The 105,267-nt window shown below is 43.2% G+C and overlaps 4 protein-coding genes across 5 annotated transcripts; 1 reads left to right on the top strand and 3 right to left on the bottom strand.

Moving 5' to 3' along the window:
• Positions 1-352: 352 nt before the first annotated feature.
• On the bottom strand, positions 353-63,472 carry pola1 (polymerase (DNA directed), alpha 1; the record flags this gene model as incomplete). The annotated part of the gene is made up of 37 exons (XM_080515296.1): positions 353-1,421; positions 12,843-12,939; positions 20,279-20,395; positions 28,396-28,527; positions 32,962-33,143; positions 33,708-33,882; positions 33,981-34,112; positions 37,342-37,474; positions 37,613-37,818; positions 37,973-38,065; positions 38,485-38,517; positions 54,165-54,287; positions 54,507-54,656; positions 54,973-55,100; positions 55,189-55,279; positions 55,371-55,490; positions 55,623-55,752; positions 55,919-56,094; positions 56,313-56,429; positions 56,841-56,930; positions 57,030-57,091; positions 57,635-57,719; positions 57,810-57,964; positions 58,139-58,277; positions 58,363-58,437; positions 58,533-58,646; positions 59,009-59,121; positions 59,243-59,415; positions 60,039-60,162; positions 60,247-60,400; positions 60,520-60,621; positions 61,321-61,383; positions 61,579-61,694; positions 61,767-61,844; positions 61,921-62,017; positions 62,239-62,366; positions 63,424-63,472. The coding sequence occupies 37 exons, from the start codon at positions 63,470-63,472 to the stop codon at positions 1,285-1,287; spliced, it is 4,389 nt and encodes a 1,462-aa protein (XP_080371422.1). The 3' UTR covers positions 353-1,284.
• Positions 63,473-65,354: 1,882 nt separating this feature from the next.
• pcyt1ba (phosphate cytidylyltransferase 1B, choline a) lies at positions 65,355-73,703 on the top strand (the record flags this gene model as incomplete). 2 transcript variants are annotated; one of them, XM_080514634.1, is made up of 8 exons in its annotated part: positions 65,355-65,435; positions 68,842-68,941; positions 70,125-70,241; positions 70,332-70,483; positions 71,208-71,286; positions 71,493-71,635; positions 73,147-73,335; positions 73,479-73,703. In XM_080514634.1, 8 exons carry the CDS (start codon positions 65,355-65,357, stop codon positions 73,701-73,703), a joined length of 1,086 nt encoding a protein of 361 aa, XP_080370760.1. The 2 variants fall into 2 exon arrangements, with proteins under 2 accessions (XP_080370760.1, XP_080370761.1); XM_080514635.1 differs by lacking the exon at positions 65,355-65,435 and adding an exon at positions 66,728-66,846.
• Positions 73,704-75,538: 1,835 nt separating this feature from the next.
• Positions 75,539-84,604, bottom strand: pdk3a (pyruvate dehydrogenase kinase, isozyme 3a). Its single transcript, XM_080515354.1, has 11 exons — positions 84,339-84,604; positions 82,181-82,322; positions 81,499-81,570; positions 80,407-80,591; positions 80,249-80,338; positions 79,396-79,473; positions 78,935-79,011; positions 78,208-78,309; positions 78,018-78,125; positions 77,804-77,917; positions 75,539-77,695 (listed from the first exon to the last, which is right to left on the bottom strand). Exons 1-11 carry the CDS (start codon positions 84,439-84,441, stop codon positions 77,549-77,551), a joined length of 1,218 nt encoding a protein of 405 aa, XP_080371480.1. The 5' UTR covers positions 84,442-84,604; the 3' UTR covers positions 75,539-77,548.
• A 2,556-nt stretch (positions 84,605-87,160) lies between these two features.
• slc51a (solute carrier family 51 member A) lies at positions 87,161-96,864 on the bottom strand. Its single transcript, XM_080515315.1, has 8 exons — positions 96,669-96,864; positions 91,708-91,859; positions 91,535-91,608; positions 91,118-91,276; positions 88,326-88,437; positions 88,084-88,230; positions 87,552-87,657; positions 87,161-87,409 (listed from the first exon to the last, which is right to left on the bottom strand). The coding sequence occupies exons 1-8, from the start codon at positions 96,742-96,744 to the stop codon at positions 87,267-87,269; spliced, it is 969 nt and encodes a 322-aa protein (XP_080371441.1). The 5' UTR covers positions 96,745-96,864; the 3' UTR covers positions 87,161-87,266.
• Between the last annotated feature and the right edge of the window lie 8,403 nt (positions 96,865-105,267).

Raw genomic sequence — 105,267 nt, 5'->3', positions numbered from 1 at the left:
CTGGAGTTACATCACCCTCGAGTTTCCCGAAACTGCAAACTCACCAGGTTCTGAATGAAACGGCACCTTTGCGGGAAATCTGTTGAGATTGTAGATTTAAAAAAAAACAACAAAAAAAAGACGAGCCCGTCAGTATTTGGTGTCTCTTTTGCATAAAAGCTGCCGTGAAATCTACTCGCAAAAAAACCCAACAAACTTCACCTGATGATGGAAGCCTTCAAAAGAAAAAGTTGTGATCAAATCTTCATAGTCGTTCTCAATACGTGTGCAACAAGAACAGCCCATTGCTTTTTGGATTCTCTGTGAGATGTACTGAGGGGAAATGGAGAAAACTCATTTGAGTATGACCTCATCCATCCATCCATCCATCCACTCAAACAATACCATATATGACACAATTTACTTCTTAACCACTTATTTTATTGAGGTTTCAGTATTAAAAAAAAATGCTCTCATCAATATCAAAATACTCTACAGGAAAATATTGTGGTCATTACACAGAGAGGAGAAATAGTGGAATAAATCCTGCAGAGATACAAGCTCAGACACGTCGAAAATTACATACTTTAAAACAATTTGCACAGAAAGAGGGATGGGGGGGGGGACAACACGGGGAGTGAAACGGGTTGAAAAATGACATCAGTTAAACAGAGGCAGTAGAGGAGAAGGAGATCAGCTGTTCGATACCGGGACAAAAGAGCGAGGGAGCAGCGCGTGTGGCCTCCATCACCCCGTCACTCCCTGCATCCTCCTTACTCCTTTCTTTCATCCACTGATCTCTCACTCGTGCACACACACACACACACACACACGCGCGCGCACACACACACACACGGGAGATGAATGGTGGTAATCAGAACAAGTGTCCGATCGCTGCAGGCGTCCAGTGGTCTTAGTGGCCGGGGTCACTATCATTGGCTAATTAGCGGCTTTCGGAGTGGACCGGCTGCTTGAAGGAGAAAGTCATTTTTACACACATCTGTGCCCAGCTGGCCTCCGCGCACAACAATAGACTGTCATTTAGGTATGATTGCTACTCCCCTTTACGACACAGAGGCCGGGTGATGAGGTCAAGTCTCGAGTGCATGTGTGTGCATGTTTCCGTGGTGAAGAAACTGTAAAAGGTGAAGGTGTAATTGGGTTTTCAGCCTTAGAACAAGGCCCATTACCTCCACAGAAGACGACGTTAGGGTGAAGAGGCCAACGCCAAAAAAATATGGCCAATCTTGTTGTATTTGTAAAGCATAAACAGTGACAACCGACGCGGGGCGGGTCAGACTGGGTTTACTTGATGGAGGAGAAAGCCTGGAAGAGCTTGGCCAGGTTCACCTCCGAGTAGCCGCTGGTGGCCAGGGCCCTGTCGGGCACCTCCTTGAGCCTCCGGTACACCTCCTTCTGCTTGGTCATCCAGTTAACACGGGCTGCAGGACGAAAGGGAAGAAGAGTCATCAGTGGCGTGCGCGGTGCACGTATCTCTCGACGACCTTCTGAGTGTCGCTGGAAGAGGAGCGGGGGGGATCCTGTCTTGTTGCTCATAAACACTTCAGAGCGAACAGATCCAAAGCTATCTGCAAGCAATGCGATCGGTTTGTGAGTGGGAGGACGATCACGGAGAATTGGACTGATGGGTCGATGGCGCTCACACACACACACACACACACACACACACACACACACACACACACACACACACACACACACACACACACACACACACACACACACACACACACACACACACACACACACACACACACACACACACACACACACACACACGATCATAGGATCAATACTAAAGTCCAATGAGAGCATGAAGTCAATGTCTTGTCCCTGTTATCTCTTCAGGTGGGCTGTAATAAGGCCGGGGAGAAGACTGTGAGACGACTGTCTGGTTTTGCCACTGCGGCCGAATCTTTACAATATTAGACCCGAGCGTCGAGTGCAGATGAAGTATCATGAAACCAAGTAATGACACACTATCAGAACAAAAGTGTGCGGCGAGCTACACCGGCGATAACAGGGAGTCGTGCGGGAGCAGCAGAGCGGAGAGACGTGGTTTGGTTTTGTCGGATTTTACAGCATCGGTTTGCTCTCCTTCATACCGACAGTCGACCGTGTCTCTATGTCCTGGAAATAAAATTTTTAAAAAAGTGCAACATCCACTGCTTTTTAGTCACTTGTTCAACAACATTTTAAATAACAAAGCCTCCTTTAGCATAACAAATACCTCAGACGCCAGTGGGAGACACGTTGGCAAATTTCAGCTACAAATTAAGAGTCGATGAACAGAAGTCTGGTGAAAACTGAAGTAAAAGCTCGACTCGCACTAAAGTTAGCAACAGACCCACAGGTGAACTTTGGGTAGTTCAACATGGGAAAAAACCCCCAAAACAAAACAGACTCTGAACAGTGGATGCAGTTTTTATTTTTAATTTGAGAAGAGGATATCTTGTTTGAAATTAAACTGTAGTCCGTCGTAACAATGCAGGAATGTCCTCGGCTTTTCTCGTCGTCGTCAGATTCGCAAATAGCTTCTATTTTGGAGAAGACATTTGAGTGATATTTAGCAACTTCTGTGTTTCTCCCTGGTTTCAAACTGATAATTGTAAAATAAATCCTGTCAAACAATGAGAATGTTGTATTGTTTACCTTCCTGCTGATTCACCTAATTGATGCAATTAACTTGAAAATATAATAAACTATATATATATAAAAAAAAAAATACTAGATAAAATGAGTGGAGCATTTCAAAAATATACCTAATAACTTAAGCGAGTCACATTTAGGTCACTTAAATTAGCATGTACTACATTATATAGTAGGACAGAAGTAATAAATAGCAGATTGCCACAGATATCCAGAGAGGAATTAATCCAGTTTGCTTTCTTCTGAAACTACAAATTGTAAAAAGTTTCTAATTTAGTTTGGTATATTCTTTTACAAATATTTAATCATATGTAAATTTAACATAAATGTGTTGTAAACCAACTTTAAAGTCTAGAAATATTCCTCTGAAAACACTAACTGAGTAGATTAACATTATATTTTTGGCATAGAGGAATAAAAATAATAAAAAAATAATAAAAAAAACGTGTGCAGAAGCCATAGTCCCACCAGTGTCTGATTAGGATCAATAAATCAACTATAAAATATGGTCGGTATCAAAATTGCAGTTTTTTTTTTCCTTCCCGTGGTGTACTTGTGGAAATTATTTCGAACTTTTCAAATGGTTCAGTGGTGAGAGCGGCGATGATTCGTTCACCGTGTAAAGTTGTCATAACGCTATCAGCACATCCTAGATCAAACAACGCAGAAAATAATTAGCAGAAGAACAAATAAGGGGAAATGTTCATCGTGGCAGGCTCTACATCAACGTCTCCTATCCCCTGTGTGTGTGTGTGTGTGTGTGTGTGTGTGTGTGTGTGTGTGTGTGTGTGTGTGTGTGTGTGTGTGTGTGTGTGTGTGTGTGTGTGCAAGGACAATTAGATAAGGATTGGGCTTTTTTCTTTGATAAATGACTGAATCATTGAGTGATTAGTGGAACATTGTTGACTAATCAATTTGTTGTTTAAACAGAGATTTGGATCAAAACTAATGGAAGGGCAACGGTTGGGTTGTTTTTTTCTCAAAATGAAAAGCATAAATTGAAAACAAAAAATTGTTTGCGGGGAGTGAGTTGTATTCTTGCGTGTGTTTAGAAAAAAAATTAAAAAAAATAAAAATCGCAAACAATTTTGTCCATCTGTCACGTCCACAGTCCAATCCCCCTGTCCAGTCCTTCCTGCCTCTTACATTAGTGGCTGCTGGATAAATACCAGCCAACTGCCCAAGGGAACAAAGGTTAGGTACACAGAGATCAACAGGAAGATGCACACGCACACGTAGTTAAACACTGGAAAAGCAACTCAATCACTAAAAAAAAAAAAAAAAAAACACGCGTGTGACAAACATGCAGACGTAGAAGATGGTGTGGATGACTTAAACAGCGGCAGAAACTATTACCAGATAATCCTCATGTTAGTGAGGAGAGGGGAGAAACCGGGGGGGGGGGGGGGGGGGGGGGGGGGGCAGAGGCAGGGAGGAAGAGACTAGTCTATTTATCTGCAGCATTGGGTGGGTGGTGGGTAGTGGGTGGGGGGGGTGCATGATCAAGCGAAAGCAATCATGTCATCATTTCTGAAAGGTAGGAGAAAATAATTCTGCCCCTCCTCTCCTCTCCCTCGCTCCTTTCTCTTTTCCACCTCAATCACTGTGTGGCGAACAGATAAAAGAATGATTTAAGAGTCACAGAGAGGAAAGGAAGGAGGGAGAGACCTCGCCGCAAGTTGGAGCACAGTGGGGAGTGCCGTTCAAATAAATAGCCTCCCCCCCTAAAGAGTGAGCATGAGGCGGATGGAGGGAAGAGAGAGAGAGAGAGAGAGAGGGGAGACGGCGTCGCCAGGAGAAGGCCAGAACGCGACGGCGGAGGGGGGGGGGGGGGGAGAAAACGAGGGAGAACAAAAGCGACGTGGACATCTGGGGAGCTCGGAAAACTTTGTTCCCGATTGGCCACGCCGGGACGGAACGTCTGTTGGCCGCGGCGCCATCTTTCCGAGGATGGCGCGTGCGCGCGCACGTGCACGGGGAGTGTATCAGAGGTTATATCTGCTCTAACTAGGTGTTGTCACACACTCGCGCACACGCTGGCGGTGCTGGGCACGAGTAGATCGGGGCTCTGCACGCTCTAACTAGGTGTAAATACAATAACAAGCCTGTAATTAAGTGAGCATGATGAAGTTAATGGAGATCGGCCATTCCGTCGGCCGCCTCCATGAATATTCTATTAGGCTGGTGGCGACGGGCAGCTGGAATAGCAGTTAATTTAATCACCACTCGGAGCACAGGGAAACTTCTTTGTGTGAGTGTAATTGCACAGAATGAATAATTGATTTGACAATCGCACCCGCGGATTTTGCCACCCCGCTTTGTATTGCCGGAGAAAGGGAGGGGAGCAGCGAAGAGGGAGAGAGAGAGAGAGCGAGAGAGAGAGGGAAGAAAATGAGGGGGAAAGAGAGGGAAGGAGGAGAAGAGAAAGAAGATGGAGAGAGAGAGAGAGAGAGATTGGAGGAAGAGTGGGAGGGTAGCAGAGGACCAAATGCAGAGCTCTGAGAGGTGGTAGGGAAGCTGTCTGTAAATGGATCATTACAAAAGCGCCGCTCAAGGACAATTTATATTTTATCAATGCGGCAAAATTACATTATTGCTCACACACGCAATCATACTGCCCACACTCAAGACTGAGACCTGGAGGGGAGGGGATGGGGCTGATGGAGGGGAGGGAAAGGCAACAGACAAGAGGAAACAAGGGAGGACGGAGATGAGGAGGAAGAAAAAAAGGGAGAGCAGCACAGACGGAGAGAAGGAAAGTGACATGAAATGATTTGAAAGTCATTGATACGGGATGTTCCCAGCTAAAGAACGGACAGCATGCTTGTTCTTCTTTTTTTTTTTTTGTCTCCCCATAGTGTGTGTGTGTGTGTGGTGAAGAGAGAGTGTGCGTATGTGTGTAATCTATTAGAGATCTCCTGCAGCGGATGAAATTACCTCCATGTTTTACTCAGTCGCAGCAATCAGGCACAAAAATGCAACGTACATGTAGATAGCTTGCAAATCTGCACGCACACACAAACACGCTGATCAAATTACATTCTGCGTTCGCTCGCAACTCCTGTGTGAAGCGATTTCTCTTTAATGTGCCGCGTTACGTATACATTCCGCACGCCCGTAAACGTTCACGCTCAAGACTTCACAATAGACGAAGGACACATGCTTTCAAAGATATAATCAAAACTGTGTGACACGACGGGTATTGTAGCCACGCATGTCATGTGTTTTCCTTCGGTAAACAACAGGAGACGCAAACGCCGGCAGGACGAAGCCGATAATGTGCGTTTCTTTCAATAAATGCCAATAATGGAACAAGCGCCATGGTTGTGTATTGGTGCTGTAAGCGGTTATCAGGTGCGAAAAGCCTGTAGATTTGGTATGCAGCACTTGGCACAGCAGGAAAGGGAATTCAAATCACGACTTGCAAAGCTGGTGGTTTCTGGTGTTTACCATTAAAAGTATTTGAGGCAGATCTTTGCCATTGTTCACACTTTATCAACATCTGGATGTAATCAACGCTTCAGATCAAATGGAACTGCAAAATACATGTACGGCTGCTGATATAAACGCTCTCTCGTTTACTAAATAAAAGTCGGGCTGATTATCAAAACAGGAGTAAATGAATAAAATGTGAAAACTGTGCCGGACCTCAGAACAATAAAACACACCCTCGGGGTCTCGGGGATCACCTGGAGACAGAAAGTTAAAAAACCTCGCTTCGCACAAACTGACCTTTCAGGACCACATCTGCCTGCAGGTCAAACATTTGCTCCTGGAGAACCGTCTAAGCTCCTGAATGACTTTCTTAGCGAACCTCCCGACGTCTGTGATGAGAGATTCATGTGAATGAACACGGCGAGCTGCCGTTCAAAGCTGAAGCTGTCAAAAACGGTTGGTGAAATCGATAATCAGCTTATCAATAAAGTCAACAAGAGACGTCTCGCTGCCCGTGAACTTGTTCCTCGTTATTTTTCTGTGATGTCACTTCTGATTTGAATGCATAAGTTTAGTCTCATAATAGTTTTACATTGACAAATTCAGCAAGTGTGACGGTTTCTGAGGAAATGAGACATGGGTTTAATGCTCCCAGCTGGAAGTATGAACAGCAATGACTGTTTATTATGAACCAAATGCTGGATTGCACCGTAAACAATTTTTTTTTTTTTTGAGTGGTATTCGGCCTCGATTTTTCCTCAACTTTCTCCATCTCACCCGGCTGTTTTTCTCTTTCTTCCTACGCTTCTCATTTACAACATTAACTGTTAACTTCTGTGCTGCAGGATCTCAGTGACGTCAATCTCAGCCCGTTAGTGACCGTCGCTCTGGAGCATCATCGGGATGCAGCAGGGTGGGACGGCGGCTAGCACCGTTAGCTCAAGCCATCAGCGCTCGACTCCCAGTTGGAAGGTTTCTGTGAGCAGCAGTCTGTTATCTTTTTCTCCTCCAATCCGTAGAGTGACGAGGGACAAACAGTTCAGTGAGACCCCATTAGCTCCCCTTTGCAGCCGAGGCTACGTAAAGTACGACGCTCTGACTTGCGGACCTTGAACTGTTTTCACACTTAAACTGATCCAATCATTCTGCAATCAACAACTTTGGCGGTGACGACCGACCCAGGCTGGAACCACAGAGCGATATGATGCCTTCAACGTTAAACAAAGATCAAGTCACCGAGCAGCAGAAGAGTCCTCATCTGTCTCACCAGTGCAGCACCGTCTTATGATGATGTGCGTCAACACAATCTACTCGCTCCTTGGTTCTCTCTGTATTTCCATTGACAACTACACACAATATAAAGGTGTTTTGATGACACGGTAAGACCGATGTTCTGACCTGGTATCAACTCTCGAATTTAAATGGCTGCGCCGACTTTCCTCGCCATGCCGATGAAACACGTTCGCACAAACCTCGCGCACACTAAAGGAGTTAGGATTGTTATGTTGCTGGCATGGCAACGGTGCTTGGAGCCACTGGAAATGCGACCTTTTGAAAACGGCTCCCAAGGTGGGACCTTTTGAGAATGCGCCAACATAGTTTCTGAATAAATAGGGGATAATAGAACTTTTGGAAAATGCTTGAGGATAAATTTTTTATAGCTTGAATAGCTGTTGGGTAAATAGAGTCTAAGTAAAGCTGTGAGTTAGCGACAGCTCTCATTGATGGAGGCCTCACTTCACCTCGCGACATGACAGGACTCAAGAATCTGCTACTAAAATCTTAGTGCCAGATCCCACAGTACAAACTGAGGGGAGTGCAAGTCTCCATGTATATATATATATATATATATATATATATATAACATACAAGATAATTACTAAATAACATTTAATAAACTTCAGGGACCACATAGTTAAACATTTAAAAAACTGAGAATTGATATCTACTTTTAGTGAATTAAGAAGGCGACTAACATTAGCCAGAGGGCAAACAGTTCATTTGAAAAATCAAAGGCTGAGTGGAAAGATTCATAATTGAGATTATTATGACAGATATCGCATTTTATTTTGTAATTACTCGTAGTTTGAATGAGTGCAAATTATTTGTGCATGTCCCTTTTTAGTAATTTTTGCTATGCTATTAGACCTGAAAAAACATGACATGTCTGTCCACCAGACTGCGCAAAGAAGGATTAGTAGGAGCAGGAACACAAAGTCAGAACGATGAAATAACATATCCAAAAATTATTGTTGTGTATTGTTGTGCTGTGGTTAAATGTTGCGTGGGCCTTGGCGGATGACTGGATATCAACAAGGAGAAACGCAGTTCAAAGTTACACGTCGTGATCTGACTTCATAATCACCACCCTTTGTGAAATGTTGATTATTCTCAATCTATAGAACCTTTTTTTTTTAAGTCTCCTTGCAGTATTAAATACATGCAACACAAAAGGATGCTCTCATGAGGTCAGTTCACAGCGGAGTACAATGGTACGTGATTTAAGGCTTATGATGTGTCATAAGCTTTAGATATCAGTTTAAGATTCTTGGCAGTTCAAACATGCATTTCAAGCAGCCACAATGACAAAAAAAGAAAAGCTCTGCAAGTTGCAGCTCAGGCAGTTTGCATTCTCTATAATCATCACAAGCAAGACACAACATTAAGTTGCAAAGTTGCACAAACAGAGCTCATAAATCAGCACACGTCTATATGCAAACCCTCCCAGAGAGATCGCAGTCTACGCACAGAGAGTAGAGTTGGGTGTATAGGATAGTATGTCTCCTCCCTGTAATCTAAGCAGCGCGGCCCCTGGGTGTGTAATGCAGTAATGTGGGGTATTACTGCCCCAGGACTGAGAGATAACACCTTAAACCTATATTTTATAGCAGCATGAGTGTGTATATGCGTATCTTCTTCACGTTGAGGAAAACAGTGGCATGTGTGAGTTGGGTATTAATCACTTTGAGACGTTGGTTTGTCACAAAGTATATATTTATCCAGTGAAAATACAAGATAGTAAGGTAGCCACAGCACTATCAGCCTGATGATTTTCGGATGTTCCTGGCAATGCTGCGAAAATCTAAACAAGACGAGTTGACAAGCCAAAAAAATGAACAAATTCAATATCGCACCGTGTATTAAAGCATATTGTATCGGTGGGGTGAAAATATGCAATTATATTTTCTCACTCATACGACACGCTAACTTCTCGATGAATATACAGGCCAGTTGAGCAGACTTGCACATGCATACAAACAATTGGTTGACCTGACTGATATTTCTGGTGCAAACAAGCAAATTATTGTTTAGTGGACTAATCCCTACTTGTAATACCACATTGTGCCACTAGATGGTGAATAAGTAATCCTACCATCGTTCCTGCATTCAGTCCAAGAAAAGAAGTTACTCCAGCCAAAAAAGGGAATTTGACACATGCTGAAGGTTCTGCTAACAAAGAATTGCTGATGTTGTGCAACAAGGACTCACTACTGCCACCCAGTGCACATACGTGGAAAAGCTGACATCCTCCATATTTTACCTTTTCAAGTCCAAACAGCTGCTATAATGAGGAATCCTTGTCACGAGGTTTTACTCGTACTGGTAAGACCAGCTTGTGTTTAGATATACGACAACACAAATAACAACAGTGAACTCACAGCTGCTCTTAACATCCCAGTATTTCTAAATGACATTTTTAAATTTTGCTGTGAATTTCTAACACGGTTCAGTCACACCAGGTCAACATTTACACGGCCGGCGCAGCCTGCCCGAGAAGCGCTTTCCTCCCCGCTGTGTTTGTAAACTCTAGCTGCATATTTCATATGTTCCGTCTAACGATTGCTCACTATAAGCAACAAGGCATGCAGCTAGCTTTGACCATTTCTGTGGCTGTCACTGCGGCTCTGTCAAGTCAAAGGAGACTGGTTGTGATTGTTAACTCTGCAGAGTGCTGGGCGGTGCTGAACAATACTGCTTGCAGAACAGTGGCGCGTCTTACAGACAGGCTGCAGTCACATATTCTGCCGCTAAAAACAGATTCATAGGGATGAAGCAAGGAGAAGGGGACTTGCATTTGAGGACGGCGATTCAAAGGATGGGCAGCTGAGCGAAAACAGGGATGTCCTTCCATCTCCAGGTTTGACGAAGTTAACCAACGAGTAAACATATCGGCGCCGAGACATGGGCTCGTGGGTCAGACCAACAATTGCTGAAGAAACTTTTGACCATTCAGAGGCCTTAAAGTTAAATGCTTGCTAAATTAATATCTCTGCTATTCAAGGCTCTTGTGTGAGCTGATGACTGCTCTCAGATCAGTGTTTGGGGGAATGCTGCAAAGGAGGAAAGCTTTAGTACAAATGGGTTAAATTGACCACGTTTGTCAAGTGAATGAGGGGATCGTCAATATGCATTTCAAAATAAAAGGCCCCCAACCATTCCTTGAAAGTTGACCTATCCAGAAGTTCAAAGCATCCTGGTCACCGTTAAGACCAATGTCCCGTACAGGAGTCAGTGTTCATGGGACTGATTTTGTAGCTTTACAACTAATAACTCCACAGCACTCCGTACACTATTCAGCTTCCACATAAACACCGACTTTATTCTTTTTATTATATCCAAGAGCTGTTTTGTTAATTGATGTTTCTTGTACTCGTGATCAGATAAAACATAGGAACCTAAAAATGTGTTTCCATTCCAAAAGTTGTTTAATGTGACATTAACACACATTTTTAATCTTGTGTAGTTGATTTTTATCTCTCCAGGGATGAAATTAATAACAGATTGCTGTAATCACAATAATACATTTTCAGCTCATTCACGGCTGTATGAATGAAACCGAAAAGCGGGTTATGTACATGTGATTATGGATAACAAGCCGATGGCTTTCAAGCTAATTACTGAGACGTGAAATTTCTGAAGGGTGATCAGGCATTTTATTTATTTGATCAATTTATTTAATTTGTCCAAATAAAGTACTTCTTTGTTCCTCAACAAGTACTGAAGTACCTTTAAGCTGAATGCCATTGTTAAATGAAACAAGTTATTGTGGAAAGCTGTTCGGATTAATAGACAATAAATAGCTCTTCTCATACAACTAGATTCTTCAATTTGGAAAGTTGTAACTTTCATATTTATGGTTTTAAACTCAAGCTTATTTTAATAACCATTTCCCTATTACTCACAATCGATATTGTTCTAATGTGTGATTTGACTTATTAATGGTTTTACCCTCCACTTATTTCTTTCATAATGTTTTCTTCTCAATATTTAATCCCAAAAGTATATATGTTATGAAAAGGCATCCCTTGACGCCATTGAGCTCCACCTCTGAAGCTCCCGAGGACGGAATACATCACACTCTGAAAACGAGATGAGATCATTTCTTCTTAGCGTATGTGTGGATAGAAATAGTGTCCAGAGCATTTTAGCAAGGCAACCAACACAAAAGTCGCTGCTTTGAGGTTACAACAGTCTGTTAATTTAAGTATTTTATATGTAAATCGACGTGTGAGCACGTCTCTCCACCACAGGATGGAGAATCTATTGACTGGTATAGAAAAACCGCCGGAACCCAGTAAGACATGTATGTTAACATAAAGAAAGGAGGAAAGTCGAGAATTGATTGGCGATGATTTCTTGCATCTGGGCAATCTGGGCAAAGACAGAAATAAGAGCCCCTCACTCCATCCCCCTGAGTGGTCATCTGTTGATTACACGTTGTATTTAACTCTGCTGTCTCACTGTTTCCCTGCTCTGCTCGGGTCCGAGTGCACCGACTCACAACATTCAGACCGACATATATAAATAACATACATACATCCATATCTAATCAAATAAATAAATCACCCCGGCCCAGCGGCCCTTTCTAATCAAGTGACATCAATCAGGGGGAACTATGGGTAAAAGAGGCCTCGTGGCGGACGCCTACTGAGTGCGCCCAGATCGCTGGAGTAGCATCTATTTGAGTCCAAGGGGGGAAATATACGCTCCATGTCCCATTATAGGAGAAGGGCTATCCTTTCGTCAGCGCGCCCATTACTCCCCCTATCATTTCCCCAAATCTAAAACCTGTTTTCAATCAACACAGCCAAACGAGTGCCTGTCCAAGAGAGGGAGAGGGAGAGAGAGAGAGAGAGAGAGAGAGAGAGAGAGAGGAAAGAGAGAGTGAGCAAAGGAGAGAAAGAGGTAGAGATGGACAGTGAGGGTAGGGGTAGAGGGAGAGCGATGGAGGGTCCTTTCCTTCTTTCTTCCAGTGATTGGAGCGTTTTGCATTCTGTATGTGTGTGTGATTGAATCCGTCTCCTAAATTAGGGCTGTCGACTCGAGGAGCTGAATGTCCTTAACCCCCCTCCCCATATCCAATGCCCGCGCCGCTACACGTGTGTGTGTGTGTGCGCGCGCGTTGTGTGCCACATCATTGGTGAATATTTTAAGTGCAGCCTGGGTAAAAGGTTTATGTTGAGGCATTGATTGCTAATGCTATGTTGTATGTGTATTTGTGAGAGAGAATTGCCGGGACATTAAAATTCAAAGTCCGACGGCGGATCCGCTAACTTGATTTCAGCTCTGAGGGGCAGAATAAGCAGAGGAACAAAAACAGAAGAAAGGAAATCAAGAAAATAAGGGAACATGTACAAAGCCAGGCCTGGTTGTACGAATGAATACAAAACTTGGGAGGGGAATAAAAGTGCCTCTGGTCGGAAAAATTACAGAATTTGCTTTTTAAAACCAACACATATGTTGAGTTAAGATCTTACTTTTCTCATCCGACTGCAGAACTTTGGCCACTGCATGATCCCAGTCAAAGATAAACCTGTAGAAGCAGAGCTGGTTGTAGAGGGCCTTCTCCGAGTACTGCAGAGAGGAAAAAAAAAAACACACACACACACAGACACACGGTCAATATCACAGCAAACTCTCTGCTGTGTGACTGACATCCAACAACACATGACGTTTGGCCCCAAGGCCGTGTTCTCCTGGGACTTGGTAGTTTTATAATCACCCGTAATGAGGTTAGGGCCCATAAGAATGTCTGTCGACTCGCTATTGTCAATGTTCATAGTGTCTTGTTCTCTCTGCACAAGTGCAAGTGGTTTCAGCAGCTCGTGGCTACACGAGACACAACTGAACAATTTTCCGCATTTCTACCGTTTCCATGTAAATAGACATCGTTTTGAAAAAGTCACCATTGCGCTGATCCAGCTTCGATTAGAGAGTTCTTCGGCTCGCTAGCCAATATACAAGTCTTCACTCTTTCAGTAAATGAGCCCACAAAAAAGGATGTTTTTATGGCATTTGAAAGTATTGCACCTATTATTCAAGTGCACAGTACACAATATACAAAAACCTGTCCTGCCCACTCTTGACTCGGCTAACTTGCAAACAATGGTTATTTTTGCGAACACTGTTTTCGGTAATGACGGTAGTGTGGGTGTTGACAATAACCCTTTCTAAACAACAATTTATATCAATTATTCACATCAAAAACGAGCACGCAGAATCAGCACATTGCCCAAAAACTTCCTTCACTGCTAATTTCTTAAATAAAACTGGCTCTTGCACTGAACCCGATTAAAAAGTCTGAGAGACCGACGTGTCGAGTGCGATTTTGCGGGGGAGAATCTACACCCAGCTCGAACGACTGGAACCTCCCTGAAAACATCTCCCTTCCTCTGTGTGACACAGTACAGCAAGAAAACTAATTTGCTTGCTTTGTTAATCTCCACTGCAATTAAGTGGAGCCACACGACAGCCTGCTCGAGGGAGAGAGAGAGAGAGGATGAGCGAGACAGAGAGGTGGGAGGCGGAGGGAAAAAAAAATGAAAGAAGAGAAGAGAGATGGTAAAGATGCAGGAAGAAGAGAGAGACGGATCAGAGACAGTGAGAGAGAGAGAGAGAGAGAGAGAGAGAGAGAGAGAGAGAGAGAGAGAGAGAGAGAGAGAGAGAGAGAGAGAGAGAGAGAAAGAAAAGAGGGGATCAGGCCTGAAATACCCTCCCTCATAATAGTTTGTTGTGATAAGCCATTGTGAGAGAGGCATGCGAACAGCCGAGGCTGTCAATTTGATTAGCCATTATACTGCATGTTTAATTGCAGTTATTGGCTCGTCATTTCCCTGCTACGCCGCAGAGGGCACGCTAAGCCCCGACCCCACACTGCCATCAGGTGTGTGCCGAGTGCTTTATTATTACCACCAGGAAGAAACCCGACAATTCCTGCGTGTGTGTGTGTGTAAAGTGAGTTTGTGTGTGCCCATTATACCTGCCAATCGGCAATGCGCGTAATTGTAATTTCAGTTTTTACTGCTGTGGCATAATCAATTGGCGAGAGTATCTAATGCAGCTAAATGCAAACTGTGGGATGTGTGAAAGTGAGCGAGGGAGCGTGTGTGTGTGTGTGTGTGTGTGTGTGTGTGTGTGTGTGTGTGTGTGTGTGTGTGTGTGTGAGAGAGAGTTTAATGGTTCTCTATGGTTGCCCACATGGCACGCACAGCTGTTGACCGTTGATGCACTGCCTTAGTCAACAACCAAACCATGCATATCCCATAATGGAGCCTCGGTTACGGTTGCCAAGGTTGAACAAGCTCGGCCGGCGCAAACACGGCGCACTATTTCTCCCTCTTGAAAAATAAAACACACGACGCGCGAGTGAGCGCGCGTGCGCGCGCACTGACGTGCAAACAATGTAATGCTGATTGTGGGCGGGTCCATTTGGAACGCACTGATTGACTGACAGGTGTCAGAAAGGCGTGGCTTAAATGTTACAGGATTGTTATTGAATTTGGAGCCCCTCAACCCCGCCTAACTCCCCCCCCCCCCCCACACACACACACGGACTCGCACAAACACACACACACCCCTACCTCGTCATTCAGCTCGGCGCTTTGTTCCTGCACTGACACCATTTCAATTTGCTCCACAAATCTGCAGCATTTTCAGCCTGACTGCCTAAGGAGCAAACCAGCTGTGAAATTGCCTCTCTCCCGGGAGTGTTGGACCCCCCCAGCCCCCACCCCGTACCCCTTGCTCCTTTGCCTCCCTCATCCCTGACTGCCTACCCCCTCCTCACCTCCCACCTCGACACACACACACACACATACACACACACACGCAAAACAGTCATGCCAAGAGGAATAGGAATAGACTGGAAATGTGCGTATACATGAGGGAGAAGAAAGAGACAGCGGAGACAGGATGTAGAGAATAAAGGCGAAAGTAAGAAAAAAAAAAAAAAAAAAAAAAGGAGGCTAAATCATACAAATTGATCCAAATCACACAGCAACAGTCTGAGATGGCTCACACAATAAAACAAGCACTCAGGACTTCCTCAGTCTTAAAAACACCTGTCTCTATCGTCGAGGTGACACGCACACGTGCACAGAAGCACGCACGTCCGACCTCCAAAGAACTTTAGCGCACTATACTGTCGCTCAAGTACACGAGTGAAGCAGTTAATGAAAAGGTAGCCAGTCAGACAATACTCCTGTGTGTGTGTGTGTGTGTGTGTGTGTGTACGGACGCATGCACTGTGCAGGATCCCCAACAGAAACAAAAGCACAGGCCCGTTTCTATTGTGGGTGAAAAAAACGTCCAAAGACCTCAACAAAGTGTGAGAAATGGAGGCGTTTTGGAAGGAAACAACAGCGGTGACACGGACGGGGCCTCGCCGCAGCACACTTTCCCTCCATGCTCATCTCCAGCTTTGCGACAAACACGGGTTGTAAATACTAAAGTGACAATATCCGAGCCCCTCGCCCAACTGCAGCTGCAGAAAGAGAGAGGGAGTGAGGAAAGGGAGGGAGATGGAGAGAAACAAACATACATTTTCCCTCAGCTGTGAGGCCACAAGGCTTTAAAACTCTTGAGCTTTTTAGATGCGATGAGCGTTATTGCCGGTTGTGGTAGTCACGCCGATCAGCTTCACAAGACACCATAATGAGTCAATATATGTAAATCTTTACTAGGCAAACACGGCGGGAAACAAAGGCATTTAACTGGTGCTCTCGCCCGCAAGCCTCCAACGATTCAGCACCGGTAATTTCTCCCCATTGAAAGGCATAATTGCCTGCTATTTGAAGATATTCATGCTCAATTTTTGAAATTAATTTCAATTGGGGGGAAATGTAGAAATGTCAGCTCCAGTGAAAGGGATTTGATTTCAATTATCCTCGCTCAAAGGACTGTGATTTCCAAATACACTTAAGCAAAATTATGACAAGAATTTTTGTTCGGCAAAATTCAGTGTTTAAAGAGCGATTAGGCGATAATGGGGCAGCTTTGAGCCGGCAGTGAATGCAGCCGTCTCCCTCTGAAAGGCACTCAATTATCTCTGATTGCTCCCGCTATAATGTATCAAATAGAGATACCTGCTATTGCCGTAATTTGTGTGAAAATTAACATGCTGCAATTTCCACTAGAGGGAAAAAGGGAGCTCTAATGGGCGCCTGAGCGTACATCAATAAAACGAGGGGAGAAAGAGAGAGAGAGAGAGAGAGAGAGAGAGAGAGAGAGAGAGAGACAGACAGACAGAAAGGGAGGGTGAGGGGAGGAGGAGGAGGAGGAGAGAAAAAGCAAGCAAAGAGAGAATGAGTGGAAGAGCTAAAGAGGGAGGGAAGAGAAAGAAAATGAAAAGAATAGAAGAAAGCAGTGAATAAAGAAGGGAAAGAAAAGGAAAGTCGGGGCAGAGATTTGAGGCATGGTGAGAAAGAAAACCCTATTTGAGTTAAGCGCTGTGGAGGGTGAGCAAGGGAGAGAGAGAGAGAGAGAGATAGTGAGAGAGATTGAGAGCAGGGAAGAGAGGAAGAGAAAGAAATTTAATTTACTGAAAATATTACAAATTGCACCTGTGCATAACTCCCCCAAATTACCAACCAATCAAGGCAGAGTGCCTATTACTCTCCCATTACATGGAGATCAGATCACGCTCTGAATCTGTGTCCAGAGGGAGAGCGAGAGGGAGAGAGAGAGAGAGAGAGAGAAAGAGAACGAAACAGAGTCGGGGAGAGACAGAATGGGGAAGCAGAGGAGAGGAGAAGCAGCTCCCACAGTGACGGTAAATGTGCCGAGACGCAACGGAGGGACGGGAGCGTAGAGTCACAAACAAGATGCTCCCTCACAGACGCTCTGGCACAAACAAGTGCTTTTAGTGTAGAACACACAAAGACGAATCCCTGATTGTCTTTCTGGCTGCTGCTGATATTAGCCTGACAATCCACGATGATGCTGGCAGACGGAAAGCGGAGAGGGAACGCAGCCAGAGAGATCCAGCCGGCCGAGTCTGGCTGGATGCACACGAATCCCACTGAGGCTTCAGAATAAACAAAAATTACATTACAGAATTTTTTTTTTTTTTTTAGACAACCTACTAAAAAGGACACTGGTGGATTCTTCATTTCTCTGAGGCAGTCAGTCGACGACGAGCTCCCAACAGCCATGAATGGCCTCTTGACTGCTTTGCATAATAAGCATCAATTAAATATGCTTAGTGTGATTAATCTCCATCCACAGGCGTGATTCAGACTCGTGTTACCTAATACTGAAAAGTCAATGTAAGCCTACTAGGAATCAAAGAGGGATCCCTGTGTGGAAATATGTAAGAGGGAGGGGGGGGCAGGTTTAAATGTATTGCTGGAGGGCACTTCAGTGTGGAAAATACCTGCTGTACTGCAAGGGTGTGCACACCATCTGCAAAAAGCAATAAAAGAAGCTAAAACTCAACTAATTTAGAGGCTGGGGATTCAGTGTTCAAGCGGAAATGAAAACACTTCCAATGAAATTTTTCTATTGTAACATCTAACACAGCGATACTCACCCTCTGGCCTGCAATTAAGTAGAAAACCAAGAAAACCTTCAATGATACCTCGGGTGTATGAGCCTGCAGCGACAGGTTTAGATACCCAAGACCCGGGCGATATGCAAAACAAATATTGCAAGACGCTCAAATTTTCCATCCGCGTGGCTTGAAATCACGTCTGCTGTCCCTTCGCCGCTTGTTGCCTCGATGCGTTTGGTGCATCGGGAGTAAAGCGTCCCGCCAAGATGAGGAATCGACTTGAACGTTCCAACTTTATTACAGTAAACAAACTCTCAGCTGGAGCCAGACACGTTCTGTGGCTCTCGCCACGTTTCGGCAAAGTCTCGCCGTTTCATTTCAATTGATACCAAGATAAAAGTCAGGGAGCGCTATTGGGTCGCTGCAGTAAAATCAGTGCGTCGGGAAATGAAAAGAACTTTATATCAGGTGCACTTAGAGTCATCCTGTGTTGAAGTGTTAAATAAAGCACAATTCAATGCAATCATTCTTTGGGAATCAAAAATTTGAAATTGAAAAGCCCCCAGATACTGATATCTGTATTCAATTCATGACTGGACCCGAATGTATTGTATTTTTTCAAGAAGTGCTTCAACAATTTGTTGGGGGTGAATGTGAAACTGCACAATAAATTATAAAACAGATGGCAAAATTGTTTGCGTGATCAACACAAAGCCACAAGTTGGCCCTTTATCTCACTTGCAAATTGCCTTTGGGTAAGTTGATTATCCCTGATCTAATGTTTCCCTCGTCTATTGCATTGTTATATCTGGCATTTGTATGATAAAAACAAGTGTAAGATTTTGTTGCCTTGTCACCACTCCACTGGTGAAAAGCTAAAAAAAACAAAATTAGAAAGGAACCCAAATGTGAAGAGCACATTGACATATTTTGAACCAGGAAATCAAAATGGTACAAAAGAAACAAGTTACCAACAACTGTATATTTTTACAAAGTTTTACCCGCTGGGTAAGAGTGCAGATCAGTTTTAGCAAGTGAGAGTGTAAAGCAGGGTATTTCTTTTTCTGAATCTACAATTTACAGATGCCCATTAATACCTTGCATCTCAGATTTAAAAAGATGCAGCTAATCACGAGTGAGGCAAATCTAGGGACACAATATTGTATAATATTTATTCTTTTTCTCAACTTAAAGCTGCATAACCTTCGAAGGTGCTGCCACAGCAGACGTATATGGAAGATTTCTCCGATTTCATTGCAATTATTCTGCGTAATAAGATGCATCATTTTATTAATATGCAATATAAACTGGTGACACGTATTATTGAACTGCAGAAACTCACACTGATGTCCAAAATGCATGTGTGAGCCACACGTGTGAATCGGGTGTTCAGTTTATGATCAGGGCACTTCGTAATGTCCACAGTTATGCATTTTGTTTGACACGAACCCCTGTGATCTGAAGGGATTGGCTCCTAATTATCGAATGGAGCCGTACATATTACTGTTTACATCTTATGTCATCACTGTCCGTGTCTCAGCGAGCCACTCAACGACTGGGGAGTCAAAAGTGAAGACAAGCTCGAGTTTTTAGGGCAGAGAAAGGGTGCATGAGCGAGCACAGAGAGTTAAATGTTTTATTCAGCCTGCAGTTTAAAGTGCCATGGCCCTCAGGCACAGCAATGGCCGCCTAAGTGGCTACAGTGACAGCAGAAATTGGCCTTCTGGTTTACAACCTGTCGCCACAGAGGCAGACACAGCAAAGCAGCCAGAAGGGGGACAGATAGGAGCAGAGCGCGTGAGATAACAAAAAAAAAAAAAAAAATTGACAGGAGAGTTAACGCAAGGGTTGAGACAGGAATAGTGAGAATCGGGACGGAGAAAGAGAGGACAAAAAGTAGATTGAACCGTCATGCTCAAATTGAAAGGGAGAGTGTTTCTTTTAAATCCAGTGGTCAAACTAACAAAGTGTTCATAAGGCGGCTACTAGAGCGAGACAGACAGATGCTTTTAATGGCTAAACTACCATCCAGCTCTTAGTGCCATCCAAAAACACAGGGGGGGGGGGGGGGTTTGGGGGCACAGGCACCCACACGGACTCCTAGTCACACGGGAGGCGGAAGACAAAGGTGAGATCAGCGTGATCAGATTGTATACGTGATGCAATGTGACGCTAATGAGCAGAGATGTACAGGGAAGGCGAGTAGGGAGAGCGCGGCTCCATAGCACCATCACCTGGAAAACACATACAGATCACAGCAACACATGCCAGTGTGGCCATTCACATATAGCCGCTCAGAGCGAGCGCTACCTGAACCAATCAGCCATAACATCTGTTCAGACGACATAAACCCAGCCTTTCCTCAGTCAATCCGAAACAGCACAGGTGAAGACGAGAGGTGTGTATGTGAGCCGGGTACATTACCTCGGGTCTGAGCGTTGCCCTGGTGCAGGCGGGGCAGATGGGTCCATACCGGGAGAAGGCGATGGGCAAACGTCTGGTCCTGTTCTGACAAGCCTGGTCTTCACACACCAACCAGCCCTGAGACGCACACAAGATCGCTTTTACTTTAACCACCTTTTAAATGTCTGCTGAAGCTGCTTTTTTTGCTTTTCAAAGCAGCTTTGTGGGACCATCAATTTAACGCCTTTCGATTTTCGATTGTCGAGAAGACAAAACCAGACAAATTAAGACTTTTTTCTGTCAGCACTTGGAAATAAAAACACAACGTGAAGCAATAAAGTCCGAAAACTAAGTTTCAAACTCCGCTCCGCAACATTCTCTTAATTTCTATCCACATACTTACAAGCGTCTATAAAACCCCAGGACTGTCCATTACTGCCAGATTCCTTTGAAATTACTTTAATTTCTACCCTTTTCCTGTTAAAAAGGATCCTTGATGTAAATAAATCAAAAACAGACCCGAATAAGTTGTGTTTTCATCACAAACATAAACAGAGAGGGCCTCGCATTACTTTGGCAGCAGCCTTTTCCTACCTCGTGTGATTACTCATTTATAAACTGTGTTCATGTCGCTGTTTATTTTGTCGATAAAGGTGTTCTTAACAATTGACAAAAAAAAAAAAAAGAAGAAAAAAATAAAAACTTTGTTGCCACTAGGCACTTTAAAAACAGTTTCTGGTAATGAGGAAATTTTGCTGAAAATTGTTGCTTCCATTTAGCCACTCTAATTCTGCACAGCAATCTGACAAGAAAAGTACTCCTGAGAAAGAATAAAAAGGAGGGTTTGTAAAATGAAAAAAAAAAAAAGAAAGAAATAAAAATAAAAAAAAGAACTACGCAGAAGAGAAGCGAGGTTTACATTTGACTTCACAGGACTCTCTCTTTACGTTTTAACGTATCCCGCAGCCGCTGGGTGTCGGGGTCTCGCTCTGTCAGGCTGGCACAGTGGTGGACAGCCAAAACGACAGTAGTTAGGACCCCCTGGGGTGAGGCAGTGACCCTGGGCAGGTGCTGTGGTCTAACCCTCTCAATCTCCCCGTGTTCTTCCACACCCCTCCTCCTCCTCCTACCCCCCCCCCCACCGCTTCTTATGTCCTGTCATTACTGAGGGGGAGTTTTAAAGAGGAGGGGGTTAATGCCCAACTAATGACAGAGCGTCAGACCCACCGCCATGAACGCCTTTTGCTCCTTCTCCCTCCATCCTCCCTTCCATTCAATCCTAATAAACCCCTTCTCTACCACTGCACCTGTCTCTCTCTCTCTCTCTCTCTCCCCCTCTCTCTCTCTCGCCACACCCCCGCTTACATACAGGCATGCAGAGCTTCGATTTTTTCGAAAAAAAACAAAATTAATTTAGCAGTTTTTTTCCTGTATAAAAAAAAAAACCTTTGCAAAGGTAACCTTCAAAACCCCCGACGTGGCAGGAGCCAACCCAACCTAACCGAGGCTCATTACAGTAATGCCTTTCTGCAGCATCCGAGTCCTTAAAAAGATGACTCTGGAAAAAGGTAATTTGGCGAAGGAAAAACTTCACATTAGGATGCAAAAACAAAATGTCGACCGGTTGGTAGCATCTTTATCTCTGTGTGCGTGCGGGGAATTGTTCCTGGTACTCTGGTTGCCTCCCATACTTTAGAGTCTGGCAGGGTATCTGGTGATTACAAGTTGATCCCAGTGTGTGTGTGTGTGTGTGTGAGCGGGTAACCCGTCCAGGGTGTCACACTGCTCACGCTGGAATCGCCATACCTACAACCTGAAGTTGGACAAAGACGTGTCAACGACAACGATGAAAGATTGAAGAACAATTTAACCATTTTGATGGATATTTTTGTGTTTGCCCTTTTTTTTTTTTTTACTTTTGCCACTTTCTGGCAGATATATCGATCTCCTATCCCCCGGTGGATTTCTGAGAGAAATTTTGACCAAATGACCAATTAATTGCTTACTGCTTTGCATGTTTCAGAACTTCAGACTAATAAGAACCAACGTTGTTGTTATATTATCTTTGAAAAAGTAGTAAATACCGAGTAATCATACCTGTTACACCACACTTCTGGGACTAAAAATGGGAAGAAAAAAAAAATGCCTTTGACTTTTCAAATCTTCAGTGTAATGTACACACAACTATCAGGAACCCACAGGAATGAACTATGAAACAAAGAGTCAAATTATAACTAACGGTTCATGTTTTTTGGTCACTTTAGACTGCATTGGCGCGTTTGTTGCACGATTGGCATTCAATTCATTTCTATATCTTCAGGCTCGACTCTAAAATGCAGTAATGTGACCTTTTTCGCAGATTTACACTAATCATGGTAAATCGTGCTATTTACTTCACGTGGAAAACTGCACTGATGTGCACACTATTTACAATATTCTCACTGTAGGAGTTGTGTTTAAAAGAATGGCAAGTCTCTGATGTTTGTAGCCTCCCCAGTCTCTCACACACACACAGAGCTCAGAAATCTCCTTTAAATGAAAACCAAACACACACACACACACACACACACACACATGCCCCAAATCAATTAGAAAGTCCCAGACTTCACAGCTTTCCCCACACACCCCTGCTCCAGGGCTAATTACCCTCACACCTCTGCTGCTGTGGTGCAGACAGTTCAGTATCATGAGAAATGAGCCAGGCTCACTGCCTCCGATTAAGATATGCAACAAGACAAGGAATGCTCGCGATAAGGAGCGTGCAAGTATCGTTGGGTGTTTTCCCCGCCTTTCAACTCCAAACAGTAATCGGCCATCATTCACACATGTTAAGGAAACGAATTCACGCACACATCAAAGCCCGGGGAGGTTCAACAGAGGAAGCGCTACCCACAATGCTCTTCTGCTCTGCTCCTTTGACCCCAAACCTATCCCCGCAAGCCCCACATGTAGAAGATAAATACAGATTAGGGTAAGATTAAGTGCAGTTGACCTGTGAGCCACAGTGGAAAGACGAAAAACAAGAAGCACATGAGCAGAGAGAGGCAAGATAGGAGAAAAAATAAAGAAAAAGGAAAAAAAAGAAAAACCAGCATCTAATTGAGGCATTTTGCCAGAGCGAGTGCGGCGGGGTGGGGGTGTACAGTGGACGTGAGACAATAAAGGCTTATAATTGCATAATTATAGCAGTGGATACCTGACACACTGAATGCAGACGTCAAATGAGTTCCACGTAATTTAACCAAACAGAGGCAAGACCAGGCCACGACAGGGCCCACCACGAAATATACCCTCCCTCTGCTTCCTCTTCTTTGTCTGCTCATTTTCTCTCTCTCGCTCTCTTTTTTTTTTAAACAATTTCATCTCCTCCAAATCCTGTCCGATCTGTTACACAAGATCTGAGACTTCAAGCACTGATGCACTTTTTCCCACTGAACCTCCAGGGACATCTTTACCAGTGAAATGGCAGCTGGGGATATTGAAGACATTGGTAAAACGGCAGATCCGTAGTGAAACAACTACTTTAATAATTAGAAATTCTTAATTCTGTCACTTTAAAATCGGTTAATCATTAAAGTCATACAAAGAAAACAGGCACGCTGGACTAGTGATCAGGCTTCTGTCCCTCAAGAGTTTAAAAAGAAAAACTATTTTCTTGTGTCAAATAGCAAAAAAAAAATTTTTTTTATTCAGCATAAAATAGTTTGCACTGACTTGAAAGTCCTTTTAATACTGTCACATGAATACAATAACAATAAAGACTCATTAAAGAAAGGATGAAGACTAGAAGATTGTGCATTCTTTCCAACATCGTCAAGCTGTTAGTTTTTCTAAACTTTTGGATGATGCAAAAAAAAAAAAAGTAATTAATACCGAAATTATAGTGTCACTATTAGAGCCTTGCAAGCAAACATCAAACAATAAATATTACGTCTCTAAAATCACAGCACTGCCTACTTTCAAGCGTCGCGGCAATCCAAAAAACTGCAACCGCATATTAACAAAACAAATAAGAAAATATGTATTTGTTTTACCATTATTACAAATATTGGCTGAAAAAAGTGTGGTATTAAGTCCATGTGATCCAGAACAGGTCATCGGTCCTTCACAGGGCAAACACAGATATATCAACACATTGATATTTATGGTCATTATTTATTTATTCACCTGATACACATGTTCTCGGACTGTGACAAAACACGTAAGGTGAACAAAATCAATACATCGTGCCACAAGTATTGATCCAGCTCGAATGGAAGCATATTGGACATTACTCGTGCACGTTTCGTTGAGGTTCTATTGCAGGAGACATGTTGGCCTCTCTTCAAAGTGCATCTACTTCATGTCTTATTCTGTTTGTGGATGAGGACAAAGAAAATCCCCGTTAGAAGATAATGCCTGAAAATGTGACAATAAAGTCCGAGAAGTGAAATCCAGTGACTGGATGATTCATGACCAAGTGTTCAACACCAGTATGTAACGTTTGCTCACTTCTTTCAGGGCTTTTGCACGGCGGTGACCCTTCTGGGCCAACGTACCTCACTGTGAGAAGTAGCGTGTGTTCATAAGGTGTTAAACAGTGATTTTTGACAAACACATGACCAGCAGCATAAAAAGTTACAACATTCTACTTTTATGGCGGGAAAAAAAAAATGTATTCTTCATAAACCACTTATGGGTTCTACTGTCAAATTAAAGTAATTACCAGACTTGACTTTATTGATTGATTCTTATTTCAGATATGTAATTAAAATATACCTATGCAAGTCCCGTTATAGGCCAGTCTTGTGTAAATTACTTTAACTAAAAATTAGTTCAGTATAAAGTTAGTTGTTGTACACTATTTGAATGATGCCACACTCTTTTTTTTTATTTTTTACTTATCAATCAACTTTTACTTATACAGCACTTTTTATACAACAAAGTAATCCAAAGATATAGAATACTTAAATATTTACCAATCATAGTTGACTCTATAGCTAAAAGTGATCTGTGATATGGCCCCCCCACTAAAAAACCAGACAGATCTCAGACCAGTTTGTGTGTATAAGCAGTCAACAATCCCAGCTCCACAGGGAACAGATCTAAAAATCGGTCTACTACTACTACACACACACATGGAAACACACACAAACACACACTCACACACACACACACTGAAAAAAAGCTCAAATGGTTCCACTTTGTACCTCCTCCGCTTAATCAAAGCGTCTCTATTCAACAATTTGACCTTTTGTTCAAAACAGGATTATCACCTTTTCTGGTCTTCATTCACCCTTTCTCTCTCTCCCTCCCCCTTTCTTCTCTTGCCCCTCAGCCCGTTTCCAGGGGCGACCCGCATGACGAGGGTAATTGCAATAATTTGTTAAATGCCATGGCAACGGTGGTTAGATGGGAGGGGTAAAAAAAAAAAAAAGAGGAAAAAGAAGAATTGGGTGGTTCAGGAAACAAGCAAATCTCTCATTTTGCCAAAGACAGCGGGATGAGAGGAGCGAAGGATGACTGTGTGTGTGTGTGTGTGTGTGTGTGTGTGTGTGTGTGTGTGTGTGTGTGTGTGTGTGTGTGTGTGTGTGTGTGTGTGTGTGTGTGGTGAAGAAGTGTTTGCCCATTCTCAGGGTGCTGGTTTATTGATAATCGTGGGGATGAGAGTGGTGTGTTCGGGGGGCAGGAGGTAATTTCACTAATGATTAATGTCTCTGTGATCCCGTCTCAAGATGGCAACACACATGTACGTACATCCAACACACACACACACACACACACACACACACACACACACACACACACACACACACACACACACACACACACACACACACACACACACACACACACACACACACACACACACACACACACACACACACACACACACACACACACACACACACACACACACACACACACACACACACACGGGTGCAGAGCTTTCACTTTATCTGGCCAGACAAACAGCTCTATTTGAACTCTCCCTCGGCCTGAAAGGAATCCTTAATTACACAATATTACCCCTCTTCATTGCCCCGCTGTGTGTGCTGTGTCCACTACTGTTCAGCCGACAGAGGTGTGTGTGTGTGTGTGTGTGTGTGTGTGTGTGTGTGTGTGTGTGTGTGTGTGTGTGTGTGTGTGTGTGCGTGCGTTGCTGTGTGACATGTAAGTATTCAGTGGTAGCAGCTGTTTCACACATCGTGACAAAGGGGCTGAGGGGGACTCGCTCCCCACACATTCACCACACTAATTGATTTCTGTTCAGCACTGTGGGAGAGTTAGTACCCCCCCCCCCCCCCCCCCCCCCCCCCCCCCCCCCACTCCCACCTCCACCCCCCACCCCCCAACCACCACCACCACACACACACACACACATTTACAGACAGTGCATTCCACTCACTCAAGACCAAGGTGTTGGAAGCTGCCAAGGGGGAGAGAAAGAAGGAGAGGGAGAGAGAGAGAGAGAGAGAGAGAGAGAGAGAGAGAGAGAGAGAGAGAGAGAGAGAGAGAGAGAGAGAGGGAGAGAGAGACTCCTCTATAAAGACAACAGAGGCATCCTGGCTGATTCATTCCTCGGCTGCAGGCTGAGCACACTGACAACTGCCACATCCACAGAAGGAATTCCTCGCCGTGTACATACTGCACCTACGTGTATATGCATATGCAGCGCCAACATGAAGGAAAGTAACTATATCTTATAAAGGAAGAGGTCAATATATTTGGCTCGTGTTTCCCCAAAGATAAAACTGTATATTCGTTACTTGTCAAGCACAAAAAAAAAAAAAAAAAAAAAAAAGACATTAAAATGGAGATATAACAAAATGGTATTACTGCAGTATAAATACCAGATGTAATTAAAAGAATCATGGCTGAGTGAACATTTAGTCCAGAGGACACTCACTGAGGTAGTTTGTATTGTATTGCAAGCTAAAACAACAACATTCAATTTCTGGAGTTATAAAAATGTTTTTTTAAATAATAACAACATATTTACACTGTATTTTCGTTTTCATTTCAAAAAAGTTTCACGTTTACACGGCAACATTTTGAAAACGATGTAGACAGTCAACAAAGTAGGATCGCTATTACCGGTGACTCTCTGCAGAGTTGGACAGTTTTCAAAAGCTCCACCTTGCGTTTTCAGCTGTCAGAATTTTGTTTTGAAATTTAGGATCCAGAGTCTGACGAGTTAAAACGTCGGCTGTCTGAAGTCCAATCTGAAACATCCACTGTATTTTCATTGTCATGTACTTTTTTTTTATTTTTATTTTTTTTAATTAACACCTTAACAATACCCCCCACGGAATGACTCACAGCAACTATAATAACTTTACTCCACAATATTGTCAAACCTGTAGGTGTGTAAGATTCATTCAAACTGAACTCCGTGGTCGGCTTGTGTCTTTGTGTTGTGTTTGAGCCAGCTCACATAAACACCCCCCCACCCCCCCACCCCAACCCCCACCCTCCACCCCCCACCCCGCACGTGCATGCCGAGCATCACCATTTCAACTAAGAATGGCTATTTAAGTTTTTTTCCACGGATCATGGATCTCTTCCGGGGCTCTTTTCATTTGACGGGAACAGTGTGCTCTTCGGTTGAAAATGTCAGCGCTGAGCCCTGCTGAGGGCGTCCTCCGTCTCTCGTCCAATATCTTTTTTTGATAGCCTCTCTTAACGTGGCCGCATCCGTTGCCTCCCCGACTGTGCACAAAGGTTTTCGCTCTTTTCAAATTATGCCCGCTCTGCGTCTCGGCCCACTTGAGCTTGTATTTTAGCCGACTGTGCATTAGTTTCATCTGGGTTCTCGTGTCGTCTCGCCGGTTCAGAAACAACGGCCGCGGTTCTTAATGAGCCTCAGTGTGCGACTGTGGGATAAAGACATAATTCACTGGCTTAAAAGGTAAGTGAAGAAATGTGTAATAATTAACTAAGTAAAAGTGCAATTAAACTGAATCCTGGAGGGAAAAAAAAAAAACAAAAAAAAAAACAAAAGGCAGAAAATTGGTTCCACTGCTGGTTCAACACATGAAACAGAAACTAAATGGAGTCCATTTGTCTTTGCTCCAGTGTGTGTTTTTGACAGCAGCCTTTAAAGCATCATAAATCGCATTTCAAACAAACCCGACGGAGAGCGGGGAAGTACTCACAGAGTAGTATTTCTTGATGTGGCGACGGATATCGAGCAGGAGTTTGTTGCTGATGTTCAAGGCGTAGTCGATGGGAGACCCCCCGCAGGGGACGTGGCAGCATCGCAGCAGACTGGGCTCCAAAGTCGAACCCTGAAAGAAAGAATCGCGTCACATCTTCAGATCAACAACAAATCAATCCATCACAGACACTAATAAACCGGCTATAAATCATTTCATCTTCTCCAACTGAACATAAACCTTACTTAATACAAAGTGCTACTCCCAGATCCTTCATTAAAGGCGACTGCTATCCATTCTATCATAATTTAATGTCTGTTTCTACCGCGTATAGTTGTGTATTAATTATTTTCTTTGACGTGACACACTCTATACCTGCTTTACAAAGTGTAATGCAAACAAAATTATGATTATGAATCGTATTGATTGATTATGAAGTACAGAACAAGAGCATCTGAGAAACTTGTGTCCAGTGTCTAATATGTTTTTAAGGTTTCTTTCTCTAAATGGAAGTTTATTCTCACCACTGGTGCTTATTGAGGAAGCTCGTCTTTATTTTATTATAAAGTCTTGACTTGAATATAGAAAAGTTGCATTATTATTTGGTAACATTAGTCTCAGTATAAAATAGTCATGTGATTTAAAAAAAACCCAAACAAAAACAAAACATAATTCAATATCAATGTTGAAATATTACCCTTTATTCACTCTTTCATTTTATTTTGAAAGCTCTTTTGTAATATAACAGTTAAAAACGGCCATTATCTAAAACTGTGCCATTATTAGAAGTGTTCATGCCATTTGAACTTGACTTCTACATTTGTTCCCATTGTTTTTGACAAACCACTGTCATAAAACACAATTCAATAGTCATGCTAATAAAAAGTGATATTTTACTTTGGGAAAGCATCTCATACTTTAAGTATATGAAAATCTCGGACACAAGGATGCTTCGCTACACTGATTTTAAAAAATCTTGAACTATTTGAATTGCCTTAACTACCTTATAAAGGTTTAATGAAATATTTTAAATCTGCTTTTCTAATTAAAACTATATTTACTTTTCTTCTTACCTTATTATTCATTGTTATAAAGAGGTTGCTGGAATTTTACCCGTTTTTGTACGTTTTCCCTTTATCAACTCGTATTGTTGACGCTGTGATTTGTCACACTGATAAACAGTACAGAATTAAACCGAACCGAGGGCCACCAAAACAACAGGCTTTCACACTTCTCAACCTTAAATCAAATCAAATGCATCAAACGGCGAAGTGTTGCAGTTGTAGGAGCACTTGCTGTGAAGCAAGAGAAGGTTCCGTTACACCCTGTGCATAAATATATGTGTACATGACTTCATTACGGCTCAGTTATTAACCCTGTAATTAGTAGAAACTGGAAGCTTTAAGTTGTTGCCCTCATACCTCCACAAAGAGACGTGTCAAATGTGTAGGGTGTGAGTGCATAAAGCACACCAGGGTACTTCATTGCAGCCTGAAGCAAAAAGGCCAACGTGACCTACAGAACCCCTGAATTGCCCACCTGACAGCAAGGCTTATAAGTTAATGCAATGAAAAAAAGAAAAAGAAAAAAAAGAGTCACCACACTAAATATAAGGGCTTTAAACACTTGCTTCTTTAAACCTGAACACAATTCACCTGTCGCACTTGCAGCAGAGAAGAGAAAAAGGTTTCTGCAGGAAAGCCAGTGACAAAAGTATGCATGTGACACCCCGCCACCCAGCCTCACACTGGGCTTTTTGTTTGCCTACATTATTTCTCTTTGGAAGAAAGAAAAGAGAGAAGAAAAAAAAAAAAAACAGTATTTTTCTTCCAGTGCGAGTCAATCAACTCATTTGACTTAGCTAATATAAAAAAGCTACACACTGACACCCCCGCCCTTCATCTCAACCACTCCTCCCTTGTTTTTCCCTTCCCAGGGATGAAAGAAACGTTCCGTCTCCTCTTTCCAACATCTCCTTCCCTCCCTCTTCTTTATCTCACGCGTTTCATTCCAAAACTTCAATTTGGATAAAAAAGACTTAACCATCCAAACAACCATGAGATTACACACCACTTACTCGTCATTTACGTGGGTGCCGTGCAGTTACAAAAAAAAGAAGAAGAAAGAAATACAGAGGTTTTGAGAGTGTATACATTGTGCATAGGCAGACAAAAGACTAGCGCTCATGATATCTTACTGGAGGCTGGAAATGTGCGGATCTACGTCGCACAGTGAGAGCGGCTTGCAGACAGCCTGAAATCATCTTCTTATTATCAAAAATTACTCGACCACCGCTTGCATACAGCGCCGCACGGCGAGGCTAATGTGACCGGCTCCTGCTGCTGATTCCTGAGGAGGTGAAATGCTGGACCACATCTTTTCACCGTAATGATTTCCCCCCCCCCTCCTAATAGAGCAGCCGATTCATTCTTGGTTCGCTTGGTTGATTTCCTGAAGGCACCTGTGGCGCACGCACGCGATGTACAGGATAAGACTGTTACTCTTGCCTTAAACACATTGTGGCTGATGTTACCTTGGGATTCAGTGGAGAGCGACGTTGCGCAACCACATTGTAGCAGCTGATAAACTCATAGGAAATAACAAAAAATAAGGCACGATCTGAGAGTTGTGTCTTTTCATGCCTTCGAGTTCTCCTAAATGTGGCTGTTTGGGTTGTCCCAAACAAAAAAGGAAAGAAAGAAAAAAAAAAACGAGCGATTGAGAGATCATCTTTCATCATGCATTAAAATAGCGGTCTCGTATTATACAGAGGGGTTCGCTGATGTCCCTCGTCATGGTCCTGTGGCCAAAGATAGCCTCGGATAATCTGCCGGAAATATGAGGACATTTAAATAACAGTCGCATACTATTGCAACTGTTGCTTCTGCCGACATGCCAACCAATAAAAATGCAACACGAAGTGACACTTCGACTGCGAACAAATGAAGATTTGCTGATGCAGAAACTACACTGGACCTTAGCTGCATCCTTGGTGTCCTGTGATTATTAACCTTTTTTTCCTTCATGCACATAAAAGTAGCATCGCAGTTTATCAATGCAAGTTGTTGTTGTTCAAACCTTTATGAAATCCATGTTGCACAGTGTGGCAGCTAATAAGCTAATAAATAAAATCTAAAATCTGTAAAAAACAAACAAAAACTAAACTTTCTTCACACCAATCAGCTGTCAACTTTAAAAAAGATAGCTCAGTCTCACATCTCTTCAGTGGCACTGCCCAATGCCAGACCCTCAGGTCCAGGAGAGGAAAGACCACCTGCCAGTCAAAAGGCAGGGCTGAGTCGACCCAAATGACCCCCTCATGGTAAATTGGGCCTGAAACAACCATGAGGTTGGACTTGTAAAGTAAAAAGCTTTACTATGTCAGAATGTCTCCGCAGACCTTATTTCACAGCACACTAATTTGCCTCCGGCTGTATCGAGAATGAACTCAGGAAAATCCCTGTCGTCTCGGTCCAGGTTTTTCTCTCCACATTTAACCCCCCCCCCGCCCCCGCTGCACTCCTCCCCATCAAACAACTTTCCTCCTCTGTCTGTCCTCCATCATCCATCACCACCTCCTCCGACCATCTCTGGCTCAGTGTCAGTGCTGAAGTCAAGGCCCATCTGTCCTCCCCTCTCACTGAGCTGTTAGACCATGTTCACCACCTTAATTAACTTACTGTCTTATCAGTTTCCTCTGTGCGTGTGTGTGTGTGTGTCATCCTCAGACACATGGCGGAAACTCCACGCCCGTAATCAGACGATTCCCGGTTCGCAGCGGTTTCAAAGTTAGAATTTCGTCCGACGGATAATTAACAGTTTTAACATGATCGGGCTGTATCCTTCTCTGTTGAACATAGATCCGCTGCAGTGCGCGATGATGTCATCCTTTTATGGACTGTGTGTGATACTCCTGTTTGAATTCAACGCGAGTTCAGTCCTCCACTCGAGGACAGGGGGCTTGTCAGTTTTATTGGTGTCTTCCAGACGAGAAAAGGCTGCGTGCCCTGCTCCTCATTAGAGGCCGATAACACAGGCACACACGACCTTGGCCTGACAAATGGTAGGAGATCAGTGTGTACGTGTGTGTGTGTGTGTGTCTGCAGAGCAGCAGGGGTTAAGGAAAGGCTTTTCAAGTTGCCGAGTCCAAACTATGCCAATGAAAACAGAGTCCGTATTGGAGCCAGGCAGCTGTCTAAAAATACAGACGGAGACACAATATAGAGGATGACTCAGGCATGAATCCTTCAAAGAAAGTTGGACTGAGACGCCTCGCACTGCCCTCCAGTTCTCATTCTCCTTAATCACACCTCTACTGATTAGTCCATTACAACAGCGAAACACACAATTAGTGATAAAAGCCTTCTTTTATTTCTGATTTCAGGATTCTTACCAACCCCCCCCCCCCCCCTCCAATTTATTTATTTCTTTTTTGTTGCTTCATACACAGCTGATATACGACTCCACTATCGCTCCTTCATCTACGCTGCATGGATTTGATCAGTTGTGGAGGAAAAGCGAATGCGAATGGTAGAGAGTGCCGTGCTTGTACAGACGTCTACTCACAGCTCCCTCGAAGACGTTGTCGTAGATGTTGTCGGTGCCGCACTGAGGACACGCGAAAGTAAACCTCTCGCAGTCTTTGTAGCGTTCCTCGTCGGTCAGCTGCACCGGGGCTCCCAGCGTGCCGTCGGCCTCCTCCTCCCTCTGGTACTGCTGCTGAGCTCTGAATTGACTTGGATCAAGGCCTGAGAAGGGAAAAACAAAAACAAAAAAACATTTTATTGATTGATAGATTTCTTTTTTTCTTCTTCCCCAATACACCAGATTGATTTGAATAAATTGGCCATAATTAGAACAACTGCCAGAGAGAGTTGAGAGCGGGACGCAATTCAGAGTCGAACTCGCAGCACTTATTTGTATGACTAATATACAACAGTGAAGCTTCTTTTTTATTTGCTTTTATCAAGCCACTGTGATAGTAGGAGTGACAAGTTTTCTATATTTAGCAATTTCAGCTGTCATCAGACTATAAAATGTGAATTACAACTGATGTCGCAGAAAGGGGATTGTGATTATCATTCAGACGAGGCTGTGATCCACAGACAGTTTGTTATGAGTGTTGGTGCAACAAACAGAAGTATATTGTCATTTAACAGCAAATAGGAAATCGGATCACAGAACAGAGCTCCACCAAGTAAATATTTCAATCAACAGATCTTCTCCCTTTTTATAAAAGCTATATTACGAAACACATAAGATGACCCGATACACTTCAGATCCCGATGAAAAGTGGACTCCCATTAGCTTACCGAGCCATGTGGCGATGAGCGCGCTGTCGATGCCCTCGATGGGGTCACAGATGCGGGACACCACGGGGTGCACCTGCTGGGCCAGGTAATACTGCGTGTCCAGAGCGAGACCCTCCTGCTTCTGAAGCTGCTCCAGGGCGTAGGCTCGCTGACTGGCCGCCAGTGTGGAGCCATCCTAGACGACGGCGGAGAGGAATCGGATGCGGGGAAAAAAGGGTTAAAAACGGTTATTAAAGACTACCGCGTTGATATGGATTTCACTGTTCGACGCACCTTGCAGATGAGGTAGGAGATCGTGTCCCCGGCTTTGACCCGGCGACCCCCCTGAGAGTTGATCCAGAGGGCCACGTGGACATGGGGGAGGCTCTTCTTATCCGGGTAGTCCTGAGGATCTTTAGTGAGAGCCTGAAGAACAAGACAAAAGAGCACTAAGGACTCAGAAAACAATTTAATGGGGAAGCGAATATCCAGTAGGTCACTAAACTTCACCTCGATTTTCATTTTTACGGCACATTTCATACAACGAAGCAGCTGAACGTGAACCCCGGTTTGAACGAAATGACGGAACTAACTAAATATGAAAATTGGATAAAAGACTTGAGCTGCCTCGGCGCGTTTTACACGATCGGGTCACATTCACCCATTTATGGACTAATGGTGGAAGCTGCCATGAAAGGCACGAGGACATGGGGAGTTGCAGGGGTCAAATCCACAACCTCTGGACTGCCGGACAACCAAATGAGCCACATCTCAACCACAAATCCCTATCGCCTATAGAAATATATTAGAACCAATAATGGACGGTTGATCTGAATAAAGATGTATAATTATAACTATAGCTAATTGTCATTTACAGCTCTTTGGCAGCCGTACAGAAAACACACGACAATAACAATAGCAGCAGGTGGAGCTTGAAGTGCAAAAATAATTAAAGGAAATATTGTTATTTTCAGATGATATGGGTCTACACCAGCGGTACTCAATAGGCGGCCTCCGGGCCGCATCCGGCCCGCCGGCCACCTATTTGTGGCCCCCGAACTGTTATTCCTTCAGTACGTGTTTTGGTTGGGTCAACACGTGTATATCGGGACTTGTCTCCATGCCAACGATACATACACAGCCTTCTACTGGGTGGCGCTGCGAGCGCATTTTTAAGTTTCACTTTCGTTTTTGAAGGCGTCCTCATATTGCCACTTTGCCAGAGAAGGAGCCTAGATTGCGCACAGAGGAAAAAACAAAAAAAAGATTGCATGAAAATGGCGTGTTCCAAGTTCTCTGCCAAAAGAAAGGTGGACAGTGAAAATCGCCAATTCAAAGAAGAATGGACGGAAAAATTTGCATTCATTCTCCCTCCAACCAGCACAAGACCCATGTGCTTAATATGCCAGGAGACTATCGCTGTGATGAAGATTTCCAATTTGAAACGGCATTATGAGGCAAAGCACACACATTTTGAAGAAACATATCCTCAAAATTCAGAGGTAAGAACAACAAAAATAAATGCGCTAAAATCATCATATCAAGCTGCAAGCAGGATTCTTGTCACATCTATGACACAACAACAAAAAGCAACAGAAGCCTCACTTAGAGTGGCTTGGATTTTGGGCAAACACAAGAAGCCATTCTCAGATGCAGAAATATTAAGAGAATGCATGACTGAAGTGATGGACACAATGTTTGAAGGCAAACAAAAAGAAGAAATTAAAGCTAAAATTAAGCAAGTCCCCCTCTCAGATTCCACAGCAAGCAGACGTACTGAAGTACTGGCAGGTGATCTAGTTAAGCAGCTGTGTGATGGAATAAAAAATGCAGAGTGCATTTCCCTAGCTGTGGATGAATCCACTGATACCACTGATAATGCACAGTTGATGGTCTTCGTGAGATATTATGATGAGTCAAGAAGGGAGTTTGTTGAAGATGTGTTGGGCATGGTAAACCTCTGTGGACAGACAAGAGGTGAAGACATTTACAAGGCAATACTGCAAATGCTGAATGAAAAAGAAATTGATGTGAAGAAAGTTGTGTCAGTTGCTACTGATGGAGCTCCATCTATGATGGGCAGAGAGAAAGGACTGGTTCAGCGGCTGAAAGTTCTCCACCCTCACCTGATATCTTATCACTGCATAATTCACCAGTCCGTCCTTTGTGCAAGTCTTGGGGAAATCTACTCTGAAATCATGGTGACAATGATGAAACTCATAAACTTCTTGAGAGCATCATCTGCACTGCAGCATCGTTTGCTGCGCTCGTTCCTGACAGAGGTCAATGCTGCCTTTGATGATTTGCTCCTGCACAACAACGTCAGATGGCTGAGCAAAGGCAAGGTCCTGGAGCGTTTTTGGGCCATCAGGAATGAACTACAAGTGTTTATGGCAGAGCAAAAGAGTGCTAAAGCAAAACTGTTCACAGACTTCCTGCAAAATCCAGAAAAGATGGAAGCTGTGGCATTTTTGACTGACATAACATCTCACCTGAAGAACCTAAATCTGAAGCTCCAAGGGAAGAACAACACAGTGTGTGACCTGATCTCAGCAGTGCGGGCTTTCCAAAGGAAACTGGAAGTCTTCAAGAGTGACCTACAGGTAGGCTGTTTAACATTTTCTACCACACACATTATCTGGGTTTTACTTCTTTTCTTTTTTTTAAACTTCATGCCCTTTTTTTAATTGATTGTACCTTTTTCATTTTTACCTATAGGAGGAATTGCTTCATTTCCCCAAACTGTTGGAACAGACCAAAGACAAAGCAGCTCATCAGCAACATGTTCAATTTGTGGAGAAGCTGATTGAAAACTTCAAGACACGCTTTGATGACTTCATATTGGGAAAACAAGTCCTTCGTTGCATTGACAATCCATTTTTGGTCAGAAATCTGAGAGAGTTCACTTCAGAAGCACAACAAATCTTTCCATGGGCCACAGCTGCTTCACTGCAAAGTGAGCTAATTGACCTGCAGGAAAACATTGCACTGAAAGAGACTCAGTGTGACGTTATCACCTTCTGGACGAAGATGGTAACTGCAGCTAGTTTCCCTCTGCTGCAGAAGATGGCACTTCACATTCTGACGATGTTCGCATCAACCTACTGCTGCGAATCTGCGTTCTCAACAATGAATGTGGTGAAGAACCAGTACCGCAGTGCACTTACCAATGAACACTTGCAACAGTGTGTCCGCCTGGCCATCACACCATTTGAGCCAAAGTTCCAAAAACTGGCAAAAGACACAAGATGCCATTTCTCCCATTAAGCAGTGTTTCATACTGACAGGAAGGATGTAAAATAGTTTTTCGTTACACTTTGACTCCTTTTTTTTGGTCCCATGACAGGTGTCATTTCTTGTTTTATTCAAATATTTATTTTAATTTAGTCAAAATGGAAATTATATTTTATTTAACTGCAGTTGTTATTGTTTTGAATAAAAAGGACATCTTTTGAATATTTCAGTACAGTACCGACCTCAATAAATGGACCTTTGAGTCACTGAAAAATATCTTTGTGGCCCTTGAAGATTTGTATTTGAGTACCCCTGGTCTACACTGTCATGATAAACCTCAGGCTATTTGGGCATCGATTAAAAGACAACTGGGTCCCCAACCTTTTCCATAAGATACTCGACTTCAGAGCGGCGTCCTCACCTTGTGTATCTCGTAATGGTTGAGTGGGATATCCCCACTAGCGACCTTCTCGCCCACCTCAATCAGGTGTTTCTGGATGTTTTCAACGATGGCGTCACGACTCTGATCGGACAAGATCTGACCGATCACATAGCTGCCGGAAAAGAAAAGAGCAGGACGCATTGAACTCCACGACACTGTGGTCCCTATATAGAGGGAAACTCTGTGTGCCACCAGGTTTCAAGGAAACACGGACTTTTTGCGGAGCGAAAACAGGTTTAGAAGAACGTACTTGCCACACTCCTTCGCCAGGTCACACCAATCTCTACGTACGATGTCCAAGCCTTTCAGCTCCTGCTTGACACTGTACCGTCCTTCCCCCTGCGGCTCCACCACCAGGGCTGCATATTTTTTCTTCTTCAGGAGCAAAAGTGACTTGAACACACCGTCAATGTCGATCTCCAGCAGCTTGTACAGCTTGTTTACTTCTGCTTTCACCTAAGAACAAAACAACCATATGTGTTCAGTGGAAATGTCAAATGCTGAAACACCTGAAAAGAAATCAAATAACTTTTAAGTGCTGACTGTTTGAACAAAAGAGACATGTGGACATGTGTGTGTGTGTGTGTGAGGGGGGGAGTAAGAAAAAAACCTTATTTCCAAGTTTAAAGACTTCATCCAGAACCCTGCTGTTGGTGTTGATCATGATGGAGTCTGTATCCCCGTAGATGACTTCCAGATTCATCTGAGTCACACATGAATAACGATTTTTTTTCAAAAAAAGATGCCATTTGGATCAAATTAGCAACACACACATAAAACAGATTAAACAAAGCGAGAACACTCAATTGCACAGATCAGACTTTACAGTGAAAGTTTAACGCAATATCTCTACACAGGTCTGAATATTTTCCCCAAACTTTTATAATATTAAAGTTTTGTTTTAAAAATGTTTAAACAATTACATTTAAAACTGACTTTAACACAACATCTTAATTCATTGCACAAGTTTAAGGATCTGAGTAAATTGGGAGTTGTTTAGGATTAACTACAACTTGACTGTTTTAAACTGTTATTGTGCCACATTTTTAAAAACATGTTGTCCAAGCCATGCATTTCACACATCAAAAAACAAAAAGAGAGAGCCAAATTCTGATATCTCACCTTCTGAACCATATCTTTGGTGTGCATCAGGATCTGCAGAGGAGAAAAGGGACATGACAGCTTGAATGGAGTCAGCCGCATAAAGCAATATAAGCAGAGTAAACAAGCAAATCACCGAGAAATAAACAATGATTAAATATGATTTATTGTAAGTGTGTGTGTGTGTGTGTGTGTGTGTGTGTGTGTGTGTGTGTGTGTGTGTGTGTGTGTGTGTGTGTGTGTGTGCGTGTGTGCGTGTGTGTGAGTGTGTGTGTGTGAATTCATGTGGACACAGGAGCAGAGCAGGTGACTTGCTTTTAAATGGGGGATAATTGGCTAAGAGGGCAATTATGAGAGCATGCTGTGACAGGCGTCTTTTCAACCCACACACAGTCTCAGCCGGGCAACACACACACACGCACACGCGCACTAATGACTCGTAATGGCCTTTATAACCTGCAGGGTGACTGACGGAGAAATAAGAATTCTGTTAACGCAGTGTGTGTGTGTGTGTGAGACAGAGAGAGAGAGAGAGGGGGAGCTCTGTGCAGCAGAGGGATCCTAACAGGTGGGGGCCCGGGGTGGGGGGGGGGCACTATGGGGGCCTCCGGTCACTAATCTGGGGGTCGCAGAGACAGAACGCGGTGTGACCTGTCACCAGCAATCTGCTCCTCAATCAACCATGGCCGCATATATACACACCCGGACTCACACTGCGCTCCGTGTGGGGACAAGGACGCGGCTATTTCAGAGTGTGAGGAAGGGGCAGGCTCCGGCGTCCACTCCCTGAAACCAGAGTGGAATGTAAGCATGCTTTATGGGCTGCTACATACCACTGTACGGTGGGGGGGGGGGAGTTTTGGTCATTTACAGAACAGCCTCCTCCATTAGGGACTGCAGTCAAGGTCAAGGTTTCAGCACACACACACGCCCAAGTCTTGGCTTAAGCACCAATGCAGTGAATTGTGCCGCAAAGCTTTTACGGAGATAAAATGAGAAGACTGTCGTCTACGTGTTGAGAAGAGTCAAAAGGTTACAGACAAGGAGGATGAAATAAATCTTGCAACTGCTTCAGACTCAGTGCGCCGATGTCAATAAGCCCAAGTCACACATTTTTATTTTAACTTCAAATTATAAGTCCATTTCTGAAATTCTAAGTGGAAAATGGTGGCTTTCCCCCCCATTTTTTAAAACGGTAAAGGAGCCTCTAAGTTAGCCGTGACAAACTCAGATGACGTTTACATGACAAGTGAAAATGCATAATTTTTTGAGTTTTCGTTTCCGAATAGTTGCGGCAGCGGCGGGAATAATGAAAATGATGCCGTTTTCATGCAGGGCAACTAGTGGGTGCTGTTTGCTTTGTGCACACGTGCCTGCCGAGAACAATATGCCGTAAACATCAACAGTGGCGAGTGCATGGACATTCGCATGCACGGATGTTGAAGTCAAATTGTTATTACGGCGACTTCCAACTATGAAACCACCAAGTCCCATGGGGATAAGGACTCGTGACACTCTGGAGGCAAACATTCATATTATCGTCTATGTACTTGCGCATGTGCAGAAGAAATATTCTTTTCAAAAAGTTCTTTTTTTTTTTTTTTATTGCATTTTCAGTGACTCTGCAACTCAAAACCCAAGAAAAGGTTGTTGTTTGGATGCTCGCTTATATTGATATTTCTCTGGAAAGGTGCCACGAGTTGACTTGATTGTAATTTGCACTATAAGAATACATTTGAAAACGTTTACATTTCGTGCAACATAAAAAAAAAAAAAAATGTCTCCAATGAATAATGAAATCAAATTGACAAGAGCTTGTCACTTCTCACGACTTTACATTTTTATTCTAACACTAGTTTGTTTGCAGTATTAAACTACACATCATTGATCACACACACACACAGAGAAATACAGTATTCATCAGCGTTAACCTCCACATATTTCTTACAAGTTGTCGCAAAATATGAACGGGACAATAAATACTGGGCAAAACGCATCGGGGCGAGTCCCAGAGTTTTTGCTGCGGCTGCCCCGGAGCTCTCGGTCAACACCAGTGGGCCATCCTCACCTCACCGATGTGTTGAGAACGAGCTCGGATCTCTTGCGGAATGACTTGTGCCCTGTGATAAAACTACAAAAGAGCAGCGCTGTAATGTGATATAGACGGGAATGGAGGCAGGAATGGTGGGACGATGGATGGAAAGACAAGGCAGAGGAGTGATGAACAGAAGGATGTGGGAAAGAGGAGGAGAGCTCCGGTGAAAGGCGGGGGCGGGGGGGGGGGAGGAGGGCGGCGGGCCGGCGGGGTGAGAACGCGTCGATGTAATTGATGTGCGGACTAATTTAGACAGGTTTTCCATTTGCTGTCACTTCCAGCCGGACCGAGAGCTTTGAGGAATGAACCGTGTGAAAGACAAGTCGTTTGACCATGACGCTGGAATGAGTGTGTGAGCGCACATACCAGCTTCCCCCAATACTGTACTGGACCAACGCAAACACACACCCCTGGGGGGGTAAAACAAGTGTGTGTGTGACTTCACCCTGATGACTGCTTCAGTCACCACCATGCATGCCTTTCATTCTGGGGCAAACAACTGAAAAAACCCAACACGAGACTCACGGTTCTGAACAATACCCCCATATTGTGTGGTATCATTATTTTAAAATTATTTTGGTGAGAAAAAAAAGTTAACTTGGTTGATATTGACACCATCAGGCTCAACCTCCAGTGTTTTTAGTTTTTGCTCAGTGAAATTACAAAATCACAGTTCAGAATCCTCCCGTTTCTCCCCGTCTCTCTCTCTCACGCAGTAAAACATCCAGTTTCTTGTGTTTTTACCAGGTTCTCTTCTCCTTGGTGTTAATACAGTGTAATTAGACTGGACAGTAATTGAGCAGCTCACTGATGAGAGCTCCTGCAGAGTGAACGATCAGGAGAGACAATTTGTGGGAAGAAGATTTTCTTTTTTTTAAAATCATCATTATTCCTCCATCGTCCTTATGCTGAATTAAACTTGAGCTTATGCTGAACATTAAACTGTTTATGTCACAGGTCAGGACACATGGATTTGGTGGCTCTTCAGGCTAAAGTAACTGAGAATGTTCAGCGGGTAAATTAGAAGTTGTGCCACTTATTTTTGACGGAATTACTGTAACAATTGAATACTAGTCCTTATATTTCATTAAACAACAGTGGAAAATCGTAGACAGAAGATTTAATTTGATCATGTCGTATAGGTGTGAAGGAAATCTGGAGATATAAATGAAAACTCTTCTCCTCTTCAGACACAGACTGGTGAAAGAGTGAAAAAAACGTGCCAACCGTAACTGTGGCTTTCAGTTTCATTTGGGTTTAAAACGTGAACGAATTAGTCAGAACCAACTGCATCAATCGAGACGGTGCAGCCGAGTGTCATCAAATTATCAAGACGTATAAACAGCTTGGCCATTTACTCACGACGCATGAATATGTGTATTTTCTGTTGAGTTTGCACGAATATATAAATGGATCAATACGGAGGTTCAGTTTGGATTCCTAAAAGAATGAACATTTTCCCCGCCGGAAACGAGTCAATAAAAACAGTTTCAAATGAAATTACTAAAGCGCTATTGAAGCCTGTGCAATATATAATGAGGCTTGACGAGAACATATTGTGAGGCAAACTCCTCAAGCACATCAGTGATATTATGAAATAGATTTGCTTAATTTTAAGAAAAAATGGCCATGAGATATTTTGGTAAAAACCAACATCATATATGCATCAGGGCGACACAAGAATACAATTTAATCCTTTACTAACTGACAATAAACTTGTTTTTTTCTTTGTGAGACCTACTTCGAAGAAAAAAAAAAAGTTTTGAAATATACTTAAATACCACGTGGGGTCGACCGTTTCACTTCCCATGAGATTCAGTTTGTCTGTTCACACCAACATAAAAATGTGATCGCTGCGAGTTGTCAGATCTGATGCATTTATAGAGGACAACTGTGGCCTAGTTGACAGAGCGGGTCATCCTTCAATCACTAGTGTGCTTGAGCACCACACTGTTTGCATGGCAGCTGTCATCCTTGGCGCGTGTGTGTGTGTGTGTGTGTGTGTGTGTGTGTGTGTGTGTGTGTGTGTGTGTGTGTGTGTGTGTGTGTGTGTGTGTGTGTGTGTGTGTGTGTGTGTGTGTGTGTGTGTGTGTGTGTGTCACGGAGTGAGCGGTTTGGACCTGCCGATGCACTAATCGAAGTGAAATTCATTTAATCATTTCCACAATCTTTTCGTTTTGAATTTGAAATCCTGGTTCACGAGGTGACGTGAGACTCAAACGTCTGGTTAACATCAAAACATGGGCTCTTGGCGGACATGATGATGTCCATTAGTCTTCGCTGAGAGATGATCCATGTCTCTTTATCACACCGGGAAGTGGCTCGTTGTCAACTTTCTGCCTCATATGAAGTTTGTTGTAAATCCATCACTTTCTTTTTCCGATAGATTTTATTAAACAAATCCACAGATGTAAATGAAATTTAAAACTCAATCTGAACGATGGGTATGCATGCACGAAGGCACTGGAGTATTGTAGATAAATCTAGGTGCATTAATCTGATTCGTCATTACAGATAACTGGTGTGACATGATGAGAAAGCGCATACTATGATTCTGTTTACATGATCGCTTGACTCATTGGTTAATCTCAGGAATCGGCTGACGATCAGGTTTTTTAGCGGGCATGTAAAGAGTTAAACAACTCACAAATCGGTTCTTCGGTTTGGCGGCGAAAACTCACCAGTAAATGAAAAGTCTTAGTCGTTATGTTCTTATTCTATTGCGTTCCTACCATTTCTAGTTATACCTCCTCCCTTATGGAGAATAGAGTAGAACTTTATTTATATAGCACCTTTCAAAGACATGTCACAAGGTGCTTAACAGCACTAAAAACTGCACAAAAAAAACTGCAAAGAAATAAAACAGAGATAAGATCATTAAAGGTAGAGAAGTGAAACAATAAACATACAGTTATAGAAAAAAGTGAAATTGAGCAGCGACAGGTCAAAGGGTTTAGATCTTGCTGCGTGGGACCGGAAGCAGCATTTGGGTAAAGGAGGTTGGACTTATAAAACGGTGTTTGGCCATGTAATGCTTTAAAAGTTTGCACTCGTATTTTAAGTCGAACACGGAACGTGACCGGGAGCCGGTGAAGGGAGGAGAGTAATGTGGGCTCTCCAGCTGCATCCTGGACGGTTTGAAGGTGATTTAAAGATGACCGACATAAACAGGTAAAAAGGGTGTTAAAAAAAGTAGTCTCAACGGGAACAGATGAAAGCATGTAAAATCATCTAAAAGGTTTTGCTTGTGTTCAGCTGAATGTCAGTTATCCACATTTTAATGGCCTGCAAAACTTTTTTTTATAATAGAAATGTATTGATCTTTTTGGCTTTAAAAGAATAATATAACCGAATGTCATCCGCATACAGCTCTAAATCATGTCCAGTGGGAAGATTGTTTGATGAAAATCAATTAATCTGTAAGATTAGAGCACGAAAAGCCTTTATTAAGCAGGTAACCCTTCCTCTACGCGGAAACGCTTCCATCAACACACTGCAGTGTGCGGCTGCAGTGTCTCCTGACACGCGAGTCGGACAGTTGGGAGTACGAGTGCTGTGAAGAGTCTGCAGTATTTCCAACACTCACTCGCACAGTTTACAGGTGGCATTTTTCCTTTGTGCGGCCCATTTTTAAAAGCTAATGTACCCAACAAATCTGCCTCGGGACTTGACGACACAGACTTCAGGGCACCGAAAGATGCAGTTTGGTTAAGTGGTGCCACCATAGTCTCTAACACTCAAAGCTGCCAAAAAAATGACCGAAAAAGGGGGAGAAAAAAAAAAAAAGCGAGAGAGAGAGACAACCACAGGAGCTGAAATCCAGGAGAAATAGCCAATCCTGTCCAAAAGCCAGTGCAGCTGAACACTTTGCGATCCTGAACCGAGGTTTTAAAGGCTGATTCAAGATGGAAGGAGTAAATTGAATTTCTAAATATTTTTACAAAACCGTTTTACACAAAATCCACCAATACTGTTAATATTGTTTTAATATCTCAACGTCAGAGCTGCACTTTTCCGCCGTCTCCGCCTCGGCTTCGCACAGCTTGTAATCCCCCTTTTCCATACAGCGCTTTTAAAATGTCTCGCGTGTTAGCGCGTGCACCTGTGTGCCTCCGCATGGAGCTGTGCCCATTAGCTGTGCCTTATTGTACGCTGTCACACTAATTGATGAGTGGTTCAGCCCTGTTGTGATATTAGCTTTTTCACCCTCGTTGCTCAGCCTTCTCTGGTAGGGATTTTAAATATTTCATTATTGTCATATTACAATTGTATAGTCTTCACTCCAATCACCCCTCCTACTCATCAAAACCTTTTGTATTTTGCCAGGCTCTCATTTTAATGTTGGTTTTAACCAGTGTTGTGCGCGTTAATGGAAAATAGTAGTTGATTCAAGTTAGTTGCGACTTGTTTAAAAAGCAGGATTTTCGGAAAATAAACAGTCAGCACTTTTCCGTTACCGTTTCTCCACATTGTTGTATCACCGCGAAGCCCAAATACGCTTCCTTCAAGCAGAAACCTGAATTAGTTTACGACGGTGTTAATTGTTGATCAATATATCCAGTAGAGGGCAGTACACGCCATTGGCTTCATGTGGAATATTTCTAATTCAAACCTCGACGGGTTCAAAACTGCACACATGAGCTATATTGCTCAACACTGCCCCCACAGGTCAGCGGTGGTATTACTTCATGTGTCGCGCATCCTGGATATGAACGGAATTATGCACAAAATCTCCATTTGAGTATTTAGTGTTTGTCAGTCTAATGACTGAATCACTAAGTCAGTTCAGCTAAAGCAACATCTGTCAGTTGAAGTCAAATGGTGCACATTTTATTTGTGTTTGATTGAATAAATCAGCATCAAAGTCAAGTATTTTCAACTGTGCATGCTCCAGAGGGACACAACTTTTAGCAGCCAAGCAGCAGCACGCATGATAACACCAAGGCTGTGATTTATTATTGAATAATGAGCAAGAGTCTTCGCAGCCACACACACAGTAAACTAAAAACACACAGTAAGCTTTAAGGTATGAAAATCAAACCAGCAGTCCCATGGATACAAGCTTATATATTTATTCCACGCAAAAGTTGAATATTGTTCAATGGAGTTGTTTTCCACTATTGAGGTTTAGTTATAATTGAGACAAAAGCTTTGTGTAATGCTAAAGTTAATAATCGGCACAAAGAGCAGGATTTGAGAGAGACAGCAGCTCAACAACTGTTTCCATTTCTAACAAGATTAAAGAGCTCAAGAAAACCTCAGTGATTAGCACCGAGCTATTAATTGTATCAGCGTTATCAGTTCTAATAGTGCAGCCGGCAAACACAATGGCTCTCGTGACGACTTGGAGGCACTGAAGTCAACCGACTGAATTTGAACGATACGATCAGAATAAGATAGGTCCACCCACCTGCATTTTTTCATTTTGATATATACAGATATCAGCACAGACTCAGACATTATATAAATACAGCAGATCAGATGCGGCATGTTAAACCTCGGCGTGGCAGAGGGCCCTTGTAAAAAGAGCCTGGGGCACCGGTGACGATTGTTTTGAAAAGCACTCAGCTGAAAAGCATTTTGGGATGACAGTCGGCCGACTGAAATAGCACCTGTGGAGGAACACACCACTGTCAGAGCCGGGTGGGTGGGTGGGTGGGTAGTTTGGGGGGAGGGGGGGCTTGTGTACCACACGTACACAAGGCGCTCGAGTATGCGTACACTTACACACATCTCCAAACGCTCCTCACACACAGAAGATGCATAAAAGATTTATCGTCTTTCCTCCGGTGCTGGGAAGTCTCATGTGCACACACATCCATACACACCCAGCAAGAATGAAAATCCCTCTTTCACCAAAATCATTTCGCTTGCATACATGAGCACAACACACACACACACACACACACACACACACACACACACACACACACACACACACACACACACACACACACACACACACACACACACACACACACACACACACACACACACACACACACACACACACACACACACACACACACACACACACACACACACCTGTCCTGGCAGATGCCATAACTGTGTTCTCATGTCTGCTGCTCGGAAGGTCAATCGGTTGTAAAGCTGTGTCTGATTTAATACAACCGGCCGAGATCACACACGCCGGCGCTGATTGAAAATAACCCGACAATGACAGCAATCCTCCTGTTGTCTACTCAATTAAAATATGGTACTTTAATAGCTGGAAAGGACACATCCTGGAATGCGAGTGCCTCCACTTTGGCCTGAGCAAAGCAGTCACGGGCAAATATTTAACATGCTGTCGAGCAAATAAGTTATATAGGCGCAGACAGACGGCAGGGCTCATTAAACACGTGATATTTGGAATAGAAGGGGACTGACAGGTCAGACAGGTAAAGGTACCTTTGTCATTTATCAGTTTTAAAGTCATACACATATACGTGTCACATAAATCTATTCCGAGCTGCCATCCTATAAACAACTCCTACCGTCCATTTGAATTATGTCTAACCATCTTACAGTCAGAGCTTTATCAATAATCAGTGTCCTGACTGAAACCGCCAAACGACTTAATCATCAAGTTCTAAATAGGAGGTTTGAGTTCTCAAAGAACACACATAAAAAATACACTTTTAATTCAAATCATCAAAAATATATATATAAGAAGTGTAAATCACCATGAATTGGCTCAAGAAACATTTTTATACATTTCCTTTGCTTCTGATGTCATCATGTTTTATAAACACCATAATCTGGCTCTCCCATTCATCTCTCCTGCCATTTCTATAGTGGCTCTTGGCATGTGTTTCCCCAGTTTTTGAAAACGACACAAAAAAGACAATAGCTGACAGGTAATTAAAACAAAAGGTCCATTTGATATGTACACGCGATAAAATGACAGCAGAAAAGAATAAACACGCACATGTTCCAGAAAAGTAGAATATACATTTAATTGTTTCTCGCCGTTTTTGTTTGCATCACTAGTTTTGATAAATGCTATATCAATACACTTTATTATATCATTATTACTCTAAAAACCCGAATAGATGGAGGATGTGTGTGCCTGTGGCTTCTTTAGCATCTATAAACTGTGTTGCAAGAACAGAGTCAACATCTGTGTTTCGCGACAATCTGATGACTCAACTTCTACGCCGGAAATAATGATCTTTGAAACGTTAAATTCAATATATTCTCCGCACGTGACGTGAGAGCACAGCTCTACTCGATGAGTAATAACTTTTAAAATGACAAATCAAAGATATATTGGACATTTTTCATCAGTAATTCATGAGACAAATCCTAATCCAGTCACTTAAGCATTATTTTGCTGATGACATGTGCCAGAAGGTTGTTTTTTTTTTTACTCCGCAATTTAAAAAAAAGAAAAGAAAATCAAGGTTATTATAGAAACAAGCTTATAGATCATCTTTCATGCCAAGTCAGTGAAACCATTTTCTAATTGTCTACTCATTTACAACTCTGTCAGTGTCTCTGGCGAAGACTCCAGCTGCCGGATCAATCTATTATCAATTGTAATCCCTGCCATTAGCTCGGTCTCTCATGGCCTCATTAGTAGGTGTGACTAAAGTCACCGTTTAAATTCTGAAACCGTGTCCTGCCCACTGTCAGCCGCCACAGACAAGCTAATGTCGCCAAAATAGCAGCGCTGCTCCCATGTGACTATTTGTTAAGTCCACTCCTATCAGGAGTAAAGCCAGCTCTTTAGGAGGGGGCCATGGAAACACTGCAGCCCCCATTTACCCGCACGCGCGCACGCACGCACGCACACGCACACGCACACGCACACGCACACGCACACACACACACACACACACACACACACACACACACACACCTGCATCTAATTCAGGGAATTGTAAAAGAGACAGCAGCAGCAGATATGAGACCCTCAATGAAAGAAACGGTGGCGGCAGTATTTACTCGCTGTGCGCCACGGCCGCAAATGAGACATGATGGAGCGTTTCAGGTATGCCCATGTCTAATTCTGGGAAGTGATTTGTGATTCTTGAGACAAGAGGGATGATACCGAACTTGAAAAAGGGACACCGGGGTGGGGGGTGGGGGGGGGGGGCAACAATATTTACTTAGACTTCATTACAACCGCACGCACCCGTGGGCACATGGCCGCTACAAGGGTTTAACCTAAACCAAACTCTGACCCCTCCGCACCCCCGGCTCCGTTACACAAGCCCACTTCTATCCTTCACTCTACATGCCATCCAATAATGTCAACTACGAGGATCCCGTCAGGGCTGTTTTTAAACACAAGGACGGGGACTCAATTACAGCCGAACGGCGCTCAGGAGTCATCCTCCATCCTCAGACACACACACCTGCTAATGGCTGTCAGATTTGCTGGCAGGGGGGCGGGGGGTCAGAGGTCAAACCAATCTGCGAGCCACAACAATCAGCAGCTTCCACCCAGCCGTGCTGTTAACATCACTCGATTAAGAGAACATAAACACACTAACACACACACACACACACACACGCGTGCAGTTAGTGTTTGGCAGGACTACAAAACTTCCTCGTTTACGTTTTTGTCCAGAGTAAATTTAAAGACACAGTACACGAGCTGCGCAAAGGTGCGTGCAAATTTAATACCGGCTACATACAGCAACCTTTTTTTTTTTCATCTTTTCGGAAACTTGCATCAAATTTTAACTTTCTGAATTTATCAGCGGAAATTTTTTACTGTGGAATCCACCAATCAGCGATCAATGGGCAACGCGAGGCTTTCTGACGTGGCAAATCCAGTTATCAACCTGGCATAAGCGCATGAATGCGAGCCGCCTGTCTAATATGTGCGGCTCTGCACCGAACTGTTCTCTGGCGAACATACAAAAGAACCAAAAATAACACGGAGGGGTTGAGGGGACATCAATCTGCGGTGGACCCACGGCTGTGTAATCCTAAACCTTCACCTTCCTCTTAATACCCATCAACCCCCCCTTAATACCCACACATACCAGGACAGAGCAGGGCCACAACAAATGGTCCCCCCGACAAAGGGCAGAGTTCGGCCAGTAGCACTTGTGCATGCACACACACACACACACACACACACACACACACACACACACACACACACACACACACACACACACACACACACACACACACACACACACACCACACACTGGTATTGAAACACACACACAGTAGACATACCGGAGAACCACATACATGAGTCAGTAGTGGAGATAAGTGGGGGGCTTTCCCCTTCTAAGTTGGCAAATTTGATCAGAAGAGCCACGGCCAAGGGTCTGTCAGCCCCCCTCTAAGCCCCCTCGTGTAAAGCCTCCCAGGGCCGGGATACCACTGTGGCCCCGCAGCCGACCCCCCCCCCCCCCCCCAGCCATACCACCAGGGGGTTTAGGCCGCAATTTAAAAAGGAGAGTGAGAGAAAGGCGAGCGTTGAGCCAATCAATAAATACAGGGAACATGTGCACATTCACTCCACACACTGGTTTAAACAGATGAACGCTTGGGGGGGGGGGGGGGGGGTTTACACTGCGGACAGAGCAGTGATCAGTGTACGTGTTACAATTATAAAAATAAAAAGCCTCCTAAATCACGACATGAAAGCCGAGTGCAAATGTGACGATTAAAATGGGGGCGGGAGTGCGACCAGCGATGCCCGCAAATACACTAGAAACCCGGCTATAAAATGCCAGCTGGCTTTTCTGGCTCGCGGCAGTCGGAAACTACCGAGAACTACTTGGCTTAACCATCCCTCGACTTCAGGGCTCAAGACAAATCCAGTTATCCTGCCACATTTTGTTGATGCGATTGTGGCTCTCGGCCACTTTGAGTGGATCAGCCGGCGGGCGCGGGGGGGGTCAGTGAGTGGCGGCCGCCAAGCACACGGTCTTCCTCGTAGATTTACATTTTGCTCACCGAGACGAGATGTTTCCCAAGCTCAAATGTCAAAACCCAGATTTCGGAGTGGGATGAATCACCCACGTCGCCTCGTCTTCCAACAGTGGATCTCCCCGTGTTGTGTTGATGAAAACACAAATCCAGCAGTATAAATAGAGCCGTCTGGGATCATAGATACAAAGTAAACAAAACAGTAAGGTCGTGCGAAGTTGGACCCGCTTGCTTCATCAGCAAGTGTCGGTCGCGGCTCAGATGTGACCGATGACCTTTTGATACACGTCGTTCTATAATCTGCCCTATCACTCTTCACTGTATGTGATGTCCTAACGCAGCGAGGTCCCCATAGAAATGTAATCTAATTTGTCTACTGGCCCATCAACACCCTGGGTAACTGAAGTACGTCCAGACAGGCCACCGGCGGGCTGTAAAAGAGATTTCCAAGAAACTAAAACGCTCATTTAGGCAGTTTTCTTTTCTTTCCCCAAAAGATATTTAGCTACAATTAATGATGGAAAAATATATAGTGACAATTGTATCAATTCTATGATACAAAAAAGTAAACTTAATTGGTAATTAGTCTGATTATTTCTTTATTTTCCCCATGTTCTTAATGTGACGGTTCTATTTTCTCATCCTTCATTGGTATTTCTTTTGTTATTATTGCGGATTGGGACAAATTGACGCTTGATTTCCTGACATTTCAAAGACCAAACAACCAAGAAGTTACCAGAGTAAATAATCAACAGATTAGGTGGAAGCAAAACTTAAGTGCCGGCTGCGGCCCACATGATGTAAAACTCAAGGGAGAAACAAAAGTTGTCGAATGATTTTTAAGAAAAGAAATGGGTGATTCCATTAGCCTGATGAGTCCAACGTAATTAGCGTTGGTTTTAGCTTTTTATTTATACAGCGCTAAATACATGTATCGCTGCCTCGCCACTGAATATTCAGGCAAATGATTTAAAATAAGAACAAAAACCATGACAGTGAAGGGACAAATATTTGATGAGTAGGAAAAGTTGGACACAAGGCAAAAGTACAAAAGATTTACCAAAACCACAACTCCAGTATTATTCTTTTTTTCCTAAAAAACACCTTTAGAGTCTAATGCTATGTAAAAATAATGAGAGAATAAAGTTAGACAGTTACAAATCTTAAGAATAAAATACTTTTCTTGCATATGGTCTCCAATCGCTTTCAACTAAATCTTTTGACGTGATCAAGCTTTTTTCATTTCATTTCGATATTGTTACAGCGTCAAACTACGATGAGCTCTAAATTTAATGCCACTGGTTCTTCTTGCACGTGTTTTGACAGCAGTGTGATTCAGCGTCGCGAAAACAAAACATCTCATATGTGCACATTGCGTCTTAAATTAAACATGATATCATTGAGCAATGAGGATTTATTTTCAGACTATACGTCTGGAAATCGAGGTGATTTCCACTTCATTCCCTCTGCTGTTGAGTTCCTAAATGCATTAATTGCCCCCTGTGGGGGCAATTAATGTATTTAAAACATTTTAAAAAATTTAAGTATTTCTAATGTCTTGGTAGGATTTAGATTTTTTTTGCAGCGTAGAGAGAGACCGTCAATGTGGTCAAGCTTACATGCGATATACACAATATGCTCCTAATTTACAGTGGCTGTCTCTTTATTCAGACACGTTTAATCAGTTTTATGTAAAAACACATCTATGGCACCGAGGTGACAATGTCATGTTTCGGCTTTTATTAAGACAAACATTGCAATATAACTTAAAGGCATCTCAATCTGAATGATTTGTAACGAATGAAATTGGGCTGCAGAGTTTAATCCTCATGTCATTAAAGAGGCAAAACTAAGAAAAATGCCTCGTCGCAATTAAACGCAACGCAAGATGACAGCTGTATTTCCTTTAAAAAAAAAAAAAGAGTGGGCTTAGTTGTCTTATCTTAAAGCCGAGTTCAGATTTCAATCCGTTTATCATCAAAACAGCTAGTGAAACTTTTATCTGTGTGTATAGAAAACTCTTGGTCTGCCTCCTCCAGGCCTTCTAAAAGCAGTAAACAGGAATTGAACCTGTCGTGCACCACGTCGCAGATAATGAAAACGCGGCCTAGTTTTTTTTTTTTGTGTGCGAGACCGGCGATGCTCCCGGGATTAAGTAAAGCGAGCGGGAGGTAAAATGTAATTAACCCATCCACCTCCGCCAGTCGACAGACACAGGCGGTTAGTGCGGCGCGAGAGAAACTCCCACCTGCGACGGCGAATCAAATACACAACTTTTTAACAATGTAGCCCCTGTCAGTCCCGACAACGAGCGTGACTGGAGGCACAAATGGACTGACAAAATAACAAACACGCACAGTGAGTTACTGCCCTGCCCTCTATTAGAGAGCACAATGAGTGTGTAAGGGGATCTTAATGAAGGACTCCCCTGAGGCAAAGCCCGATGCCTCTGTGGAGGACTTGTACTGTTAGAGCTCATTAAATGAACATGAGTACTACCACTGACATTGTGTGTGTGTGTGTGTGTGTGTGTGTGTGTGTGTGTGTGTGTGTGTGTGTGTGTGTGTGTGTGTGTGTGTGTGTGTGTGTGTGTGTGTGTGTGGTGTTCAGTTGCAATACCAGCTTTAGCTGTTTATGTCATGCGGTACTCATGCTGCTTTGCACCAATTTGTTGAGCGTGCACGCCCTGTCGTTCCACTGCCGTGTGTTGAAAGAAGCCATTATGCCGACGGACTGTGCGCCCAGAGAGTGTGCGTTACATGTGCGTCCGTGGCGTTTTGTTACCGGGACAAACTTAAAACGCGAATGAGGCCGGCTCTTTTGTTTCAACAACGTAAAGATAAAAGACGACTGCACAATCGCTCTGAATGACGGAAACAAGGAGGAGGAGGAGGAGGAGGAGGCGATGGCGACAGATGTGACACAGGATAAGGCCAGAAAAGAAAGAAGGGAGAAGTCAGGAAAAGAAAAGGAGGATAAATCAGTGCAGCTCACTGTCAAATATAATACAACAGTGTCCTCTGGTGGCGGATAGAAGGAGCGTCGCATCTCAGACTGTATATTATCGAGTTTAAGCGACTGTTTCCACCTTAAAAGCAGCTTTTATCTTTAACAACAAGCTTTAGTTAGTTATTCTGTGCCAGTGGGTTTCCTGAAAACTTCTATGGTGTGGCTCATCAATCGGTATGTCAATATAATACTTTGAAGGCAACATTGTAGTCACTAAAAGAAACACAAAAACCACAAAACTATGTGCTTTTTTTTAAAATTCAGAATATATCCAAATAGCATACATTCCTTACTCACAGTCATGCTGGAACAGACACTGTTAACATACTGTAGTCCTGCAATCTAATGTGTTATTTCCAGGAATGTCCTGATCACATGGGCATTTTTACCCATCGTACTTTTTATGCATTTAAAAACCGAGCACCGTTTGCAACGCGTTTGTAAACGGCCACTGAACAACCTCACTGCAGCAGCGTTGTGGCTAAAACATCAAGCGGTGTTGGAATATAAAGCGGCGGCAGCGTTTTAGGAGCAGGAAGCATCAGATCTTCATTCAAGACAGCCAATCGAAAGTCACATCTATAAAAGTAAACGCGCAATATGTTGTGTTCTGTAACCGGCCAATGCTGCAGCGCTGCACATGCACTGTCCCTTTAAAGGCTGCTGTGTTGACAGTCTTGCTGATGCGACTCACCTCTCGACCCTTGTGTGTGACCAGAGCAGCGAGCGGCTTGGCGTAAAAGCGACTGAAGCTGAAGCCCAGACAGCCGTACATACTGTTGGCCGTGAGCTTCAGGGCCTTCTGACGGATGTCGTACTGCGGGACAAAAGTACCCCGTTTAGAAAAAACAAAGAAAGGTAACAAATATTGTATTTGAAATGTTTCACGTTCAAATTCATCGAAACTCATTTTCTGTTGATTTGAGTCATTTCCAGCACCGCAGTGGATTATATAATCGGTCAAATAAACACGGAGACGTTGTAAAAACTTTGCGCCACTTAACATTATCTTGAGTTTCTTGGCGGGCCGGCGTACCTGCAGGTAGACGTCTGGGTTGATGTCCTGCTGTTTCATGAGTTGCTTGACTTGTTTGCGCCGCTCGACCAACTTCCTAATTTCCTTGGGCAGGATTCCCATTTCCAGGTTGGGGTCGGGAATCTCCGGGATCTCCTCCGACTCGTCGTCCTGTTGACAAAGAGACAAGAGTTAGAAATGTACAACGTTCATCAAAAACGGGGACGTACTTGTTAGAAAGTCCCCACAAGTCGTGTCGAAATCAAGTACAGCGGTGGTAGTTTGCACTCTGGCCTCATCAACTTTCTCTGAGGCACGTATGGGTTTTTTTTCCAGTTTCCTCACAGTCGAAATCCACATGTTTGAAGTTAATTGGGGACAAAAAATTACCCACAGGTGTAATTGAACAAGGCTCTCCATATTTGCAATGTGACAGATTCTAACACTGTCTTTTCATCTCAGGCTCCTGAATGACAAGTGTTTGCACCTCGCTCTTCTTCTTCTTTGCATTGTACGCCTCCCTCTGCACCGTCGTGAAGCAGATGTTGAACTCCTGGATGATCGAGGGATACAGACTGTTGAAGTCGAGCAGCAGAACGAACTTATCGTAGAAACCTGCAGTAAGAGGGAGAGAAGTTATACGAGGATGACGTTTCCAAAAAAATAAAAAATAACACACAAAGACCGGGACAAAAACACTCACCAACTTTTGGATCCAGCACCAGACCACCAGCGTAGGCGGCTTTCTTCTTCCTTTTGCCTTTCCCTGCATCCACGTCTTCTTCACCTTCCGCCTGAAATGAACCAGGAGCAAAAAGCCAGATTGGTTAAAGGAAGAACAAGGAAGAGAAAAGCTACGATCGGGGCGTCTCTGTGTGTGTTCACCAGCTCCAGCTGGGTCTTTTTGAAGGAGGGTTTGTCGGGGACGATGTAGTTTTTGTCGTGGAAGGCGTGGAGCAACAGAAACTCATTCCTCTCGGCGCGGCCGCCCATCAGCGTGCGAGACTAAAGGGACGAACCAGAAAGACAAAAACAAATATGCTTTTTAGTCAAACCCGAGTCGGCACGGCGTGCATGCAGCAAACACGCCGTGACTGCTTCACGGCGAATTCAAAGGCGGGACTATCGAGGGCGTACCATGACGTTTCCAGCGATGTTTGTGATCTGCAGCGCGAGCGGCAGCACGTTGAGCTCACACATGAGCTGCAGGATCAGCTTGGCGTCAGTCCACGTCAACTCCAGCAGGTAGAGCAAGTGAGGAGAGTCACTGCCACACAAAGATTTTCCATGACTTTAGGAACATCCACCTTGATAAACTGTTTGAGATGGCAGGTTCACTTCGATTTCACTTTTTCCTCTCGGGTAAAAAGGGTATTTTTAACGGCAGTGACAAAAAAAAAAAAGTCTCTCAGTGTTCATTAAAGCCAATTCACCTGTAGAGGTTTTTGATGTCGTCCTGTGGGACTGTGGTTCTCTCCATCTTCAGCACCTGTGCAGTGAGCTCAGTCAGGTGGTAGCTTTTACAGCGGATCAGCTCCTTGGCTGAGATCTCCACGTCGCACACCAGACGACCGCAGGTGGCGTTCTTCTCTGCAAAGCCACTACGACCCTACACACACACACACACACACACACACACACACACACACACACACACACACACACACACACACACACACACACACACACACACACACACACACACACACACACACACACACACACACACACACACACACACACACACACACACACACACACACATTACCAATGAGGCCGCGTTACAAGAGCAAAGCTAAATTAATCAAATTGTCTTTTCTTTTTTACCCCTAATTTGGGCATATTAGCCCTCCTGAGGCGTCCGATCTTTGACCAGTGGGGAACTTTGCAGACGGTGATGCGCTGCAGAAGAACTTCCAGATCAAAGCCGAAGATGTCATGACCCTAGTTAAAGAAAACAAAAACAAAGCAAACTGAAAATGTAAACATTTTCAATAAAAACGAAGGATGGGCTGATACTTTCAAAGAAAAGATTTCTTCACCATCACAGTTCTAAATGCCTGTGTAATGAATGCTCATAGTTCATGTAAATAGAGCATTTATATCACGTCACAGCAATAAAGTGATCAAAATGACGATTTATGCGCTCAAGGATTGTTCTATCAGAAGACATAATTACAAACCAACAGTTTCCACAACACAGAATCGAGTCACTCTTCCAACTTTATTTCACATGTGGCGTGACCAATAAACAGCCTTGGTCTGTGGTAAAGGGTCATTCGCACTCTGAGCTTGTAGCACCATCTGTTCTAGTCTTTGCATCGTTTTCTCCTTGATGAGGATTGAGGCGCTCACCACCAGCACGTCGGGGTCGATCTTGTGCATCTTCGCCAGGAAGAAGCCGAGCAGAGTCCGCTCCGTGGCGGCGATCTCGACTTTCCCATTCTGACCGAGAGGACCACACAATCGGTTATTTTCCAACAGTTTAAGTTTCTTGTGTTTGACAAGTAAATACCGAGGTCCTAAAACCATGCAGACACTCACCTTCTTCCTCACGGCCTCTTTGAAGTCATAGGGGAAGATGCAGTCGACTGGTTTGCTGATCACTGGAGAAAAACACAGTTAACACACCTTTTCCCTTTGCTGCATCGCTACAAATAAAATATTCTAATTAATCTCCAACAAGTTCATGGTGTATAATTCTGCACTTTCGCTGTTTCCGCCAGTCAACAGTAAATATCTCAAATGGCTGTGAACATATATGAACATGTATACTTATACAGCATAGGTGCTTGTGCAAAAACACAAAATGACAAAGAGAACAAAACATCGAGGTTAATGAACATGAGTAAATACATATTTAGAAAGTGGAAGCAAGCTAATAACAAAAGGTGAGAAAATGTACAAAATGTAAAAAAAAAATGGTAGAATGGAATTAAAGTACATTTGACCTGAAATAAAGATAAAACTCTGAACAGAAAGTAAACAATATATATATATATATATATATATATATATATATATATATATATATATATATATATATATATATATAAAATCCATCAATATTAAGCTATAAAACTATGAAGTTGCAAACTTCAAAAAACAGTACACGAGAAGAAAAAAAGAAAGAAAGTGAGGACACCTACCACAGAAATGAGTCTGGTAGGGAGGCTGAGGAGCAGCTTTATCCATGTGGAACCGATAGTGAACCAGCGCAGCGAGGGACACAATCTGCAGAGTGGAAATCACAGCGTTCACTCTCCGCCCCGTTATTATTTCAGCGCGTTTGTCCTACGGGGGGGGGGGTGAGCGTGGCCTCGCCTCGTTCTGGTGCGTCTTGGGGTTCTGCACGGTCTTCAGGCTGATGGACATGACGGTGAGAGGCGGAGGGGGCAGATCTTTCACCACCGAAACCGAGTCGCTTCTGAGCGCCAGAGCCTCCACCTTACACCAGCTGACCGGCTGGCTCATCAACTCTGACACACACACAGTAAAGACTATTGTGTTGAATTCACATTACGTTTGCCAGTGAAGGAACACTCTCAACTACAAAAAAAAAACTTTCATTTGAGATTCCCTGACCTCAGTAAAAAGTATTGATGCGTGCAGGATCACATTGACGTATGACGCAACTCAGCGCGCAAACTCACGTGGCGTCTTGATGTCCAGCCAGCAGGGGCCTTTAATGTTCCTGCCGAGGAGGAAGTGCTCCAGACTTGACGTGTTCGTGCCAAAGATATGGGAGAAGGTCGCGCCCTTGAGGTCCGAAGGCACAGCCGGAAACTCGGCCTGCGAAATAAAACACAGGCATGTCAGGTGTTTGACCGACGCTCGTGGGGACGCAAAATCCAGGTCCAGCGGCGCGGGCACTCACAGAGTATCTGACTTCCAGGTACTCGCTCTGACTGGGCACATCGGGGATCTCAAAGGCATAGTTTTTATCCACCTTCTGCAGGAACAGACACGGAAATCCAACCTCAGCGAGCAGAATAGGGATGGTCGACTGGCACCGCCGTCACGGCCGTAATTGCGAGGGTTACTCACTTTGGACTTGAACTTCATGATCCTGAACTTCTCCGAGATCTCGTTGAACTCCTGGTAGACGTCCATCATTCCCACGGGAGTGTCCGACACCGCTCCCGTCTTCGGGTTGGTTTTCTGTTGAGAAAAGTACAAATTCTCTACATTTTCTGCGATGCATTGATCCTTTTTGGGTTTGTTTTTTTTTTTCATTTTAGGCTGAAAAAGTAACGAATCCTGCATATTTACAGTAACAGCTTATGTCGACTACCCGCTCCTCAGAATCAAATGAATAAAACTTTATATAAAACGTTTAAGCTTTGCCAAAAATTAAAAAAAATTAAAACCGCCTCCACATCTGGAACTACTTTTGTCTCTGTGGGATTAAAAATATGACAAAATACATCAAAAATGTTCCTACTAGACTTACTCATCTGTCAATTGGTCTCTTTTTTTCCCTTTATTTAAAACATCTAATTCGCAAATACATGGCAACTTACGTATTCGCGCGGCAGGAGGTACATGGCGCGCTCGATGTTCCTGACAGAGACGCAGCAGCTCACGTGAGACTTTGCCGACTCGATCCACACTTTGCCAAACAGGTACACCACACCTGGGGGGGAGAAAAAAAAAACGGGGAACTCAACATATCAGGACGAGCCGTCGAAACCTGAGCGGGACTTTGAAGCTTGTGGAATTAAACGCGTGGGGTCTTCATTAGGGATAGGAGTTACCCGGTTGGTTGTATTGGTCTTCGAAGGCATCCAGCCAGTAGAAGCGGAAAACCTGCTCGCCGTCGGCGCCCTCCACCAGAGGGAGCCGGCTGGAGTCCACCTGAACCTCCACAGGAGCTTCGCTCGCGCCGCTCTCCTCCTCTTGTCCCCAGGAGCTTCCGATTCTGCTGGATCTGGACGGAGGAAGAAGAAAAAAAAAAAAACAAAAACAAAAATGCATTACTGCAGCTGTTCTGTGGAGCCACATCAAGTTTTGTCTGGATAATGTAGTGATAAACACACGCTGGGTCATAAAGCAGCAGAGTTTACATGAAAGGCTCAAATAAACCTGAATGTCCTTCAGGCTGTGTCTCCTGAGTCTCTATGACCAATCAAATGAAGCCAGGGAGTCACATGACTGCATATCAACTCCCCTCAGCAGCAGCAGGCTCTCCTCTTGTGTGAAATGAAAGAAGCTCAATATCAAAAACAATTACTGAGCCATTCTTCTTCTTCTTTTATTTTTTTTCTTCCTGCTGCAGCTGTTCACATTCGGTCGATGTTGTCCACTGACTTATATCCAGCGTTACACACATCGTCACTTGCCTCGTTTACATGAGGGATTTATGGCCATGTTTGTGTGCCGAATGAGCCTCGACTTGTTTTTCAGTAAAGATGTTTGATCTCGCATTCAATTGCTTCATTGCACACAAATTTGCACCTTGTCACTTAATTCACTACTTTATTGCTTGAATCAATCGACTTTCAGATGCCGTCACGTCGTGACGCAGCAAACTGAGCAGATGGAAGAACTTACAGGAGGACGGGGTCCCGCTGCTCGGCTTTGACCGCCGTCGCTTTCACTTCGGGCTTCTCCTCCTCCAGGTCGACCTCCATCGGCTCGTCAAAGTCGGCGCTGTCGAACGCCAGCGCGTCACTTCCTGGAAAGATGCGCCGTCGTCGTCAGAGGTGAGCGTTTGTTCTCCACAAGGGAGGAAAACCAATGAGCAGATGACAGCACGTACCTTCTTCTTCCTTCGCTGCCTCCACTTTTGGCTTCGGCTTTTCCGGCGGAGGCGAAGCCGAGGGCGGAGGCGGACGGACGGCAGGTTTGGGGGCGGGGTCCGAGGGTGGAGGTTTGATCACTTTCGCCTTTGGCCCCAAAGACGAGGGCGACTCCTGCGACGCCAAAGACAGTTCGCAATGTTTTAGTTCACTGCTGACAAGCAAGACGACCAAAGTGTTTCATGTCAGCGATCAACAGATGGAAGGAGAGGTGGAGGAGAGGTGGAGGAGACCTTGGGAGTCGGAGATTTGACGGAGAAAGGATTCATGGGTGATCCCACAGACTTCTTCTTCTTGAGAGTGACCACTGGTGGAGGGGTCAGACGATTTGGCTTCTGGGAAGAAGAATCACAACACAATTTGATGTCAATGAAAAGATATTAATAACAAAAACAAACAAAAAAAAGTGGTCCGCCTTCAAACCAAAGCTAAAAAAAGACAAAACATTTAACTTTGATTCATTTTATCTTCGATTCCATGGCATCTTAATAATAATATGACTTTTATCCATGCGAAAAAACTTTTATTTCTACATCTTGTGTTATAACTTCAGCGTTTTAATCCCAATTATATATTATTTTTGACAATTTAATATCACAACTTGACTATCTTCTTAAATGTACTAATACACTTTTCTCTTTGAATTAATTACTCTCGCTCTATTTTTTTTAAAACACAATTTTTCTTATGAAAACTGCCTGTAAAGTACTTGTATCACTTTGCATTGGCCAAGATTTGTAAATTCATTGAAAAGGAGAAGAAAACAGTAGAAGACAATATGATGATTCTCCTAAATTCATTCAATCAATGACGTCCTGCTTTCATTCTTTACAATTTCGCTCCATAATTCAGGACACTCAAAAATAAAGCAACTCGCAACATTTAAATAACACGTGCGATCACATTTGTTTCAACTGACATGATTTCAGAAATTATGAAAACTTGAACAACAACGAAAAAAACAACAATCCAATGATACATTTTTTGTGTTGTGTTGATATCCATCGCCGTGGGTCACTTTACAAACTACCAACCTCAGAGTGCAGGTCCTGCAGGATGTCTCCTAACAGGTCATCTTTAGACAGGTCGACGTCTTTCTACAAGAGTGAAAAAGAAAAACAAACAGTCACAAAACATTCAGATAAACACACCACAAAGCTGCAATGACTTAGATTTAGTTCGACACAACATGCAGGTAACAAAGCACAAGGAGAGAATCGAAGCTATTTGGATGAATAATATTTAGATGGACGAAATGAAGAAAAAAAATAAAAAGGATTAAGAAGCTCCACCTCTGCTGGCCGCTTGACGTTACTGTTCATGAAGAGGCTCTTGATGGTGTTGGGCTTCGCTACAACAGATTTCTTCACACTTTTCTTTGAATCTGCTCCTTTCGCACCTCCTTTTCCTGCAAAGACAAATGCGTTCATCCGGCTGGACTAACCACGTGCAAAAAAAATAACAGACTCTCAGTAATTACCTTGCTTTTTTTCTACCACGTCATCGTCCAAATCATCGTCAAAGATTTCTCGCCCGTCCTCCACGTATCCCGTTCCATCTGTGAGGGAAGAGCTGCCATTGGGACCGAGACTTCCGCAACAGGCCTTATTATTGCACTTCTCCCTGCAACTTACCATCGTCAATGATCCAGTCATCCTCCTGCCTCTCTTGTACCATCTTAGAGTATCGGTCCTCATCCACTTCTTCATACACGCCAGCGAACTCCTCCACCTATTAGGACATAAACACGCATGGCTGCAAACATACCCCACACTGATTCTACAGTATTTGCAGCGAAAGAAGAAGACAGGAAGTTTGAGGAATAGTCAAAGCGGTGATCAGAATCTACAAGCTTCGCCTCACTCCAGTTAAGTATGGATCCGAGGCGAGTCGTGACGATAATGTTGACAAACACACACACATACATCGAAATAGCATGCTGCACTTCACACCTCGTATTTGATCTTCTCTCCCTTCTTGGCTTTCTTGAGCTGCTCCAGTGCAGACTTCCTTCCGACCTTCTCCCTCTTCTCCCGCCTGGATCGAGACTTGGCCAGACCGCAGGAGTCGCCTCCATCGTCTGAGGAGGGGAACATGACACAATATAGGATTACAGAATAAAGAAGAGTAAAGACTCTGTCTTCTGAACAGCATTACTGCTTAAAAACTCTTTACTCGCAAAGAGTTTTTAAAGGAACTTTGCACAGAGGGTGTTTGAAAGATCCAAGACAATGGACCATAGATAGTCTGTGCATATAAGCTTGTTGATATTCGTCAGTCTCTTCTTGTACCTCCCACACACACTGCACTGGGATTAATCAAATATTTTATATTCTATTCTCTCTTCTTCTTCATTGGATAAACCCTCAGTCGGAGCATACTAAGGTTTTGTGGAACTTTAGTGGAATTATCAGTTGCAGCAACACGTTGGTAACTTTCTGTATTTCAACGTAGATCAAATAAGTTAATATATTTGGCTGATGTACCCTTGTTTGGTTTTGAGTTGAAGATATTAGATTCAAGTTGTCAAAACACATTGGTCTTTGGGTGTTAATTTTAATGAGATCTTTATATAAGCATCAATATTATATTGATGCGAAAATGCACAAATAAAAGGGACACTTTGCTGTGACAGGTCCAGATTTAAAAATAAGTTTAATAGTTTTCTGAAGCCGATGACAAGATGGAAAGGATTCTTGAAGGTTAATAAATTCACATTCAGGTTATAGATGAAATCTGCAAACAGCTGACGAGCTGAAGCATGAAACCTCTATTATGAACTCTGGAACTACTTAGATATGTAGTTTACTGCTGAGTGAGCCGATACTGATAAAGGCTGGTGAGTTTATTTTGATGCAATTCACACAAGAGTTTATGAGCACGAAGACAAGAAATAACAATCCATAGAAAGAAATTGAGGCCATATGCAACCCCCGCTTTCATCGATGTGGTGTATTATACATTTATGAGCTTAAACAACACTAAACTCGTGTGATAAAATCTTTGCAAATTGACAAACATAAGGCAAGTAAAGCAATGAGGTGAGCGGTGGGCTAGCTAACATGTTAGCCAGCTTCATCATTGTGATGCGCGAGGGCAGAGCGTCAACCACCGAGCAGCGCGAGGATAAAACTCACCGCCGTCCGGAGCGTCCATGTCTTTGTCCGGGTTTGATACAGGAGCCATGAGGAGAGCTTTATGTCTTTATGTTTTCTTTCTTTACTCGCTGACAGCTTCACAGTATGGCGGTAGCAGCACGTCAACAACAACAGGTCCGCGCCAAATCGCCAGCCTTCCCGGGGAAAGTCATATGAAGGAAGTGACGTCAGGGCGCGGTAAACCAACCAGACTGAAGCGCTGTCCTAAAACTGACCGCACGATGGCAGTGTGGTGCAATATAAAACCATCATGACTCATTTGGAAAGAGTTTGTAATGTTGCTAAAGAATCAGTTCTTAAAATTCAGGAAAACATGCTCTAAAAACCTTGGAAGATGTAGAATGTTGAGATTTTAGTGTATATATATATTTTTTTTTTTACTTTAAGCCTTTATATTGGTTTAAAGCAAAAACAAAAACCTTTATACTGTACTCACGCTATAATCTTACTTGTCTCCAAAGCTTTGAATGGTGTTGGGCCTAAATGCATCCAAAATTGACTTTTAAGAATATGAAACATCCACGCTCTTCACCGGTGTGACAAACTCAATGAACACATGAGGACTGCTAACACGTGCATTTCTTTCTTTTTTTTTTTTTTTTATTGTTGAGAGATGTGTTGGGATTTGTTTTAATTTACAGATATTGTGAGTATCCAACAGGCAGAACCTATTTCAACATGGTGCACATCTATCTTTCCATGTCTTCTGTGTAGAAGGAGAATGTTTTATGAAATTATTAATTTAATAGTAAAACCACTGCTTCATCTATGAATAGCATGAGTTAATGCAGTGAAGTCATTCCCCAAAAGGATTAAATAAAGTATGCTTTCTTTCTTCTTTATGTCAAGGTTTGACGCTGGCTTAGTTGTAAACCAGGTTTGTTGTTCAGCTCATATATTGAGCTGCCAGTGGGTCCATCCTTTATTTGTGACCTTAATTTATGTCCACAGTTCTTTTTTTTCTTACAAACTGAAAATAGAGTTAACGAGAGTCAGAGAATATATCACTTACTAAGTTTAACTTATGTCCAATTTCCAGACATTTGTTTTCTAAGAAATCGCACAAATAGGTAAGTAACAAAGTGTTATACAACCAAAAGAGATTTAAAAGGTTTCTTTCTTTCCTTCTTTCTTTCTTTCTTTCTTTCTTTCTTTCTTGAGCATCACACTATCAGTCAAACTATCTTTGTATTAATATTCACAGATCAGATCAAGGTCAGACTTTGTTTTTTTTCCCCTGCTATTTCCCAAAGTCACAGTTTTTTTTCCCCCCTCGCATGTGCAGTCCTACTAAGTTCGTTTCCATAGCAACTAGGCGGGTCTATGGATGGCACAATAGATTCCTGTCCCAGTTTGGGGGCCACTGAAACACTACAGTGTACGCAATAACGACAACACAAAGCATGTTTTGTCCCTCATTCCTACAGTCTGCGTCGTAATATTTTGGCCTGCTTCTATGGATCTCCGGCACAATGGCTCGACAGGCGTTTGTGCATATTGATTATATTGACTTTGAATCCCAACAGTGGGCCCACGCTGTCTGTAATGTTATTTATGTAGGCTGCAGTGTGATTGAAGCTGAGGCGCATTCAATTTTCCAAAGTGGGTTACAGATGCATGGGTGAGGTCCCTTTACAAAAGGAAGAGGGCGATGCATGTGAAGCCTAATAGCCGTATGGTGACACTGTAGGGTCTGCTCCTCTATGGGACTGAGGCCCACAGTTGTCGCGGTTCATCAGCGGTGAGCAGCTGATGTGCGCTTTTGGACAGATGGGACAGACAAGGAGACGTTTCTCTGCTGCACTTTCCCGCAGCGCAGGAGGGAAACCAACTGATTTGGATTAAACTGGAGAGAGACAGAGACTCGTGCGACTCGATCAAAAGGAATATTGACTTTTTGTTTTGGCACCATGGTCAAACAGCGACGCGTCAGAGCGCGTTCCTGTTGCGCAGCCGTCGCGCCACTTCGCTGCAGGAGAGGATCTGTGAAGGTAAGCGTGCGTCTCTGGACCGACAATAAAAAAAAAGAAAAGTAGAATTTAATTACCCGTGACGTCTTTCTTATGCAGGTTGAGTTGCTGTGCGCGTCACTTTAGAATTGCAGGTGGGGAAAAACAGGAAAAACAGGCGAAAAGAGAAAACTTCTGCCAGACCTAAACTTCAAAATAACAGAGCGTCTTTTTTTTGTTTTATTTTTTTATTTTTTTAATCGGTGCTGCCTCAATGAAATGAATGTGCCTGCTAAAAGAGCAGATTTTAGGGTACATGGAAGACTCTATAGGTCAAAACAGTGCAGGATCTGCATGTGGAAGCGTGTAACAAATCAACAACAATTAACAAATTTAAGGTTTTGAAGTGGTCTCGGCATAATGCAGCCTCGGTGCTTTCCCCACATTTAATTTATGTGAAAATTGTTTTGTCTTTTCACATTGGTTTCAGTAGTGATAAAAATACTCGCTTGATTAATTCTCCATTCAAGTGTTTGGCCGGCCAGTGGGCAGTAGTGCCACTCGGTTCTGTCTCCCTCTCCCTCTCCCTCCCCGATGGTGCTATGGACCACTCCGCCAATCCTCACCCATCATACTGCTGGACTGTTCCAGCTGGGCTGTGATTGGCTGCTTCTTGGATCTCTCTCCTCTTTTCCGTCGCCATGGAGAAAGCTCCCCATCTCTGCCAAGAGTCTGCAAAGATCCTCTATTGAGAAAGTGTCTCACTCGGAGCACTGAGATCGAAGAGAGCAGAACATATCTTTATACTGTGCTCATTGAAAGCTCCGACAATGAAAGTGTAATATTTACATTTTATGGTTTCCATGTTTTTATTTGTTGTTTTTTTTACTTTATACACTTTGCATAAATCTCTATCTGTCATTTATACAGCTATAATAGTTGGTATACTGGTGGTGTAGTGGTGAACATGACATCTAAATGTAAACCAATGTCACACACACACACACACACACACACACACACACACACACACACACACACACACACACACACACACACACACACACACACACACACACACACACACACACACACACACACTTAATAAAATAACTGCAAAGGAAAAGACATGAAGTCCATCAAAATGAGAGGAAGACATTACACAGGAGGTAGAATTCAGTATTGTTGTCATCTAAAGAAGTTACTGAGGAGTGAGAGCTCTTCGGGGCTTTTTCATCTTTGCAGCAGGAGACCAGAAAGGAGGAGGAGGAGGGAGAGAGGCAGAGCAGAGAGTGGGTGGGGGATACAGAGGAAGGAGAAAAAGACAGAGTGGCGAGGAGAAAAGCATCGCCTCACTGATGCTGAGTCACATTACAGAGGGACCACAGCTGCATCCCATGAGTCTTTGGGAATAATGGAGGAGCTCGAGCACACCTGCCCCCATCCCCGGACGGTAGGGCGCCTGTGCCTGTGCCATTTCATGTCTTGCGGTGTGTGTTTGTGTGCGGAGTGTGGGTTGACAGGGCAGCGGAGGCAGACAAAGAGTCCTGCTCTCCCTCTCCCCGGTTACGAAACACATCCTCCAGAGCATGTGGCCGAGGGAGAGATGCTCAGAGTGCTGAGTGGACAGTGTTGGATTTCAAGCGCTCTGCCAAAGGGGAAATGGCTCCACAAAGCAGAAAACATAGATTGAATGTCCTGCTGAGGGGCCACTGCCGCAGTGAGGACAGTGAGCCTCCTGTGCTTGGATCCTCCGTCTCTTATCCTCTTTGGTGTAATCCCTCGTTCTGGCACTGATCTGTGTCCAAACTCCCCATTTTACCTTTTCCTCACCTCCTTCCTACCCCTAAAAACTCTGCTTATTCTTGTGAGACGAGCCTCTCTGAACTGTTGTTATTGCCTCATGGCCCATGTGCCCATCTCTCACCCTTTTAGTATTTTTCCAGCTTTTAATCCTCTTTATGCCAGATGTTGTTTGCTTGTGCCAGAGTAGGCTTTTCCGAGCGCACTCCCGCTGACCGTCCTCGCAGGCCCAGGCCATATAGTGGGAGCTCTGCTATCTGCTTTGTGCTGACTGTTTGTGAGCTAGCACATCATGAGAATCCAGAGCGACGTGGTTACTCCTTTAGCATGCCGCCGCCACTGTGGCTACTGTAGGACTGCAGCTCTACGTTTCATTGAAAATGTGTTGAAAATGAAATCTTAGACAGAGTGTTCATGTTAGTGGCAATAATAAAAACATATGTGTCTTGTAAGTCCAGCTTTCCAATATGCAAATCTACTTTGAACTCAACACCATTAAATAAGCAGGTTTCCAGAAGTCGGCTCTTCAGAAATTCTATAATCAAAAACTGGGTGGGGTGACGCTGAAATTCAAGTCGAAGTTTCAGCAACACTCACAAATTTTAAAGCGAAAACCGCCTGTTTTGTTCAAATGTTTAAACTCCTGCAGCCTGTTCACAAGAGATTCATTTATGGTACCTTTTTGATGTTTACATCGGCATAAGTGAGCAAACTCACCTATGAGTTGTTCTTTAGTAAAAATGCTTTGCTTGACATGTGCAGAAATGATCGGCAGAGAAGCAGTTTTTTTATTGTAGAGGATTTTGATGTTTGTTTGTTTTTTCTCATCAAAATCCTTCTTAAATGCTTTGATTTGTAAAGAAGTGTGCAGTGCAGACCGATCGTCTCCTTTCACCACTGCTTCCATTATGTTTACTCGTTGTTACATCCTCTCCGTGGCTCATGGAGCATCATGGCTGTCTTTTTCCACAGCCTGGTTACGTTGCTCGTGTCCTCCTCGGGGACGGAGCGTTGTCATCCCGCTCCGACACTCCCACTGCTTTCTGCTCGTTGTTGAACGAGAGTCTGCGAATAATTCCCTGCAGTCAACAGATGGCACACGGAGACAACATTTCAGACGGACTCACTCTGCAACACTTTAACCTTGATCATGCGGAGATGAGTGCCGTCTCTTTATCTGCCCTTGCTATGTCTCTGTTGCTCTTGATTCACCGCTGATGACACCTCTGCCTCCTCTGTCGATTTGACACACCCGTCTGCCCTTTGTCTCTTTCAATTTAGCTAATTCATTTAGAAGCTTCGACGAGAGTCCAGCGGCTCCGTCCTCCTCGTGTTGGTACACTCATACTGTAGGTTACAGTGAAGTCAGTGTGCGCTCTCTCTCTCTCTCTCTCTCTCTCTCTCTCTCTCTCTCTCTCTCACACCGTGATCAATAACACTGAGTGCAGCTTTATCTATATCTGGAGCCGGTGTTCTGACATGGAGCATGCACCGGGGTCAATATCTTAATGGAGATTCCCGTAAGTACGTAGAAAGGGAGGCGCACGGGGAAGGAGCGGGTGTGCGTTTCTGTCGAGGCGGCCGAGGCGACGTTTGGATCCAGTCATATTTTCCACCCGTGACTCTCCCCGCTTTGTGCCCCCAGACGCTGACTGAACCTGCCATCTTTGCCAGGGAGACCAGCTGTGACTGCCGAGCGCCTCACGAGAAACTCACCATCGCTCAGGCCCGCCGAGGCACCCCAGGTAGACCTCCCGCTCTCCTCCCTTTCTCCTCCTGGGCTTTGTTGTAATCTTCCACCACTTTCACTTGCAACCCGCAAACATTTCTACCATGTTCCTGCTACTAATATTACTTTTTTTGGACTAATGCTGTGCTGCTGCTCGTCCAGCTGTGACTCTGGAGATATTTCTTCCACTATTACTGGTGCTCTGACGCCAATATGCTGGCACAGCCTCGCCTTCTGATTGACGACCTCAAGAAAATCCCAACAAACTTTCAAAAGCAAGCATAAGTGACAGTAGGAGGGAAGAAGAAACTATTCGTTTTCATCATAAGTGATAGTGAGGGATGGCAGAGAATGAAAAGCAAACAAATGTGTTGACATCAGGCGGCAGGGAGCACAGATCAAAACCTGACAGTTTCATAGTGGGAAATACTGCAGGAAGGAACAAACTGAGACACACTTATAAAGGCAATGACCACAAGACGCATCTTCCGGTTGCCGAGGCTACTTCATACGGTACTTTTGCACTCCCGATTCAACAATATTGTCATACATGTTTATAATAGCGTAAAGTGTCCTTGAGCAAGACACTGAACCCCAAATTGCTTCCAATGGATTGACATCACCTCCAATGGTGTGGAAGTGGGTGAATGTTATTAATGATCTCAAGTGCTTTGGGACTGCTTATGCCGGTGAAAAGCATCATATATGTGAAGTCCATTTACTATAACATGACACGCATTGAGTTGCATCAAACATGGCCCCTCGGACCCAGACGAAGTATGTGCTTATCAAGTTATAAACCATATCTGCATCAACATGTTCTGGTTGCTATTATTTATAACTTACATCAGTTTTATCAGAACTTCCCAACAACGGAGGTGCGTCTGCAAATGTTGGCCTGCGACATGAAAATTGTATCACCTGTTTTTATTATTATTATTTTGAAAAGAGCAATGAGGACAATGGGAATTTCATAAAAAAAAGTTTACGCCCGCATTGTGTATTGATTTAGACTAAAGACCTCCGCTGTCTCTCTCTGCTTCAGAAGAAGCAACATTTCAGGAAAAGTGTCTGTATCTCCACACCTTGCCCCTCGTCTCTGCTTCATCGTAGCTCAAAGCAACTTAAGCTGCTGATTTCACAACACACTACTGTAGTCTTTCGTGCTCATCCATGTTTCTGCACTGCTCTACCTTCAGTGGATCGGCCAGTCAGGGTCTATGCAGATGGCATCTTTGACCTGTTTCACTCTGGACATGCCCGTGCTCTCATGCAGGCCAAAAACCTCTTCCCCAACACCTACCTCATCGTAGGAGGTGAGACTTGACGGCATTAAAAAAAAACAAAAACCCAACACCTATAGATTTGTTCCGAGGGGACGGGACTGACATGTGTTTCATCTGCAGTGTGCAGTGACGAGCTGACCCATAAGTACAAGGGTTTCACCGTCATGACGGAGCACGAACGTTACGAAGCGCTGAGGCACTGCCGCTACGTGGACGAGGTTTTGAGAGATGCACCGTGGACTCTGACGCCGGAGTTTCTGGAGAAACACAAGGTGGGTGCGTGAGGATGTCCACAATGTCATGCGTGTGGACATCGTGCACAGGGCTGCGTGCACAAAAACGACAACAGGTCAGGGCCCGTCGGGGCTCCAGGGTGAAAGACGCTTACTGGTCTGCAGGGGGAAATACTTATTTTTATGTCATCTTTTTTTACATTGAAAATTTTGGGACAGCTGTCAGAAGAGAAAGCAAAGGTCACTGTTATGATATATGCTTGTTGTCATGCTTAAGAATTTTATATTATTTGTTTATTTGTGAGTTATTTGGTTTCATTTAGTTTATCCATACAGGTACATTTTGAAACCAATATAATATAAATATCTAAAACATTAAAAAAAAAAATTGAGAAAATATATTTTGTTAACTTCATGAAATATTGGAATATTTTGAGAAATTACATTTTAGATTTTCATCAATTCTAAACAAAAATAATTGAAATATTACAGATTCTGTGGCACTCTAATATAAATGGAAGTCTGAGTTTTATGATTCTGTGACATATAGATGTAGATACTTTCACATTCACTGGCGACAGTCCGTGACCGTGGACATCGAGACAAAATCAATTCAGAGACATGATGTCACCCCTGGTAACAGGATCAACGTGTTGAGGATGACTCACAAGAGGAACGTTTATCAGCACTACGAGACACTCGGGGAAACTTTTAAACTTTATGTTTTCCTCCACACTCTACGTGTCCTGTGCTTGTGTCTCAGATCGATTTTGTGGCTCATGATGACATCCCATACTCCTCAGCAGGAAGCGAGGATGTCTATAAGCACATCAAGGAGGCAGGTCAGTCTGTGAAGCCCTGGATTGAGACATTTACCTTCCTCATCTATGCAACACCTCAGACTGTTATGTGTGTGTGTGTGTGTGTGTGTGTGTGTGTGTGTGTGTGTGTGTGTGTGTGTGTGTGTGTGTGTGTGTGTGTGTGTGTGTGTGTGTGTGTGTGTGTGTGTGTGTGTGTGTGTGTGTGTGTGTGTGTGTGTTTTTTCCAGGGATGTTTGTGCCCACACAACGGACCGAAGGAATCTCAACCTCTGATTTAATTACCAGAATTGTCAGAGATTATGACGTCTATGCCCGACGCAACCTTCAGCGAGGCTACACGGCCAAGGAGCTCAACGTCAGCTACATCAATGTAAGAGTACGATCAGCTCCACATCAGCTGCATATGTGAAACGGGGGCGGATTTAATGAATCACGAGATAAATACATTTAAGTGTTCAAATGTATTGTTTTAGATTTATACTCCAAATACCGTATCAAATCGTAATGTTCCGAATATTAAGCTATAAACAGCAACTTGAGGTGAATGTTCCACCGTGACTCATCTCAATTGACTCAAAACAACAACGCTCAATCCTATTTCAAAAAGCCGTTTCACTTCGAGTGTTAATGTCTACCTCTTTAACACCATGAAGTCATATTTACCTTTATCTGGTTTGTCCTTAAATAGTAAGTCATTTTTGAATGTACCTGATTGCATTCACCTATCCATCCAACTTAAGGTTGTGGGGTGCTGGAGCCGATCCCAGCCGACTTTGGGCAGAGGCAGGTCACCAGTCCATCACAGGGCAAACACTGAGGCAAAAACAAGCACACACACACACACACACTCACACTCACACTCACACACACACTCACACTCACACTCACACTCATCTCTATACACGAAAACCAATCAATCTCAAATGAATGTGCAGGTTTTTGGACTGTGGTAGGAAGGCTATCTACAGCAAACCAAAGCATGCACAGGGAGAACGTGCACACTTTACGCAGCATTGCTCCCGAGCAGGGACTCGAACCAGGGATTTTCTCATTGGGAGGCCAGAGTTTGGGCCACTGGCCTCGCTCACGTAGCCCATGTGTTTTATTGTTTCCTTTTTCCAGGATGATTTTAACACTACAAATCACAGATTGCACACAAAACTGTTACTGCTTCTCTTTGCCATATCTAAAACATGCACTAATAACTAAGCCCATCTGAGAGAGAGCACGATGCTGCCACAGCCAACATCCTCGATCCCGCCGCCAGGCAACTCACCATCATTTTACTGATAGATTCTTGAGAGAAAGTCAGAAACATAGCATGAAACCCAGATGTCCTAATGAGCTATAGAAGGCGATTCCAAATAATCAGTGCAGTGTAAAACGTGAAGAGTAAAACCATCTAAGGACACCGGCTGCCTGGAATTGTTTATTAACTGAAACAATTTAACTGATAGTAATGATTTGATTTACATATAGCGAACATGAATGTTTGTTTTTACAGATTCAGTAAATCAAGTACTCTACAGGATTGCTAACAGGGTCTTAGGGTTTTCAGCTATAATTCAAGTCAATGCAAAGAATATGAGTTTATAAAACTTGCTAGAATTACAATTCAATTCAATTCAATTCAACTTTATTTACATAGCAACAAATAAAAAGTCATTTCTAGGTGCTTTGACCAGAGAAAAACCCAACAAATGTAACAATACAACAATTTAAATACTTAAAATGATTCTCAAATGTATGTTTAATGTAAGCTATCATATCTTCATCACATGATTAAATTGAATTGGTCATTCAGATTTCTTTTCCATTTTCTTTTGCTTTTCCATTTTTGATGGTCTATAAATGCATCATTTCACCATTTGATGCCCTCAGGAGAAGAAGTACCGGCTCCAGAACCAAGTGGACCGCATGAAGGAGAAAGTCCGAACAGTTGAGGAGAAGAGCAAACACTTTGTTTACCGCGTGGAGGAGAAGAGCCACGACCTCATCCAGAAATGGGAAGAGAAATCCAGAGAATTTATTGGCAACTTTCTAGAACTTTTTGGACCTGATGGGACATGGGTAAGTGATACCAGACGGGAGGGAGGGGGGGGGGGGGGGGGGGGGGGGGGGGGGGGGTGGGTTGGAATTCATATATGTCTATAAGTTTTCTCAAAATTTGGACCAACTTTGGTTGTGCTTTCCCTTTTTGTGTCCGTTTACAGAAACAAGTATTTCAGGAGCGCAGTGGCCGGATGTTGTCCTACGCTTTGTCTCCCCGAGAGTCGCCCTGCAACAGTCCTCCACGCGAACTGTCCCCCCTGCGCTCCCCCTCTCCACCGTCCCCCCCTGCACGCTGGCACAACGCACGGCCCTCACCCCCCGCCTCCCCCAAGGGAGCGTCGGCCTCGATAAGCAGCATGAGCGAAGGCGATGAGGATGAGAAGTAGATGGGACTCAATAATGAGCACGCACACGCGCGCACACACACACACACACACACACACGCACACACACTGGCTGTCAAAACTGAAACTGGTTTTCCTCATGGATGCAGCAGACGGTGGCCAAAAAGCCATCACTGTCTGTGCTGTGTGGGCAAACCCAGCAGACTTGAGACTCAAGAAAGCGGAAGGATGACGAGGATTTGTGTACACAGTGTCACACATTTTGCGAGAATCCTGTGTAACGTCTTCAGACTGGATTTGCTTTGGATTGTCCAGCGCCGACAGAGACCATCAAACAGCCTGCTGATTACTTCATCTCGTTTTTTTTTTTTGTTGGGTTCAATGACGTTACTTTACTGACACTTCTCGGAGTTTTCTTGTAGCTTCTGACTTCCGAAGAGGCAATAAGTTACAGAAACATTACGTCTGACATTCATTCGCCTGTTCATGTAAACTGGAGCTGCTTTTACGTCCGTCACCCTGTGATGTTGTGCTCGATGAACTGTTAAAACTGCTTAGGATAGATTGGACCCCACGAGAAGCAGGACTGACACAGAAAGAACCTTTTTGACACTTAGTTTACACCAATTTTGCATCACTATCACCAACACACACACACACACACACAAAAAAAACACTTCACCTTTGTTTTCTTGGTCACAGCGGTGCAATGACCCCCTTCAAAAAATTCTGTGCAAAAAAAAGAAGAACAAAACAGAACAAAGTGTTGCACATAAATGCATTTTGTTATGAGATAATAGTGAAAACAATATTTGTTTTTTAAAGTGTCGGGGAGGCTCCGAGAGAGCTTCACAGAGGAGAATCGGGGCGGATTGGGGGGATCCCATTGCCTAATATAAAGTTTTCCTTTTAGATGGTGAGTAAACAATAATAAGTTATCTAGCAAAACCCACATTTTCAGAACTTAAAAATAAAAGTAAATAATCTTTCGTGCAAAATCATCAATGCAATGGTTGTGACACTGGCAGAGTATTTGGGGGGGTGGAAACAGAAATATGAAACACATAAGCCTTTTTACCAGTGGATCCCAACAGTCATTAGCAATATTATAATATATGTGTGCAATGTGGTTCAAGCTCTGTGATCCTCCCACATTTTTAAAAAACAATTATTCGAAACGACTGAACACCAAATGATACTTCCGTTTTCACTGCACCTGATGTATTCAGTGCACCCCCCCCTCCAAACAGCCTTTTTATTAACTCCTTGAATGTAAATCGAACACAGCGCGCATATTCTTTAGCTCCACAGCCTGACGAATGCCGCGTGTCACCATAACATGTTTTAAAAAGCGTAGATTTTCACTAATAAAAAGCCATGAGAAAAAAAAACTTTTCAACATTTCTCATATTTTTTGGCTTACTGGAAGATGTCATCTGTCTAAATTAAAAAAAAAAAAGTAACTTGACAGACTTTGGCGATACTTGAAAAAGGCTCTCATAGGCCTGAGCAAGCCTCATTGTTTTTGTCGATTGGAAAAAAAAAAGTCAGTCTTTCAGTTGGGTCTGCAGCAGACCTCACGTCCACCCCATTGATAGTTATTACTCCCATGCAATGTAGAGAAACACTATTGTCCCCTACGCACTACCTGTTAATCTGCACTATGTGTACAAACTTTGGGAATGTGTCATTTTTGTTCTAATTTCAACATTTAAATGGCTTGATATGTAAATAAAACAAAACCATATAACAGAAAGTGAATGATGTGGATTTGTTATACATGCACAGAGGGCTCACACAATAGTAATGTCTTTATTGTCAGGTTCGACAGTTACCAATCTCATGCTGAATCACAGTGTAAGACTGCTCTAGGATGTTTCAAGATTTATGTTGCATATCTCTGCATGGAGTCCGTGAACACTATTCAAGCTGAATGTACATAGGCTGGAAAACACAGGGATCACTCCACACTGGCTGCATATACAGCGTACACAGATATTAGATCATATTGTCCAAGTACAGAGACTGTCTTACAATAAAAGGTTAACAGCCACTGCAAGTGGAAGATCCGATCACTGAGATCGAGGTGAAGGGACCATTGGATGGGGGAGACCCACACAACTGCTAATCTATATACGTATATATATTTAGGACGACAGCATTTCCATTACAGCAGGTTCCTGACTGAGCATCACTCAGCGAGACTGGCAGGTTACAGAGGCATTGGCAGTGATGAAATCGTACAGTTTGGGGGGGCGGGGGGGAGAATCGGAGAACCTCCAGGATGAGGAAGGCTTCCATACTCAATTCTTTTATTTCAACGCAGACGAAGCTGAAGGGGACGAGAAGGAAGTCAGACTGTTGACATTCCTCAGTGCAACATATGGTCCCAAGTCTGGCCTATTTGATTAGTATACTCAATAAAGTGCATTAAAGGGGTCCCAAATATCTAACAGATAAAGGCTTGTTGGCATCTACAGATGTTCCACCACATGTCTAGGTTTTAACTTTCACTGCATGATTTCCTTTTGTAGAAATTGGAAGAAAAAAAAAAAAGGCAGACATCTACGGTACCAAAGATGAAGGCAAAGGCTCAGGATAATATTGTGAAATCCTATTTGCCGTCATTTTTCTTTCACAGTAACTGAAAACCAATCAATGGTCAACTTTAGGTTTCCGACTCACGCAGCCGTGACATTAAAAACATAACTTTGTTCAGGTCCAATCAGACGACTGTCAGGATTAGCATTACGAGAGACACGAGGCAGCACCACTAGGAAAACTGGTCCAAGCTGGCAGGTCTTTACAGGATCATAGGAAGTTACTAATTTGAAAGCTTTTTAGTTCTTCCAGAAGGCCCAGCTCTTTCTTGGATGTTTTGTACAATACATCTCGCTGGTGTGGCTGAAGCTACACTGATGAAAATGCTGGCGTAGTGGCATTTCATAAGCATCTGAACGATGCTCCTTTGGTTCTTCAATAACTGTTCAGGTGAACAAATAGCTGGATTGGAACAAAACAAAATGTGATGAGGGTGAGACCCATCTCTTAATGCCTGCACCTATTAAGCTTTAAAGTAGTAAAAATAAATGATAAATTACACACATTCTTCCTTAAAAATGTCATTCAAATTGCAATGGCCTTCAAGGCTGATTAAAAACAAACGTAAACACCATAAGGTTCAAAGAAATAAGGCTTCGCGTCAGTCATTAAAATGAGGTGAACTCTTCATACTTTGCAATATACTTTATTCCCAAAAATAGCTTCCTCATTGTTTTCTCAGGCGAAAACAGTGCCAACAAAGACAACTCTTTATTATGCCAATGACACACTGGCCTAATTGTGCGTTGAGTCAAATGTGTCCTACAGCGGAAGGAAATTAAACTTCTTCCCACTTGAAGTGAAACTTTAACCTCCTGACTGCTCGTGTCTGGAGACGGGACAAACAGTGCAAGCCTTCACTGATGGCGGGAAAGACACTTAATCAGCAGTGCACGGCTTATTCAGCCACATGGAGTAGCGGCCTTGTCAGCAGAGAAGAGGGAGGCCAAACTGCACGAGACGAGGGCCAAATGGCAGCAATGCAGCAGATTTAGTTCAAGAAAGTCAGATTTTTAGGAACCACCCAGTGACTAATGGCTTGGGGAGACCCAACATCGACATGATGCTAAAAAAAAAAAATAACCTACAACTAGAGTTCAGTGAAAGCTATGCTGGTGAAGGTCGTTGGGCATGGGTTTACGTGAAGGTCGTTTCCAAACCTCCAAGCACTGGAGTGGAAAAGCAAGTCTGCTCTGAAACCACCCAAAGGCAACCTTCATCACACATGCTCCGTGCATTTTGGCTCTCAGCGGAGGGGAGGGGCGGTGCCAAGGAGCCAGGCAGAGTCATCTGGGTTTGTATATGGACTTGCTGGCATCGCGTGGCTCTTTGCTGGGGTTGCTCCAGTCGTCCGCCTCCGGGCTGGACTTGTAATGTCGCAATGCCGACTTGTTGAAGACGGGCAGGCGCTCAAACGACTCACTGGACAGAGCCTGTCAACACAAAAAACACCAATGATCAATTTTGCATCATCTTACTGGCGACGTTTTGAACCTGGTCACGGCGGCATGCTTCATGTTTTGCCTGCCGACCAACTTTACCTTCAGATAGATGATGGCGTCCGTGCCCACTCCCTCCATGGAGTAGAGTTTCAAATCACCCTGGAAGTACCGGGCATAGAGCCTGGAAATGGGCAAACCATAGCCAAAGCCAGCCTGTATTGGGAAGGAAAATTAATCCACTCTAATTTCCCATCGGAGCTGAAAGGTTTTGGCCCCCGAGGTTGAATGTGATTTGATAAGAGTGTGAGCGTACCAGTGGGACGGTTCCCGGCTTCAAGCTCGGCCTCGGGGCGGTGGAGTACATGTATTTAAAAAGACGTTCGATCTTCCTCAGAGGAACTCCTCCTCCTCGGTCACTGATCTGAAAGTGAAAGAGACCAAGCAGATAAATAAAAGGCTGAAATCATGACCACCCATGTCCACTGTGATTCATTTCCCTTTACCTTCACCGAGAGATCCTCTTTACCCAGAGTGACTTTTGCCTTGATTGGAGGTAATCCAGCATCACTGTTCTCATGAAGCTCCACTGTTGCCCTCATGGAGTTCTGAAAGCACCAGCAGAGTTCGTCAACTCAGCAGGGCTTCCCCTACAATTACGCCCACATCACACGCTCATTACATTTAGTCCATTACTGGGCAGCTGCTTTATTTAGGAACCACCACATTCCTTTCAGACTAACCTAACTCAGGATTTTTTACAAACCAAGTGAAGCCTTTTCCCTTGTTTATTATTCATGCTTTAACAATACAGTATCTTATGAGTTTTTAAAATGATGTTGCCATAATAAAAAAGCAACATGCTTGAAATGTTTTGGTTTAGAAGAGAAATAACGGACAAAGCAATCACCTTTCCAATGTTAATTGTGCTGCACCTGTATAAAAATGGCCTATAATGTTATTTTTTCCTTCTGATTTCAAAGAGGATTTAAAGGAAAAACTGAAATGCATGCAAGTTTGGTCCATTTCTTTAGCTGAAAACCTGATGCCATTTTTTATATTAATTATGCTTTGTTTTTATGCTTTTAAGATTCACGGTTAAAAGCTTCAGCTTAGGGTTGATCTGAACTTGTGTCTTTAAAGTCTCAAGAGCTTCAATAGTCATGCAGGTTAAAAGAATGTCCCTTGATTTTATCAAGTACGGTAAAAGGATTGATAAACTGCGTTGCTCACCTTGAAGAGCTCGAACAGCATGTGGAAGAGATGAGACGGCACGTACACGACCTGGATGGGGTTTTTCGGCTCCTTCACTGTGAGACGCAAGATTAAAGAGGTGAAGCTGGTTCCTCTGAAGTAATGACATGGTGGAGGCACTGTAATTGTTACCAGGCTAAATCTGAACTCTCCATCTCTAAACAATCTGAACCAGTAGTTCCTAAAGTGTGGGGCGGGATTCCGCTGGGACCCAGAGAGCTGCGGCAGGGATAGGCCGAACACGTGTCGCTTATTGCCTTTAAATCTTAATGCAACAATAATTTTTAATATGAGAAAGGAAATGCAGCATTCAACCAAATATTACGATATCAAGTTGGGGTCGAGGGGTCGAGAGGGGCCCAATCTGGTCCCAGCTTCATGGATGGAGGCTTTTCCACACTTTAAGAGCCACAGATTAAGAGGGAGAAACATTTTCTTACTGTTAAGCTCTACAACCTGGAGCTCAGGGGCAGCCATGTAGTGCCTCTCACACAGCATCTTTGCAGTTGCATAGGCATCTGAGGTCAAAAAGAGAAATTAATCTCAAAATTGCAAGAACAGTATACATTCATAGTTTCTTTAAAACCGCGCCATTAAAGGGGCCATGTTGGATGAGAGTCCCTGTCGAATGTGACCGATAAACTGGTGAGCCGCGCTTGATTTGACAGATTTGTGAATATGGTCAAATGGAAACACTCAAATATTCCTCACTGGAAGAATAAATGTACCAGCTGCTGTTCTAACCTACAAAAACATGAACTTAAAGATCAACCATTTTTACTTCATGTACATTTGATTGACAATTTAATACAGCAACGCTTCAATGTATAGCATTTAAAAGTGAAATTTTTCAGTTATGAAAGTAGAAATGCATCACAAAATAGCTTCATCGTGTTCCTCATTTTCTATTTGGGACAAGTTATGGAGACCGTCCTTTAAAAATTCCTAATCATAACATCGAGGCCATGAGTGCCAAATTAATTTTAGTCCAGGGGTCACATAAAGCCCATTTTCATATTGAATGGGCCAGACTAGTAAAATAGTGTCATAAGAGCCTTCAAGTTTCTGTGGAGAATACGTGATGAAAATGTCAATATTGTTGCAAAACCAAATGACACTAATCTTAACTTTAATCCAATTTTACCAACACTTTGAGGTCCAATCATATTGAAGAACTTCCAGATCTTAAAGGTTGAGGTATCATTTGGCCACAACCTGCTAGTGAAACATGCCTTACTATAAAAACAGGAGGGGAAACTTCATTTGAATGGAATAAAAAAAGTTTGCAGTCACCCCTGACGACGTCGGCCACGTTGCAGTTTGGGTCAATGCTGCCGATGTGTTTGGGGGGGGTCAGGTGGATCTCGTTACCAAACAGGAGAGCTGAACACCGACAGGCAGGAATTAAAACTCACAAAATTAAATGAATGTAAATGTAAACTCAGACTCACTGTGCTGGTTGATGAGCATGCGGAAAGAGATGCGGTTGGTGTAAAAGCGGTCCAGGAAGTACTGGATGCCTGTGCTGATGAAGGGCTCGACGCCAAACTTCTCCTTGTGCTCTATGAATCCCTGAGCCATGGTGGGAACCACTTCGTTGTGGCGGTTACGGATCTCGATCAGGGATTCCAGGAAACTAAACATTGAACACAGACAAATTAAAGAACACACCATCCTTTGCACCAGAGCAGCGGCGGCCGAGAGCGTGTAGGAGACTTGGGATGGGACAGTGGATTCCTGAAGGTTCAGTCCGACCCGTAACAGCAGCCCAAAGCTACCAATAGGATGGGTCAAATGCAGCGTCATTGGGCAATGGTGGCTGTGAGGTTAGAAAAGTGTTCCTTGGGAAGGTCACAGGTTGAAATCCCACAGGTCACCAATGAGCAAGACCTTAGGCCGCCATCCCCTCTGAGCGCTTTAATGTGGCTGCCGACAGCCTCCGAGAACTAGCATGGTTCAATACTGAAAAAAGAATTTACCAACTATACATTTGATATTGAAACAATGGATTAATCACATTCCCTCCAAAACGGCTACATTAGTGACACATTGAAATTAAATATACATGGTTTGCAAACATTTACATTTTCTCAGTGCAATATGTACATAGAGCTGTACAATACACTGAAAGGAGGTGCGTTTTACATTAGTTATAATTTGCTTCATGAAGAGGTATTCTACTCTAACAAAATGGGGGAAAGTTCAGATCCATGCTGTTTACAAGGTAAGAAAAGCAAAGCCAGGATGAACGCCAATCTTAACGTCACCATTTCCAGTGAACTGAACAATCCTTGGAAGTGTGTTCAGTAAACAGAGCAGCGCAACTAAATTCCTGCCCGAGTTTATCGGGCATGCCGGGTGTTTATCAGACGGGTATTGTTATAGTGTAAACAGATACCTGTGCAGGCAGCAGAGATCTGTGTATAGTAAAAGGTGCAGTGGAGATTTTTAAAAAAACAATGCAATGGGAGTGCAGGCAAACAAGTTGGTGGCTTGACAAAGACACTATATTCAACTTTTGGATGAAGTCGGGAGAGGCTCACTCGTTCAGCGTGGCGGCGTCCTCTGGCTTTCGTTTCTCATATTCCAGCAGATCCGCAAAACTCTGCGTGTACCTAAAAAACAAGAGGTTAAGATCAGTGACTGTACTTTTCCTATGGAACATTTCAGTTTGACCGGTGTACCTCAGGGGTCTGTCCTTGGCCTTCTGCTTGTTTCCCCCCCCATAACTGACTATATAGACTAATTTCTAGTTTCATGCAGATGATACCAAGCTCTATTTTGAGCATACAAATAACACTCCTAACTTCTAGTCATTTTGATCTTTCAAATTCGACACAGTATCACATCCTACAACAGTTTGGCACAACAACATTGTTCACAAGAAATCTAGATCAGTTTGGAAACCATCTCAAGTTTAACTAGAGCAATAACCGGTTTATGTCAAAAGCAGCACTTCATGTTGCTGTGGCATCATCCACTGAAGGAAATTGAACCTCAACCCCGTCATCATTTACATTCCTTATTAAAACCACACATTTTTAAATTGCATACAATCCATCTTTATCTTAAAGTTCAAATTCTACAAATTTCAATTGCAATGTGCCATATTAAGGATTCTGGATTGAGCAGTAGATAAGATTGACAGGTTTTTTTTAAGTTGAAATTTTTGTTATGAAGCATTTTATAAAATCCTTCACACATGAAGTGGTTGCCATGTCTTACCATTTGTGGACCAGTACGACAGAGGGCCGAGTCAGCAGGCCTTCAGGGAGCAGGGTGATCTCCTTCATAGCGTTTGCCAGCCGCACAGGCAGCTCCTTACGCAGGAACACGAAGGAGGTCTTCTCACATGCATTGTCCCTGCCTGAGAGAAGAGCCATTGTTAAATTTGACGGAGCTTAATCATTAAGAGACAAACAGGTCTGAAGCATTGAGGTTAATCTTTAACTGACGGGGATGAACTTGGCCAGTCAAGATAAAACAATTAATGTTCAGACATTTGTTTACACAATTATCTTTTATAATGGTCCTACATTACATGGTGGACTTTGCCTTCACAAGAACTCGTTTCTTTCATGTGCAAAACCACCCAGGTTGAATATTTGCTTCCCAAAGTTACCAAAAAAACCACCTGACTGAAATCAAAAGTACAGCGACTTGGCTGCAAGCTGAAATTTTGTATCCAACCTTTAACATACCTCAATAGCAGCAGCCTCATTAAACCTCCAAGAGTTTATGAAGCTCTGCACCAGGAAATAATTAATCTTAAAGCGAGTGCAGGGAGGGGGGGTCACAGAGGGGTTAGTCTGATTCATGTTTGAGATCTAAGCAGGGAGAAAATATATAGACCGTGTGAACGTCTTCTGGAAATATGCATCTCAACTTCACATTTATAACTAAATATAAATAGTGTTGACATTTACATTCTTTTAAGGCCATGCAAAGACTCACATGAAACCTACTGACTTAGTAAATTTGTTTCATTTTAGGGGCGACCACAGGCTGGACGATACCATCAGGCCGAGGCATCAGCTCCAGGACCCATTGATGGTTTCACATGCATATCTAATGAACGCTTCACCTGATTGAACAGCTTCTATTGGGACACTTTAGATAGAATCAATTGAGGCTTTCCTGAATGGGAACACTTTTCAATCAGCAGAACCAAACTCATCAACACCCACTACATGACACCAACCTACAATACACACCGGTGGCATGCATGCCTGTTCTTCCTGTGTTGGGTCAAGATTCCCTCTCTTATGGTCGTAAATAAGTAACTTAGATTCCACTCTGATAATTAGTGCTTTGTCAAGTATTCCTCATGTGCCCTGCCCCTTATCCATATTAATGAACGAAACACACCATGACGATCAGAAGAGATGTGGGAAAGTGGATCCCTCGAGATCTGTTTTGAAGGAGACCCTGGCTCAAGATCACAGGCAAACCGAAACTACAGACCGACACCTTATAAAAGCACCCGGTTTAAAAACAAGACAAATGAAATGCTCCACCATAATCTTAATCATCCTTAAACCCATTACTGGATATTAGAGATTCTAGCTCGAGATCCCTCAGCAAATTGGATTAAGAAAGGTGTTGTTGTGAAATGCCTACAAGTTGAGCCTCCAAGACACGCAAGGGAAGACCGGAGGAGTTTCATTTTCAAAATCAAGGATACATTTGGCCCACTGCTCTCGAGACATGAAGGTTTTCTAGTGCAAACAAGTGTTGAACACTTCCTGCTCTTCAGATGCACTCCCCAGCTGTGAGGACACATTATGTAACAGACAGCGTTTAATCAGATGTGGATTAAAGAAAAGCCTTGAGCGCTGCCACAAGATGCAATTAATATGTGTCAGCTTGTGCTCCTGGATGAGCACCCATATTGATCATCTCTGTCAGAATGTTGATGATCTTTAAAGAGAGACTACATGGGACTTATTTCTAATTCATTGCATTTGAAAATCTAACAAGTGATGGTCTGAAATCCTCCCATTCAAGCCTGGAAAGAGTTGTAGAGTAATTGGACACCTCTAGTGGAAGTTTACACCCACCACTGCCTACGTGCTGTTGCCCCAGTCTGACAGCGTGCATTGCCTCATGCATGCCACGGTCACACTGTACACAAACATGCAAATGCTGTTGTACATGGGACAACAATAAACGTGTCACAATGGATGAAAACTTTTGTTTCAGCAGCTTGGAGTGGAGTATTTTATAATCATTATATTTAAAAAAATCCCGGCCAGTACGTGACATCTAAAATCAGATCATAAAAACAATAAATATGAAGCCAATAAAAGGCCCAGTGGTTTCTTTATGATAAACGAGTCACTGCTGTGAGATCCTTCATGGTGACAAACCCTCTACTACTCACCGAAATCCAAAAACTGCTTGATGGAGAGCGGGGAGGGCGAGAACCGGGAGTAATGCTCGACTTTGGAGTTGATGTTTTTCAGCAGCGACGTGAAGATCCTCATCTTGAAAGTTTAGAGGGGGGATTGTAGACTGAGGATGAGCGTCAAGATCACGATCCATTCATCCGCGGCTAGGCGGCGGACAGACACACGGTAGAGTTCTGCACAGGCAGCGGCCGGCGCATCCCCAATTGCCGCTCGGCTCAGCACCCCGGAGCAGGTCGCGGACACCGGGACAAGCACCACACCAGCCCGCTGGATGCACACGAAACAGCCTCGATGCAGCTTCCTGGGTCCGGGGCTACATTTTTGGACGCACGGAAGACATCAACAACGCAGAGTCACGGAAAATGACATGTCAACTTCCGGAGCCACTTTTCAAAATAAAATAAAAAAATCAGGAAACAAAAAAAAGTTCAGAACGAGTTCAGAATATTACGACTATAGAGTAGAATACTGTGAACATTCTTTTGATGAGACTTCGTTCATCCCACATTGTGCAATGTGAAGCTGCTGCCATACCTGAATTTCACCAACCTTATCGTTAAAAAAAAAAGCCATAATACTAAATATTTTTAATGTTCCTATATTATATTACAACGTATACCAAATGACACCCTAATTAATTTACAATTAGAACCAAGTCAGTACTTCCAAGAAAAAAGAAATACGACCCACTGCAAACAATTTCAAAACGAGAACCTATATATTTACAGTGGATTAATTAGGTCGAGGGTTCACGTCCATACTGTTTCTTCCCCTCTGTGTAGTTAGAATGTTTTCTCAGTGCGGGCTTGGATGTCCTCCAGGTCTTCCTTCTCAAGTACGAATGTTTTTTTATTCTAAAACAATTTCTATTGAGAAGTTTTGCGAACGCTGCACCCTTACCTCACAACGAGGAGCCAATGGATTCAAGAGGTCTCCAACCCTGGCCCTCAAGAGGCACGTGTCTTTTATAGCCCTCCCAGGTGCGACACACCTGATTACAATTAGGGGCTCATTACTGGGCTTTCTCGCAAAACCTGCTGATGACATCATCATTAGATTCAGGTGTGCTGAAGCAGGGAGAGCACTAAAACATGCAGGGCGGGGGCTCTCACTTTGCACTTTGCACCAGCAAAGTGAAGGGAAAAAAGCACAATGAGGAGGGGGGGAAAAAAAGCCATAACCCTCTTTCTTTAGTGCCTATTTTTTTCTTTTGGATTTTGAAAGTTCACGCGCCGAGCTTCCGGTCCGCAGGCTCGTCGACGCTCTGCTGTGATTGGCTCAAAGATTGAAAGTTGGTCTTCTGATTGGTCAGGAGCTTGTCAGTCAATATCGTTTATTCGGCTTCAGTTTAGACAAAGACTGCAACGTGAAGACCGCACATCTCATGCACACTGTTGGCAAAACATGCAAAAGATAAAACACAGTATTTAATTGTATATATTAACACCAAAAACGTAGACAAAGAGTTCACACTCAGACGGTTTTATTTTACTCAACAGGACAGCTGGATTTAATTTTTAACGCCACCTTGTGGTGTAATACTTAAATTACACCGGAGGAAAAAAGTACAATTACCGTAACTAGACACTGAACATCTTCCTGTGTGTCGACACAAACTCAAATTTTATTATAACATGTCATGTTTTTTACTTGCCTTTTAACTATATATTTAAATGTGTTTATTGTGTACAGTGAGCCTGGGGGTTCTGAAAGGTGCTGATGAGTAAAACAAACAGCATGGGGTCAAAAAACAGCCAGGAACAGGGCAACATGCAGCTTACAAGATGTCAGAATTATAAGAAAAACATAGATCCCAGTGTTTAAATAGCTGTTTATTTATTGGGGATCAAAGTAGAAAATAAATAGCAAACATGACAATGAGACCTGAGCAGAGAGCTGCTCAGTGAAAGCCAACTCATACCTCATGCAGTGAATGTGGCTTTGTATAAACAAAAACCACTAAACATGCATGTTGAAGGCTGTAAAATGCTGCATACCCAAGATTTTTCTTTAAATTATTTAATTCAAATCAAGAATGAATACATTGATGCTTAAAATTCATTCAAAGGTAGCTGCCTTTATTTTCATGGCTTCCAAACACCGACACATCAATCATCCTATGGAAAAAGATCAATTTAGTCTTCATAATCTCATGAGAATTTTTTGGAGGTTGAACATTTAAATGACATGCCTGGTGGTAACTACGAACAAGGAATTACAGTAAAATCCCTCAATGATACATTTCTTCTTAGTTTTGTTTTTGTGCAAATTTTCCACAGACGTCTCCAGCTCCCAATTGGTTTCAGCACCGTTTGTGCTTTCAGTTCCGTTATGGACTGTCTGAGCAACCTCTACGTATTTGGATGAATCATACCAGATATAATCTTTGTTTTTATTTTAGTCTTGTTTGTTAGGATTGGGCAACATCTCAACAGTTTCTCTAAAATGATGCCAGAGTGAAGCTAAACTGACCATGCAGGGGGGGGGGGGCTTCGGAATAATGTTGCATGGACAAAAGAACTAAAGACCAACTTTATTTGTCTGTAGGATGAGAAATATTTTTTCTTCCTATGATTTCTGCCTTGGTCATTTGCCTTCACCACATCTAAAGTCAATGTTTCAAAACAGGGTTCATGTTTTCAAAGTTGTAAAAAGTGTTGAACAATAAGTGTTAATGACAACCTGTCTTTTTTTAATGTCCCTCTGTGAGCGTCTTGTCAATCAAATAGCTTTCTTGGGTGATCAATCTGTCTGACTTAATAATGAACCACCACAAGATACATTTGCATACAATTCATGTTTATTAATTTATAAAATCTCTTAATCAAATACATGCTGAAAAACACACACACACACACACACACACACACACACACACACACACACACACACACACACACTCATGAAGATTCTGATATTCCGATCATCTTTTCATTATCGTCCTGCTCCTCTGTGGGTAAAGGACTGTACTGTCGCCGATACAGCAGCCGTGTGACCAGTGTGATGATAAACATCTCCAGGATCATGAGCTGCTGGGACATCACTGTGGAGACAAAGCATTGCAGGAATGAGGAGGAGGAGAAGTGACAAACAAATATGTAGGTAGACGTGAAGGAGCCCCGACCGGTGGACAAAACAAAACACACGCGTCACCCTTCACTGGACAAACACAGATGTTGACTCACTGTATCCTCTGGCTGCGGAGGAGAACGGTGGAGTGCAGGCAATCGTCCCATTCAGAGCCAAGATGTTGATAATAGCGGCTTGCAGTTGGGTCAGGACCAGCACTAGCTACACACACACACAAATAAAAAGCAATGATATAGTTATACTTTGCAGTCAATTGACACGAGATGTACCGGTATTCAAATCACCTCCAAGATCAGATTGCAACGTTTACATGAATGCCAAATAAAGCAATCAGATGCATGCTGTGGTTGACGCGTTTCAAGAATATCATTATTTAGTCAGTGGATCAATAATCGAGAATGGATGTTTGTCAGGAAAAGAGTAATTATTAGCAAGGTGGCAGCGTCATCTGCTGCATCAAATTGTGCTTTGGCAATTCTTCGAAAAAAGCCTCATTGAAGCATCATTATTGTGGCGATGCATAACGGTGAGGGGCAGGCCAGTGTGCTGGTTACATGGACTCTGACCACATCGTCTGAGGTTATCGTCATTCCAATAGGATACAGTAATACTTCTTTGATGCGTTACCTGGTACATGGCGTACTTGGGGATGATCTTAAGTGATCTCAGCGTAGTCCTCAGGTGCATGAATGTGATTGCCACGGGCCACAGTGCGGTGATCGTCAAGATGCCCACAAATGGGTTAATCCAGATTGCAGCGCTGCTGACTGACAGCTGGAATGGCGTGGGATAAAGAAATGTCAACAACCGCAAAATGCGTTTCCAAGTATTCACAGATCGTGATCATAATGTCTGTGCTTGTAGCTCACGTCAGAAAGGTCGAAGGTCCCATTGGTCCAAAGAACAATAGAAAGAACGGTGAAGACGACCTTCATGACGGCGAACTGGAAGGAGCCCAGCTTCAGCAGGAAGAGCGTGCGCCTAAAGTTGAAGAAAGGAAACGGTTCTTTAAAAGTGTTGATGGCTCTAAAAAGAGTTTCGCCTTTGAAAAACTCTTCCAAGTTCATTGTGGAATTCCCAATTCCCACACTGTGTCAGTGGCTTTTACTGCAGGATATTTAAAACAATTCCAAGTGGCCTTCGCTACCTTTGTGTTGGGGTTTAGGCGTGTTGAGATTTGAATGGCGTTGTGCAATCAGGACTTGAAAAGTACACGAGTGGTGAAAAGTACACGTGGTTTCTAATGGAACAGAGCACGAGCGAAAATGGGAGCAGTTTTGCGTGTGTTAACACGAATCTCCTGATCAATGTCATCAATATGCAGGTCATTTTAAAAAGAGGTTTTTATGCATCGTAACACACGTTGGCTTGAAGCCATAGGGAACCACACACACTAAACGGGTATCTTTTGATCACAAGGTTGCAGGCTCAATCTCCTCTATCCATACACCGACGTGTCCTTGAGCAAGACAATGAACGCCAAATTGCTCCCAATGGACACTTCAGCTTTGTGTTTGAATGAACACTGTAAAGCAGTTTGCAGTTGAAAAAGTCCATTGAGATTTATGCTATTAAAAACATTTCAAAAGGTTGCCATGGGGCAACAAAAAAATACAAAAGGGAAAAATTATGCAATGGCATTAAAGCAGCCTGAATGATGGTGGTGTGTGTGTGATATTCCCATCATTTTCTTCACACTGTCCACAATGTGCTGCCAATTTGTTGACCAAATTATTTGTGACCGTCGATTTCTGCATTTGTCGTTTAATAACCTGACTAGAGTCTTTATGACAACAATATTCCCTCATCAGATTTGTGAAAGTTGTGACCGAATAGCAGAGGTACACAGACTGGAGACGATAAGGCAGAAAACTAAATGATCAAGTATCCAACAAGGTTTTTACAACCAAGAAAATCACATTTTGAGGAACAAACCACAGAAAAACCGCAGGGAGAACAACCGAACTCAGACTGAAAGGCTTAACCTTTCTTCTCAGCCGTAATGAGATGAGAGCACCAACCACTGTTTTGTATTTTTATTATTAAAGATTCAGAGCTTCTGATGTTTTGAGGGCATTTTGTTGAAGAGATTGTGTGGTGAAAATGACCGAATGGAAACAGCTGACAGCCACTGTGTAATCACATGGTTAATAGCTTTGTATTCAATGCAAGTTGAAGCTTGTTTGGGGAATGAAAAAACATTCAGACAGAAAATGGAGAGAGAGAGGCAATCACTTCATATTGAGAAGACTAGTTCGAGGACAGTTTAGCTTTGTGGGTTTATCTGTATAGAATTTATAAGTTCTCAGCCTGGGTTTGGTTCCAGACCCCCCCCCCCCCCCCCCCCCATGACCCCCAGCTCAATAGAAATGGATGAAGATTTTTCTTATACAAAGTTCTCACTTCTTTTAGCAAGTCGATGCAAAAGCTGCAGTATGTAAAAAAACAAAACAAACCCATGCTTGTTAGAACTTGTAAATAATGTTAACAAACGTTCCCGTAGCATTATATAAAAGCTGATTAAACAGAGCCGTAAACACGCTCCCGTTTTCTTTTATCTATCCATCAGCTACGAGCTATAAACATACCGAATTCATCCCCCGAGGGCACAATTAAAGTCTGCCGTCTTCCCTGTCTTTAGCCGATTTGCGGTAAATTCAGATGCAGACAATCCATCGCTGCCATGTCCAAAATACAACCATCAGGGAGACGACCCCGACATGACGGTGTGGCCTCCGATAGTATACAATACTTTATTAATTTAGAATTACGAATTAGAATCTAGAATTTAGAATTTATTTATACGTTTTACACAACACACTCAAACTTTCTGGGAAAGTTTCACACAAGCAGGCGATGTGCAGTGGGGGCGGGGGGGGGGGGGGGGGGGGGGGGGGTATGAAAGATAAAAGTTTAAAACTAATGTCAGTGACATGGGCTGAAAGTACAACTCGAACCGGTTTTCGTGGAGCCACGCTGTGGCATGATATAACTGCAGAGAGCGAGCTGCCCTCCACGGGCAGAGTTGAATGACCAGGAGTTTCTCCAACCCGTGTCGAAAGAGCCGGAGCACACATGGAACAAATATGGACAGCAGCTGCACGTTTCTGGAACATCGAAAGGAGCTAAAATCTACGTCAGAGCCACCTGACGTGGTCATTGCAGTCAACAAGCGGCACAGACATCTGTGCACCATTAGACCTGCAGGAACCTTCAGATGGCACGCCAGTAATCCAGTGAGCTCCCACTAATAAAAGATCAGTGTATAAAACATGAAGTCCTCTGCTTTGCTTTTATCCTGGGGCAAAAAAAAAAAAATCTCATCTCCTTGCGGATTTTAATGGCAGCTAATAAATAATGCCGACTTCGTGTTCACTGTTTAGAGCCGGTTATTCATTGCCTTTCAACTCAAACAACATTCGTCTGGTTTTTATTGGCTGAAATATTTCTACAAGACTGTGGAGACTTTGTTATCCGATTAAAAACTGCAAAGTTTATCAAAACCAGAGATGAAGATCTCCTTGTGGGACATTTGGCTACATCTGTTCAGTTAAACAGACGCTTCCTCAGAAGTTGCTCATTTCAGCTCTGGAGCCAGCGAGGGGTAATGAGGAGATGTTGATTGTGACGCCCACAGGCTACACATCAGCTGAGCATTTACCGGGTGATGTCCACATGTGGGAGGCAGCAGCAGCAGCAGCAACACGGCCCTGTGCTGATCCTCAGCTTGTGTTTCCCAGCCCGCCTGAGGAAGGCCTCATCGCCGCCCACCTCCTCCAGCATCATGATCAGGAACTTAAACACCACAATGGCAAAGTAGCTGCGGAGAAAATACCAAAGGTCAGGGCGAGGGTTAGAATAACGAGAGTAGAATAAGAGAATTATTGTGGTGGAGGGTTGGGAGATCAGAGACGCACACTGAATAAGACCAAACGCATTATGCAACAGTGGTCCTGTGTCTGATAAATCTCAGTCAGCAAATGAGGCCAAGTGTCACTGTGGGGGATTTGAGGGTAAAAAAGAAATGGAAAGTGAGAAGGTGAGTAAGAGGGAAGGAAGGAAGGAAAGAAAAACCTACCATGCTGTGAACATGTCAGTAAACATGGTGGCTCTGGGGATCCACATCGCCAAACAAGACAAGGTGCAAATTATCTGAAAAACAGAGCAACTGTCAATGTTGTTGAAAATAATGACATACAAAGATGATTCAATTCAAATTGTGTATGTATATATATATTTATGTAATCTTACTGGTGCTGCTCCGTTAACCCAGATGATTATACTCTTCTTGTGAACAGGTACTTTCTTATATATGTAGACACATTCCTCGAGGAAGACGAGCATGGCCACCGCCGCCATGAAAGTGAGCATGGAGTACAAAATGATTCCAAAGAGATCCAACTCTGAGAGGGGAGAAGGACAGGAAGGAAATACCGACACATTAGCACACTTAAAAATTGAGCTGAGATTGTGAAAATAATGCATGTTCATGCTGTTTAAGACGGGCAGAATAAAACACTGCTATAAAATAACTGAGCCTTAAATCAAAAAGTCAAAGAAGTCCATATTAGAAAAAACAACAAACATTTCTTGCAGATAAAAGGCTTCGATGTGAATACAAGTGTCACACGATGGCAATATTCAGAAAATGCATTTCCCTGCACGTCTTCTTCCTTGTAATGTTTGCAATTAAAAAATCATTAACTGTGATTCCCTCTCAGAGTGCAACTAATATTTATCTTCAAACTGAACTTGGGGAAAGTCATATAGTACAGGAACAAAACACATAGTGAAACTTGTGAATTAGAGCTACACCATAAAATCATTAATTTGATTGGTGTACTAGTTGTAGAAAATAAATGCCAATCGCTCCGCAATTATAGCAATAAAATAATCTTTTCATCAGCTCATTATTAAGCTCAGTGTGGCATTAGAGTCAAACATGTGCCTGCATCTGTTGAGATGAAAACCCAACTCAAATCTTTCCTCAATAATCCCCAAACATAATATTGAGATCAGCTAACTCATTCATTTTATTGAGAAGAAAGAGCAGTGACACGCATTTCCACCTCCTCGTGAACCAACAACACATTACAGAACACTGAACATATAAAATCCAATAAAAAGATTTTTCCAAAAAAATGAATATATGAAGGTCTGACTGTGAAATAAAGTAACATGAATTCAGCTGTAGGTAGTCGAGGAGTGGTCGAAATAAGAAGACACCTGTTATGAGTCAGTGTGTGACTCCTGACAAAATAACAGCTCATGTAAACAGTTAAGAGATGAAGAGGAAAATGATCGCTCTATTCTTATCTAACCGTTTGCACATTTCTTGTCTTTCCTACTTATGGGTGTCCTTAAGAGCAGAATGTAAAGTAAATTTCTCCTTTGTGAGATCAATAAAGGCTTATCTTATCTCATCTTACAATGCAGTTGTATTTTGCCCTCCACAGCTCCTTTACCCACTCTCACTAGATTTATTATGTGAATTGTGAGTTCATTATCAATAAAATTTGATGATATCATCAATTACCGATTAATCACTACGTGTGACTCCGCCCGTGTATTCACACAGACATATATAAAGTTAAAATAATGCCAATATGTGAACTTGAACATATTTGTTTTCCAACTTACAAAAAGTGTGAGAACCCTGGAACACTTACAATTTTTTTTTTTTTGCAGAGTTAATTTAAAAGTACACAGAAATATTATTGCTCAATTTTAACTCGACACTAAATCATGATTTCCTTCATGAGGACATACACGGACATGGGTCCCACATGTGTTAATGGGCAGGTCAGTTCAGATCCCTACCAGATAAAAAAAAAAAGGAGAGACAGACTCCCAGACAGACCAACAAGCTATATTTGCTGAACAGGGGTGAATACCCTTGTCTGTCTTTGCTTGAGATGACTAAGAACTCATCAATGCAGAGAAGCTTAAATGGTAGTGAAGTTAAAGTCCCATGCACAGTGTACAGTCCTTGTGTAGCACTAAATACTGCATTTTTGAATTTTCCATACAAGACTATACGGCTTTCCAAAAAGTCACTGTCATTCTTTTATGAGGTTATGGACAGTCTCGTTACTCCATTTTATACAAGAGTTTCTACACCAAGCCATTGTAATCCAACACTTGCACTCAATATAAAGACTTTATATAAATATTAGAATGGATTTAAAACTGCAATGTAAAGTAAAACTGAAAACAGTAGCAGTTCAGTCCTGTCACTTGTTATTGAGCAACCTTCAGTCATCAATATACCAGTTCCAGGTTTATGAACAAGCAAAAAGGAGAGCCAAATTGTCAGAAATACAAAATAGGATTGTCCATAAGCCAAGAAAGTAGCTGATATGGAGACACTTCCTAAATTCAACCTGGAGAAAATACAGTACTTAATGTTCCAAAGCAATGAGACATGATGACTGCCCCATGGCACTGAAACAAAGAAGAGGAAGGTTTGACTCAAGTGTTTCAACATGTTTCCAGTCAAGTCGTGTACGAGGCGCGTCATTTACTCTCCAGAATCCAAAGGCATTAGCCGTAATCACAACATAATGATACACGAGAGGTCTGATCCTGATGCGTACCGTTTCCTCCTTTTGTCTTTCGTGCCGCCATTCATACTGCAATTATTTCGAGTCGGCTGTTAAATGTTCCGTTAATGCTCGACATCTGATGCAGCCACACACGCACACGGAGAACATATATTCAGATTTAGGCAGCAAAGTGGGGACAAAAACTGGTCCATATGGTGAGAGATGTACCTTCTCATGCACATTGCAACCGCTGCTGAATATTTGAGGGCAATGCCAAGCTGACATGGAGGGATGACAACAACACATTGGTTAGTCGTCCAATTTATTCATTTGTTTCTTTAACCAAATTTGGAGGGGTTGGATGTCTTCCTGTATGGAGATTGAATTGATAAATTAGTGTAGATATAAGCCTGTCGGACACACTTTTCAAAGTAAAATTAAAACTTACAAGAAGATGACGCAACCAACATCCCCCTTATTCCCATTTGTCTCTTTCTTTTCATTGTGTGGTGGACTGTTGAGCTGTCCTATACCTGCAGTCAGCTCAATACAGTCTAAAAATAACAAGATTAAAAATAAAAAGTAACAGAATGTAGCTTGACATGACCAGGATCTTTCAATACAACAGCAGGATATGCTTAAGTCTTAAATTAGAATGAATCAGACTAGTAAAAACAACTGTAACATGAAACTCTGACAATCATTAAAACAAAAGGAAAACACACCAGGATGACACAAGACTGCTGGTAAAATATCCTTGAGTAAATTGCTCCTCCCTGCCTGCGAGTTCTTGGAAATCACTTTGAAGTGTTCCTTTATGAAATGCCTGGTATAATAAAGTAGCTTCTGAAACATTATACTGGACATATGGAGCGGAGGATGTGCTCAGATTTGAGATTTAACTTGCGCAGATGAAAACATGTGAATATTAACTCAGTGTGGATGTATGTACTGAAACATGAGTAAAGGTCAGTCATAAGATTAAAGAAAAACAATAATTAATCCCAGAGGGAAATTCAATAAAACAGTGGACAGTAACTAATAAATTTACTGGTTCCCAGTTATACATCTATACATGTCATTATATACAGATGCACTAATTATTGATCACAGCCACAGCACACTAAAAAGGTGACCAGATCCTCACAACTTATATGGATCCATCAGGTTTGAATTAACCATGACCACCTATTTGGTTTGTCCTTCCCCGTTGTTACCATGGCTCTATGGTCCAGTAACTGGTGCATAAGCACGCCACCAAACTAATTAACATTCCTCAGGATGAGCTCTGCTGATGCATAAAGTGCAGTTACTCTGTAAAGGAACTCATCCAGAGCACCTACAGGATTAAAGTTCAACTCATTTGTTTATTAGCGGGGTTCCATGTTTGACTGACATTTTCAGTAGCCAATCCTTTGCTGCATATGCTTCGCCGGTGTTAAACCAAGTTCAGCAATGACACTCCAATCTCCTCCATGCGGCAGATGACTGATTAACTCAAACAGACTGGGAGAAGTGGGTGTACCATGATTTGACTTGGTACACCCACTTCTTCCTTGGTGAAACACCAGAGATTGCAAGCACACTTCTATAGTCGGCATCTGGCCTGGATTATAATTAAAGCTTCTGCACCAACACTTCCAAAGTAAACGCAGAAGCGTCACCTTTCAGGCATCGAGCCTGAAAGGGACGTCTTGTCAAGTTACAGCTGACAGCACATACTTTATCTGACAGCCACCAGTCCATTTTGGTTGAATTTCACTGGTTGTTCATCAATAGAGTAAAAAGTCTACTTAATCAGTCTTTTTCTGCAAGCACACACACTCCGACTGTATTTTTTACCATGTAATTTTGTGTTTTATGAGGCATACATTTACATTCAAGTAAGGATGATTTCAAAGCAAAATGCAGTTATTTTTTTTATTGCCATAAGTTGTAGATTTCCTGTGTTTGTGTAACTCAGATATTGTGATATATTAGTTAGTCGTTTCCCTGCTGTTGATGTTTAGGAGGCTGCAGGTAGCAGAGGCGAACAAGAGCAGGAAAAAAAAAGATAAGCTGGAGTTTACTGTATTATTTAAGGTGTTGACACAGCAGTATGCATTAGAATTAAGGATTGACATTGTAGTCCGTTTATAATACACAGTCCACACCAACTGGAAAACGAGACTGTTCTGTTCACGTGCAGTGGAACTCAGTTATTTTGCATTTTCGGGCTGGCTTTGACTTTTGATCTCTCCATCATCCCACCTGCTATTTGGCAACGAGACATACTTTTGAGTCAAGCTGCATTTGAAAAATCATTTCAAATATATAAATTAATAATTATTCAATTAGCAGTCATCTTTTACAAAGAGGATGCATTAAAAAAAAAAAAAATAAAATCAGTCCATACGCTTGTTTTGCGCAGCTCCACATTTCTTCCTTTTGACTAACGTATATAAAATGTACCGTCTTGGACTATTTTAAAAACACCAAAACGAAAACTTACAAAAGCTCAAAACATTAAGCGTCCATTGAGGAGATTTTTTATTTTTTTTTTGGTTTGCTTTGTTGAGATTTTGATTCTCTTCATTTGACGCAAATTGCAGACAATCTAGGGTAAATTAAATAAAATAAAATAAAAATTTAAAAAAATGGATGATCGCGTAAGTAAGCTCCACTTACTGAGGATAATGTCTATGGCCGGAGGCGGCCTGTCCAAGCAGCTCGGGTCAATACTTCGGTTGGATCCGTTATTCATGGTGGCGGCTGTCGGCTGATTGTCTGCGGGAAAGTTTCAGCTCCGTTTACCTCCTCTGTGCGTTTAAAAAAAAAAAAAATAGGAAAAAAGAGCTTGCTGTGGCTGCGTCCTCCTGCTGATGGCGAGAGACAACCACGAACTTTGGACGAGAAGCTGAATCCTGAATGGACTTGCTGCAACCCGTGGGCCCGCCTCCTCATCAATGCCGGGGACGGATGAGTATGCCGGGGACGGATGAGCCCCGTTGTTTGTTTGGTTCCTCCACTGACGTTTAAAAAAAAAAAAAAAACAACATAAAATCCCATCATGGACTTGATTTATATTGGTGTTCCCGTAATTGACGCAGCAGCGAGGGAATGGACGATTTTTATTTATTTTTTTTACAAGATGTGGCGTCTGGCTGAAAGTGAGAAAGGAGAAAGGATTTTTTTTTTTTGTCCGTGGTTTTTGGTTGTGACGTGTGATTGGTGCAATTAACTGAATTATTCTAATCAGCTTGATGCCGTTCATGTTTGGAGGTTTGAGGCCAAACCACGTTAAATCCTGTATGTGTATTGAATCCACAGAGAAACAAAGAACCCCCCCCCCACACACACACACACACACACACACGGAGAACATGCAAAGTCCACACAGCTGGAACTCAATCCCACAACTTCCTGGCCAGTGAGCCAAGTCACTACTCCACATTAGGGTTATATTTTACCTCAGTGTTGCATTTTTTCCAAACCTAGTTTTCTAATTCAGGCTCTAAACTACAGTCTGTTAAATCATGAATCTTTCAATGAATGTTTTCTCTCTCTCTTTAATACAGTGCTATGAGTGCATTCAAACCGTCATGGTTCATGTGACTCCTCCTGCTTGATTGCTGATGTCTTTCACCTGTGTCTGAGCGTGTGGCTGGCCTGCCTGGTGGCTTTAGTAGATAATGGGCTTTTCCTGTGTGTTCTGGTTGTCAGTCCTTCTGTTTCTGTTCCTGCTGTTCTTCAGCATCCCAGTGTCTTTTTGTCAACATCACTCCCTTGTTCTTGTGGAATTTGGTTTTGGCATCCTTTTTTTGCAATAAAATGTGTTTCCTCTTCAAAAATGGCAGCGTCAGGCATTTTAAGTCCACCTGCCCCAAGCAAAACCGACACAAAACCATTACATTTACTAGAGTTATTATGAGGGGTTTTTGGTTTGTTTACTTTATGTATTATTTATATGTCATCCATATATTAGGTATATGAACTGTTTGAATGTGTAAAATGTTGTATAAAAAGATTGCATATTTGTGTGTATACTGTAAAGTAAGTTTATGAGTATGTACTTATATATATATTATCGATTATCTGTATTTATTTGTTTCTCACCATCAATGATATTGTGACATCACGGAGCTGATTGCATGAACTGAAATGTTGTGCTGTAATGTATCATGGGAGTTTGGATAGGTGGGTCTTTAAATGTCATTGTATTAGGCTGGTAGTGTTAGTTATTGTGTTATGTTTCTCTTGTTTAGTTAGTTGGTCTGGTTTACTTTAGTTTACTATGTACGTCGACCACCAGGTGTAGAGGGGTTTGTGTGATCTCCTCTACTGCCATGGTGTTCCTGTTAAAGTAAGTGTAATAATTAAAAGCGTTTGCTGGTCAAAGGTGTATTGCTTGAGTTACTCAACCATATGATGCCATGTGTGCATGTCTGTTGTGCTCAGATTGCAAACTACTGCACTGGAATAAGGTGTCCTGTTAGTTATTATTTAGTCTTTGCTGGATTCTTGTAGTAATACAGGACAAAGTGCACGCGGGGCGATTCAGATTGCCAAAGGATGGTAGGTAACCCTTCTTATGGTGCTCTTCCAGTATTTCCTCTTCAGCCTTGCTTCTTTCCACAGCAAGAATTTTGGATTTTACAGAAACAACCGCCCGTCGCGGCACTACAGCTAACCGGCTAGCACGCTCCGATGCGGGGAGACAAAACAAAACAACTCGTGCAACAACAGAGGATTCATAAGATCCAGATAGATCTGCCGCCCAGGCTGACATTACTGTTGCAACGTCACATATCTGTGGAGCTCTAAACCATGGAGCCATGGACCAGATTTGCCGTAAATGAGGCATGCGATAGGACTGCTGCACAGCGGCGTCAGGTTCGGAAGAGTTAATCCATCTTACCACAGCACAACACAGAGAGAGAGTATCTCCTGTCGCATTGCCACAAGTAGCAAGGACTGGTTCAAGGCTGCTTTGCAGTTTGTATTTTGTTTGGTTTTCCTTCTCTCCCTTCACATTCTTTTGGTCATGACCCAAAGTTCATGACCATTGTCGAGGATGGCCATGCAGACCGGTAAAAAGAGACACAGTAGTTCAGTAAAATTTGTTAAGCCTTTGATTTGTTCACGTGTGTTTTGCGTCTTTTCAGAGAAGTCGATTTTTCACATGTAGCTTCGACATGCGTCGACTTTGTGCTTCTGTCTTCATCTGGTAGTATGATGTGTCTCTATTAGCTGGTGTTACTGAGACATAATCGACCTGTCACTCTTGACAGATTGGCCACGCCTCCTGCTGCTCCAGGTGTGAAACAGCATGTCCACTACCCTCGTCCCCGTTCACTGTCCTTGGGACTCTCCTTCATATTTCCACTGCCTCCATAATCCAGTACTTGTAGCGGTCCTCTTTAGTGCGGACGATTCCTTTGTATGCTTTGTTGCAACAAAGAAACAGGAAGACAACTCAACACATGAAACTATGAATATAAAATGAAGTGTGAGAAGGAGACAGCGATGGCAGACGAGCAATAAAAGACAAAGTCACACTTGAAAATCAAGAGGGAAAATCATAACATGGACTTGGACGAGATCAGACTACACAGTTTGGTGTGTTTCTTTTTTCATAGGTTATATTTTGGATGTGTTTGTCTGGGCTTTCACTCCAGACCTGACTTCCCTAGGTGGTCCTACCAGGAACACGTGCCCCAGACGTTATGGATCTGGAGATCATTAGATCATGCAAGTCCTTCAGTCACAGTCCAGAAAAGGGCACCAGGTAATTGTGATGGAAATTCAACTCCTTTGTTAGTTTTCTCTGCCTGTTGTTCCCGGACTCCTTTTTTTATTTTTATTTTCATTATGTTTATTGACGGGGGATAGTTTCACATAAACCCCTTGGGCTTCTTCCCTTTCCTGCACAGTTGGGTTTCATTTCTTGTAATTCAGTGACATACTGAATAAAGGAAAAAGACATGTCCTTTGTGCCATGGGTTCGAGACGAGAAATAAACTGCTTCAAGACTCAAGAGTTGGCCCTGACAAGAGCCGCACACACATCTGGATGCAAAGCACTGCTATGTACAGACACCGAGTGTCTGCAATGAGCTCTCATTCTCAAAACCTCCATCGTTCTGAGCTCTGAGAGATCTGTGGGCACCCTGTTGTAAATACGTCATCTGATGAACATTCCTATGCACCACATGTCACACTTGCAGAGAGGTATCACCCATATTCAGTGGAGCTGCAGAGCACAAGCCCGTTTCCATCACAGGCCTCAGTCAAATGTTTGCAGATTGTTGACATCCTGAAAAAAACAACCCGACAAGTTGCTGGAAGAACTGTTGGGTCCCGAGTGAGAGTTCAGGATGAACGATTTAACAGCATGCATTCGTGGAAGGCTGTGGGACAACACAGGCACTCACATGCCCCCTGGCTCCCATAGCAACATACACAGGGGTATTGTCATGTGGGGCATTTGCTTCAAATCTTTTCATGCCCTTGGCTTCTTTTGAATACTTTCCCTCAACACTCAAAGCCATGTGTAATATTCCAGGACATCACACAATATATGCCACTATTGGTGGCAGTGCACAATTCAACATGTAATCTTTTTTCTTTTTCTTTTTTTTAACTGACAAAACATGTTTTCTGCATGTGGTTTAGTAATGTCTCATGAGAACATGCTCTTTATGTCTCTTATTTTTAAAGACTTGTGTCTGAACATTCCTCATTTCTTTCTGTCCTATTGAAGTTTTAGTGTTTATCAAGTCTGCCTGTTTGTTTAGGCAAAACTTTGCGAGGATAAATATATCGAAAGGCTTTAATTTACCTCTGTGGGTAGATTAAATCTTTATCCTTGAGCTGTACAGACACGTCCAAGCAATGAATAATAGAGATGGCCGAGGGGCACAAAAGCAGGCAAAAGTCTGTAAACCTTTTGCAGTTCCTCGGCAGGATATTACGTACAAGAACAATAAAAACACACATTGGTTCACTCTGTATTCACATATTTGTCAAACTGGACATTTCTGTTGCAAAACGTACAGTGTACAATAACTTGCTGAGTCAGGTTTTAGTCAATTTGAGGTGCGTCATGACAGGACACACCTTACATGACGTTTATATTTCGCACATAGACTGCTAACAAATAATTTGTCATGACTAGTCTGAGTTTGATAGAAAGTTTTGAAATGCCCTGCAAATCCACAGGCCGCCCCTTTTTGTCATTTGGTTTTGATTTTCAGGTTTGTACAAGCCTAATGTGATAGACTTCAGCTATAAACACATTTTACAAACAGTTCACAAAGGAGATAGGCTCAGCACAAAACTATTTCTATCACTTGGAAGCAAGAAGTTTCTGACTCCCATCTGGACGCCACATTTCTGGATTAGAGTTTAAATCAATGCAATATAACTAAAACTGTCAGTTGATAACCTGGTTTGTACTTTTCCAAGTTACTCTGGCCCGCTGTGGCTTCATGTACCCAGAGCAATCAATAAACCATGTGTCTACTCTCTCTTTGATGACACTTTGTTTTTATGGTCAACAAATTCTTCGTAGAAAAATTGATCTCGAGGTCATGTCCCTGGGAGCAAATGTATTACCGGTATATAAGCACCAGTACACACACACACACACACACACACACACACACACACACACACACACACACACACACACACACACACACACACACACACACACACACACACACACACACACACACACACGCGCGCGCGCGCACACACAAATAAAAGAAAATGTTGAACTTTTCATTTTCAGGACAGATTCTCAAATATCACAAATGCAATCCACTTCATACGAGGGTGGGTTGTATCAGTGCTACATGATGGTGCAATCAGACAGTCGTTACACTGAGGATATCTGGAAAATAGATGCATTACAGGTGGGACTCGGCTTGTTTGCAAACTGTTCGGATTCAGAAAAAAAGTCAACTTTTTGAGAGGCTGAAGTCAAGGGCCGGGCTGTCAAACTGATAGTGCTTGTTTGAGCTGAGGTCATGAATCCACCATATGTTGACTGAGTGGAAACCAAAAGCTGTGTTTACTATTGCTTATCACTCTCTGTTTTCAGACACCACAAGGCTACAAACGGACACACATTCACATCCAGGCCCCATGGCAGCTGTCAGGAATGTAAGTGTATTGATGATGCTCTGCAAATGACATCACCGTCCATTGTGGCAAGGTATTTTCTCACTGAAATACCAAAAAGTAACAAAAGATGTGCAAATATGAACATTAAAACAGAGTAAATAGTAGTCTGTATTTTACAACATGCAAAATCAGTAAAACAAACAAAAGAAACAAACTAAGAAAACACTGGGGATGTTTCAAATAGGAAAACAACATGTACATATTTACAATATTTTACACTGGATTCTGCTGAAGTGGTGTGGTACCAACATCTCCTTCACAACCAGGCTTCATCATATCTTAATAAAAGTTTTGGAAGTTGAAAGCAGAATATAACATTTTATGACAGGTTTTACATGAAGTGAGTGAAGAGAAGCTGGTAAGGGAGTCAGAAATACAATAAAATCGAAAAGTTACAAAAAAAATTATTCTCAGCACCACTCTGAGTCAACTTTTCAATTTTGCTTACATAGCGTCAAATACAACAGTCATTCCAATTTGCTTTTATAGAGAAAATAGAAAAGCCCAACATATCCACATGAGCAAGCAGGTGTGTTTGCGACTGTGGAAAGGAAAAACTCCGCCCAACAGGGAGAAACCTTTGCAGAAACCAGACTCAGAGGTGGCGGCATTCTGCGGACCGGTTGGGGTGAAAGGATAGAGGAGAGGAAAGGAAAGACAGAGAAAGACTTGGTGGGGAGATACATACAATACCCTTGTTAGTGCTACATACATTTTTTTTCTTCTTTTTGATAATATATTAACCACAGTGATCTAAATATTTTCCAACTGCCATGAGATTAAGACCAGCCTGAGCAACAACAGAGCAAAAAAACCAAAATAACCACAACAATTATAACAAAAGCAAAAACAAAAGGACATAAAACAAAAAAATAAAAAAATAAAAAAATAATAATAACAAAAACAAACAAACACAACAACAACAACAAAAGCAAGCAACAACTTGATTTTGATAATTAACAGAACAATCTCGTCAATGAGGAGTGGAAGTGTGTGTGTGTGTGTGTGTGTGTGTGTGTGTGTGTGTGTGTGTGTGTGTGTGTGTGTGGTTTGTCCTCTGGATGTGAATGAAACTGTTGTGGGGGGGCCCGCAGCACCACCCCGGGGGCCGAGGCCACCAGGGCCGGACGCCGCCACTCCGGCACCCAGCGACCCACCGGATCCAGGGAGGCCCCGACAAACCCCCCCGGAGAGCCACGCCCCAACCCGGAAGGCACCAGACGGGGCGCGCAGAGAGGACCCCCCCAGGCCAGAGGGGCCCACAGGAGAAGGATAAAGGGTGCAGAGCCCCGGGCCCCGACCTGAGCCGCCAAGCTGGGACCGGCCAGTGCAGCGCTCCCAGGCCACGCGGGCAGGGAGCCCCCCCCCGGCCTCGACAGCGGAGCCCGCCACACCCCCGGGGGCCATCCCCCCACCACCCCACCAACCCCGGCGGGACAGAGAGGGCCCCAGCCGCCGAGCCCCAGATCAGCCCCCCCCCCCCCCCCCCCAGACCAGGAAGAGCGAAGGCCCAGCCAGAGGACAGCCACCCTCCAACCCCCAGGAGCCACAATTCCCCTCCCCCTTTATTTGGTTGGGAGGGGGGGTGCCCCCCACTCCCCAGGCCGCCAGCCAGGCCCCCACCAGGCCACTACGGGATCTCATTCTCCACCAATCCAACTGTGAATCGGGAGGGAGAACCACTACCCAGCCCCCCCGGGGCGCCACGCCCGATCGAGCGTGCCCCCCGTAGTCCAGCCGCACTCACCCCGGAACACGGTGGGACCACAGTGGGAGGTGCTGGGGGGAGCCCCACCCCACCCCCCTCCACCGTGTGGGGTGTTGGATGCATGTGGGGGTGTGTATTTGTGTTTGGAAGAGGTGGGTGCAATTTGTGTGTCTAGGGTGCGGTTTAAAATTGAGGGGTAGCGGGGGCCCGGGCGTTCTACCGCTGCCCAGTGGCAGAACCCCGAAAGCCAGCTTATCCCCTCAAGACCCTGCGTGACTAAGTGTAGTTAAAATTGTGGGCGGTGCAAAGTCGGGGGAGGGGCAGACCACAGTTAAGTGGCCTGGACCCCCCCACCCTAGGCCCCGTCCACTGGCCCCTATTGTTGAATGAGGTAAGGTGAGGTAAGGTAGGAGGGGCTGAGAGGAAGAAGGTCCCCCCGTCGCTAGGACTTGGCCCAGCTGGACCCCCCGCACCGCCCCACCCCACCCTGAAGCGGCCGGCCTGGAACACGGGGACCAACACCCACTCCGACAAGGCACCGCAAGAGGACCCGGACAGGAAGCCCCCCCCCCATTTTTACAGGTCTTCTGGATGTCATTTAGGTATACAGCCATTTAAGGTATCATGTAATAAGACCTCTGGCCTCTGATTCTGAGTATATTGGCAAGTCGAAACACTTCATCCCGGGCCTTTCGCGGAAACCTGGAGCCTGAGACTGCCACATCAACTAAAGGTAGGGATTTTATAATGCTCAATGCTCAATGCTCAATTTCCCGACGACCGAAGAGCAGAGTCTAAGACCCGCATGGCCCAGCACGAGCCTGGCTGGAGGCCAGCGGCTAGGGAGCGTAGACACCCCCCCCCCCCACCCTCAGATTATCACATAGGACGACACCCATACTTATATATATATTACACACCCCCACACGCACATACACATACGCTCACATACCGAACAATTCTACATGATCATGCATGAGTGTGGAAAGGAAAAAAAACCCCTTTTGACAGAAAGAAAGTTGCACAACCCGACTCGGAGGTGGAGACTCTATGCTGTTCCAGTCGGAATGAGGGGATGGAAGGAGAGAAAAAGGATAGGACTATACAGTGGGATTGTGGAGAAGGTTTTAAATCCTGGTTCAGGTACACGACAGGTCTTCGCAGTTCAATTCAGCAGACAGAGCACCACTGGCTGCAGATGAATCCACACGCTGCAGACAGATGTCGTCTGTCCAAATCTCCGACTTTTGCTCTGTGTCTGTTTGTCGACTGATGTAAAGTCATGCTGCAAGTCCTGAAGAGATGTGAGAAGCAGGCGGCAGTAGTAACTGGAATAACTTCCCCTGAAGATGAGATGAAACATTGCATTTTAGAAGAGATAAGACCTTTT

The sequence above is a fragment of the Blennius ocellaris genome (genome assembly GCF_963422515.1).
Source record: "Blennius ocellaris genome assembly, chromosome: 19".
In the NCBI taxonomy this organism is placed as follows: domain Eukaryota; kingdom Metazoa; phylum Chordata; class Actinopteri; order Blenniiformes; family Blenniidae; genus Blennius; species Blennius ocellaris.
This window is presented reverse-complemented; position numbering and strand designations above follow the sequence as displayed.

Bases quoted from the DNA above. Each gene is read 5' to 3' on its own strand.
- pdk3a (XM_080515354.1), bottom strand. From the start codon at position 84,441: ATGAGGATCTTCACGTCGCTGCTGAAAAACATCAACTCCAAAGTCGAG. The intron at 81,571-82,180 runs GTAAGACATGGC...CTTGTTTTTTAG, and splicing joins GTCGTACTGGTCCACAAATG to GTACACGCAGAGTTTTGCGG. The intron at 78,126-78,207 runs GTAAAGGGAAAT...TTTCACTTTCAG, and splicing joins AAGAGGATCTCTCGGTGAAG to ATCAGTGACCGAGGAGGAGG.
- slc51a (XM_080515315.1), bottom strand. From the start codon at position 96,744: ATGAATAACGGATCCAACCGAAGTATTGACCCGAGCTGCTTGGACAGG. The intron at 88,231-88,325 runs GTGAGCTACAAG...ACGCCATTCCAG, and splicing joins GGACCTTCGACCTTTCTGAC to CTGTCAGTCAGCAGCGCTGC. The intron at 87,658-88,083 runs GTAACGCATCAA...GTGTGTGTGTAG, and splicing joins CCAAGTACGCCATGTACCAG to CTAGTGCTGGTCCTGACCCA.